We start from the raw sequence: 111612 nt of genomic DNA on the forward strand, positions 1-111612 counted from the left end.
TCACTATTCATTGTTTATTTGTTATATGAAAGGGCAGGTCATTTATAATTGCTGTTCAGTGCCCAATTAATTATGGCATTTTATTTATTCTTAATCATCTTTATTGGGAAACGTCTTCAGAAACCATCCATCATCGCTGTAGCGTTGGCGAGAGTCTGGTCTGGTCTGGTCTGGCCTGAACTGAACTCAGCTTTCAGATATTTCACATGTCTGTGATGAAACGGGTTAGTTTTGCGCTCGCGTTTGGACCATCCGGCGCACCGTAGCAGTGATGTGGCTCAGAAAGTAATCTTCCACGTCAGTAGGAAGTAGTGGAGAACTACCGAGACAGCTCGTCAAAGGGATCACCTGAGAATTTTTACAGATGTAATTATCCATAACTGGGTGTCGAAGGCCAGGTATGTTATGTTACTTAGTTTTAACCGACATCACGTTCAGTGGTGTTTCTTCTCCTCTGACCCGTGGGAACTGCTAAGACAGCGAGCTAACGTTACTGTCCTCCATTTCATTGCTAGCCTCGCACAAGCTAACCTGGCGTTAGCTAACGTTCCATAGGTAGCAATTGATTATATGGCTTCATTTAACGAAAACAATTGAATAGGCGACTTATTAGCCTCTATAATGTTCGCGTTTAATTAGTGGTTTTGCTCGACAGCGTTTGGTGCTAATGGAGGGATATCCGGACGCGGTAACAGTAGTTTCAGTGTTAATTCTGCGTGTCACACTTTTCTAACTTGGGTTTAATCACCTTCTTATTGACAGCAGTCTGTTTTTTACCGACAAAATCGCTAGGAAATGGATTGACTAGATTATAAATTGTAAACACGACCTCTTATTGTGTAACTATAACGTCAATTATGTGTGTATATATCTATATATATATATAGATATATATATATATATCTCCTCTTTTTCTTATAGCTTTAACCGTGACACCATGTACTGTTGTCAAGAACAGCAGGCGGTCATGTCATTTGAAATTGAAAATCAATGAAATTGAGATATGTTTTACATTAAAAAAAGAAGAAGAGGCTTGTCTGTATTGTTTGAGTCCACAGGTAACGTTATCTGCAGCATAAAGATGATTTACCAGTCAAGTTTGTTGCTGTTATGCTGGTGACTGTTAACCAAATAAAACAGCTGCCATTCGTAATAACATCTTAATGCAGAAAGTTTAAGTTTCATCTAATACCCTTGCTGACCAGGCCTTTATTATTAGGATCTTTTTCCTGATTCAACACAGATGCAGACATAATCCAACTAAGCAATGCAACATATGGGTTTTGTTAGCAAAAACACACAAGCCATTTTATTAAATGCTTGTATTCTGGTGTGCATACTATGAAATACGTTTTTAAGCGTATAATGATTAATAACATTTTGTAGCTCTCCTCCATCAAGTTTTCTGACCAAGATTAGTGAGAGGCTGAAGCATATCACAGCATGCCTTGAGACGGAGGCAGATAGTCCAGGACAGGTCACAACTAAGGCAGGGTGAACACCAATTTCCAAAGAACTCTGGAAGGACACTTCTTTGTTAGGTGACGGTACTAAATAAACAATGAGTCGGTAGGCCGTACAATGGAAGTTTACATTCAGTAAATAAGAAGTGGTTATATTTGGCAAATCATGCTTTGTAGACTCAATTAGTTCTGACAGTTTTCCAGTAAAAGTAATCCCTGTGATGGATACCTGGATCTAGATTTTTTTTTTTTAAAGCTCATAGATAGTATATGTTTTCTCTGCTATTTACGAGATCTACTGTTTTTCTGTTTCTCATAGGTATTTTCCAGTGAGCAACATTCATTGGGATTCTTCTAAACTGATACAAGTCCAGCAGCAAAATGACAGCTGCAGAGAACGTTTGTTACACTCTGATCAATGTTTCTTCAGACTCGGAGCCCCCTTCTGAAGTCAGCCTAAAAGCTGATCTAGGTAACTATTCTTAATATTAACGTGCAAAGCTATCTTAGGAAACCACTATAAAACATGTAGATGGGAAATATTAATGTCTCTACCTCAATACAATTAAGGTGGTTGGAATTTAATTTGTGGTGCTCAGTGTTGAAGAAGTACTAAAATATTTTTCTTTTTAAACATCTCTTTTCTTAAACAATGTCTTTGTTTCTTTGAAAATCCACAAACCTCAATGTTGACAATTTTCATAGGGATTCTTACTTCAGTTGACAGTGAAGTATATGGGTTATCCATAAAAACTGTACCCAATGTTGGTTTTACTCTACAAATGATTGCAATAATGAATTGCAATTAAATTCCTTCAGAAAAGTTTTAGGCTAAGATCCATAAAAGTCCTAATGCATGCTTGCGGCCATGCCGATCAGATTTATAGTCATAATAATAATAATAATAATAATAATGATAATTTTATTTTAACAGAAAAGGGGGAGATCAAGGCAAAAACCGAAGCCCTGAAGAAGGTCATCATCATGATCCTGAATGGTGAGAAGCTGCCAGGACTGCTGATGACCATAATCCGCTTTGTGCTGCCACTTCAAGACCACACCATCAAAAAGCTGCTGCTGGTTTTCTGGGAGATCGTTCCCAAAACAACGACAGATGGAAAACTGCTTCAAGAGATGATCCTAGTGTGTGACGCCTACAGGAAGGTAAGATTCATCGACTCAATCCGTAAATATTTTTATATTATTTTATATTTTAATCTGGGGTTCCGTCCATCGTTATACACCATGAGTAACACAAGGAAAATACTGTTTACAGTAACTATGTGAAAACAAAATGAGAAGACTCATTTTTTATATATTCTGAATTGGCCATATGACATGGTAAGATGCACTCGTCTGAAGGAATAGCTGAACACTAGTATGGCAGGGTTGCTGGACTGCTGAACCCACATTATTTCCATTTGTGTATCTATAGCGTAATCTTATATTATGTTGAAATTGGAACTCTGCTAAAATATTTTGGTTTCATTTTTAAAAAAATGCAAAAATATATATCGGCAATCATCATGTAAAATTTTTCTCTCAATTCCAGGACCTGCAGCATCCCAATGAGTTTATCCGTGGCTCCACTCTGCGTTTCCTGTGCAAGCTGAAGGAGTCTGAGTTGCTCGAGCCTCTCATGCCAGCGATCCGGGCCTGCCTGGAGCACCGTCACAGTTATGTGCGCCGCAATGCCGTCTTGGCCATTTACACCATCTATAGGTACAAACTGTTACATATTTTATGTTCAGTTGCCTTTCCACACATACATATATTGTACTCTATTAATTCGTGAACAGCAAACAGCTGATGATATTGTCTTGTTTTAGGAACTTTGAACATCTCATCCCAGACGCTCCAGAGTTGATCCATGATTTTCTTGTCAATGAGAAAGATGCCAGCTGTAAGAGAAATGCTTTCATGATGCTGATTCATGCAGATCAGGTCCGTAGCATATTGTCCTATTTCTTACTGGTATTATTGTTGTGTGCCACTATGACCTACAGTATCTATCCCAAAGGCCCAACGTGCCTCATGTCATTCACACATTTGCATTTTACAGGATCGAGCCCTGGATTACCTCAGCACATGCATTGACCAAGTTCACACTTTTGGTGACATTCTCCAGCTGGTCATTGTGGAACTGATTTACAAAGTGAGTCAAGGCCTTTATTAGTCTAATATGAACTTAGTTACACACACCATACTACCAGAGGAGCTGCTTTAATGTCTGAACTCTTGCTATGTTTGTTCTCTGCCTGCTAGGTTTGCCACGCTAACCCCTCTGAGCGCGCCCGGTTTATCCGATGCATCTACAACCTGCTGCAGTCCTCCAGTCCCGCTGTTAAGTATGAGGCTGCGGGCACTCTTGTTACCCTCTCCAGTGCTCCCACAGCCGTTAAGGTACATTACCAAGGTTTATCTTTTGTGTGCCTTATACGGTACTGATATGACATGACTCAATAGCAGTGATGTTTTTGGTCTTGTACCTTCTCTTATGCACTCTGTGTTTTCTTGGACTCCAGGCTGCTGCCCAGTGCTACATTGATTTGATTATCAAGGAGAGCGACAACAATGTGAAGCTGATTGTTCTCGATCGTCTGATTGAACTGAAGGAGCACCCAACTCACGAGCGTGTACTCCAGGTACGTTTAATTATTTCTGTGGCTAGTTTTTGCTGCAATTAACAACTAGAATGTAGTGCCTTATAAACCTCAAAGACCATTGTCCTCTATCTCAAAAAGGTTGTTATTCAACACATCATTAACCAAAATGTAGGCTTCCATGAAAAAACGTACTATTGACCGTTCAACATTTTAGTAGTAGTATTTATAATGTTAGTTTTTTGAGTTTGAAAAGTATTATTATTTGACCAAAACTAAATATGTAAGAAAATGTGCAGAATTCAGTTTTCTATTGTTTAGTTTAAAGAGTCAAAAGCAGCAGAAAAATCAGTAAGATGTCTGAATCTGGCAAACATGATTTTATCCTGAGACAGCACCCATTTGCTGCACCTACAGTGCATCATCTCCGTTCAGACCTAATGTGGATGTCACTAATGCTTTGTGGTGCTTTGTTAGGATCTTGTGATGGACATCCTGCGTGTTCTCAGTACTCCTGACTTGGAAGTCCGAAAGAAGACCTTGCAGCTGGCGTTGGACCTTGTTTCATCGCGCAATGTTGAAGAGGTCAGTGGCATGCACAGTATACCCATGTTATTGTTGTTGATTTCATGTCCGAACATGTACACGGGGGAAAGGGAATATACTGTTAATAAAGTGGCCTCTGTTTGTTTTCCAGTTGGTGATTGTTTTGAAGAAAGAAGTGATCAAGACAAACAACGTATCAGAACATGATGACACTGATAAGTACAGGCAGCTGTTGGTGCGCACGCTACACTCCTGTAGTGTGCGCTTCCCTGACATGGCGGCCAATGTCATACCTGTGGTGAGTTTCCTATTATTCAGCTCTTCAAGTTTGTTATATTTCATCGCTTTCTGAGGGAGACCCAATGGCGGTTTATACTGTACAGTATATCATATAGAAATAAGGAGTAAAGCAGTTCTTTGTGTTGATACGATTTACAGCTGATGGAGTTCTTAAGTGACACTAATGAGGCAGCTGCTGCTGATGTGCTGGAGTTTGTACGGGAAGCCGTTCAGCGGTTTGACAACTTGAGACCCCTCATCATCGAGAAGATGCTGGAAGTCTTTCACGCCATCAAAGCTGTCAAGTAAGGCTTTCTAAGCACTTTGAGGGGAATATTATGCATCATCTTGGTTTATGTGTCTCTTATACTAAGCAGTTTAGTTTGGGGTTAGTCTATGTGATTTATATAAATAAGTATGTTGGTGACGGTTAAGTATGTATTATGTTCATATATGTATTCAGTCTTAATGAGAAGTCAATACTCAAACTAAAACGATACCTCCAATGTGAGCTGATCTTTGAGGCCAAATCGCACATTACAGTCGTTCACCAGTTGTGTGTCCTCTGAAATGGTGTGATAAATATCGAAACAAGTAGATAGACAATTGAAAATACTCAAAAAGGGTAAGTTTTGGTTGCTGGTTACGTTAAATGACAAATAAAAAAATGGTCTTATTTTGGTCAATCTGGCTGGTCTGATAGTCATTTACCAACTGTTACATAGACTTGGCTGAGTTTTGTCATTAGAGCTGTGTAGTGTATAAATACAGGAGTATGTAGTATTGAGAATGCTCATGACTTTTGTCACCATTGTCATTTTTCAGGATCTACAGGGGAGCGTTGTGGATCTTGGGAGAATACTGCAGCACCAAGGATGATATCCAGAGTGTGATGACAGAAGTACGCAGGTCCTTGGGCGAGGTATGTTTGTCTTCTATTGTCAGAATTTGATGTGACACGAGTTTACCTGACAGTCCTTTTTAAAATTGTTACACATATTTTGACATCTGTGCCTCACGTGGACAGATTCCGATTGTAGAAAATGAGATAAAGAAAGAGACAGGAGAGATGAAACCAGATGATGAAGTAAGTGCGGCTCCAGCCCAGAAGCTGGTGACAGAGATGGGCACCTATGTGACACAGAGTGCCCTCAGCTCCTCCAGGCCTTCGAAGAAAGAAGAGGATAGGTAAAAACTGATATTTTCTTTTGTGTGCCTGTAATATTCAGTTATTGTACGTAGTTTGGTCATAGTAACATCCAGCTCACTCAATAAACACTGATTTTATTCTTGCAGACCTCCACTCAGAAACTTCCTGATGGATGGAGACTTCTATGTGGCAGCTTCCCTGGCCACCACACTGACCAAAGTGGCCTTGCGCTATGTTGCTATCGTTCAAGACAAAAAGAAACAAAATGTACGTTGTTCTCTCTTCACTGACACCTTTGTAAAAATCTTTAAACCCAGCTACCTGTTCCTCTGATCCCTGCTCTCTTGCTGTCCCTCTCAGTCCTTTGTTGCGGAGTCCATGCTGATCATGGTCACTGTGCTGCACCTGGGGAAGTCCTCTCTGCCCAAGAAGCCAATTACAGACGATGACGTGGACCGCATCTCGCTGTGCCTCAAGGTTCTGTCTGAGTGCTCGCCACTTATGAATGACATTTTCAACAAGGAGTGCCGCAGATCCTTGTCACATATGCTGACAGTCAGACTGGAGGAAGAGAAGCTGTCACAGAAGGTAATCACAGTTGATTCAGAGGGCTGAACCTAATATTTAACCTTGTGACAGTTGGGCACAGCTGAAGCATCACCACAAGTAAACACATTTTTTGTGTTAATTGTGTTAATGCTATTCACAAAATCATTGTTACTGCAGTCTTTTTCTTCATTCTGCACAAAATGTTACTTGATTTTCTTTTTTCTTTTAACCTTTTTGTTTTTACATCTTTGCTTACTATTTTAGGTATTTATGGTGTTTGAATTCCGTTGTGAGCTACTTATGATTCCGACTACCCCCTCCCCCCAAAAAAAAATAACCATATACGTTTCTTATTCTAACCACAGAAAGAGTCGGAGAAACGCAACGTCACAGTGCAGGCAGACGACCCAATCTCCTTCATGCAGCTGACAGCCAAAAATGAGATTACTTCTAAGGATGACCAGTTCCAGCTCAGTCTGCTGGCTGCTATGGGCAACACTCAGAGGAAGGAGGCTGCTGATCCCCTTGCTTCAAAACTCAACAAGGTACACCACCAGCCCCGCAAGAGATTTGCATCGAGAACAGCCCTACTGTGGGAGACTGATTTTGGGCTGTAAATATCATCGCTGCTTAGAGATGGGATCGATTTATTTATTTTTTCTTTCTTCTATTGAAAACTTGCCCATTCATTGTTCCAATCTATTGATTGCTCAGTGGGAAAGAGAACAGTTGTACCTGTTTGTTTGGATTTGACCAATGTTCTACTATTTAGTTGATGTGTTATTAAGTCTAAAGTTAATTTACACTTGGGGTATAATTTTGTTTTCATGCAAAAAAAAACTTTTAATTGCCTACCATGAGGAAATATTATTTAGTTATAATATAATTCATAATTAAATGTAATTAATGTTTGTCCGTTCCAGGTGACCCAGCTAACGGGCTTCTCAGACCCAGTGTATGCTGAAGCCTATGTTCATGTCAACCAGTATGACATCGTGTTGGATGTGCTGGTGGTCAACCAAACCAATGATACTCTCCAGAATTGCACTCTTGAGCTGGCCACTTTAGGTAAGTCTGGCTTATTTTCCACCCCACTCGACAAATGTACATATTCTCTTCCCTATAATACTGCTTATCCAAGCCAATCACATTGTGTTGCTACATAGTGCTACGTATGCATTTCACTAAACGTATCCATCCCACAGGGGACCTCAAGTTGGTTGAGAAGCCTTCCCCTCTAACTCTGGCTCCTCACGATTTTGCGAACATCAAGGCTAACGTCAAGGTGGCGTCTACTGAGAACGGCATTATATTTGGCAACATTGGTAAGACAATCATTTTGTGTCTGTTTACCATCATAATTCACCTTGTGTTTGTTTTGCTGTCTGTAGGCAGAGCATGTTTTCTCATTTGTTGGGGATGTTTGATTCTGTCTGTTCAGTCTATGACGTTTCGGGAGCTGCTAGCGACAGAAACTGCGTCGTCCTCAGTGACATCCACATTGACATCATGGACTACATCCAGCCAGCGTCCTGCACCGATGCAGAATTCCGACAAATGTGGGCAGAGTTTGAGTGGGAAAACAAGGTAAGCATTTGCATTCCACATAAGCTTTGCAGTTCTACTTTGTGGCCAGTTACCAGAAACAAACTGGCTTCACTAAAGTCACTTTGTTTTCCATCATGATTCAGATATTTGTTGTTCTCTAGTTTTCTATGCACCCTAATTTTAAGGAAACACATTCATTTATTTTCAACACATTAATAACATTACTTATGAAAAGTATAACATGTGAATGTTGAAGATGGTCTCTAAGAAATCTTTCTGTGTCGTAGGTAACGGTGAACACCAACATCACTGATCTGAACGAGTACCTCCAGCATATCCTCAAGTCCACCAACATGAAGTGTCTGACTCCTGAGAAGGTTGGTATGAGACGTCACATACAGCAGAGCAAACAAAGTAAATGGTGGACTTAAATAATCAGAAGTGGCCTTTGTCAGTAATGTATCACCACATGTTAGAAGTGCTTCAATACAATGCTGTTTTACAATATTCTCAACTCTTTTATTTTTATCTCATAAACCAGGCACTGTCTGGCTTCTGTGGCTTCATGGCTGCCAACCTTTATGCTCGTTCTATCTTTGGAGAAGATGCCCTGGCTAATGTCAGCATCGAGAAGCCCATCCACCTGGGGCCTGACGCACCTGTCAACGGACACATACGGATTCGAGCCAAAAGTCAGGTGGGTCACAGCTGCTGCACCAGAAACACTTACTCGTCTCTGAAGTAGAGGCTTGGTTAAATTTCTTTGCTCTCAACTTGATCAATGCACCAAATTAATCTTTTTGAAGTAAAAGATTTAATCTAGTAACCCGTTGAAAGAATAGCTAAGGAGAGTGAATATATGAAATAAGCTGTTTCATGTGATGTTGCACTAAACGCTTTTTGCTCTTATCAGTAAGTAAACAGTCTGCTACAATAAATCATCCCTCTCCCGTTTCACAGGGGATGGCCTTGAGTCTTGGTGACAAGATCAACCTCTCCCAAAAGAAGGCCAATATGTGAGAAAACTCTGGTCCAGCTGTAAAAGCCACCTACTGTTCTCTTCTATCATCCATCTTTTCATCACAGATAATTAAGATGGTTAGTTGCTTCTGTGCAGTTTCTTTTTTTTCTAACATCATAGCTGTCATTTCGGTCATTTTCTTTCCCTGTCCTGTTTAATTTTCAATAAACAAATGTTTTAAAAGTGACAGAACTTTTCTTCATTCATTGATTCATATCTAGATGTAGTAAATGAGAAGGTGTTTCAGGCCTTTTTCAAATTGAACTGTCTCCAGATTAAAGTTTGGATGAATACTCTGTGATTCTATGAACAGCCACTGTTTGAGGGCTTTCTCCTGTAGTAATGTTTAACTCTACATGATGGCATGAAGGTGAATGTTTAGTGAGTGACTTCAAAGAAAATTGTTTGTAAAAGGAGGTTGTGTCCCAAAGTGAAGGGACTCCAGCCTGCAGCTTCTGCTGTGTCCAGCTTCACTGCCCCGGGCTCTAATAAGAATTCCTCAGATGCCTCATGTGAAATCTTGCAGAGTGTGAAACTGATAGGACTTAGTTCTGTCGTCCTCCCCAAATTGACAATGACATCACGAAGACTTTTAAATACATCCATATACATGGCTAATACATTGTAGAGATTTCACAGGTACCCTCAAAGCCATCTGCAAGTTTTACACTGATATATATATATATATATATATATATATATATATTACTATAAAAAAAACAGATTTAGTGCCCTGTGTTTTTGTACTGATTTTCAATAGTTGTTGGCAGACAGTACTCTCCTCAAAAAATGAAAGTTACATTCTTTAGTTCCTCATATTTTTGTATATGGATCCGTACTGTGTCTGTGGAACAGTTCATTTATGGTGGCTTTATTTTGGATCAAGCCCAAATGTCAAAACAACTTCTGCTTTTCATCCTAATGTATCTGTGTAAAATAGATTTTCTTGAGACACTCGCACGTTGACTGGTATGTGTTATAAACGCCTGTCCTGCATTTTATTACAAAAACAAATATTTTTCACAGCTTTCTAATCTGTTACCAAGCGTGTCTTCAGCACTTTGAGCACCCATAGGTGTCACTAGATGGCGCCACATGTGTCAACGCAGTGTGTTGATATTTTGCACAGTATAATCCTAACAGATCTGTCATAACATGGCATATAATCGACATGTTGAAATAATACAAATCATGCTTGTTCACACGGAAGTGAAGTCATTTCAGATAAACTGACTTCAGTCTGCACTTTTATTTTCACCTCATGATAAATTATCATGACACCACTTCAAAGTGCAACGCAAACATGTCGAGCTCCTGTAGATTGTTAAAACAACAAAGCCTTATACCTTTTTATGAAGGGGACTTGTAAATTAGAAGTCTATATTTTTATTGCATTTACCAAGTTGCTTTGTCGAGTATCTGCATTCTAGAAAAGTGTCTCAGTTACAGCATGATGGGGACATATTCTACTCAGTATTATGATAATATTATAATATATGGTGATGTGTGTGATATGCTCCTGTTTTGGTTTGTATTCGTGTGTCAGAGTCACTAGAAATAGTCCACAGCACAAATGTGAATTGTTGGTTTACAGTACAGTGGGAAAACCCGGCCTACGACACGTGTGAAGAAAAACTCCTTAAACAACGTTTATAACAGACTCCTAATCGTTTTGTGATGATGATGATAGCTGCAGGGCGCCGTCATCATCGATGCACTTGGTTGCAGTCGGCTAAACAGGCCTCGCTTCTACGTGTGTGCAGGCTGCGTTGGAGGACAGGAATGTGACTGCAGGGGAGTATGATATTAGTCTCAGGACGGGGCTGCAGGGTCGGTTCCGGCGTGTTTAGGTATGTGTGTGTGTGCGTGTGTGTGTGTGTGTGTACTGTAGGTGGGGTGTTGATGCAGTCACACACCGCCTGTAGAAGTAGAAGGGCCTCTAGCGCCAGACATTAGTACTGGTCTGGTTGCTCACTCCTCCTATCGGATCTACAGCGCGAGCATCGCAGTGTCTCGGCAGGAACACGGTCGGGCGTGTGGACAGGCGGCCGTAGCTCCGCAGAGCCCTCTCCGTCTCCCCGTGCACTAAACGGACTACGTCGACGAGTCTTTTTTTCTTTCTTTTTGGTACATATCTGAGCTCCGTTCTACGCTCCAGTCTCTCTCGCTGCAGGGCCTCTTCAGTTTACTGGTGTGGGGGGGAGAAGAAGAAAAAAAAGTGGGTGTTTGCTGCTCACTGGTGTTACGGCAGCAGCAGCGGCGGCGGCGGCGAGCGCAGCGAAGTGTCCTCGATGGCGGGCTGGAAGGACGGCTCGGTGCAGGAGAAGTATCGGCTGGTTGTGGTCGGAGGCGGCGGTGTCGGGAAATCAGCCCTGACTATCCAGTTTATCCAGGTCAGTAGCGTGCACCCTTCCCCTGAATTAAGCCCCATGGCCGTGATTTGATTAGCCGAAAACACGGCGAAAGAACTGGGGAGGCCAGACACGGGAACCCCGTCAGCGGGCACCGGGCTCTGTTTGCTTCACTACTTTGCTGAGGCCTGCAACTATTTACCGAGGGGCTGTTAGGAGACGTTGGGGAGAGGTGGCAAGACGTATTGTGGGAATAAAACGAGGAAGGACGGCTGTCACTTTAACTCGACAATAACTGAGAGCTCCACTTCCACTTTGCAGTTCACAGCCGCTAGTCGGAAGAGAAGTGGGTCTGTGGAGCTCCCGAGTTGCCCCGTTTTTATTAACTTGCTCTAAAGTACAGCAACGTATTTCGAGCCCCTGCGAAGATTGAGTCTGTAATGGCCTACCGAGCCAGAAAGAGTTTCGGGTGGAAGTGTTAAAGCTGTGGCGGTGCAGAGAAAAGTTGCACACAACTCACTATCCCTGTAAAAATAGCATCTGAGTACTGATGCCCTCACAGAGAGCAAAGGTACTTACTATTATTATTATTTTTAGACACACCAAACTGCATATGTGAACTAGACAGAGAAGATCCGTCAGAGTTGAACGACAGTATAATAAGTATAATAAGCAACAGCAGCACAACATGTCCATTGAAAGATGATTAACTTTTATGTTCAGAAGAGCAACTGAAGGCAAAGTAGTACGATAATGTAAATGTTCTTAGAGATTAAACGTCATCATCCTTTTTACTTTAAAACTCACCTGTGTCACGTATAAAAGACATGTAAACAGTTACCTCCCTCTATCCCTGGTTGCATTCCAGCACACTGCAGACTTACCCTGCCTTGCTTTGACCTTCCAGGCTTTCATAACAGTTAATTTAAAGCTGAGCCCCGGAAAGCACACACACACGCACACACACACACGCACACACACACACACACACACACACACACACACACACACACACACACACACACGGACGCACGCACGCGCGATGTGACAGAGATGACTAACTTTGCCCTTTGCCCTCTGTGTTTCCCCCTCGTGTCAGTGTGTTACTGATCAGACTGCAAGCAGCTGCATGTCTCCACACTGTCAGACAATGGCACATGGGTGTGTGTGTGTGTGTGTGTGTGTGTGTGTGTGTGTGTGTGTGTGTGTGTGTGTGTGTGTGTGTGTGTTGGGGGGAGTTGTGTCTAATGGTGGGTTCAAAAAGTTCATTAACTGCATACCAAGCAAAAAGGGATTGGCTTGCTGTGGCACCGATTTTTGCCATAGCCTATTGACCTGAAGTCAGTAACGCTATAATAGATATAACCCTAATATTTGAATTGGGAAGTTCCTCATTTGTAGTGCATACCACAATTTAAAAGTAAAAACATGTCATGTTGATCTTGGCTCTTAAAGTTAACACATATAGACCAAGCAAAGATGGATTTATCATTGTATTAAGATGGTTTTACATGCTAATTAAACTGCCTCCACCAAGGAGTCTCCGGCCAAATGAATGGACAGCCACAACAATGTTCAACTAATTCAAAAGTCCACTCTTGAGTGACCTAAAGCACATTATTTATGCCAGGTGTGTGAGTTCAACACAAGAACATATTATCAAGCTGTCTATATCAGGCTCTTGCAATACATTTCATCTGGGAGGTAAACAGTAAGGAGTACCGGTGTATACCGGCATTTTTTTTTTTACACCCACTTTGTGTATTCAGTGTGACCCACAGTTAATTTCCTGGCATACCGAGTGCCGTGAGAGAGATTGAGATCTTGACTGCAACGTGCATCCTCGTCAGAAGTTTCTAGAAGTCGCTTGCCAAGGGGAAAGACCTAACAGCTGACTGTGAAGTCAAGGCTAAGAACTATGTTGGGTGTTGAGGGGGTGGGGGGGTCTGAGTCCGTCTGGGTGGGTTAACGGTCATGTACCATGTGGAATTTGGCTCTTTGGCAAAAGGAAGTCCCTCTCCAGTAGCTCTTAGGACCTTCTCGTTTTGTATGGCATGACCTGCTTCCTGAATCGCCCAAGCTACGTGCGTGTCTGTGTGTCAGTGGTATTCTCGACAGTGTTGGATTCAGTGTCATGCGTTTTGCCAAAAATATTAAGTAGTTGAACAAGAGTGATTACAGAATTACTATTTTTTTTTTTACAGTTGTTATCAAATTGAACACATTTGACCATTTAGACCAGGCCTCCTGTATGTACTGATCTCAGTAAGGCGGGGCTACCGCAAGTGCTAGTCTCTTTATAACCCCCAAACCTTTTTTTGAAACTTGGTTGGTTCGCGACGGCTTCTGAGAAACACTGTTGCAACACTTTTTCTTCAAACAGTATTTGCTTTCTAATGGATACGGTTTCCATGAAATCCATGACTTAAAAAGAGTAGACAATTTACCAATTGATAGCCTGTCATCAAGTAGGTAAGGAGTTACTATTGTCGGTAGGCTAGCAAAAATAGGCTCTATGAGGTAGTTTTGTAAGCAGTCTACCTTCATATGGGAGAGGGGCTCCGACAGTTTTAATATCCAGAAAGTGTGAGTGTGAGTGAGTGAAACCATTTTAAGAGAAGTCTGTGATTCACGCTTTATTTGAAAAAGGTCAATAACTGTAGCCAATAAGTGAGTTTTGGCACTGACATCAAAACTATTTTTGATTATCAAACATACAAAACTATTCAATGCACTAAAGCTGTCTTAACAAAAGCAGCCCTACAAAAATGTTGGCCATAAAAACCTCTGATCAAATAAGTAAACAAGACTATGAATTGATTAATTCCAACTTCTTAAAGTTTTTGATACCCAATGCTTTTGGGCACATTCAGTGGTTTCTCAGACGTACTGAGCTTCAAAGCCCAGTGCTAATCACGAGGGTGCTGAGCAGAGTCTGAGACGACTACTGTGCTGGAGCAGGGATTTCAGCGATTCCAGGGATTTCAGGGAGTCGGACGATAAGATGATGTCGCTAGCACAAACACAGTGGCAGGTCCCTGGGTGCTGCTGGCCGCCCTAATGCCAAGCAGTTGACTCAAGCTGAGATAGCATTGGGATGACATAACATTGAGTCATCTGACCGAAGTTGTGGAACACCGTGTTTTTTTTAAATATGACGATTGGAAGGGAGGAAGCATCCCAAGTAAGGGAAAACATGACTCACATTGGCCATATGAAGGCTGCATGTGGGGTGTGTGTGTGTGTGTTTGTGCGTGTGTGTGCGTGCGTGCATGTCTGTAGGTTGTTTTTTCCCCTCAAAAATAATGGCACTTCAAAAACAGACTTGATTTACACAGAGTAACCAAAGATGCTACTGGAATGAAACAGCTCTATAATGAGATGTTGTGTGCTCTGATTGCTGGATGAAAAGCATGGCACTGCTTGCTCACATGCTTACTAATATTAGAGTGGTGGCGGCCCTGGGCACTGAAGGATTCATGCACGAGAGAACAGAATCATATCTGATCAAGTCCAGACAGATTAGTTGAGGATTTTTGTGGGACCTCAGCTGGATTTACAGCACATAGGTGACCCCTCTCTTTCTTTCTCTCGTACTCCTACTTCATTTTCCACATATCTCACATATTTTTTGATTACTTAAGATATGAGGTAATTTGGAAGGAATGTTGCCATAAGTAATAATTCAATAGAATAAACATGAATTGGAAGCGCAGCCTTCCTTGGGCATGTGGAGGCAAGGTGTGGTAGTAATAGTACTGTTGAATGTGGTGAGCACCATTTCATGTGAATTTCTCGGAAACAGCCGCAGGTGGTTAGACAAAGTGTTTGCAGCGATGCTTTTGTGCGTGTGTGTTTTGGGATTTAGTTTAGAAGCTTAGTTGTATGTAACGGCATACACAATATACTCTTAACCCACTTTTGGACACAAGCAGTTTTGTTGCTTTCTGTCTGGCTCCGTGATATGTCACATGCCATATAGCTGAGGGCAAACAGTTCCATTTATATTCTGACTGGCGCTCCTTCATCCCCTTTAAGGGAGGTAATATATTTTCTTTGTAACGGAAGATTGAACCATATGACATTAAGCCCTTTTTTACTGTAGGGCTTGCAGCTGTGTCTGTTAGGGCAGGTGATGAGAGTGCATTGTTTGTTTAGCTTTGTCACCTGTTGATTTCTCACAGAGCAGAATCGAGAGCTAATAGGCTCTTTGTGTTTCACAACATGAATTCTTATCAGAAAGTTAACAAAAATAAATGTAGATATATAAATAACAAACATCAATTGTTTAAAGATGCAGGAGCAAAACCTATCAGCACCATGTCACCTATAGGGAAAAACAATTACATTTCTATAAATTGCGGGCAGTGACTTTTATACAAAAATTTACAAAACAAACAATTCCTTTAGACTATTTTTGTGAATGATTTCACAGTCATTTTGCTGATGAATCATCCATCCGGTTGGCAACATCAGCAAGCATGCACAAAAATTAAAGAAAAAGACTTGTGTTCCGCATGTTTCAGTATCTAGTGTGTATATCATAGTCAACAAGCAAAGCATTCTTAATCATTTGATAATAGGTAGTTGCCATTTCTTTTTAAGATTCAATATAGTGAAGAAGCTGGTGCTACACTCACATTAATATCTGTTCCATGTTCGTGTGCTCCATTGAAAACCTAGTGACATGTCAAACAATAGCTAGCTTGCTTTGAGCATAGTGCCACAAAGTCTCTGCCTTCTTTCCCCTCACCACCACAACCTGTTTCATTCTTGTGCTGCGTTTAGTCAGTCATTTTATATAATTTTCTTCTTTGGTTTCCTTATGAAAAGTTAATGTAACAACTTAAGCTGTGTATAGATTGAGAAGAGAAACGATTATGTTTAATAGGGCTGCCTGGAATTCATTGCCAACTTGTATAGAAGGGTTCAAGAAACGGTTTATTGATTGTAAAGCTTTTGCTATCATAGACACAGTTATTCTCTTTAAACCAAAACGCGATCAGATATGCCCGTCGCTGGGGTCTGATAATGTGCACCGACCTATTAAAATCCACCTCAAATGCAAGTTTATCTTGCTGTTTTTTAAGGACTGACTCTGCTGTGATGAGAAAACATGTTTGGCATATTGACCTTAACTGTCCATCTTGTATTCTCTGCTGTAGCTTTACTTCTATGACTGTCTTTCTCTTTTTCAGATGTCACCATGCAAATGTACATACTTAATTATATTAATATATACATTAATTATTATATTAATTATGGCTTTGGTGTGTGAAGCTTTGAATTGAATGAATGATGTTTGTGACGCCAATACAATAATTATTTACTTATTAATATTGTGCCTGTCTTTATGATATAATGGCGGGGTCAAAGTGAAATTGGAAACTAATTGGAGAGAGGGTTGTGATGTGACTTTGGGTCAGTGGTTAGCATACCTGTCTTCCAATCAGAGGATCAGTGGTTCGAGCCTCAGCTCCGCTAGTCCATGTTGATGTGTTCGTTTTATTCATTTTATAAAAATAAGAACTTTTCTACAGTGCTGGGCTTTTTGAGACAATTTTGCCTGCTTTATAAAATACCCTTTCACAGTCACGTGGTACGGCCGGCTCGCGAGGCTTCGAATGTCACCACATACGTCATCGACAAAAGCCTAAATCTACCTGGATTACTCGACACACGCATTGAAGCCTCGACACGAAAAGACACATCACTACATATTATAGCGCCATTAGAAAGCCTGTTTCTTTTTACGGATGGTTGAAGGGTGTAAAGCTGGCAATATTGTCTGTGCAACACTTTGCCAAAGCAAAGTACAGCCACATTTACTTCATATTTGCCATGATTATTCATTGTTCCCAGTGGGGGGGATCCTAATGTTTTTTGTGACTGTCAGAGTTAGAATGCATAGATTTGCACACCAAGTAGCTCCTGTTATAGTATTTGTATTTCTGGGTAAGCACCAGGCTCTTTATCAGACTCTGGTGACTGTCAAAACCAAAACGTACACGTGTGCATAAGCAATATCTAAATTTAATGTGTAGATTGTCATGAAATATACTGAGCACATTCTTGTTCCCCAGTGGAAGAACCATTTTTTGTTCTTCTCTTGGGCCACCCTCAAGCAAAAAAGGCCAGCTTCTGACAGACAATATCATACAATGTTATGGGCAGGCTTGTGTGAAATGTACACTCATGCTTCAGGGGAGATAAACCCCTTTGATTGTATTGACCCCATGGTCTTTCCTCCAGTGCAACCCTGAGGACAAATTTGACAGTTTTTCATCCACAAATTCCATGCATCCATGGATAATTAGATACTAATTAGAAATAATGAAATGTCCAATCAGTATACTCTTTGTGCGATCAAACACTTTTGAATAGTGGGATGTGATGAACATTGCTGCATGGCTTCTATTGAGGCTTCATCTTAGTTTTGGCTTGTTTGAATGCATGGATAAATACAATCCCGTTGCTGAGATTATTTGCTTGAATCTGGCAAAATGCCATGCAGCACACCATAGGAATGTTCATGCCAAAGGATCTTTAAAGACACTCCCAACCATCTGGGAAAGCTCAAGAGACTGGCAGGTCATCCCTCTCGCGCCGAGCTAATGAGAAACTAATGACTATCCAGGGAGCGAGACTGCTCTTCATCAGCAATAGCATTAACATACAATAAAGACGTTAATACAACGTGAGGCAAGTGGATTATTGCATATTTGGTCGGTATGTACCAGTGATTTATAGTCATGCTCACAGTAGAAAGGATCCATTGTCAATGAGAAGAACTAACACGAGTAGATTTACTGTTTCACAAATGGCTTTACGCAAACATTTCACCTTCACTTTATGTCCGTTTCTTGTGTGACTTTTAGTGGCCTTTGCACATGTTTACTAAAGTTGACACACACACACACACACACACACACGCAGCCCAATACTGAAAAAAAAAACAATAGATACCACTCACCTTCTTTGTGAGTGTGCTTCCTCATTCTGCACACATCTTCTGTATGTCTGTTTGCAATGTGTTTGTTAGTTCTCTGTTTTGCTTTTCCAAACTTATAAACTCACTTATAATGCCATTTTTTCAAAGAAGGAATTACTTTATATTACACAATAATTTCCTTCAGTAAAAGAAGAACTTTATCTGACTTGTGGCCTTACCATGTTCATTATCTGACAGGACAGAACATATGACGCCCTCCTCAAGCCGAGAGAAATGCCAGTGATTTTGTGATTTGTCCTTCCAGCTAACTCACGCAGACACTGACTCATAAGCAGCCTTGAATGCAACAGAGGAGTTCCACGTGAGAACTGTTCCAGAGGAACTCAAGTGAGCTTTTATCATTTGTAAAGCTCATATCAAAAGAATGTCTTTGAGGCTGATGAGATAGAAATATAAATATAAGCTGCATGGGTGTACGTGATCGGATGCTCTTTAAAGTCGAAACCACTTTTGTGAAGCATCTTCTCTTCTCGTAAAGCCAAATTGTTAGCTGGAGGCGAAGTTGTGACCCAGAATGTTACCCATACCATTACAGATCTGAGATCAGATGATGATTTGAGCCACTCCTATCTCTCTCTCCTTCTATCTGCTGCAACAGGTACGAAGAAGATAATGCTAATGAATACTGTAGCATAGGCATGTGTGTACAAGTCACGAAGTAAGGAACGATCAAAAGAGCAGAGAATTATTATCTATCTATCATAGACTAAAAACATGTGTGTATACTGATGATAGAGTTATCTAATATGCATTCTTGAGGCTGTGAGTCAACTTGTCCACTTGCCAGTGGATGAAGATGATATGTAGGGTTGGGTACCGAGAACCGGTGCCAATATGGCACCGGTTCCAACACGTCCGGTACCTACCGGACCGAAAAGCAACGCAGATTTCGGTGCTTCCTTCCGGTGCTTCCTTCCGGTGCCTGAGCCGATTTAAATACTTTTTTTTTACACTACTCTGTAAAGTTGCACGGTATATAGATACTAAAAAGGTAGCGCGGTGCCCGCACGCTAAAAACGATTATTAAAATAGCGCGGATCAGAGCACACTCGCTGCTCTGCTCTCTGTCTGCCTGCATGCAGAGCGGGGCTTAAGGGGGGCGGGGCTTCAAGCGCTCACACACACACTCACAGCGCGCGCACACAGAGATCGCTGGAGACACGAGCACGAGCTTTTGAACGTCCATCCTCGGCTTTCTGGAACAATTCTCTCCAGTTGATATTAATGATGACGTGTAGTCCAGTAAAGCAGCAGTTTTAGGATCCAACAGTGTCTGAGTTCTGTTGCACACGATCCCATCAGGCCACCTGATGCTTGTGTCTGTTCTTTTTTTAAATATATATTGTTTATAGTTTGAAGTTAAAAGGTTTGAAGCTGTAGTTTGAAGTCAAGTATATTTCGTATGTATTTATTTATTTATATCTATAGTATACTTTAAACAGTTAATATATTGTTCAATTTGAAGAAAAAAAAATTGCCTTGGCAATAAAAAAGTATCGGTTCAGGCACCGTTTAGGCACCGGTATCGTTTTAAAAGTATCGGTTTAGCACCGGTATCGGAAAAAACCCAAACGATACCCATCCCTAATGATATGTATCTATTGTGTTTTAGCTTTGTTTTGCACAACATTCACTTGTGCAGCCTATCAACTTGGTGAAATGTCTTAACGCTATCAAAGCAATGTTTCCTCTCTATAAATTTATATTGTAGAAAACCCTGGGGGACCCATCTAATCCCCACAGTATCCCACTGAGCTGTTCAGTGGCCAGTTGTATCAGACTGTGGTAGAAGAGGTCAGATTGAGAACAAAAAGGTTGTATGCCAAGATTCTTTCCTGTATCATTGTATTTCAGTTTATTTTCAGTTCATAATACATTTTTGGTGGCTATTAGCTGAGTTATTAATTGTTTAAATATTTAAGTTTTTCAGGAGGCATGCTTGCTTTTGTATAGTATGTTGGTGGTATTATTAGTTTACTTTCTTTATTATTGGAGATAATGAAAAAAAATAAAGATTTGTAATATTTATTTATATAGATGAGATGATAAAGATTCAGTTGTTGTTTTCTAGAAATAACTTTCTCTTTTACAACTTGATTGTTGATCAATCCTAAATGTAACATACACAATGCCATACATGTGTAAAACCAGTATGTGCTAAATATGACTTGCAACCAAATTTGTGTTTTGGAGATTCATTTTATGCATTTTGTCACATAATTTTTTTTTTTTTGTGATAGCAATATAAGGAGTACAACAATTGTGTATGCATACTTTTAACTGTAACATTGCCCTCTGATCGGTAAAACAAAAATCCCATTCACCTGTGATCTCCCTTCGTTGTTTTCCGGTCACTGCACCTCAGATAGTCAGACAGACAGAGAGGGCAGCCGGTTCCTCCGTGTTGTTTTTTGGCTATTGTTCTGTATTCACACATCTGTCTGTTTCAGAATAACTGGCCACAGTATCAGGTCTCGCATCTCAGAGTCATATAACAACAACTCTGGCTATGGGAAACTGACATGCTGCTGATTTTAGCAACCCACTCCCACCACCATCTAACATTTAGCATTCCAAATTCATGTCCACCTTTTCTTGTGACAAGCCTATATTTTATTCAGCATACTACTGATGCTACTGTTGATTTTATATATGGTGTTTGTCATAGTGCGGCCCTTCTTGAACATTGTCTGCCCTGTTATTTAAAGCAATACTGCCTCCTGTAATGTGCCACATGCAAAAGAGGCATTTTTCCTGCAGCTTAGTTGATAGAACACAATGAATGGTTCTTTTTAGATGACTATGTTTGTCGCTGATGCCGGGCCCTGAGCTGCCTGCCTGCCTGCCAGGCAGCTGGTGAACATTTGGCACATCTCATGCAGACACCGCCCAGAGGCCTGCGGGGCACCTGCTGTCCATCAGGGGGAGGTGAGGCATGGAATGAGACAGCCCCTCGACAGGTGACAGTACAGCACGACGCGCTGTCCAAAAGTGCGAATGACCAAGTGGGACTTGTCTCCTCTATCTCTGTCCCACTGATAAGACAACAGATCGTAATCAGAGAGGATGTTCAGTAAGCATCAGGTACACAAGTGGATACATTTAGCAATATCTGAGTTCAGTTGAGTCAGCGACACAGCTGTTGTGTGACTGTTATACGGATCTAACTCATGCAGCAAATGTGACTGTTTTCAGCACCAGTTGGTGTCGGCAAGCCCGATGCAGACTTTTGCATTGGCACACGCCAACAGCTGCCTAAAAAGTGTGTTTAGTATGTCCAACCAAAACATTGTCCATTGACAGCCAGGCATCTCGAGATGCTAGTTCAAACATGTAGAGCTCAGGCTCCTGTGCGCACACACACACACACACACACACACACACACACACACACACACACACACACACACACAAGACACTCACCTTGTTGACAAGCTGGTCTTTTAAAAGTTAAATCTACCAAACTCGTCAGCCAGCAGAAGCCTTCGGGGTAGCTTCACCTCCATTGGGTTAAGATCTGATTGACATCATTGTCATACTCATCAAAGAGTTTAGTGACCTATCCTGCATCTGCATTAATGTATTTATTATTATAGTTAAGCTATAAACATTCCCCATCTGTATTTGCCTTCATTCTCTTAAAATAAAATGGCTTTTGATGATGGCGACTGGGCAGACAGGGAGGAAGCGTCAGAGGGATAAAGATGTGTCCATTAGGCGTGGTTTATGAGAAGTTGCCTGCTCCAGTAATAACATTTCTGCTGCTTGTGTTGTAGGATCTGCTGGCCTAAAAGCACACAGCAGTGATTCTGCTGTGTGTCTGACATGATGCCAGTTAGTGGCCCCATTTCCTTTGACATATCACTCCATGCTAAGAATTATAGTCTGCAGCAGAGTACACTGGTGCAGAAATCCACACTCAGCAGTTGTACCAGAGGAGAGAGGGGAGTTGGTGGAGAAGATGAATACATTTCTGCAGGTGTTGTACAGTTTAATCTTTTTTGAAGTGTTTGGGAGCTATTTGATCATGTTAAAGTAGGTAGCAGTAGAACATACTTTCTATGGTGTAATATGTCATTTGTTGTTGTTGTTGTTTATGTACAGATTATTTTATTTGGTCAACCAAATCTTTAAATTCTCCAGGAGTTCTTCATTTTGAGCACTGATCCGCATCCCATTATTCGGTCTGTCATACGGTATTCCTGAAAACCAAAGACTACAGACTGTTAGCCACACTCAGTTGAGGGACTTTGAATGGGTTTTTGAAAGTCACACAGTAGTTTCTCTGTCCACACAGCCACTGCAGTAGCTGGTGTCCACTCACTGAGCCGTCACAGTACAGCTTTGTTGATGTGAGCATGTGCAGTTCTACTTCTGCTGCAAGACGAGCAGGGGAAGAAGAATGAAACAAAAACATACACACACACTATACTGTCTGAGCCGGTGGGTCACAATGAGTATCGGTATATCACGGCATACTTTATGTTCTTAAAGTCAGAATGACGATGAGCTTTATTGGGTGACATGTTATGCTTTTTCTCTTTTACTGTATTTTGTTTATATTATAATCCTCACTCCCTGACTACAGGAACTTCACTGCCACATTGCTCACTGTTCTGTCACTGCCTTGTTTGTGTTCTCCTCAAATTCTACCCCATTTAATTTCTGGTGATTTTGATACATTGTCACATGGGCCAAGGTTTTACCACTTCCACAAAAGCAAGCATTGATGAGGATTCACTAGATAAAAATATAGTCAGGTGGGAATCTCCATGTCTTTTTAGAGAGTAACTCTTATCAAAATATGTCTTTATTTTCTAAGCAAGGAAGGGCCCTAAAGAAAATAGCATTGATAAACCACCAATGGCCGGGCTTAGGGTAGGCATAATACAGGGAAGGGGAACATTAGTGCCGTCACATGATCACCTAGAACAATAAGGGCGGTTCACACAGTGCTCCCTCTTTGTGTTGTTCTGCTTAATCAGTTTGTGGGCTTCTAAATTAGTTGCACAGGTCTCCACTTACAATTCAACAAAGTGTTCTTATGGAACAGAGATAAAGAAATAGTTTATAGTGTGACCACTAAAAGGCAAACAGGCGGCTTTGAGCCAAGTGATCAGGTGGAAAAAGGTCTTTAAAGGCCACCTCTTTGATTCTGCGTCTTTTGTGTGGGTTCAAAAGTGTTCAGAGTCCAGCACACATTGATATTTAGCAGGGCGATTGAAGTCTTAATGTCAGAGAGGTTAGAAGAGAGCTGGGGGTTCACTAGTGGGACATTTATTCTCTGCTTTATTCTCTGCATGAGTGCTATCCCAATTTACTGCTAGCTGGACCGTTCACATACTGTATGTAACTTATTTTTATTGTGAAACACCAGTATGTCCAAGTCCAGCAGAGTTGTGCTTGATTAATGGCAACAAATGAAAATGCTCATGCTATTTCATAGATATAAATATATACAGAGATATAAGTAGTTTGGATATTACTATTATCTGTAACAATGACATTTCAATCTGCAACTTAACCACAAGGATCAGGGAATATGGCAATACATTACAAATTCTTAATCTTTGTAAGTGAAGATGTATGGTAAATATAGCAGAGATATTTAACTCAATACCTCAATTTCAACTGCGTTAAAAAACTGCATTCGTGCAAAGCCATTGGAAGTGCAGTAGGTCCAACCAGGGAGTTGCACTACAAAATCTAATTTAAGACATTTGCTATAGCTGATCCAATTAGTCAATGAACCGATTAACCAATGAACAGAAAATTCATCCGAAATGATTTTTAATTGGTAATTTCTGTCATTTTGCAAGTAGTAATGTTAACGCTCTGATTTTAGCTAATCAGATGTAGGAATTTGGTGGTTGTCTTTGTCATATATGACATTAAACTGAATATCTAGTAGGATAAAACAACCTTGGGCTCTGGGCAATTATGGTGAGCATTTGCCTGTCTTTATATGATATTTTAGAGACAAAACGATGAGTAGATTCGTTGGGAAATTGTTTGTCAGATTAAAAAACAATTGTGTAGATGCACGGGCCACCGGAAAGTCCAAAGACTATAGAATTACCCTTAACTGATTGGCAAGACTCTTTGAATGGATTGTTAATTCTTTTTTGACAATTTGCACCTTGTTTTTGCAATGTTGCTCATCATTTTTGTTTCTTTATCATTTAAATTGAATGATCCGTCAGCTTAAGAGTAGCAGGGTCTGTGTTTCCAGTGAGGTCATCGTACTGGATTGATGTAAGAGTTATGCCAATGGTTTGACTTGTGGGGCAGCGTTTCAGTGGTCGTCAGGCATTTAAGGACAAGGGAATGATTTAACGGACAAGCTATTGATCTGTTCCGCATTAGGAGGAAGAGAGCTTGTAGGAGTGATGAGTATAGGTTCATTTAATTCGGCTGGAAGCCAAGGTTCAGTGCTACACCCAGACTGCATTCTCTTTTGGGAACATTCAATGAATGTGTTATCACGGTGGGTGTTGAACCTGCGATACGATCATGCAGCTTTACAGCAGACTTTTGAAAAAGGAATAGGGTCAATTAAAAATGTTTTGTTATTTTCAAGTCATTGTCTGCAGTAATGTGTACAGTCTTCAAGTGTTCCCAGCTTTAACAGAATGCTCCCCGGTGGCCCTTTTTAAGGCAGTGGACACATTGTGTGCTCTCTTTCTCTCTGTGTGTATTAGGTATTGAATCAGTGACCTTTCTGGTTTGTATGAGCTCATGGGAAAAGTGGGTGTTTCCCCAGGAAGTTAATGCTTTTCCCTCCCCCTCTTCTCCTCTCGCTCTCCCTCTCCATGTTGCCTACAGTCTCCCTCCCCCTCAAACCTTGCATTCTCACTTATTTTGTTCCACTATTTCTCACTTCAAGCACTCTAAGTACTCAACAAAACAATGCCCCTCACACAAATTCCTGTGCCACTTGTGTGAAACCCTGTGAAACATGGGAAGAGCGGCGATGATGGAGGAGAACGGACGGTGTAAAAATGCGAAGGAATTGGTCCTCACCTCCATCTGTTTAACATTAAACCCTCTTGGTGGCTATTTGATTACCGACAGCTGTCCAGTGTGCAACCCAAGAGGTTGGGCGAAGGTGAAACCTCTGCTAGTTTGGGGACAGGGAGTGATACACAGATACCCCCAGTTAAATTTCTCTTTTCTTAAACAATGCTCCATGCTACACTGCTTTGGTGCTTAGTTAATCAAGAAATTGAGTTATCCTGAAAGTGTAAAAGTACAAAAGAAGCATATATATTTAGAAAAATGTATCAAGTCAATTAAATGAATCATATCGTCAGAGAGAAACCATGAAAAGAAAGACAGGCCGGAATATGTATTACACTTTACATCTTTGATGAATGTATGCATGATGTGTTATTATCAGAAACGGATAATCACAAACTGTCACACTCTGCTGCTGTTTCGCAAAAAATGCGACCTGGCAGGCACCAGACGTTAGTGTCCTTCATTGAAATTGCTGCACTTGGCTGTGGCCCACTGAACATGTTTCACCTGTCAACTAGACACACACACACACACACACACACACACACACACACACACACACACACACACACACACACACACACACACACACACAGCTTCTTGTAGTGGCCACTCCTATTCAGCTTCTTGGTGCTGATGTCTCAGTTTGTATTGCTGTGTCCTCGGGTTATCGAGAACTCAAGTTGAGTAAAGTTCTGGCACTTTGTCAAAATATGATAAGATCTCTGTTTCTTCCACAATTCCAAATGGAAAAAAAATCTTTTGTAGAATTTATGGGCTTTTGCAATAAATAATATATATATATATATATATATATATATATATATATATATATATATATATATATATATATATATATATATATATATATATATATATTTATTTATTTATTTATTTATTTATTTATTTATTTGTGTTGGTGTTTGGAATGAGGAGGTTGTTGGGGAATATTATAAATCTGCAGATGCTGACAGAATCTTTCCTAGAATAATTTGATGGCATTCAATCTAGTCTGTGAATTCTCCTTGGACATCAGGCCTTATGCGGAAGGTAATTAACTGAACCGTGTTGATGGCTATTTGTTTTAGCTCAGCATTTCCTCTAATTATGACAATCTAGTAGGTGCGCCATCAGGTTCTCCCTCATCTCTTTAGATGCTGTGTGTTTTTGTTAATTAATTGGTGAAGGTTTTTCTTCTCTTTTTTTTTGGTGGTGGTGGTGGAAATCTCTTTTCTTATTGCGTTGGTGCCGAATCTGTGGTTTTGTACCCTGTATCGTTAATGATGCTATACTGGTTAACAGTCAAAGAGGCGGCTCTAACCAAACAAGTAGGATAACAGACAGAGATGGAAAGGGATCTATATTTAGTTTTCGTAAAGCTGTTTTTGTGGAGAGGAAGTGGGTGCATAGTGCAAGCATGATGTTGATTACACGCCTACACGTATCACCCCATTCTTGTTTTTCCTTGAGGCTGGCAACTGGCAGTCAGACAGGATTCATTGCTTTATGTCTCGACTGAAGAGCATTTGGCTAAAAAGAAACCTGAGAAGGTGCTTCAAATATATTCAAATTGAAATTATGACCACTTACAGCATTTGATACTTCAAATTGAATAGTGAGGAGGCAGTTTGGAAGACACAATGATTTGATGCTATCTTTGTGGTCCATTTTGCAAAGATTGTTCCAATTCTAGTTGTCTTTAAATGCATCACTGACGGTTCAGTGTGTATTAAGTATTTGTCTATAGTCGATCCACAGGTACTCTATCAACAGCCAATTTGATACTTTCCTCTATACATAATTGTCAATTGAATTTGTTTGGGAACTGGACTGTTGTTCGGACAGGCTTGTATGAAGACATGAAATTGGAAATTGGCACTTTGTAGTATTATTTATTGACAAAATGTTTAACTGATTAGTCTAAAATAATGAAAACAGGCCTCTAATGTCTCCTGGTACGAGCGTGCATGTGCTGCGTTTGGGTGGTGGGCTGAGATGTATGGCTGGAATGCCAGAGGCAAACTGAGTGACAGGTTTGGACTTTGGTAGGTAGGCAGGGCAGGGGAACATGTCGTCTGTGACATCACCACCACCCTAAGGCTCGGCCGGGCCAGTTGCCTGCTGCAGAGGTGGAGTTTCCTTCCTGGTGAGCTGACCGGGGCTGAGTGTGGCCTGACCCACCTTGCCACCAACATCTAAACTGTGCTGCAGCTTAATTCTGCACACTTTTGGATTTCTCTCTTTCTGTTTTACTTTGTTCTCTTAATCTAGTAATTGTGCTTCTTTGTACAGTGTACTCCTCCAACAATTTTCTTTTAGCACAGGAGAAACTCAAAGGATGTTTGTTAACCTGGATTTACAGCTCACAAATGCACACAGCCACAATGGTGGTCATGTCAGCACAGGCCTAATGATTGCTACAGTGAAGCTTGAGTTTTTTCTTGCTCAATGTTGTTGGCTCTGTTTAAACACGAATTTATCTCAGCTTTGCAAAGTTGCTGCAGAACACTTCTGCTGTAAATGCCTCAACTTGTGCCGTATGGTGAGTGCACTTGGATAATTTATATGAGAAGAGGGCTTTTAGTAGTGAATATTTTAAGATCTAGTGCACACAGGCTACTGTGGACCATCTGTGTATTGAACCGTGTGTGTGTGCGTAAACTACACACACTTTAAGATCTGAGCTGTTGACCCCTCTGTGAGTGTCAGCTGTCTCCTTATGACAGCTGACACTCACAGGGGGGTCACACCTTTGATTTCATAGAAATCTGTCTAGGAATCTGTCTGCCCCTCAGTACCTGTACACTGAAGTCACTGATTGTCTTGTAAATATGTTGGATAACATCTGAGATTTTTCTTATATTATGTAAATATGACACTGAAATTAGGGAATATAATAACGAGAGATTTTTTTTTAAAATGTTTTTGGACATGTTATAAACTAAACAATGGAACTATTAATTGTAAAAATACACAAAAAGGCAGATCAATAGTTGCAGTACAAATGTAAACATGTCTCTAACCCTTTGTGTTGTTGCATGTAACAGCATGTAACAACTAAATGTTGTCTTACTTAACAAAAACAGCCATACAAGAACTTTGCCGCAATAAAATTTTATAAAATGGGCAATGTTTTGACACTCAAATCTAACTTTCAGGGCAGGTTTCACTTCTTGGTCAGTGGTCAAAGAGTACAGAGGTTTGATACCCCGCCCTAGTTGCAGGTTGTGGATGCAGGAGTAGAGTGTGGGTGCTATTGCTCCCCAAGAACTTGGGGCAGCTCTACTTGACTCATAGAGCATGATTCATTCTGTTATATCTGATGAAGTCATAGACTAATATAAGGATTTATATATTACTGGACATGACTGAGGCTGGCTTATGTCACATAGTTATTGGTAGTCCTTCTGAGTCATGTTGCACTCCCTCACCCAGCCCATTGCCCTGTTAGTGCTGGCTCTGGTGCTGCTGGCAACGCATAACAGCCTCATCTATCACGGGAAACAACTTTGAGAGAATCAGCTCAGCCAGAACAGAGCGCAAGGCAGCTACACTACCACGCATGTGGGAGGGAGGGGAGGAATAGCCCGAGGAGTGCGGCGCTCAATGCGGCTGCCCGAGGTTGACAGAATAGGAATAAGAGGTTGACGGGAAGCTGAGGTCACGTGCTGAAGCAACGGCTGTGAGAGTGGCAGTACTGGTGGTGGGAGGGATGAGAAACACCAGCAGCTCCGTTTTCTTCTCTCTCTTTCTCTTTCTGTGTCTGTCTGGTAGTCTGAAGGCACACTGGCAGTGCAGTGGAGCTTGTTCTAGGACACACAGTAATCAGTATTACTGATCTGTGTCACAGGTCAGCAGGCTGCAGAACGAGTAGGAGAGATTACCTGCATCTCCTGCAACAACAGGGAGCTGCAGGTGAGAATAAAGTGTTTATGTGCAAGAGACAATGAGTTGGAATCACAAACATTCACATATTAAAATTAGAGCTTGAAGCTATGACTGATATTGATATTTGATATTTAAAAGATCTGAAGATAATATATCAGCTCACAACATAAACGTTTTCAATCTCATGAAATTGGTTATTTGGACTAAGATATAGCATGCACTGGATAGGAGTTATGTAATGTAATGCTGATAAAGCTACAACAGTTTATCATTCAATTTCAATTCAACTTTTCAGCAAATGTTTTCTTGGTTCCGCCTTCTCAAATGTTAGGATTTACGAGGATTTTCTTTGCCATACATGATAGGAAATAGTTTTAGATTTTTAACTTTTCTTGGACAATTTCCTTGGACTGGGTGAAAGTATTTTCGGACAAAACGAATAGTCGAGAAAATGATCAGTACCGTGTTTTTTTTAATGACCTGAAATATATTTACGGTGTTTCTGTACTAGATCTAATTGTTACCTATCAACCAACATTGTATAAGTCCATACTGATGATTTATCCGTTCTAAGATAAACTCAGCTTATTGTATTGGTCATCCAGATTCATCTAACTGTAATTAGGGTCGTCATTTACCGGCTTCTTTATTCCTGGTCAGCTTTCAATATGTTACTTAAAGACTCCGATGAAATGTGACAGTGTCACTCTTGGGTCCCCGGCTGCCCAATAACAGCAAATAGACACACAAACGTCTGTAAATGTAAAAGTTTAATAAGATAATCCTTTATTAGTCCCGCAGTGGGGAAATTGCAGAATTATAGCATCAAGAGACACATAGTAAAATAAAATAATTATAAATAAACAGGAAAGAATCTACAATAAGTTGAACAAGTTTAATTTGGCGTGTTGTTAGGGCAACAGGGGATCTTGTCTGGATTGTCTCTTCTCGTGAGCTCTCCCCTCAGCTGTCACCACTTAACTAGTCCCCGAGCAGAGCGAGAACTACAAAACATGGCAAAAATGTAAAAAATGCATGACTCCTCCTCTGCCGGCTCCCTGCCCCCAGGCCCCACCCTTCCAGTTTAGGTTACTAGGAGACCAGATATTGGCCCCAGAATGAAGGCATCAAAGCCTTCAGGAGTGAGTGGTGTGACCGTTGCAACTGAAGAAACATCTACTAAATGTGTTATTGGCACAAAAAAACAGCATGCTGTCACAGCCTAAGCACTGGTTGTTGTGTGAGGGAATATTTATTTACATGAAGTGTCTACAGACGGTGTGTTTACCTCCTGTCTGCAGTGCGGTTGTAAAGGTAGAGGTCATTACGGCAGTGCTGTTGTAACCAAAAACACAAGGACAGAGTGGCTGCTTGTTCTTATATCCATTCATTGTGAAGCCAGCTGATTTTAAGTCTCTGTCTCTGTCTCCCAAATCCATGGTGCACACTTATTCTAAGCAAGATTCCAGTATATTGTGATGACACTGGTGACAAAATAAAGTGTACTCAGTTGGCAGTGGACATACTATGCACAAATTAAAATTGAAAGTCTCTTCACAGCTGCAAAACAATAATTGTGGATGGTGGTGAAACAGCCACAGGAACACCACCCAAACCCCTCTCCGAAAATTCTTTTTGCCTCTTTAAGTATAATTGGCAGTGTTACTCGAAAGTCTCAGTTTGATTTGCCTTTTGCACGGGCCAGTATTGCTTCATTTCCTGTCAGTATAGAACAGCAAAGCATGTTTGTGTCTTGCACACTCACCGCAGTGTACTCGGTATATAGTGAATCCAGTTGGTATTTGATTGGCCTCAAGCTTGTGTCTCAATCAGACATAATGTATGGACTCCGTCCATATTCACAGTGTCTCTTTTGTCCTCTTCTTTCTCTCCTGCAGTCTTACTTTGTCACCGACTATGACCCCACAATTGAAGACTCTTACACCAAGCAGTGTGTGATTGACGAAAGGGCGGCCAGGCTTGACAGTAAGTGCACTTGGCTGAACAAACATGACAAGAAAAAACAAACACACACACACACACACACACACACACACACACACACACACACACACACACACACACACACACAGACTAAACAATACAGTCTATTTGTATGGTTCTAACACATTGTACTTAAGGCAAAAGTCAATTTTTTTCTGGAAGTTATAGTGTGTGTGTGTGTGTGTGTGTGTGTGTGTGTGTGTGTGTGTGTGTGTGTGTGTGTGTGTGTGTGTGTGTGTGTGTGTGTGTGTTCCCTCCAGTCCTCGACACGGCTGGACAGGAAGAGTTTGGAGCCATGAGAGAACAATACATGAGGACAGGAGAGGGCTTCCTCCTCGTCTTCTCAGTCACTGACAGAGGAAGGTGAGTGACATGTGTAAAGTCACAGCTACAAGTGTACTTCTCTCTCTTTCTGTTTGCTCATCTCTGTTTACTGTTCACAACTACACACTCTCTTTCACTCCTCTGCCTCTCGCTCTACTAAAACCATACATCTTGCACCGATACTCTCACTTGTTGCCGTTTGTACTTCCGGACCCACTCTGCTGTTGTTCTTGTTGTCATTTTCTTTTGTTCTTAACATTCCTCCCTCACCTTGTTCTCTTGAATTAATGTATCTGTGTACTTTAAACCAACTGGTGAGTAAGAGGCCTGCTGCGCAGCAAAACTTATTTTAAACTTTATTTTATTGTTGAAACAATAAAGACACCAAATATATGTCCGGTACCCGCAAGTAATGGCAGACTCTGCCACTACCAATAGAAACTTCTACATAGAGATAGTAATTGAACGTAAAGACTTTTGCAGGAGAAACACAAGTCAATAATAGTTTCAAAAATCGGGGTTGATTTAATTGAAATCTTGCAAATTAGATGATTCCAGAGATTTGAGTGATTTTACAGCTATCTGATCACCGGTCACCTTGTTGTATGACACTCATATAGTATTCTTCTGTTAAACCCCATCCTCCCTGTCTTCGTGTGCAGTGAGGCTGCCCTCAACCCACAACCCCCTCCCAATGTTTATGTAGTAAACGGCCTTTCCTTCCTCCATTTATATTAGTCAAGTCTTTCCAGATTTACTATGTGCTCACCAAGTTGTCTGCGGGCCCGTGGCTGGAACGCCGTCCTGGGCTGTGGTTGCATTCTGCATTCTGCCCTCCCAGATTGACATTCTAATTTGCTCATGGTCTTTTATGTTATAGTGGGACCACGGTCAGTTCAGTGCACAGAGGCGAACCTCAGACAAACACATTGTATGTTTCTGTAATAGTGTGGCTGACTCTTTTTTTCTATTTGCTGACGTGTTCAGCCCTTCATTTTGATCCACAGCGGCAGCACCCCAACTTCTGGGTGTGTTTGTGTGTAGCTACATTGCAATGTCGGACACATGGCCATTTTTAGATGAATGTATGCATCTACCCATTAAAAAACATTATATAACCTGTTTGTGTGGAAAACTTCACATAACGCCATGTAACATGTTTTACAGCTTTGAAGAAATCTACAAATTCCAAAGACAAATTCTCAGAGTGAAAGACAGAGATGAATTCCCAATGATCCTTGTAGGAAACAAAGCAGATCTGGAACAACAGAGACAAGTAAGTCCAACAGATTGCAGAGATATGAACCCACTGACTGACAAACGTTCACCCTGTTTGATCATCTGAAGAGATGATATCAAGTGGAGGATTAACATTTGCACATTTAAAAGTGGAAGCAAGCGTTGCAGCTGCAGCTTACTGCCAAGATACAGCAGGATGTTAGTGAAAACATGAAAGTAATTCTGTAGAAATGGTGGTGTCAGGAGGGGAGGATGGATGGAGAGAAAAGAGTGTGTGATGAAATGATGAATGTTGCCTGTTGATAAGCAGTTGCTCCTCCCTTCCTGCAGTGAGTCCACACTACCCCCTTATGGTGAAAACAAGCCTCACAGGCACATATGTTGCAACTCCACTTCACTGCTTCATCTCTACATGTCTGAAGATAACACTACATTCAGGTTTCAGCCCACCATTATTCTCTCCTTCTTTTTGCCTCAGGTAACCCAGGAAGAGGGCCAGCAGCTGGCCAGACAACTAAAGGTCACATATATGGAGGCTTCAGCCAAAATCCGTATGAACGTAGACCAGGCTTTCCACGAGCTGGTTAGAGTAATCAGGTTGGTGATTTATAAATGCAACTTCAACATTGTGTCCTTTCTGCGACTCACATTTGCAAAAGCAAGAACGATGAACATTCGGGCACTCGTGCAATAGCTGTTAATAAAGACATGGGATCCCCCAAAAGATTATTGATGAATGAATTTTTTGTTTTTTTTAAAGACTAAATAAACAACAATAAAACTTTAAGTTTTTAATAAAAAAAATCTTGATGTAATATTTAATAAAAGCTTAACAAAACTCTGATCTGCCTCATCAAGACTGTGTGTGTGGTTTGATCAGATTTCTTTTTCGACATCGCCTGGCAACATGACCCACTAATGTCATCACGTTTTGACTCAAATGTTACTTCTCAATGGGAGTAAAGATGTGATTATTTGCCCTTTGCCCACTTTGAGCCAGAGAGATAAAAAGAAAAGATTTAAAACAGCACTGCCAGAAATCTCAGAGAAACAAAACCATTCTAAATTTGTTTGAAAACTCAGTTTCTGTCATTTGTGTTTTAAACAAAAGAAAAAGCGAAATCACAAAAGTACACAGTTCAGTGTATCATGATAGTTTTACTCTCTCCCAACTCCCAGGAAATTCCAAGAGCAGGAATGTCCACCCTCGCCCGAACCTACAAGAAAAGAGAAAGACAAGAGCGGCTGCCATTGTGTGATCGTCTGAGGCGGCCTTATCACTGTAACTCATGCAGCTGCTCTCTACCACCCCACCCACTCTGCCTAACATCCCATCCTTAGTGGATGACTGACCGCTGCCTTCTCCTCGTGCATGACTTCAGACAGCCTTTTCTGAGATACTTTGACCAAGAAGTGCTGTCCCCAGGACATCACTATGGACAACTGACAATGCCAAATTTTAACACCACTCTACCTTCAGCCGTAATCTAATTCACACGAGAGAGTCCCAACACTAAACATTGCCTTCCGAATCAGCCTGACAAATTAATGTGTTGTACTCTGAAGGACTTCTCTTGCCTTGTAGTGACATTTGTACTTGCTACCGAGATTGAATGAAAACTATATATCCAGAATGTTAATGAGTTTCTTTAGTTTCCAGCGTCTGGACAGAGCAGAGAGATTATCTTATGAAGCTTTGTGTATATCGTGCCATATCCACCTTTTACTCCCATGTGCTAATCTGCTACTGTACGTGTGTGATATTTGTTGTGATTTTCAAAGTGTACTTCTAATGATCTGTTAAATCACCACAGTACAGTGTGTGAGGTTGAGTTTGGTTTTATATATATGAAAGTGAATATATATATATATATATATATATATATATATATATATATATATATATATATATATATATATATATATATATATATATATATATATATATATATATAAAGCCTAGACAGCCCTTAAAGCTACAATGATAGACCTTTCTGGCATTTTGCAGTGGATTCTTCTTCTTCTTTGTTTGTGGTTTTGGCTTTCATCTCAACTATGAAGTGTCTACTGTATTTTATTTTTTCAAAAGTCTTATAGATTGAAGCCTTCTTATCCTATGCCATCTCATCAATGTACCTGAAAGTAGCAAATGTGTCTGAATTTATTTCCTCGAAGGTGGCGGTTCAGTCGAAATTGGACATCAGATTTCTTAGAAGCAGTAGATACATTTCTTCGTAGCACATTGTATAATCTCTGACAACTAACATGATTTCAGATCAAAACACTGTATGCTCTACATTCAACTCTTGACAAGTAATGTCATCAAATCAATTTGTTGCAAATCAAGAAGCTTTCAGAGCTCAGTTCAGATCATTCCAATGTAATGAATCTCCTCTGTCGAACATTTAGTCTACGATTTAGATCAAATAACTGTTATATCATTCCAATAATATCAGTGACAATGTATTTTTTTGTGTCCCTTAATTATTATGTTGCATTACTTTCCACCCCCAATGATCTGTCACTTGGAAAACCAGGACAAGTGGAAGCGTTGAGATGCACATCGTAAAACAGTCGATCTCCAATGGGACTTGAACTCACCCGGACCTGCCGCCTGTGGAGCTTTCAACCCCACAGACTTAAAACACTTATGTACTTCTGTTTGGGCATATGAATGAAGTGCTGTAGTTTGTTTTTCATATCATCATCCTGTCATATAAACAACAAGAAAATCAGATGATGGAAGTAATGGACTTGATTAAATGTTTCTACTCTACTTTTATACATTATTTTCTTATCAAACTAGTTGACAAGTATTTTTATATGTTTATAAGTGAATACACATTCACAGCATAGCTGTGTATATATGTAAAGAGGGATATTTAATTATCTTAATTATTTCAAACTGAGGATGACTGTTTGCTCCAAATTTACTAAATCAAATTCTTCACCCAGATGTGACAAAGAATGTTATTTCTTGTTGGGCCTTATCAATGGAGAATATATTGATATATATTGAGTTGTTCACCGCCAGCTCAGAGCGTAAAATGCTAGGTCAGGTGGGAGAGGGTCTTAGAATTGATTCTGGCCTTTACATAAAAGTTTAAAACCCCATGGATGAATTATTATAATCACTGAGATTTGAAATACATACTTCCCATCGTAATCAAAATCCTAGTATACATCCAAATCATACAGTTGTGTTCTGCTTTTTCTTCCATATGAATGTCTTTTGCCCTGTGTCTAGCTTTTGATGCTAATAAAATCTGTCATTGAGCCAGATGGGGTAGAGCATCTTTGTTTAAGGTTCAAAAAGCTGCACCGACCTGAATCTTGTATATATACTGAGCCTCGTGTCAGCGAGATCATTATTATTCATTAGTTTTCTTTATATTTTGGGATCATATGTATTGGAATTCTTGAATTCCCAAAATATGTTTAACCTACTGCTGAATTTGGCTGCCACGGCATTCGTCTCCTGTATATTGATTTACTTTTTGGGAGGCAATATAAAATTGCATTTACATATTTCAGAAGTAGACATTGAACATACTTCTGTGGTCAGATTACTGACATTACACACACACACATACATTTGACCACAAGGGGCTTGTTTTGACCAAGGGAATGTTATTGAGACGTATAGATGGGTGATAAATTAAAAGACGAAGATGCAACATGAAGAGTTTTAGCAAGGTGATGGCATAGTTTCTACACGTCTCTACTGAAAGGATGAACACCCTTCTTCCAAAAGAGATTCCTTCATTGTGTTTTGGTGATAGTGATGGAGAGCACTGTCTAGCATCAATGCAACATGTCCCATAGGTGTTCAGTTGGGTTGAGATCTGATGACATAAAGTCCATGTAAGATTCACATCATTGCCATCCAAATCAAACCATTATTTGTGCATCCTTAAAAACTCACTCTGACAGTTCAGTAAACACATCACGTAAGGCATCGTAGCACTAAATAATGCCACAGTTATCTCTCACAATATGTGCTGCAATTCTATTTATGAAAATAGGGCTTCTATGTGTTCCTCATTCCTCTCCTGAGCTGTGCCATGCTGTGAATTCTTTGTGATTGGTTTTAGAAAGTGCTTTGTATAAAGATCATGTACATTTGCAACTTTTGCACATTCAATCATTGGCAGTGATTATACTGCACTGCAAAGGTTGCAGACAGTCACAGCATTTTGAATGTCAGTCTTGTGTGCTGAGAGTACATAACATCCTAGCCATCAATTGCATGTGCAAAGAGAGAATATACATTTAGGACGAAACAACAAAGGGGCCTTAAGATCTTAATTCAGCTGTATGTGTAACCTATCTAGTGGGCATCATCTGGCCATGCACTCATCATTATCTGCATTTTAATCAATAAAACCTTTTATAATTAGTAAATGCTCTACTGTGAGTATTCCAAATACAGTCAAACCATAGGGATGTTTGCTCCTTCAAAAATGGACATGGGAAGATACATTGTATTATTTAGTTGTCCTCCAGCCTTGGCAGAATATGATAAAGACGAGAGAAAAGGAGGTAAGTATGGAGAGGATAAAAGACCTCCACAGCTCCGGGAGAGATACACTGCACATTATAGCGGAAACTGTGATTCACATTGTTGAAATGGCAGCACAAGAGCATTTCCTGCCTACCCCTTGCACTCATGTTTACCTTTAATCTCTGTATTGGTTCACTTTATGATAGGTTGTTTTAGAGTGCCTCAATGTTTGCACAAAATCACAGTTATGCAGACATCCAATTAGTGATCTTAGAGAAGCAGGGGTGTTAACCTGCATCCAATAAGCAATGAGCCTGATCCTGTAAAAACAACATGAGTAGCTAGGCTTATTCAAATGTGAATTGCATGGCATCCATGACCAAGTTCTTATCGAGAGTGTACACATCCACACACAATTTAATTCAGCGTTTGAAAGATAAAATAACATGCACTTGTGTTTTTGAGCGAAAGCTACTATTTGCCTTTTTTTTTTAACTAATCAGCAAATTAGAGAAAATGCTCAATGTTTGATCTCAAGCAGTGAAGGAGCCGCAGATAATCAAAATAAACTAATAACAGTTCCATTGATTGATACGCTCGTTCAATTAGAGGGAAGTCTGTCCGAGACTACATCGACACGCAGGAAACAGTCGAGTAAAGATTAATCCCCGCGAATGAAACAAATCAGCATCCGCGCATGCACCGCGAGATGACAGCTCCCGCTCCCCTCTATGTGGTGGTACAGCCCACAGGAGAGCGTCTGGCTCTGCACAGCCTCTCTTGCTCGTACACTTAACGGCGATTCCTGTAGTTCGTGTTTGCTTGCTTGTGCTTCAGTGAGGACGGAGAGAGAGGAGCGTTTACGCGTTCATTTGGCCGTCTCACCACCAGTCCAGTCCGACATGGAGGGAGTCGGCAGCAACAGGAGCATGTCCTACAGTAGATGGAGTTATGACAGGTAGGCGAGCTTCCCCCATATTGACAAGTGTACGGTTTCAAACGCTAGTTTTCATTTTTGCGTTTCGTTTGTAGTGTCATGCTAGGCCGATGTTGTTAAGGTTGGTGGGGACCCCCCGCGCCGCTCGTGCGCAATTAGTTGACAGGTGCAACGGATTTGGGAAGAGGAGATGCAATGCGAGTGTGTCAAATAGCCTGAACATCACACTCTGTATGCTGGATGGATGTCTGCTTCACTACCTCTTTGTCCATGTTTTTTTGTTTTTCTATTTTCACAATACTCAATAGGTTTATCTATCTTTATGTCCATGTTTTGTCTTTCCATTTTCATAATACTCAATAGGTCTATCTATCTATCTATCTATCTATGACTTGACATTATACTTCAAGTTGTTTGTTTGGCAAGTGACAATTGACCGAGGCAGACTATCTGTGAATACAAGCTGAAGTGCTTTAATCACAGTGCTGGACTTATTAGACAGGAGGTTTGCAGGCTTTGTCTCAGCACGGTGTGTGCCATGTGACCAAGACCAAACATGTTGGTCCAAATTCAAACAGGTATTGTGGAGTATGAACACGGGGACCATTAACAAGTCATGGCGGTCCTTGGCTTGATAACAGCTGCGTTTTTTTAATACTTTTTTTTTTTTTGTGTGTGGAAGGAATTAGAAATAGGAGCACGTTGGAGGATTGTTATCCTATAGGTGGATTTATGACACATTCCATCAATGGATATCATGAAAGAAAATGGCAAAATGTTCATGTTGTGTGTGTGTGTGTGTGCATTATCAACATGATGTCAGACTTGTGAATACGTCAGTTGAATGGCCATGCCTTGTAAAAATGGCTCTAATATGGAGAAGCCACACTATGTTAATCATATCAATGCACACATACTGTCTCAGCACAATTGTTGTAAATATCTTTAGGAATACCGACCAACTATCACCAAAGCATACAGTTCCTGATTAGCTGGACAATTACTCCTCAGTCATTGATTACAAGAGGCGAGGCTCCATCATTCGAGGATAGTTTACCCTGACAACACTGGCTCATACAATATAATTGTCTTGTTTACAACAGCAATATCGTATGATAATTATATACTCCAGAAAAAAATCTACCCACCCAAGAATTGTGACGTTAATGTGAAACTATCTTAATGCTCAAAACATTAGCATACCGTTCAAATTTAGGTTGCAGGTATACACTATATCTTAGTGAAGGACTAATTATGATGCCTTACTAAATACATTTACGTTTCAACATGAGTAATTAAACTGTATTTCTTTTTTAAGGTAAGATCAGTAAAGCGAAAGCCAGCTCTATGAGATCTGTGCAGGTGTTGCTGGTTGTTGTTTTCCCTTGACGTTTTACTTTGGCAGACAAATAATAACACAAAGGAGACATGTGCATATGTCGTACTTGTGGCGGCACAGGCTCTCTGAGGGGCAGAGGTGAAAATGGAAAAAATGGCATCTCTCATGTGCTAGCTCAGGGGCCACTTGAGTTGGGGGCTGATGCTGAAATATAGACACGCAATGTCTGTAATTCACCCTTCAGGGCCCCAAAGCAACATCCATGAAGACTAACACCCCTCCACAATGAAGGCTGTACACACCACCGTTGGTTCACCCACACAGGTATTTTCACTGATGTTACCTGATCAAACTAAAGACCATGTGTCTGCCCCTCCTAATAGTTATGTAAAAGACCTGTTGGTGTATGCTAGGCCACACCTTTCTTTTTAAGTGAGATACTTAATTCTCATTGGTCATATTAAATGCGCCGAACAAGCACCATGTTGAACTTTTTAAATGACCATCAGAAAAAATAAAACTGTGGGTGTGTATAGTACGTAGGCCTTTGTATGAAAGTAAGCTCTGGCTTTGTCTACATTCATCTTCCATTTAATTTACAGTGTCTGCTCTGTTTGTATAGTAAATCAAAATACTTGAATACGCCTGCTCATACTCAACCATGCCTACTGACGTGTTTTGGCAGGCTTTGTTATTCATTGTGGAGTCGGTTTGCACGTGGACCTACCGGATGTACAATCCCAATGGGTCCTGGCACCCACTCAGTAAACACTGTATCCTAGAGATGGAGGGGCAAGGTGGGTTGACCAGATACACTTCAGAGTCACATAGCTTTATGCAGAATGATCATGTTTTAAATCAAAGACAAAGGTTAATGTGAATTTCCTGGTAAACATCTTTCATACCCTTTTTAAAATTGCACAGGATAAACCGGTAGAGAAAAAGAGGAAACAGTGGAGCTTGTCAGATTCTCGTCAATCCCTCATCTGTCTTCATGGGACTTGATGAGAGAAGTCACCGTTTGAAAGCATTAACTGTGGACATTGTAGCAAGTGATAATTAACCAACATCTCATAATAAATGATGGAACATTTTGAATTGGTACTTGGAAATAAATGTGCACTTGTAATTGCATCACTTACCTATTGTTTTCTTGTGTTTGTAAAAAGGTATTTATTTTTTAGATTATATGCCACAGACAGCTGAGAGACATCTTAACTCATCTTTACAAGGTTTAATGAGGTAATAAATCAAATGAGAAGTAGGGTCATGTCGAGAGCTGTAGGTGAATATGAAGCCCAGGCGGTTTAACCAGCTGAGACTAGCCAGGCAGTGACTACCAGATTTTACAGTACTCCTGATGTTGTGATATTTTATTGTTGATGTAGATCTTTACAAACAAACATAGAAGTTGCTGACGATGCATGATTATCTTGCAATGTCAGTTGTGCTGGTTTGAAATCTGTGCAGCTGACTGAAGAGACTTGAATTGCCTCCTAACAATACTATATTTAACAATGAATGCTTTCATAGAGTTTTGTAGTGTTTTAAGCACCTGAATAACTACTTTGTGTAGATCTGATGAGTTGAGCATAGATGTGCATGCACTCTCCACTGCTACTGTAGAATGTACGCTGGTAATAATTTGCAGAAAAATAAAAAAAAAGAGGGAACCAGTCCCAAGTACTAGATTTGCAAGAGACCCTCCTCCGAGCTCCAGAAGAGGGAATCCATTGTGGGCGGCTTTAAAAATGAGTCACAAAAGAACCATGTACCTTAGTTGAAAATTTGAGAGTGAGAGAGTGAGAGTCACATGCCCTACAGGAAAAGTTAGCGAACTCCTGTATGGCTGTCTTTGTCTAAAATATGAACAATAAAGATAATAGCCAGAACTGCAACTGAATACATGTTCTGTATTATTTAATATATAGACAAAATGTTGGTCTAAAACATTCAAATGCATAGTCAACAGACTGTGAAGAGGGGGCAGTGGTGATGTTATGTCAAAGATGTCTCCTGAAAAGAGCATGCTAACCAGCTAGCCCTGTCCTGTCTTGAAATACGACTCGTACCTCGAAGTAATAATAATAACTTTATTTATATTGCACCCTTCCAAAACGGTTACAAAGTGCTTCACAATAATCATAAAAGCAAATGAGAAATACAATCAAACAGTTAAAATAATATAACAAGATGTAAAGATAAGCCACCCGGTGAAGGTGAGTCTTCAGAAGAGATTTAAGAGAGGATCCTGATGGAAGGGAGTTCCACAGCTTCTTCAGTCCGACATGAGAGGACAAAGAATAAAGCTGCCCGGAGGGTGGACTGTAGGGCTGCAACAACGAATCGATAAAAATCGATTATCAAAAGTGTTGGCAATTTCATTATCAATTCGTTGTGTCGCGCGATTATTACGCCGGGCAATAAGTCGCGGAGAAGAAAAAAAAGAGCAGAGCAACTGGCCGGCCAGTGTTTCTGAGATTGGAGTGAGACGCGAGAAAAGCTGAGGTTGTGATCTTCTCAAAAATAGAAGATCTTTGACAAGTCGAGTCTTGGCCAATCAGCGTCTTCATGTTCCTCAAACTTGTTTTTAATGGAAGCTAGTCAGCTTGCTATCGCGTTAGCTAACGTGTTTGGGTTGTGTATTGTCGTTAAAGTTACGTTATGTTCCGTTACAGTCCAGTCTTGCTTGTAAAAAAAACGTAACGTGATGAAACATGCCGTCACCCCCCGGTCTGGTTCAGTTCACGCTGTCACTCGTTAACGTTAAACCGGCACACCGGCGGATCTGGCTGCAGGTTTTTTTAGTTTTTTTTTTTACTCAAAGTAGAATGAAGCAAATCACGTAGTTGGGCTTAGCCAACAACGTGACGTCGTGGTCATAAGAGACCCAGAATGAAAGAGTTTAAGGAAGAGGACGCTCTACATGTAGCAGTACAGCTTCCCTCTGTCCCAGTATTTCATACATATTGATAAAGCAGTGTATGTAAATGCAGCCTCTGGAGGGATCAATTACAGTAAAAAGGGCTCACATTTGGCAGATGTAAAGCATAGATGTGTATGTTTTTAGTGTCAGTCCATTTTGTTGTTTTAATTAACAGCTCAGGGATGTTCAAGGAGCAACCTGTTTGTGCACTTTCTGAAGATGTTTTGCACTGTCACTTCTGTTTTTGAATAAAGGGTTGGAAATGAACGCTTTTTTGATAAAAACATTTTTTTTATCCGATTAATCGAAAAAATAATCAACCGATTAATCGATTATTAAAATAATCGTTAGTTGCAGCCCTAGTGGACTGTACACAGTCCAATTGCGTTTTGTTAGTTGGTTAGTTTTTTTCTCTATTAAAACCAAACTAGACAATATGGTGGGCAAATGGAGGATAGTGAGCGGATATGAGGTAAGGAGGGAATGGTTTGTGTGCTACAGCATCCACTGAGATGAAGCTCAGATGTTTTTCAGATGGAGATCAGAGGGAGTTTGTGAGGGTGCCAGGGCAGAAAGTCAGCCAGCCTGTCAGTCCAATGCTTCCTCTGCAGTTAAAAAGGAAAACACTGGCATTGTCTGGGGAGCCAGCCAGCTGACCTGCTGCTGTGGTTTGAAGCTGCACCTCCTATAATCTTGCTGACAAGTGGGATCTGACATCAGGTGGAGAAGCTTCCTCCCGGACATCTTCCTTGGTATTTTGTTGCTGTGGTGCCTTTTAACACAAGTAGATGTGACAGTACAACATATGCATCCATTGAGGCATACATATACATCCGCTACATCAATCCACTACAATCCACACATACAATTGTTCAATCAATTTAAAATACAATTTGAAATTGATTATTAAGATTGATGCAAGATTAAACCCAAACGCAACTTGTTGTCTTATTAAATCCCACTTATGATGGTTTGGACTGAGGTTTGATATTTTAGGATGCAGGAATATGGCAGATAGTGTAAGGCCCAATCCCAATCTCCACCCTTAAGCACTCAAGGACTTTGAGGCACGCTCCCGTGAAGTCCGTGAGGGTTTAGGGCTGTCCCATTGTCACATCGTAGAGTGCTTGAGGGATCTCTGGCAGACATTTTGACCCCTTTATGAACTCTTTCCAAAAGTCAGCATTAGATCATGCCGACTTTGCCTTAGGGAATTACCCACAGTTCATAGCAATTTGATGTTAAACACGCAGTTCCCAATGGAAGAATGGAGACATAAAAAAAAAGGTAAACAAAGAGGCACGTGGGCGTTTAGCCCCATAAAATACATTTACACTACAACATTACGGATTAAAGATGGAACATAAAAACACATGAAATCAGAGGAATGCAAGCAGAAATTATATTTACAATATTTATTTATAAATACACAATTATATACAATATTTGTTTTTGTATTTACATGATATGTTGCAGCAAAGTGCTGTCCCATTCATATTTACACCAGTTCAAGCCCTCACAGCCTCTAACACTCAACCACTTAGCAGCTGACGTCAGTAAGTCCCTGAGGGTTCAGGGTTTGAGGGTTTGAGGGTTTGAGGAGATTGGGCCTAAGTGTGAGTCCAACAATCAAGATGGATGCCAAAGCTTACTAACTCTTACAAATTAAAAAATATTGTATGTGTGTCATTAAAATACAAAGAAATATCAGCATGTGTTAAAGTATTTATTGTACCATCATAAAATGAATCCCTACACATCTGTGCCAATAAGATGGGACTTGATTTACGTTACTTAAAAAAAACATTTGTCTCTCTTAGTATTTTTTTAAATTGTTTTACAAACTATGGTTCATATACCACAGATTCTATAAATTGTATAATGATTTAACTCTCCCTACTCTATAAATGGTATGTGTTGTTGATCAATCGTATCTCGTCTGCATGCAGGAAATAAAGGAAAAGGGAAAAGGACTAGTTTTTATTTATCTCCGTCTTGCTTTGTGAACGTCCTACATTTTAGATGCAGATAACGGAAGACAATCAGCCAGAGTCCAGGATGGGGCCTCTTAAATGTCTTCCAGTGGGACTTAATGATTATGTTTGCTGTGCAGAGATGGAAAAAATGATATGCGTGTGACAGAGTGCTGGAGATGCAGATTAAATGTGTGGAGGTGTTTGTGTGGGACAATTTTACAAGGCTTCAATAATTTCTCAGTGACGCATATCTAGTGTGAAAATAAATGGATAACAGTTCCTTATTCTGAATCACCAAACATCACATTTGCTCCCATCTTGTTCGGCAGCCATTACTTGCAACAGCCATGCATTTTTGTACCCTCTTTTCTAACTTACTGCCCTTGAATTTTGAATGTGCTTTAATGAGAACCATCGCGTCGTTTGCCAAATACATAACAATGTACACAGGAATATGACTTAGTGATACAGCGCAGTAAAACCAAGAAAGATACATGTTGAAAGGCTGAGTGTTTAAAAAAAGTGAAAGAAAGTAAAAGACTAGAATGATATACAGTTAAGAATAATAAAATGCTACATTACATATAACTGTTAAAGAATAATAACTATGCTGCCTAATGCTATTTGCCCTTTTTGCACAGTCTAATATTTAAGCTCTTTATGAAGGTTTTGTTTTTGAAGTATTGCCAAATGCCAACACTAAAGGTAATCTTCTGTCAGTGCTTGGCATTGCTAAACAAAGTAAATCCTCAGTTTCATCAAAGGAATAGCATCGCCTTCGTCCATGCTTCACAATGACGATACGAGTTGTGTGACGGTGTTTGTAGCCCCCTCACTTTGATGCCTTTGCTGTCTTATTAATACAGGACAGGCTGTTGGTTCTCCTTCACATCAAAGTGGATTTGTGTTGAATTGCCTTTTTAAGCAGCAGGTGTTCCTTTAGAGCAACAGTCTAAAGCAGCATGAAAGCCAGCTGCGCCAAATAACAACATGTTAAGAAGAGATAAATATTTAAGAATGGCACCTTTTTTACATGATTAGTATCTTGAGTAAACGGACCCTTTTGCCTTTTATTTATATGTCTGGTATGCACAATAGCCTCCTGCAGTCTGTGCTCATGTTTATTCTTATGCTATTTCACCTTCATGTGTATCAGATACACTCTGAAATGGACAAGTATCATAGGCATATCTGTAAAGGGGAAAGTCATATATTTTGTACTGACACAAACATGTAAACAGTCATTCAGATGTATGATACAGTATACATACGTAAATACTTATTCATATACACACATATATTAACACAAATCTTGTACTTTTTAATTTCTTTTTAATTTGGATTTGAAAACATTATTCTCAAAGTTGGCCATGATTTAACTTGATGAATGGATATGAGCATTCGGACACTTAACTAAGTGCATTCAAAAACATTACTGTAATAACCATTACTTTAAAGTAAATGGGCAGATTTTGAAACATGATTTAATGGCTGACTGGATGAATGAATATGAGGAGAAATCTGACCATAGAGGAGGCTCGACAGCATGGAGTCTCTTCGGACAGTTAGTACCAAGAAATGTGATGAAATGAATACCTGGGCTATTCTCCTTGCCTCGTTTATTCACTGTTCTATTAATGAACTAATGTCTGTTCTTTTCTTTTTTTTGTTCTCTTTCATTATTCTTTATCACGATACTCTCTAATCTGCCATCAGCATGGTATAATACTATTTCAGCTCATTCAGCTTCTGTCTGTATTACCTTTTAGACCACCATATTTTAGTATATCACACAGGACGATACGTTACACATGACAGATCTTTATTTCATCAGGTAAGATGTTTGGTGTTACACGCCAATGGCTGAGTGTAACCGCATGCAGGCTTATCTCCCTTTGCCCCTTCGTCACATGGGAGAGAATGACAATCATTCGTCGTCTTGCTGGGTCTGATATTAGTTGTTTTTGCTGCTCTATATTATATTAATTAATTATATATTTTGATGTATAAAAAAACAATAAGCAGTGAGGCACAAATTACATTATTATGGAGACCAAATGGACCAATGTTTTACAAATACATTATGCAGTTAATAATCATTTAAATAAGAATACGGGCAAAATATGTAATCATGAAGTTTTGGGACGAAATTGGGAACTAATCTAATATATTCCCTTCTCATCTAGTTATTTGATCCTACTTCTTTTACACTTTTTTTAAGTTGCATTTTGATTCACAACACTGTATTTTTCCCAATGACATTTGTATTTAATTATGCCACTCTTCATCATAAAGTGTCCTCTGTTAATAAAGACAAACAGGTGAGAGACGGCTGTTAATTTGATCCAACCAATCACATAATGGCCTATGTCCTGTTACTTTTGATTATTAACAATGTCTTATTCATCTATTTAAAAGCTCACTTTGCCTCCATGTATAAGGAGATTATCACTTTTGAATACAGTGTATTAGCTTGTCACAGATTCATACACTGGACACTGGCTTCAAAACCCATTTGTTAATAAACAATTATGATCCTAATTGTTTGTCAATAATGTCTGTCAATAATTGTATTATTATTATTTCATTGCTTGAAATATGTTCGTATTTTAATTATCACTATCATAATTAACAATTTTGAGTGTTAATTCACACTGGGCTGCCTTTCAATTATTATAATACTGATGGGAGAATAAATCATGTTGCTATGTAATTAATAGATATTTGGAGGATTATTTTGATCCGTTAAACACGGAGAGAGCAGCTGGCCTTCTTAAGACGTAAACAGGTGCTGAGCATAGGACATTGTTAGGAACCGTTTGGCCATATAACTTAACTCTGGTATACAATCATTCATTGGGATGCACTCGCACTGTGTCCATTAGGTTTTATGTAGATGTTTCATATTATTTGCTTGCCAAGGCCCTCTGAAGATCGATATGAGATTAAGACATTGCCTTTCGGAGACACAAATGGTGTGTGCCAATCCTTTTAATTTCTTCAGTAAATACATCTTAGTGGTTAAAAAGGCATTCTAATTGATAGCAGGAACAAACACATCATGCACACCCAGACGGCGTGGGGTGCAGAGTCAGGTAGCGTGTCTCTCATTTTCCTTCAAGCTGTTTGTCCTCTGTTGACTCCTGAACATTTAATGAGTTTCTTATTGTATAAATGTGTTCATCTGACGTAAAAAAAAATACAGAACAGAATGTTCTGTAATAACTCAGGGAATTAAGGATTTTGGTCTCTGTGGGAAAAAAACAAAAAATAAATGTAGGCCGAGCAATACTATTTCTTGATCTTCAGTCCATCAAATCTGTTTTCATGACCGCGATGCCTATGTCGGCTGCAATTATGTTGCATGTTTAGCTAATAAAAGGATAAAAGAGGCAAATAAAGATACATGATGACAGAAAGTCTAATACTTTTACCGCACATACAATAGAGAAAGACATGAGCTAGGCATTTCTATCGGCTCAAAAGACTGACTGTAGATTTGTGATCGACTCACTGCCTTTCATTTTCAACATGACGCATCAGGTTTCATTCCATCCTGTTCCACTTGTCCATCACACTAAACATAAAGGCATCTTTGTAAATGTGTGTTTATTAATACTTGACAAACACTATCATGACAAATGCATGAATGGAGCTGGCACGCTGTGTTCAGGAACTAATTCTCTATACAAGTCAGTGTTGTTGGCTAGAAGATGTCCTTTTGCAGGAGCTCTTAAGTCCCCTCCCTCGCAGAGTGTGAAGCTGTTACTGTAGCTGGCAATGCAAAGGTTCTGCTATTGCACAGCACCTCCATGTGTCCATGAGCGATCACTACACATTTCCGTCACTGTTCAACGTCTCCCCCTGTTGGCCAGGAAAAATAAACACGACTGAATGCAGCAACACAGTGATGGTGCTGCTCGCTGCTGATTCATCACAGCTATGGCAACTGACAAGATGGTAATTGGTTTGTGTGTTGTGCCTGTGTGTCTTTTCTTGAAGCAGATATTATGGTTGACCGGTAAGCTTTTACATGATAATTGGTCTTCGCTGTTGCCATGGTCACGGGAGCCTATCGGCAGAGGAGCGTGTGTCAGAGGAGGCAGCGTGACATGCAGAGAAAGACATTAGCTGCCTCCTCCTCCTCGCAAAGATGCTGAGTTAGGATGCAAGAGCTGAACACATTCACACCACAGCGCTCTGCTTGAATTAACCACGTTCATTAGCAATGCTCCCTCACAGTCAGAATGACATGGGCAGCTGCAGTATTTCACTTGAACACGACTTCATCTGGGACGAGCTGTAACTGTGTCATTTAGGGCTGTTTTCATCAACAGTAAATTGCTCATCTGATTCATGATGTGTGATGAGTGTGTGGAGCTGCAACAACTAATTTGAGAACTAAGGGACCGATAGGTATGACTACACAGTGAGTCACATGCATATATTCATCTAAAGATAGATGCAGGACTCTCACACTGTACAGCACCTGACGAGATGACACTCTCAAATAACATCTCTGCCTCTCTGTCAGCAGGGTGTGAAGAACAATGTGTGTTCATCCGTCTGTATGGGAAGTAGTTTGTTTCCTTAAATTGAACATGCCTCTGAGAAGAAAAATTATACCCCTGATGTTGTACTTTTCATGCTCTGCATTCTCTCCAGTGAAAATACATTATATAAGACAGGACTAGGACAGTTTTGCAATGTATAAATATGCAGTGAGTCAGGGAGTGTGAAATAGAGTTTTAAACACAATTTCATGAAAAGTAGTTCTTATTTCAATCTTGAGCACTATAAACCTGTGCTATGTACCAATATAAGATAGCGTGAAAGCCCAAGACCTAAGATGAACAGCAGCTTTGGGAATATAAAATAATTAACATCAAATATCTTTGACTTCCTCTAGAAAAGCCTCAGTTGTTGTTAGCTGCCAGTGTTGTGGAGGAAGGAGAACCTCCGATTTAATCCTTTGATCTTTGATCCTTTTGTGTGTGATATCTTTCAGAAACGTATTTATTTGTTGTGCGTTCTCCTACAAAGCAATCAGTGTGCCTGTGCAAGCCCTGCAGTGCAGAACCTGTTGATGCAACAAAACTACTTGGTATGGTTTGGAAAAGATTGTGGTTCTGGGTTAAAATAAGTATGTGTGCCTCACGCTACACTGTAACTTACGTACTCAAGTATGTAAGTACTTGCATATAGGCAGAAGTATAAATGATGAATGAGAAAAGCCTGCTTTGATCAATATTGTAAATGACAATATTTAACACAGTATGCACGATTAACAAAACTAAATTCTACATTTCACAGCTCATGGCTGAGGAAAGTTGGAGTCAAGGGTACTATAATGCTTTAAAACCAGTAAGTACCCTTCTAACAGCTGGTATAAAACCACAGATTGCATTTTTAACAGTTGGAAAATGACATTGAGAGTTTAGGGCATCATTTGGCTGTCTAAAAATGTAAACACATTTGTATACAGAGGGAAAATGTGGGTAACGACCATATTGGGTTTAACTTTTGTGCCTCCTTTAGCAGAGCTCAAGACATGGAGTCTTTGTTCAGGTTGCCAATCTGTCTGATTCAGATCTGTGTGTTATTAAGGCATTATCTATGTAATGTTCAGCAAATATCTCTTGAAATGTCTATTTCTGTTGGTCAGCTTTAGTTTACTATCACCATTTTTTGTTTTGTCGGTGCCGATTTTAGCTTTTGGTGTCACAGATTTCAATTTCTTTTGCTTGTTTTATGAAATATCTTTGGATCAATCTTTGAAACGGCTGAGGGGAAGATATATTTGTTGTGAATTGATTTTCAGTGTTCTCTTTAGACCAAATATCAGTTTAAGCTATGGTTAACGCACATTTACATTCTTTAGTTGTTTGTCACAATAATTGCGTTATGGAATCAAATTCAACATGCAGAAAAGAACACAAATATGTGTTGTTAGCTTTTCCTAATAATCATGTGAGATGTACAGTGGGCAGTAGCACACTGCGCATACTGTACACACACACAGGTACAGCTGTGCTCTGAAAAGGAGGATGCAGAGGAACTTTGGTGTATTGTAGCAGTCAATCTGGTTGCCACACTGGGACACTGTTTCATCCAGCGTGACATTTCTAATCCAAATCATGTTTTATGCATGCCCTCCGTTGGGCACTGAGAAATGAGATTCAGGGATTTCTGTTGATACAAGAACTGTGAATGTGTGTCGGTCACCCACCTGCTGATTTTTTTTTTTTTGACATTGATTGCCTTGATTACAGGAACATGCATACAGTCTGAGGTGCACTAGATCTGATGTTATATTACAAAATAAGTGGTCCCTGAAAATGTAACTGGAGAATAAATTCAAACTTTCCACAATTTGTTATCAGCAAAGACCACGTTGGCCACATTAGAGGGAATCAATAGAAGGCACACATTAGACTCGATCAATACTGGACACCATAGGCTCATTTTCATTCTTTTGCATGCATAAGCTCACACACAGTCTCTCACTCTGTCTTTACACACACACACACACACACACACACACACACACACACACACAGACACACAGACACACAGACACACTCTCTTTTTCGCTCTCACAACCTCCCCGTCTCTCATTCTAAGATTTACAACTCTCCTAAAATAAAGATGGCACTGTTTATGCCTAACAGAAACCTTCAAAGGCTGGCTTTCTGATTCAAAGCCACCCACCATCACTCTCAAATAGATTTCTTTAAAAATTTGTATGGGGACATTTTCGAGGGCTTCATCTATAAATGATAATATCATCCTCTAAATGGATCGTCAGACTGCTGCTTATTCATAGTGCCCCTCAGTGGGCTGTTTCTGGCAGAAAATGGGATTTTTTTTTAATCAGTTTTTTGATTTAGTGTAATCAGCTTTTCCTATATTGTGTTTTATGTAGTTAATTTGTTGAAACGGTATCAAGCAGCGTAGTAGCCTGGCCCTCCAGTATGAATCAAACTATCACATGTTATCTGATAACGACTTAGATTAGTTCAGTAGACTGTCAGAATTAGTTTTTTAGAATTTAGTTTTAATATACAATCTGGCACTATATTTCTGGTCACTTTCCTGGGTGAGAAGAGGGAATATTAGCTTGTTTTATTTTTTTATTTCCCTCTCATGATCATGCCTTTATTTGCAAATGTTCTGTTTGGCAATCGGTTTCCTATTAATATCAAAGCTCTTGCTAAATAAGTTATTTTAGGGTAATGTTTAAGATGTTTAAAATGTCTTTTTATTTTTGTGCAACATCAAGTAGCACTCATTCACAAACTATTCCATCTGGTATCTGCTGTCATCTGGCCATTCCTCTGATCCTTATTTCTTTGTTTGTTTTGTTTCTGCATAAGCAACACTACCATCCAGCTCTTAATCCTGATGCGGACGGGGCTTTTTTAGCTTTCACCAATTAACAGGACCCCCTGGCTCGTGTGTGTGTGTGTGTGTGTGTGTGTGTGTGTGTGTGTGTGTGTGTGTGTGTGTGTGTGTGTGTGTGTGTGTGTGTGTGTGTGTGTGTGTGTGTGTGTATGATGATGATGATGATGATGATGATGATGATGTAATGCAGATCCAGTCAGTGACTCACTCCCTAGCTGTGTTCTAATTGCCTCCTCCGAAGTCTGCATGTTAAGGCTTCATACGTCATGAGAGTTTGTGGACACATTCCAAGGCTTCCTCGACAAATGAGAAATGCAGCTTTCTGTTGCCTGAATCGAGAACACACGGTTTGTCAGCTGCAACTTGCATCACTAACCCAATGCATAGTGGTTGTTGTTAATGGTGCGATCAGGCTGTTCTTGCCAACTGGCTCAGTGGGGAAATCGGATGTATTAATTAATGTCACAACTTTTACTAGGAACTAAGATATTAAGGGACTTTATTACAGGTATTTACCACCTTATTTGCTCTGACTTGTGTATTTTCAACTTTAAGTTAAAATGACTAAGTTGAATATACCTACAAGCAACGTTAGTTGTGATGTCTGTGAGGCTAGGGGTGAGGAATGGCAAGTATGCACTTGAGGAAGAGGAGAAACCCTTCAATCCTCTAAGTCTGCAACATCACAGGCCTATTCCTTCGAAGACAGGGTCCCTGCATTGGGATTGCTGTGAATACAGTCAATTGGAGGAATCATGAAAGTGAGGCAACAGCAGCTGGAAAGACATGAAGCCACTATTTATGTAGCGGCGACTATAAAACACAAGGAATACACTTCATGTCATGGACACATTTGCACGTTGGGAACTCGCAAGCAGTGTGGCAACGTAGTTTTTGATTTTATGCGTGTGATGAAAATAAACAGATATTAAATTTGCAGAGACTCATACAGAGGCAAATGTCCCTCATCAGTTGGCACATGTCCTGCATGTCTGATCAGGCATATTTTATTAAGACCGTGTGCTCTGCAGCTGTGTTTCGGCCAGTCTTTCTAAGACATGCAGACACAAGCCAGAGATCCATTTTCACATCAGTGTGTGCCTTCTGTGCCAGTGCCATTATTATAATTACTGATACTGCTTGCCCTCTGTTGCCAACAATAAAATGCCTCTGGGAAAACTCTGTACGAATTCTGGACCGGCTAAATCTAATTTGTGGAGAGGATCTTATCATTTTCTGATTTAATGCTGTAATGGCTATAAGGCCAGAGGAGGGGTAAAAGAAAGAAAGCGCTCTGTTTAGTCTGAGAATATACTTTTGTCTTCAACAAATACTATGAAAGTTAGCCTCTCCCCTACTTCTAACTCTCTCATGGCCAAACTTCAAAGTCCGCCCTTCAGCATGAAATATTAATCAGGGTGCTGCGCTTACACCTGTTCCTCTGTGGAGTGGCTTGTTCTATTTACTTCCACTTTCATCACACCAGCTGATAGGCAGGGTACGCACCATTAACCAAAGAGGCTCTTCAACAGCCATCTACATTTATCTCTTAGTAACTTCTGTTTGTGATAGCCACACCTAATTAATTTGTGTGTATATATATATATATATATATATATATATATATATATATATATATATATATATTTATTTATTTATTTTCATTCTCTCTTGCCCCCATTTCATTTGACGACAGAGTCGGTAGGGAATCAGTGCATCGCTCAAGGGCCCCCATCCTCAGTTAGACACGATGTCTACCTAATTACTGTGATGATTACGACGAGGAGGATTGATGATTCTGGTTGTTTTCTTCAGCAAATTTCCGTGCTTTAGTTGCCCATCATAATGATTGTATTATGGAATAAATTACAAAATCCAAAAAGAATATGGGTCTCCTGGGCCGTGACAGTTCAGCACATGTCTTTTAGTCTGACTCAGTAAGGCAGGCCACAGGCGGACTGCAATTAAGGACCCAGGCAAAGGTGCAGAGCCTTTAAAAAGGGGTGGGAAGCTCACCTGCTCCTTTTTTTTTTTCTCCTAGCGACACACACCTGAGAGCAGCTGAGGCCAGACGTGGTGTTGGGGGACTAATTTGGTGAGCTCTCCTTCCTTTTGATGCAGGTTCTAAAAGCATGATTTTTAGCAATGTGATATAATCTTTTGTTTTGAAAGAGTCCTTGAAGGAGCGACCACTATTTTTCCCAGGCCTTTACATTTGCATGTCCTTTTTAAAGTAATCAAGGGCCTTTTTATGTTTGATTTTTAGCTTGTGGGGTTTTGTGCTGTGTGAAGATAGGGACACAGTGATAGAGCAGCCATATATTTTGCATGGGCATTTTACTATTGTGTTACGTAGTGTGTTTGCTGTGAATAAGTACATTTTATTTGGTTTGTGTGACTATTTACTGTTTTTATTTAGCTCTACACTGACCTCCCTGACAGTGCAGTTTTAGTCCCACATGATTTACTTTCTTGTTTGTGCACTTTTGATTTAGGTATAGTTTACTCAATTTGCCAATAAAACTTGTTTGGTACGTATGTGTCTGGCTCCAGTTTACTCTGGGCGTTGTGCGGGGTATATCACCGGGTCACACTTGTTTAAAAAAAGGTGAGCCTCTTGACTCTCCAGTCCTCCATTGTGTTCAAACATGCCTGGTGGTCTGGGTCATGGTGGGAGAAACACTGTGTGAGGGATCGGTCTGTTTGGAATTGTATGAAACCTGATTTATTTTACTGTTGTTGACTCTGTCAACAGTTTATTTCTGTTCCAGCCAAAAAGAAACACCTTTGTGACTTGACATTTTTGAAAGGCCATACCACTGGAGAATGCAATTAATGTTTCACTATGTTTTCAGTAAAGCTGTTGCAGTTGGCTTTGATGCCGTCAGTTCTGGAGGAGAATCAAATAGTTCTCCCATGTTATTTGTATATATATTTCAAAGTCACTTACAGAAAACCTCAGATGCAAGATTTATTGCATATAAAACAAATATGTTGATATAGACTTCATATAAACAGAAATGTCTTCATTCATGATTTACCTTGGCAGTCTACAACTGAACTGATGTTCAGTGATGCTTTTTTTCAAGGGGCCCAATAAATAATTGAGGGAAGATTCATGAATGCTCTTATTAGTGACTCCACTGTTTGACTTGTCTTTGCTGATGTAAATACTTGCTGAATGCTACAGCTTTACCATGTGACACAATATCTCTTACCTGATCGGCATGATATGAGTTATAACAATGGGAGAATTAACTAGACACTTCAGCACATTGCAAATGCCACTCTGTCTGTGTGTGTGAGGTTGTGCTTCAATGCCTTTGCGTATTTCCAAATGGTTTGGTGTACTAAATCCATGTGAATGTTGGTGCAACACACATGATGATGAAATACAGCAAGTAAAAGATTTAGCTTGACACTGTTTTGCAGGGAGTCAGTAGAATGGAGGATGCTCTCATCTGTACTCACAAGCAATAGATTTTCTTCCCCAAGTAATTGTCAGGAGTGGTTCCTAAGATTTCATTTTCTTAAAATCAGCACACACGATATTTGGTGATGGAGTTGACATGAATCAACTCCTTGTGAAGCAGTTTTGTTCCAAGGAAGCCGCTGGGATTAACTGTCTATAGATGGAATCCTGAATAACCCCGGGAACACAGTGAGTGATGTGTGTATGTGTGGTGACAGTGAAGGGCTGCAGACGCTGGGCGGAAGCAGATGTGTGTGAGAGCGGTTCGGAGCCGTGGCACTATCACAGGGTGCCTTTGTCTGGCTGTAGAGAGTGTTGAATTAAAGGCTGTTAACACTAGTCTTCACAGTCATATGCTAATGCCTCTTACTCTGAGAGAATAAATAAATTATGGTCCAGAAAACACAACGGAGTCCCTGCTTTACATGCCTCATGCAACACAGACTGTGTGGAAACAGAGTCAGAAAGAGGGAGAGAGAGAGAGAGAGAATGTGTGTGTGTGGGGGGTGGCGGCATTATAGAGAGGTGTGCAGCGTAGATGCACAGAAATAGCGTAGAAGGAACATCAAAGAGGCAAGACAAAAGCTACTCTCTAACCTTTTTTCGCTTGATGCTGCTTTAGGTGACGCTATACAAAAGATAACGAGAGATAGATGGGGTGGAGAGGCACAACGAGATTTGGACAGAGCGGAAGGAAGGGGAGGGAGGGGGATTTAAAGGGCAAGAAACGAGGAGATTTAGAGTGAGAGCGAGGGAAGAGAGCCAGCACAGAGCAGGAGCAGAGGAGGTGGATGGGAGAGGAGAAGAGAAAAGGCATTGACTGAAAGCGTACACATGGTAGAGAAGGAAACGAATATTTCATGTGCCCTGTGTGCATGACTGAGGAGTGCGGCTGTCTGTCTGGATTGTTAGTCATCTGCTCGTCCACAGCTAGAGGACAGACGAAGAAACACAGGCAGGCTGGGGAATATTGGGCTGTGTGCAGAGGATGAACAGGCGATGTGGGCTCTCTGGCTGTGATCGCTGTCCTCAGACCTGGTAGCCACTCACGCTGGTGCTGTTGCAGGCCGTTAGCCTCGCAGTTAGGCAGCAGCAGTCAGAGTGATTGATACAGAATGAGCTCCAAGCACTCCTCCGACTGGATTCCCTACAGGTACTGTACCACATGCGTGAGAACACAGGAGAACGGGCACAGTGTTCATCTTTTGAAGCAGTGTGTGCATGTCTGTGTAGCTTGTGTTCAGTCATGTGAGTGTATGACAAGGGGATCAGACTGATAGCGGTAACAGTGAATTGATAAAAGCATACAATGGATGGAAAATATGTTTCTTCTATTTTTGTTTTTGCAAATATGAAGAAGTTTAGTGTAAGAAAAAAATGTGATGTGTGTGTGTATATGTATGTATATATATATATATATATATATATATATATATATATATATATATATATATATATATATATATATATATATATATATATATATATATATAACAAAAAATAAATAATATTAAAAAAAAAATAATAATAATGCAAAAGTGAATGCCATAATGTCAGCTGTATAAATCCACTCAATTTGGGCAGAATACATTGTTCTTTCCTTACACTGTTATATTGTTCATGTGTAAAACTGCCTGCTATTTGATTCCTAATTATGTTTAACTGGATTCCAAATAAGTAGTTTAGTTCAAAGTTTAAATCAGAATCCCATCATATTTTCACTTGAAAAAAATCAAGTGAAAATAACAAAAGAATTAGGATTTATGAGCTTTCAGTATCTTGCTGTAAAAACAATATCTGTTCAAGTGCATATCATTTCAAGTGCAGTACTAATGCAGCTGGTGCTTTCCTCTGATTGAATACCTATTGCCATGGTTTCCCTGCTTATTTTAAGGCCATTGGCTCACAGTTGCTATAAGTTACAGTGGCTGGAATGAATGAATGAATGAATGAATATATACTTTATTAATCCCCAAGGGAAATTTAGTCATCATCAGTAGCGCCTTACAATTGAAGATACAAACACACAAGATAAAAGATCAAATATATAAAGAAGCAACAGGGATGAAAGATATATACAAATTAAAATAAAGTCATATATATAGGATAGGATAGCATATAAAGGATGCTGGAAAAGAGCGTAGGAAAAAACTGATGTTTAGGTATCTCATTCAATAACAAGGCTTGTTATGAAGTCATTAACCAAACAAAAATTAATTATTTATGACTGAAGTACTGGGAACGACAAACTATGTATTGGGTCATTCTACATTTTGACCTTCTCCCCCATTCACTTTTTGTTCAAGAAAAAAAGTAGCTAAACATAAACCCTTCAGTGTCCAAAGTTATCTCTCAGTATGCCATTTGAGCATCAGTGGGGAAGAGAGATTAGTGGTTCCTCAATGAGCAATTTTTTCCTCATCCAGTGAAGCTGCCATGAAAAATGTATGGGCCTCTGCCTAGGGGACAGCTGTGCTTTGTGGCTCTCTCATATCATTAGAGATACACTGTGCATGCATTCACAGAAATAGACAAAATGAAGGAAAAATAGCTATAAAAACACTCACTTCCACATAGAAACAGCAGTTGTTCAGTATCTCTTCTCTGTGGGGAGCCAGATTAGCATTTCCGAAGTTGACTTGTGCACAGCTTTAGTTCTTTCTGTTTCTCTCTGACATGGCAACCCAGGGAGGCAAGCATAGGTTGTCATCTTGTTACAACAGAAATGGTGAAAGTGGTATATTGTCAAAAAGGCATTTACAATTATTTCAAAATCGTATCTGAGTAATACATGGGACATTTACCCCCATGATCGTTATCAGTTTTCTTATGTTACATTGTGTCAATATTGGCTTTATTATTCGCTTTGCTGATGAGGTCGGGTCGTTGCAAGTGCTCATCAGATTAATGTTCTCACAATAAAATGTCAAGCATTGCAACAAATTACATGTACTTTTATATGCATATTTTGTCTTCCAGTGTTGCCAGGTGCTTCTGCAGAATCATCAGCCAGTGACAGTCACACATATTAAACCTTGCGATGCATATCAAACTATTTAAACGTGTGAAGAGGAGTCTGGGAGGGACCAATCCCCACATCCTTCCCTCCCCCGAGTCTCAAATTCACCTTTGGCTGGCTGAGTTAATTAAAAAAAATATTTCTTTAAATTTTGAACAATATAAAGTTTACAGCAGCCAGCATTTGAATTCTATTTTGATAAGGAGAGATCATAATCAGTCCAGAATTTCAAAGCATCACCCTTTGAACAGTGCTGCCTGGAACTTGCTGTGTGTGGTATAGTTTATTGCAAATATAGTGCTTATGTTACAGGTAACACAGCCTTATACCTTTTTAATGTAATTACTTTATTTGAGTTAACCTGCGTATGCAAGTTACAATAAGTAAAGGTTGACTTTTGGTTTGACACAGGACACTAACAGCAGGCCTCATGGGTTAACGCCATGTGTTCGTCTGACTCCAACCAACCCAATCTTTTTCCTACGAGGACTTTGTCGCTCTCTATACTACGTCACCTGACTTCCTCCTTTGCTCCCGTCAGAATTACTATGGTCACTAGAGGTTAACGCTTAACATTAAACACAAATATGGGTCGTAATTAGCTGCTTGCACAGACGGCCTATACAGCTGTTTCTATGGTCTGCTTGCATTACAATAATAATTTAATTAAAAGATTTTAGCAATTCCAAAGTATTATTTTATTCTTGGATAATATTAAAACAGTCATTTAGAAATGCATCTTAATTTAAAAATGGGCATAACGGCGGCAAGAATGTAAGATGAATTGGAACATTTCAGATAAACAGCAACCAAATAGTTAAACTGCTTAAAAATATATTTAAAATTCTCAGTTTTAATGGAAAAAGAAGGCTTTGAACACTTAAGTATTTAATGATAAATACAAGCTTTTGTTCACTAGATGTTTCCTTGACCTGGTGATGGTCTAGATTAGAACAAAGCAACATTTTGTCTTTATCAATAATATTGTACAGCGCCTTCCTTCTTAATACTTGATATTGTTGACCTTCTTGGACCTGAGAGTTGCTCCTTGAATAGATTATAAAGCTGCTGGTGAACCTCACTATCAGTGTGTTGCAGTGACCACTTCACAATAATAAGCTGTTTGACCTCCACTGGAACAGTTCTGTTTGAATCATGATCTTCCTGTCTGATGCCTATTCACACACTTGATTACTCTGATTGCAGACATGGAGTGCTTTGTTTGTCTGTATGTGTGACAGAGAGTAGGAGGTAAATACATTTCCATTGCAGCTGTGTTGGCCTCTGTTGTAAAACTAGAGGTAGTAGTGCAGGTCGACATTCATTCATTGACTGATATCACATGCTGCAGGACTGACCTGTTCAGGAAAAAAATGGAACATATTAACTCAAATTCATAGTTGGTAATGCATTCTGCTTTCAATTATGTTGCAAATACCGGCCCTGCAATTACTAGTAAGCACTGCGGAATCAACCAAATTGATTATGCAATAACATACATACCCATATGGTCTTTTATCATTTGAATGTCACATTACTTGTAAACCTTCAGGCAGTATTCCATGAAAGGTTTTTAATTGTTGAGAGTAGAACATTACTTTTAAACGTACACATTTCTCAGAAGGTATTGGAAAATAAAATGAGAGACTAGAGCATTTGTTAAGAACATGCATCATGTTGTCATTAGCTGCACATGTTACTCATCACCAGTGTAAGGAATCACATTCAGCATTTGCATGTCAAAACATAACACCATCAAAACATAATTTCAGTCATACTTAGGAGTGCTGGAAAAACATAATTTTCTCGTCCTACTTCATCTTTCATCCTTTCCTCTTATGCTGTGGCTCATTCTCTCCAACTCTTCTGATAGAACCTCTCACTGCCCTCTAATTAGGTACGTTGAGGTTTTTCAGGGTTCTCTGAGATGCCCGTCCACACAAGCTTGATGAAAAGGAAGAACTTGAAACAGAGAGCACTGAGAATTAATGTGAATGATTAATGTACTGCAGGTTAATGCAGAGTATTGGAGAGCAGAGAAAAACAGCAGCACACTGGTAGCCACAGTACAATCCTGGTAGGGTTTGACCTGTGAGATTCACCAACCGCTAATGTTTATGTACGGGAAGTTGTACAATAGCACAAATACAAGAAAAGGTCTAATGTGGAACTGGAGTGCTGCAGCCGGCATGAAGACAACGTTTAACAATGTTACCAAGAAAGACGGGCATCTGGCAAATTATAACTTTTTGTGGGACATGTTGTCACAAATACATTCATATTTGGATTTGATGCCTTTTTGCTTTGCCCAATGTAGTTGTTTGAATTTGGTAAATTTCACTTATTCTTGCATGGGTCGTATGTGAGGGTCATTTGGAATTAAAAGCTGTTTAATTAGAGCACACTGGAAGAGGACGGTAACAGTGTATAATTGAATTGACCTAAATGATATCCTTGATCTATAAAAGTAAAGAAGTAGAAAAATAACAATTTTTCTGTTCTTGGCTTTTTTTTTCTTTCTTTTTTTCCTCCAGCATGGAACTCGATATCAAGTAATGACGGCAGACATTTCAAAGACTCATGAATCAATTGGTCTATTGATCAATGCTGAATATATTATTTGATTGTTTATTCTATTTGATTAATCCTTAAATGAATACATTATTTTAAAATAACAAAAAAGAATGCCTCTCAAATGTAAGGGTTGCTCTCAACTGTTTCATTTCAATCTAAATTTGGATTTTATGACTATTGATCAGGCAAAGCGTTACTTCGGGTTCTGGTAAATTGTGATGGCCTTGATTCTATCTCTGTGCAGTTACTAATAGATTATAGGGAGCACTGGAAAAAAAGAAGCATTTTTCTCTTGCCGTGATAGGAGATGGGGTGTGCAATATTCCGATGAGCCTGCATGCCACATAGGAAGGTGAGCCAAATCAGAATGCCTTGTTAAATCATAACTTTTTTGATCGAGGCAGCCCACAAAACAACCTGCATTCTTCATGACATGTCCCCTTCCACACCACTTAAAGAATTCTGTAAAGAGAGAAATGGTTGCCAAATTGCTGAAAACATTTAAGAATTTCCTCTTCAAGAATAGCTGATGTTACACTGACCTTTAGGCATTTTCTTCGGCCAGTGGCATTATGTCCGGATCCACTGCACCACCAAGTCAAATAATGGTCAAGGTGTTCCTGTAGAGAAAGATTGTACCCAGTTGTTTTAGAGCAATTAGCTCAAGGAGGCAGATAATCATGTTCAGAGGTTGAGATCAGGAGTTTGCTTCATATTGTGCAGTCTGTTGTGTGTTGTACTGCTAGGCATGATGGTTCTCTTCCAATTAATCTTCTGATTTCCTTTTGTCCTTGCATCATATATATATATATTAATTATGTGCTGCAGAGGACACAATAATGCTTTTGAGATAAAACATTTGGCATCTGTCACATTTATCACATTTCTCTGCAGCACCAACTGGATAACCTGCTGTAAGATTCTTATACTGGTAGGAATGATGGGTTGATTCATATAGCTAGCAATGCCCATTGCTCTAATTAGAGGTGATGCAGTTCAAACAATCAAACCCTCTCTCTTGAGGGCGACATGTGCAAGTGAGGGACAGCTGTTGTTAAGTTAGCCCCACATTTAAATGTGCCTTTTACAACAGCATACGACTTCCCATCATTAGACCCCTGTCTCTCCCTTTCTTGTGACAGACGCTGCTGTCCATATGTTCACTGGTTCAGTTACAGAGCCATGGATTTAAGGAAAAACATTGACAATGTTGTTTGCTGCCTTCACAACTTAATCTCCGCTGAGCAGACCTGCACATGTTCCTCCTGTGACAGTCACTCATGGGCTTTTTTTTTTTACGCCTTCTTGTCACTTATCCAACATCTCTGCTGCAACTCTTTTTAAAGCTGTGCAAGTGAAGTTTAACCAACAGAGCAAGTAATGGACTATTTTAATATTCTATAATCCATCTGCTATTGCGAGGAAAATCATCTGAAAATGAAACTATGGATTTTCAAGGAAATAAATCAGTGTCTCTATAATAGGAGTTTGTTTGAAGGGGATAACTCAGCAAAGGAAACCAAGGATCTCTCAAGCCGCTCTGCTACTCTCACTAATGATCTGGGCCAGCTTCATAATGTTTTTTTTTTTTTCTGGACACTTTGACATCACTCTCAGCATCATGTTCAAGTGATGCCTCTGATTCTGTTGCTGTTGCACTCACTGAAAAGAGGCTAACTGGCAGCTTCGCAGGAGCCCTCCTGACTCTTATTATTGAGGGGGTGTTTATAAAGGGCCGTGTTTATCAAAGCACACATGCTCTCATTAAACTGCTTCAGTGCCTATTTGATGAGCTCCCCAGAAGATACAAACTCCTTTTTCCAAGATGCTGTTAGCTCTGCAGCCCTGCCCTCTTTAGACTTATGCTGCAACTGACTGCTGCGTTTTTATTGTTGGACCTAATGTAGACTCATTCTCCAATATGTCTTGTCCATACTATCCTATATATTTCGGCTAGGATATTGTGTTTTTATTAATGTATTATTTAATAAATATTTTGATCGGAATTTGAACATGTGGATATAAAGTGAATTAGAGAAATTGAGGGTTGAATTTTGGCTGACTATTGTATTTTCATGAAGTGCATACAGTGAAAGATGAGGCTTTCTTGTTACTCACACCAAAATATAAGTATTTTAAAAATAAAATACATACAAAGTATTTTTTTTCTGTAGTCCTACATTGTTGTAGTAAATTGTGTTGAAGATAAGAATGCACAAAGCTATAAAAGCACCTTTTGTACAATGAATATGCTCATGTATACTCATGTTTTTCAGGGAACGAATAGCTGAAGCATGTTGAGAGTGCAGTAGTAATTGCAGCCATGAGGGTAATTTAGGTGTCAGTGTGAGAACAAAATGTCTTGCAGCATAAATAAATGCACTTTTTCCTGAAGTCTGCAACGAGCTTCATTACCATATACAGTATATTAACGGCAATGAAGCTAATATATATAGTCAGATACTGCAAGTGGCCAACCTTCTGCTGCAATTTCAGTTGCAATTGAATTAACTAAAGCAGTTTGGAAAATGTCTATTATATTATGAACATAAACATCTGAGGAGAATTTCAACGCCACGCTTCCCTCTTTTTGTTCTTTTCTTTGCAGCACTTTAGATGATGAGGGCACCAACCTCCGACAACAGAAACTGGATAGACAGGTAAGTGTTTGTTGTTCTTCCGAGCGGCATTGTGAGAGAGTGGGTATAAGTCATATATCTATCTATCTATCTATCTATCTATCTATCTATCTATCTATCTATCTATCTATCTATCTATCTATCTATCTATCTATCTATCTATCTATCTATCTATCTATCTATCTATCTATCTATCTATCTATCTATCTATCTATCATGTGCAAAAGCAAAGCAGTATTAACCCAACCCCATCTATTGACCAGGTATGCTAAACCATAAACTCATTGTTTGCTTTGCACTAGGTTTTAAATTCTTAAACACGCATTCAAAACTAAATGCCTGAGTGTGTTTTGTTTGCTAAACATTGCCATTGAAATACTACATACTCAATTATCGGTCACCTGCACCTGTGAAACCCTGTGTGTAGCGTTTTGACAAAGTGGGCACTAATTTCAGAAATTGTGTTTTAGCTATTGCAAAAAAATGACCCCACTCCTTAGTTTTACTCTTCATTTAATGGGTTTCTGTTATTTCTGAAGACTCACATAAGGTTTTAAGTGCAGTGTGATGTAAAAACCAAACCTCTTTCTCATTCTATATCAGTAAGCTCTCAGTCAGAGGGAGAGAAGCTTTCCAGTAGCTGTGCATTACAGACATGTGCCTTCCCCACATATCAAAGCCTTAACCATCACATCCATGCACTGTGTAAATGTGCCTTTCACCATCTTGAGCTTTACAGCAGATACTGTTGCGCTCTAATGCTCTGCAGCCGGAATTCTCACTAATAGAAACCTTCAATATTTGATGAGCTCTGGTTTGAAGACTGGCATATAGCTGACAGTCCAGATTAATAGTTATATCCAGCCTCAGGTCAAAGTGTTTCGGGCAGCTCATCCCTAAACATCTTCAGATTGTTTTCCTGGCTGAACAGATTTATCTGAGACTGTTATTGCAAAGTGCTTTGAAAACAATTAGACGTTGTTCTTTATTGTAGTAATTGGTGTTTATTTCAGTGACCTCTGTGCCACTGTCATTTTATTTTAACTTAATTTCTTATTTTTTTTTTATAGTGATGTGTAAAAGGGGGATGTAGCTTCTCTCATTTGCTGAAACTGTGCCTTGATCATTTTTATTTCTATCTGGACATGTTTGTGCGTGCGTACGTGAAACCTTCACAACAGCGAGCACTCCTTGAACAGAAACAGAAGAAGAAGAGGCAGGAGCCTCTGATGGTCCAGTCTAATGTAGACGGGAGATCTCGCACCCGTCGGACCAAACAGAGCGAGGAACAGGCTCCGCTGGTGGAATCCTACCTCAGCAGCAACAGCAGCACCATCTACCACGGTAAGTGTAGACGGGCACTCTGAGACTCAACCCGAGGGTCTAAGAAACACTCTGGATTGAGCATGAATCTTGATTTTAATTTTGATTTACAAAAAGTATTTATTCTTAGTCTGAAAGAGACTTTCTTCTAATGTGGTTTTCTTTTCCCAATCAGAACTGTATACTACAAGTAGCACAACGGCTAAACATTAACTACAAAAATAGTTGAATAATTGAAAAGAACAATTGATGATATTACCGTTTAGAGTTGGAGCCCATGTAGACCCACTGCAACATACCAATGTACCATCAATTGCATGCACTCACACTCAAAAGAGCAGAACTGGTGTGAAGACTGGGTTTGATGAGTTCTTCTTATCTACACACAGAACAGAGCAGCCAACTAATCCTCAGCTCTGAAGTCCATTTTCTGGGCTCAAGGCCATGAACGGTCACATTTCTTGCTGAGAGAAGAGACAATGTATTGACAACATGTTTCTCTGCACTATGCTGATATTCTGATGGAAAGAAGAAGGGGAATAAAGTCTAATAATTTCCCCCAAACCAAGGGAAATGCATATACTTCACTGTTTGGCTCTATTGCTCTATTCACAAGCTGGGAGTGGATGTCTTTCACTGTGAATGAATACTGCATGAATGTTGACATGGCATTGAACAGGAGCCAAATGTTGTATTTTAAGCAAAAAATTGATCTGTCAAACTCAATTACAATCTTTCTCACTACGAACAATACATTTAAAAAAAAATACATTTGTGATATATAAAGACATCTGTAAATACATATTGTAATATTTGATTCATTTTATAGAGAAAGATGATTTTAGTTAGCAATTCCTATTTCAGTTCATATTTGTAAACTAAAGTTAAATATAAAATTAAAACTAGAAACGAGTGAAACCATTGCCTTTTTTATTTATTTTTGGCTTTACATTTATAATAAATGTAAAGCCAAAAATAAATAAAAAGGCTATATTCAAATGTGACTACATAAATGATTTATGTACTCACATTTTAATATTGTTAATGCATGCCGGAGACTCAATAAAGAACACTGATCAGTATTAACTGTTATATATTAGAACCTTTTTTTTTTTATTATCTGCTTGACATAATATATTTTGTACTTCTTTTTTGTCAGTGTAACATGAACTTTTTTTGTTTCTCGCCCCCTCTGTCCATCTGTTCTGATAACCTTGCATCTGCTGCTGCTCATCTCCACCCCTGTGTGTAGTGCAAGAAGCTGAACAGGAGGAGGTGAAGGTGATTGCGGACGCACAGCCGCCGCGCTCAGCCAAAAAGGGGAAAGCATCGGCCAGCTCTACTCCACAGACGGGCAGCAACAAGAAGGAGAGGAAGGGGAAGCACAAAGGTCAGCCTCCCAGCCTATTAAGGGTGGTCGGTAGTCGAAGTGAAGAATAGATAGGAAAGAGATGATAGGACAGACCTGCTGCAAGAAAGGTTGACACACTGCTGAATAAGAAAGGTAAAAGACAAAATAGACAGATATTTGAAAGTAAAGCATGTTTCTAAGTATGATAGGCAAATTGGGATATTCTTTCTAAGCATATTGGTCTTGCTTTTTACGTATACATGTTTAAATAAAATAAAAAGCAGATACAAGTCATTGGAGGCAGTCCACAGAATGAGAGAGAAGAGTCCAAATTCGTATTGTAAAGCAGCTGGCCCCTTCAGGCCCTCTTTGCAATCCTCACACAGTGGTTTGCCTGCTGACTTTTCAAGTCACATCTGGAAACAAACCCTACCAGTGAAACAGCTACAGAGCTTAACTGTTTGATGGTGTACAACAGTCTGAATGCTATCAGCCACATAAATTAATCTTCAGATGCTGTAGTCCAACTATGTCTACTGTGCATACATTGTTACCCTTTGCTTACATGCTTGTCATCATTCACAGAGTATTTCTCACTGTAATAGTTCATCAAATTTAAAGAATTGCTCCAGGAAAAATAAGGAACTGACACACAAAGCAATCCGTACTATAACAACCGAAGGTTTATAACGGCATCATTACTAATCTTTTAATGTGTTTTGCTCACATAACTCTGACATTACATTTGTTTGTCATCTGATCGAGCATAATACTGTAGATGCTCATCTTTAGAATGACTGTCCAAGAATAATTTTTTATGAGATTCCACAGGGGTAAAAGAATTAATCAGGCCAGTCGAGCCAAGCTCGCCACTGATGGACCTGTCTCCTTCACTCTCCTTCTCACTCACGGTTTTCTTAAGCAAGATAACTCAGTTGAAAGAGAGCTCCCAAGCCACTATGCGATCAGCTGCATCAAGGCTACAGAATACAAGAGTACATGTTGATGAATTCACTCGGATGGAGTAAGTCGAGCTGCTCATAAATAAGATATCTACATCTGAAATGAAATATCCAACACAAAACTGGTTAAATAAGTGGGATTAAAAACAAACACCAAATCTAAAGAAAACTGTATGAAATGCACACTGGCCTCCTACATACACACCTCTTCTTAACCAGGCTTCCAGAATAAAATATACAAATTTTTTATACACTTACATATTTATATTGACTAATTTGTCAAATATGTCAAAAAAGTTCCCCATGCAGAATTTCTAGACGGAAAACCTACCAATAGGAATATGCAACATGCGGTCTCTAATAGCACTGGATTTCTACATTGATCTCTACATTTTTTATTATACACAGCAACACTGCATGAAACAATTAACTGTGCTTTACTCTTCCCGTCATCTGTATTGTGTTATTTTGCACTTCTGCTGGCAAAAAAGGCAAGTAGAGAAGTCAGTTGTTATAAAAACTGGAGTGCTCTGAATGCCTGGAGCAGAACGGACATAATGTTCTTACCTCCTAAACATTAGAAGCTAATTTAATAGGAACGAGTGAAACAATTACTTAAGACACTTTAACAGAGCACAGAACACCCACACATTCAGTCATCAAGGCAGAGATGTGGAAATGTTGCTTCTGCAAGTGTTAACTACATGATGGTTACAACTGCCTGTGTTTTAAATTGCTGGAATTCATTTGGTAATCTGGTAACATGAGATAATGATTGTCGATCAGCAGCGTAGTTGTATGCTAATGCAGTTTGCTCTTGTGGGATTGTGGCTCAGCAGCGACGGATGGTCTGGCCTCCCTGCAGGATGATGGTCCGATCCAGATCCTGACGGTGGGTCACGGCAGCACAGAGGAGGGCGAGGCAGAGCCGGTCATGAGCTGCACTCAGTCGCAGAGCAAACAGGACCTGCGTGTCACCATGCTCAAGAAAGGTACTGCCAGTGTTTAAGGGAGGCTCTGTCACTGCATCTGTAATAGCGCGAGCATGAGTCCACTTTTTCACCCACAGCATTCTGGGCCACTGCATGCGGTGTGTTGGCAGGAAGGTGAAGCACACTAAATCGTGTTAGAACTGCAAATAGAAATGCCATTTTAGGACCCAGTGTGTGAATAATATAACTTATGATGCTGTATTTTGTTCCGTTAAAAACAGGAGTGTTATTTCAAATACTCATTTATTATTCATGATAGTCTCAAAAGTTTACTAGTGAGCTGTGAATTTAAGATTTTGGACACACAAATCGTACGTGTCTGTGCAGTGTTATGTAACTGTGATTTACATTTCTACCGAATGCAAAGGATTGCATTGTGAGAAGTTTAGCAAAAAACGGTGCCTATGCTTGTACTGTGCATTGTTTTAGATACAGCTGCAGTTTGTTTAGGTTTTGAGCTGAAGAATGATGGACATTTTGGCCACATCAAAAGTGTTGTTATCTCATCATGGCACATTTATTCCATATTATGCAGAGCTGCAATATGCAACTTTACACCATATAAGCAGAGTGTGTTCCTTCTCATGTTTTCAAAGAGGTTCAAATACGGCCTCAAGAAGACCAGCTTGTAAAGCATAAATAACATTATATCTCTTGAACATGGATAACTCACAGGTCTCTGGGAAACTGATATTTTTGTCTGCCTTCCACCTTTTAGTATTTTACTAAACCATGATACACCATGCGTTACAAAGTCAGATCCTGAATGGCAATACACTTCATGCAATAAAATGCTGTGAGTACTTGCCATACTGTAGACTAGAGGACAACAAAATAACAGTGACCATAAACTCAAATTCACAAAAACCCAGTGGGGTTGACACCTGATTTAATCACTTAATGGACACTTGTGACCTATTTGCACTCACAAACATGTGGCACAAGTTTTTTTTATTCAAACCTCAAACCGTCTTGTTATTTTACACAAGTTATACTGGATGAAGTGGGAATTTGTTCCTGTTGGAGGAAATACCAATTGAATGCAGTGGGGAACAACATCAGTAACACCTCTTTATTTCTTATCGTATTTTCTTTGTCTGTGAAGGTATATCCAGCAGTATGAATTTTGATGAAGAAGAGGATGATGAAGATGAAATTAGCTCTAGTTCCTCACAGCTCAACAGCAACACGAGACCAGGCTCTGCCACTAGCAAGAAGTCATGCAAGGTAAAATGGAGTTTACGGCACACACAGCACCCTCTGCATGCGTGTCTTTATTCTGCCCATGGTTTTGGTGCTGGACTATTTCACACTCTATTTAATTATCATGGCTAACAGTACAGTTATTGATCACTCTGGCTTAATGTGACATACATAAAGTTCTGTTTCACTTTTGGCTTTTTATTATCTTCTACAAACAATATTGGAATTATTTGCGGCTTCGTCTGTTTCTGGCCTGCTATTTGCCCACCACAAAGTCATTTAGCTGTGTATGTTACAGTGCAGATACAGCTGTGAGCAGGTGGAACAATAATCTCTCAGATCTGTATCTGCTTGATCTAATATTTAAGGTTACACATAGGAAATGTTGGTTTGGGTTTTCTCCACTTCAGACGTGATAATGGATATCTAAGGTCAGATTACAATGTAACCCTCTATAAAATGATAGTTTGGGTCTTTTGAAGTTGGGTTGTTTATGATATGGTACTAACATAAACAACCCAACATCAACAAAAAATACTTTAGCCACCTAAAAGAAAGAGCCATCTAAAAAAAAAAAAAAAAATACCACTTCAATTGTATACTATATTTGGAATATTTTCGTCAGTTCACCTTATCGTGAGACTGAAGCCGTTACCTGTGCTATTGCCAGAGCTACCAGACTCCACTGGAGAAAAGCCTAAACTTTACCTTGCAGAAGGAGTAACTGAACAGAACATTGTGAGCTTTGATGAGAGCATAAATGGACACCACGGCTTCAGTTCAACATCGCAAACGGCTGTAAACTGGAAAAAAATATTCTAAATAAAACATATACTTAAGCTGATATGGATTTTCTTTTAGGTTGGCCTTTGTTTGGCAAAAAATATATATTTTGCTGATGTCGCCGTCCACAGCAGTACATTGCTTTGCCGCTGTGCCAGTACATGTGTCTGCTTCTCCAAACTCGGGGCCATGTGCAACGACCACCGTCTACTGAAAGTAATACACTGACTATGGATAACAACCTCATACAACTCCACTTCAAAAGACCCCAACTATCCTTTTTATACACATCCTCTTTGCAGCCTCTACCCTTTGTTCAAAGTGAAACCCCAGCTGGAATTGTACTCATGATAACCATCATTTTCTCTTTGCTCCTCATTCCACTCTAATCTCTCCCTTCAGTCAACTGAGTCCTCTGTCTACACCAGGTCCTTGTTTTAGACACAGTGTGCTCATTCTCCGTCCCAGTGGATGATTTGATCTTCAGACTCATTACTCTGTTCTAATGAAAGTCAACTCACATCTCACCATCTCACAATGGGATTGCCCTGTGTGGGCTGTTTTCACCTACAGGAGGTGGCCTCAGCACCTACTCCACCAGTCAATGAACCTGCCATCGATGTAGATGACCTTGAAGAGTTTTCTCTGCGTCCTGCACCTCAGGGGGTCAGAGTGAAGTGCAGAATCACCAGAGATAAGAAGGGCATGGACAGAGGCATGTATCCCACCTACTACCTTCACCTGGAGAGAGAGGACGGCAAGAAGGTGAGAAGAGTCAGGCAGCAGAAACTGTAAACATCAACAGAATTTACTTACTAAACGTGATGAAAACTGAAATTACAATAATTTGTCACAATAAGTAGCACCGTTTCTACAAGGTTACCGGACATTTCATGTAGCTTAGCTGTCAATATTCAAATTAAATTGTGGTAGCACTTCATATTAAGCTCATTTCTGTAATGCATTAGACACATTTGCATTGTTATCTGCGTATTTCACTGTATATTTACAGTTATAAGAACTTGTAAATATTCAGGAATAATTATAAAGAATCTTCTAATCACTTATTATTCAAGTATCATAATACTTTATAATTGCTTGACACATATTTTGTGTGTTGTATTTGCATATATTAATCTTTTTTATTTGACTGAAAGCTAATATTTGACGCTTATGGTGACTTATTACCAGCTTGTTATGTATTATATCTGCCTATATACCTCAGGAATTTCATTACTTATTCACTTAAACCAGTGAATAATTATAATGTATTACAAATATGGAAATGCTGATGTACTGTGACCCTTGCAAAATAAATATCAGTGAGTGACCAGTAATTATTACATATGATGATTATATGTAATTGTAAAATGCTTTGTAATGTTTCATGAATATTGTTATAAAGCATTATGAACATGTGAGTTTTACAGTGCTATAAACAGATTACAATGCATTATAGACATGGGTTATACACAAGATTGTTTTGTAGTCTCAAGCTGTGTGCGTCTAAATAAATATATTTACTCATTTGGGTTCTGGCTTGGCTTGTCACAGGTGTTCCTGTTGGCTGGCAGGAAAAGGAAAAAAAGTAAAACATCAAATTATCTCATCTCCATCGATCCAACTGATTTGTCTCGAGGCGGAGAGAGCTTCATCGGTAAACTGAGGTAAATCCTCAGTGGCTTTGTTCCATGAAACGTTTTGGCAGCACACACCAGGAATGATATACACTGAGAAAGTGTTGTATATGATTCCCTAATTCCATAGTATTTTTTTAGAAACATCAATACATCTAATCTAATTAGAAACACTTCCAAATGTGAATTATTGAAATACACTTATTCTATACCCATTCCTCCATTCATAAATTCTTTAAAAAAAACTGGTTAAAGTTTAACAGTAATGTTCACAAAAATCAGTTTACTGTCGCTACTAAAAGATAAATGATGAACACATCTGCTAATTTATGAATAGTTAACAAGTAGTTATTGAATTGCATCTTTATGTTAATAACTCACATCAGAAATTATTGTTCCTTACTGTTTTAGCCTCATTAATGAAAATGTATAATTTAGACAAACTTTTTTGTTGTTGTATGAACCCTCAATAAATAAAAGCCTTGTTATTGTATGCCTTCCTCCTAAATGTACATGAGCTGTATATTCTTTTCATGTTTAAGGCCAAAGTAAGAGGTAGGAAGTGAGTAGAGACATAATCTTTAGAGACGGCTTTGAGGCTGCTTTAGTGGCTCCATGGAAACTCCTGGGGGTTTAATCAAATATGGCTCTGTGCAGCCTTTAATCTTCAGAGCTGCCCTGACCATTGGTCGATGCACTGCTCAAACCCAATCACATGCTTGCTTGAATGATGGCGATCTAAATTAAAATAAATGGTGACCTTTCATCTAGTGCTCCTCAAGACTCCTTGAGGGGGCTGGCCTAAATGAGGAATGGACTATAGAACGTATGCAGTCAGCTGTTTGATGCTGTGGCTAACCCACCTTATCCACGATAGACACATCCAACACTACAGTCAACTTCTGGGTGATGTTGTGTGTTTTTAAGACTATGTATTTGAATATCCGAGGATGAAAGCTACATTGGCGAAGTTCACATAGTCGCTGCTTTAATATGACGGACTGTGAAACACAAATGGAGCAAAGAATTATTTCATATTGGACAAAAACACTTAACCCTTGTGTTGTCTTGGGGTCAAAATGACCCGTGTACGAGTGTATATGTATGTGTGTTGATGGGTCATTTTGACCCCAAGACAACACAAGGGTTAATCTGATGTTGTTTTGATATTAGATTGACCTAGCAGATAACATCATTTATCATTCTGGTTTTAAGAGCATTGGTAATTGTTTAATACCGCCTATTTTTGCAAATCATAGTATTGGTGTGATAACATACAAAGCAGTTGGGAAATGATGTGATCAAAAGGTCATGATGTGAGAATAAGTTGTGTGAAGACTGCAAGCTACAAATGCTTACTGTGCAGTATAGAACATGATCAGTACATATTGTTGCATAGCATTGTGGGAAATCATCAAGTGTAAAGTCAGAAATGGTTCAAAACATAATTCATAAATAAGTCTGTGCATAAAGCATCTGGATACAGGGCTCAAGTTTTTAAGACCGGTAAAAGTGACATCTCTCTCTCTCTCTCTCAAATCTCAAATCTCCAAATCTTAAATCAGTGTATTAAGGTAACAGGTAATTTAGACACACAATGCTATCCCATAATATGGGTTTGCTTTCTTGTTTCCTTAGTAGATGCTTATGAACAAACTATTTTGAGCTTCATCTAGGGTAGGGTGTCACTTAAAGGCAAAATACTGGCCACTAACCTCCATCTGTAGTTTGGTGACCCACTGCCAGAATCTGGATCTGACTCCTCTCCTGCCGGGAAGCTAGGCCATTGATCCCTGCTGAGCCCCAATCCCACAAAAACATTTTCCATACCAGCACAACAACTATTTTACTGTTCCACAATCAGGGCGACTTGAGGTGGGGTACTTAAAATGGCTGTGGTTGTTATTATACATTATAAATTAGCACTAAAAGGAAACGTTTGGGAGTTTCCTCCTCTGATACATTAGCTGGCAAAGATATGCAGCTATGTCTCCAGACCTCCTCAGTCTGTTATGTTTTCTTTGCAGGTCTAATCTGATGGGAACTAAGTTCACTGTATACGACAGCGGCCTGAACCCCATGAAGAGCACAACCAGCCTTGAAGCTAGCAGCCTGCGTCAAGAGCTAGCAGCCATTTGCTATGTGAGTAGGTTCAAAATGCTCCTCAACACGCAAGCAGCACTTAGTTTTCCATACATTTCAAGAGATATGTTGGGCAATGAGTTGTGCGAGTGTGTTGTTATCTGAGTTGTCTGTTCTTTGTTGTCGTGTGGCCGTGCCTGCTTTTAGTGCATGTTAGTGCATGTGAGCGTGCTCACAGCCGCTGCTCAGCACTGCTCTCATACGGCAGTTACAGCTCATGACGCTGTTGATTCCACCTAAGGCAAACATAGTTAGCTCTGTTGGCACTGTTGCTTTAGTTTGCACTGTTATGACCATTAACATTTTTTCTATTCCTGTATATTGCACCTTTTTTAATATAAAACATTTAAGGAACCAACAGAGGGTGTACTGTTTATGGAACTTTATCTGCTTTGAAAATGTAAAAAAGGTTAATTTGTCTGGTGGCCTTTTGAAACGCACTCTCCATTTAGAGTTTAATTCAGATAACGCGGTTAAAGCATTCATACTACACGCTGAGGAGTCCCATAATCAGGTTGAAATCAAGTTATCATCTATGCCTGTATAAATGGCCCTAACCTTCATTGCAGACAGATAACCCTATTGTCCACAATAACTTAACATTTGTTTACGAATGATGTAGCTACCAGTGGATGAACATGCTTAAAGTACCGTTTATCATCTTTTCAATCTAGGAAACCAATGTTTTAGGATTCAAAGGACCGCGCAAAATGAGTGTCATCATTCCTGGAATGAACATGGACCATGAGAGAGTGTCTATTCGCCCACGAAATGTATGTTTTACCCCTAATTTCTCAATAGCTCTATCTGTGCCGACCAATTCAACCTTTTCTAATACTAATGCGATTCATCTGAGGTCCTTGCTAGAAGCTATACTATTTTATGCTTCACTACAGGACCATGAGTCACTGCTGGCCAGGTGGCAGAACAAGAACACAGAGAGCGTGATTGAACTTCACAACAAGACGCCTGTGTGGAACGATGACACACAATCCTATGTGCTCAACTTCCACGGCAGAGTCACTCAGGCCTCCGTCAAGAATTTCCAAATCATTCATGACAATGACCGTGAGTTCTTAAGTGTTTAAATGCTTAAGGTTTAATATTAACTACAATTAACAGAGTACATTTGACATGTTATAGTCATGTTGTCATGATTTTGAACAGCACTCCCTCTGATTAAAATAAGGAAAACAAAAAAGGAAATTTTACAAAGGGTGGAACAATTACAAAAAGTGTAGACAGTGAAAGAAAATAATAAATAATACAATATGTTTCCTGGTTCTTTTCCTCTGCAGCCGACTACATTGTGATGCAGTTTGGCCGTGTGGCAGAGGATGTCTTCACCATGGACTATAACTACCCAATGTGTGCCCTGCAAGCCTTTGCCATTGCGCTGTCCAGCTTTGACAGCAAGCTAGCCTGTGAATAGATCTTAGCCTGCTGTTTAGTGGAGAACTGGTCCATCTGTCAACAAGGGCTGTTAATGTATCCTTGGGGCTGGTTTGACGTCTCCAAATCACAGAAGTCCTGCATATCCCGAAATGCTTTACGGGACTCAAGGTGTGTGTGTGTGTGTGTGTGTGTGTGTGTGTGTGTGTGTGTGTGGGGGAGGGGGGGGGGGTCTTGGTCAGTGGAGGAAAACAAGCACAAAGAAGAGAGATCCACTTTCAAAATTCAATTAATTTGTTTTGATAACTATAGTAATTTTGTACTGTAATGGCATTATATTAAAAAAAAAAACACTGTTCCTTCATGTAGTAGTTAGAGAAATGTACGTTTCTTTATCTGTAAATTATAACTAACAATTACACATCTGTACGTTTTAAAAGTTGGCTGGACTTTATGTAATCTGCTACACAAAAATGTCACACTCTTTCTCGAAGCATGAATACTGCTTATATAGTCACTGAATTTAAAATAACAATGCACGTCATTATATATTTATTTGGTTATTTATGTATTTATTACATGTTGAGTTTTTTTGTGTTATCACTCGCAGCAATTTCAGCAGTATTGGCTCCATGGAGCCGCAAGCACATAAGTTAGCATCACAAGAAGGAATATCTCTTGTTTCCACACAACGATTGGACGTGACCGGGGCAAACGTATGTAACAGTGTGCTGTGTACCTTATACAATATTGTGTCACAGTGTCATTTATGTGAATGTATAGGACGATGGTGCACTTTATGTTGACTTCTTTAGTGGATGAGATATAGCTGTACATACTTTATTGTGCCTTTTTGAAGACTAATTCCATTGTTAGGCTTCGGCCACGCAATGAGCTGAGCTTGAATTGGTCTTTGCTGTTCTTGCAGCCTCACATGCATTAGAAGTAATTCTCTGTAGCGGTATTGAATGCAGTTGTGGAATGCAGAGTTTTGTTAGGACTGATTAGATAGCAGGAGTTACAAATCCTCTAGAAAATATAAATCCAAAGTGCACATCTTTGGACAACGTTTTAGTGATTGTCCACTGTCCAGATATTTTTTAATTACTTTTCGGGGCGAGAACACATTACACTAAAGAGGCAAATAAATATTTACATTGTACTGTAAATCCGGCAGCAGATATAATATCCAAGGTACTCGGGCTTCAGGTTGTGCTCATTACTTCTGATGTCTCCCACCCGAAAAAAATAACCCGAACATAGATTGACTTACTGCAATCAAACACAATAACGGCTACATCTGCCACAGCTACAACAGTTGCATATTTCATCTTTTGCTCTTTACATCTTTGATTCATTTTATGCTCCATTGAGCTGGAGGTTGGTACATTCCTCATCTAACTGGCAGTACATTTCTGTATCATGTGGTTTATTGCTGTTCACATTTTTACTCCAAATATTCTTCTTGCTCCGTATGGGGCAGTATTCTTTTTCAAATATATGATAGTATTTTGTATTTTATGGCCATTAAAAAAATGCTAAATGAAGGCAAAGAACAATCTCTGACACTGCTATTGTTACTGTGGGTTATGAGGAAATCTTTATCAAATGTGCTATTCTTGTACTCAACTGTGTTCTAACTATTTTACATTTCTATTTTAAAAGTGTTGATACTTTTTGCTGTAAAGTCTGCTTTTCATATACATCAAGGAACCAAAGGTTCTTTCACTTTCTGTTGTTAGTGCTCTCGTAATGTACAATAAATGGTGTACAATTTACTCTGGTGGTGTAGACGCAGTCCTTTGATCGCGGGAAAAAAATGAAACTTCAGGGAGTCAAAACATATTCATGAATTTGATACAGTATTTGACCTTTGCTCCTCTTTCAAAACAAGGTAATGAACATACCATCTCTTATCACCAATAAAGTCCAGTCCCAGAAAATGTATATCACTCACTTTGTTCCTCGCCACGATATACTTATGGTTCCTAACTGGGCCAGTTAATGTAACACTTTTTGTAATGCTGAAATCTAGTGGCAAGATGTAAATCCAGTGCTTACAAGGGATGAGTTGATCATGCATGAAAGAACAAATATAAAATGTAGGGCTGCAACAACGAATCGATAAAATCGATAAAAATCGATTATCAAAAGTGTTGGCAACGAATTTCATTATCGATTCGTTGTGTCGCGCGATTATTACGCCGGGCAATAAGTCGCGGAGAAGGAAAAAAAAAGAGCGCAGCAGAGCAACTGGCCGGCCAGCGTTTCTGAGATTGGAGTGAGACGCGAGAAAAGCTGAGGTTGTGATGTTCTCAAAAATAGAAGATCTTTGACAAGTCGAGTCTTGGCCAATCAGCGTCTTCATGTTCCTCAAACTTGTTTTTAATGGAAGCTAGTCAGCTTGCTATCGCGTTAGCTAACGTGTTTGGGTTGTGTATTGTCGTTAGAGTTACGTTATGTTCCGTTACAGTTTAGTCTTGCTTGTAAAAAAAACGTAACGTGATGAAACATGCCGTCACCCCCGGTCTGGTTCAGTTCACGCTGTCATTCATTAACGTTAAACCGGCACACCGGCGGATCTGGCTGCAGGTTTTTTTAATTTTTTTTTTACTCAAAGTAGAATGAAGCAAATCACGTAGTTGGGCTTAGCCAACAACGTGACGTCGTGGTCATAAGAGACCCAGAATGAACGAGTTCAAGGAAGAGGACGCTCTATATGTAGCAGTACAGCTTCCCTCTGTCCCAGTATTTCATACATATTGATAAAGCAGGGTATGTAAATGCAGCCTCTGGAGGGATCAATTACAGTAAAAAGGGCTCACATTTGGCAGATGTAAAGCATAGATGTGTATGTTTTTAGTGTCAGTCCATTTTGTTGTTTTAATTAACAGCTCAGGGATGTTCAAGGAGCAACCTGTTTGTGCACTTTCTGAAGGTGTTTTGCACTGTCACTTCTGTTTTTGAATAAAGGGTTGGAAATGAACGCTTTTTTGATAAAAACATTTTTTTATCCGATTAATCGAAAAAATAATCAACCGATTAATCGATTATTAAAATAATCGTTAGTTGCAGCCCTAATAAAATGCACATAGAAATACGTTATTAAGAGTCGAGAAGCAATGCTGTTTTTACGTCTGGTATTACAACAACCTAGCCTTACCTACGATCTAATACTTTAGAATCCATTGTTTTAGTGCCACAGTTCCAACATTACAGTGATGTTGAATTATGTTGTGAGTAGTTAAAGCTGCATTTCACATTATTTGTTGTGGCTTTTTCCTTTTGTGTTGCTCATCATTTTGTATGATCAGAGAGTGAAATTTGGCCATGGGGGCTGCTGCTTGACCTCATCGTTACATCTACTCATGACTCAATATCTCTGGCTGAGATGCAGCTTCAGTCACCCCTCTGTATGTCTATCCTCTCATCTACAAGTGCATAGATGAAACATAAAACACTGCTCATTTAAAAAATGGATGTCAAGGTTTTGTAATAGTTGTCACCCTAAATATTTAAACTACATTGTATAAACAATAGGATATGTAGTTAAAAATCATTCTAGAATGGCAATGTTCCTTTCACATGTTTAATTACAATAGCCCTTTCATACAGCTGATATTTTGACAGCTAACATTTTGACATTTTGCGTCCTAAGCGCAGGTGTAACTATTATATTAATTATGGCTTTGATTGTCTAGGTAAGCTAGCAAATCAAGCCAGTGAGACAACGAGCACAATGCCAGGGCTCTGGGACTGAAACGGCTTAATGGATTGCCGCCACTGTTATTATTAGTCACATCTGTGTAGGACGATTCAAAATGTCCACAGTGAGAAAGGTCTATTGGTCAAAAGGACGTGTTTGAAGTTAGCTGTGAGGCTGGTGAGAATGATGTCTGTGCAGATACTGAGAGTGAAACTGAGTGACAAATATTTAACCATTTCCATTAACTGTCTTGTAAAGAAACGCAGCAAACTGAAAACTAAAATGTCTGCTTTATTTGCTGTCTGGTGATGGTAACAATCATTCAACATCATCTTCCAATTCTAGAGAACGATTGAGACTGTATTCTGTCTAGTATAATGTCATTACTGTTGTGTGACGTAACCATTTTTATATTGAAACACTCTATTGCCTTGCATGATGGCCTGAAGTTGCAGGACCACTGTAGTTAGTCCCCACCCTTGTGCTGCGACAGCTCATTGCTCCTAAACAGCTGGATCAAGTGCAACGGATGGATTCCCTCCAGCGTGTAATAAAGTGTAACTTAAGCACATCAATCACTCGAGGCAGCAATGTGAAAAGCAGCTAATGACTTAATGTTTGCAGCTGTGGCACACTTTTCCTATCTTACGGGACATATTTGTATTCATAAATCAAAATTCTCACTTATATTGACACATTTTACTGCTATTTATAACTGCTAACAATTTGCAAACCACAGCGTCCACCCGCACATACTGTTTCTGCGCACTCTGGAGGGTTCTTATAACTATTTTTTTTATGGGTGTTATTTGTGATGCTCCCTGGTTGTTATTTATAAGGTTGCTTTGTATTCTAAGCTGTTATGCCGCATTACTGCAACAGGGAGCATCCCCAAGAGTAGAACCATATTGGACCACCAGGTGGAGCCAGATATCGCATTACAAAGTACTCAAAGTAGTCCTAAATTACTTCACATATTTAATTAATGAAGCCTTAATTATCTGTTGGTGATGTGAGCACCCATGGCTTCTTTAAAATACATAATTTCTGATTAAAAAGTAACAATAAGGTAGCACAACTAATCATGGGTGATGATACATAATGTGGATGTTCTGTTCGGTCTTTAACACTACTTAATTTTGAAAACGGTAAAGCCTTCCTTGATTAACAAATAAGAGCAAAGGAGCAGTCACTAAGTTCCTTATAATGCTTATTTTAAAGGTTCTGCACAGCCACACAGGTGTTTTAAATGAACCTGAGTGATTGAAGTTGGGCTGTGCAACAGAATCAACCAATAAGAATGATGAAGTGAACGTTATCAGGTCCAATAGGGAGAGAGGAAGATGACAATCAATCCAAAACATTTTGTTGACACTAAAGAAAATCTAATCTGGCAAATAATTGAAAAGACTTGTGTGGGTGTACCCACACAAGTCTTAAAGAACAGTCTGTAAATGAAAATAACAAACATCAGAAGCTCTGACCATATTGTTGGTGTGGACAGAGACTATTATTTGTATACAAGTATCACTTCAGAGCAGCATTGCACGTCTCTATTAAGCTCTTGCTCTATGTTTTACACACATACGGGATCAGTGACAAACACAGTACATATTTGAGGAACAGAGTTCACTGTAACTTGGTACAGCACAGTAATTGAAAAAGTCCTTCATGTCTCCCTCCTGTTCCGCATCCTCAGCCCACTCGCCCCAACTTCCTTGGGCATGTCTGCATGGGTCGGACCGTCATCCTCCGCAGGCGCAGACAGTAACAAATACTCCTCTTTATCCTCCTCTGCTTCCTCTTCCGGGTTGGGACAACCCTCACAGCTGAAAAGCAAGCTCTCTGCTTCCATCACTGGATCATCTTCATCTACTTCCTCCTCCTCCTCTTCCACCTCTGTCCCCTCATCATCTTCCTCCACCTCATCTTCCATCTCCTCCTCCTCTTCCTCCTCTTCATAAGTACCCTCTTTAGGGTAGTGGAACACATCGTTGTGGTCACTAAAGCTAATTTGCTTCTTCCCTCCACTGAGACACTGTAGCTCTTTGCTCACCTCCCAACCAAGTCTCTCCTGCTTTCTTTCTGCAGCAGGCTGGGATGAAGGAAGACTGAGCAACTGCATTTTCTCTGCTTTCTCTTCCTCCTCCTCTTCTTCCTCCTCTATCTCTTCATCCTCCTCTATCTCTTCTTCCTCCTCTTCTATCTCTTCCTCTACTTCCTCTACTTCTTCCTCCTTATCATCATCTTCATCCACCTCTTCATCTACCTCTTCCTCCACCTCTTCATCTACCTCTTCTACTATGGATAGTTTCCTTGCCATCATCTCTTCCTCCTCTTGCTCCATCCTCTCTGCCAGGGCCTCAGCGGTGGGCTGGTGGGGGGGTTCCTCCAGTGTAAAGATGTCAAACCCTCGTCTTTTACAGGGATCATCATACTCTGGGTAGGTCTCCTCTGGGTAGCCTGCATGGGTGGACAAAACGATCCATCATTTGATGTACAGTATGACATTTTGGTAAAATAAAAAAAAACATTTCCCTGGAGAAAACATCTTCTATAAGTTCCACGAATGTATATTTTGTGTAAAGATGTGAGGAGCTTTGAAAATTATATTTAGCCTTGTACCTTCCCAGTCGACACAGTAGGAGACCTCCTCCGCCTCCATCTCAGGGGAGTCTGCCTCCAATCGACCCTCTTGGATCAGCATTGTGATCTGTCTAAGTTCCTTGAGTAATTTCTCCTCCTTCTTTGATGTAGAAGCTTTGCTCTTCCTCCTTCTGCCACTAGAGAACAGCGCAGATATTGAAGCCGAGGCACGCAAGATGGCAGACCTAAAGTACATCAATCTATGCCGGTTCAGTAAATGGTTCTTTGTCTGTAATATTCCCCGAACATGCAATTGCTGTTCATACGGTAGCTACAATTGCATACTTTCTCTTTGGTGTTGATTTTCGGATTCCTACTGAGTGGAATGAGGCACAGATTAAAGACGCTTTGAATTTTGACTCATAAGCATCACTTACATTATTGAGTCAGTGATTCTCAGTTTTTATTTGCTTCCTGAAAATAATTATTTAGCATATCCAAAAGTTCCAAAAAACTAGCAACTAGATAATTTCCTATAGATCATCTTCTATTTATTTTTTTTACATTGCTTCAAAATTGTAATGCATGCTATTATATGACCTAAGGTTTTTTTTAAAAGAGTAGTAGCTGTAGCTGTTAAGTAAAATATGCCAGGGCCTTTCCACATTTGAATAATTCCCCCTTTAATCTTTAGCCCTTTCATTTCCATGCTGGGTCATACTGATTTATCCCAGTATAAGTCATTTTTCTAGTTCTTCTATGGGCAGTGAAATGTTGGATGCTGAGAGAAAAATAAGTCTTACCTCCCAGAACATCGACTCTTTTCAGAGACAATTCTCTCCATCATCTTTTCTGTTTGCAGAAGCCTCTCCTGAAGCCTGACAAGCTCATAATCGGGTGCTACAATATTTACAAGAGAAAACCTTGTTTTAAAGTCTAAATATATTGCATTTTTAAGTAAATGTGCAAATTATATAAGTGTGTCACATGCACAGCTAACAGATGTGGTTGATTTGTCCGCCCATAGTTTACATAACAAAAGTATTTTGCGACTGCAATTTTAAATGTGATAAGAGCTGTATGCCACAAATAAAAAACATAAATGTTAACATATTGTCCATCACCAGTTGAAATTACAAAATAACTCGGAAACAAATTGTTTTAGGAATTGTACTAATGAAATCAATCAATGAATGAATCGCTTAAGGTACTTACTGATCTTACTCTCCATGTTTGCTTTGCTTACTGTAGTGTGGTTTTCTGATTCAGTAGTCTTCCCCTTACATGTCAGCTGCAAACACATACATATTTAGCACAGGAGATCATAACAATAATCATTGGTAAATTTAAACAATCTACTGTACATTAAATTGTCTAAATGGAAAGTAAATGCAGAGTCACTATTGTCATAGAGATCACCATGTAATTCATCATTGCGCTGTATTTATATGACATAATAGTGCAGTTTATTATAGTGTGGTAGATCTGCATGATTAACACTTCATATTCGTATACGGTAGTTAATATAATGTTTTGTATTCATACAACTTGCCTACCAAGCAGGTCAGTCCCATAACTACCTTATAGATTATATAGAAGATGTAAAGAAGTATCCCAAAGCCATATACGGGTATCACTTGAGCCATCAGATTGTATTTTTTGCCTCGTCCGATGCCTTTCACTTTGGCCATGGCCTCAGCACTGTGTGTCATGGAGTATGAAGGGTCCACGCCCCACCGTTCTGGGTTCTCTGGCACCGACAACTGGTGCATCACAGGAGGGTAGAACCCAGGTCCAACTGGAAGAGACAAAAAACAATCAAGCAATCAATAGTTGGAGCGAATGTTTCTGGCAAATCTCTTACTCAACCAGAGGAACATGTTCTCAGAGATTAGCCAGTATAGTAGCAAGGCCTACATACATCCTTGACTCTTAAATATTTGATTATTTGTGTTGCCAACACTGCAAGGTCCCCCATATTAAATTGATTCATTTAGTCCAATTAAATATTTACTAGCAGGCAGTGGTGGATTGGCCATAGGGAGTACCGGGAGTTTTCCCAGTGGTAAAGACGCATAAGAGGCCCAGTGGCCCTATGATAGGCCCAGTAGTCCCGCCCACGCATTTTCCAGACCCCCTCCTCCAATCACCTTTAATGATGAGCTAATGACACATCATTAGCAATCTGTGAGAGAAGAGAAAGCAAAAATGGAGAAAAAACGAAAAGGTGGTGCAGAAAAACTGAGGGAAAAGAAAAAAAAAAGCTCTCGCAACTGATGCTGCTAAGAGCAGAAATATAATAAACATGTTTGCCGGCGGCGGTGGTGTAGCCTCCGGCTCCGGGGCTTTGGCTGCGCCGGGCATGGCGGGTCCCTCTCAGGTGTCGTCGGACAGTGAAAGTGAGGCTCCCGCTGCCATGGTGGCACAGTGTCATGAAGTGGAGCTTCTAATGAGCACCAAGGCAAGTCTGGTATGAACGGACTCACTTTACTGGTGAACTGCAGCATTACAACTGTTAAAGCATTGAGAACGCGCTCTTGCACCCGACATGTATATATTTTCCACACGTAACATCAACATCAGTTAGCGTCAACAAGCACGTATCATTGTACTTTCTGCCTTCAAAGTAAAAGCACTTCCTGTTTCCATGCTCTTCACAATAAGAGTAAATAATGTAATAAAACAAGTTACAACATACAGGAGGGGGAGGAGGAGATTAGTGGTGGTGGTGATAGCAGGTGAGTGTGCTAGCTAACATGTTGATGTTGTGGATAAACACTCATTCACTAAATGTTCAGAAACGTTGTCTATGAACTTTACTTGACATAATAGATAGCGTGTGGTGTAAATCTAGTTTTAAAATGTTGGAAAATAATATACTATCCTGATTAATTAACCACTATTTTATGGTGCTGTGGTTTGAGCATGCAGATCTGCTTTTTCACAATTTTTAAAATAACAAATCAGGTAACTAGAGTTAAAGTGTTTTAAGTATCAATATACTTTCTCTAAGCTCCAATTTGTTCAAATGTGCTTTACCTATTTTTTTCTGTCAGTGTTTATGGTTTATTGTCCATGCTTTTCTTTTTTTTTAACACTTATTTATGGAAATTTTCAGATTAAATTACATCAAATAAGAGACAAGGAGACAATGACCCATTTCCGTATAGTAGTGTTATTAAAGGCTTGTGTGATTATATGTACAGTATATCAACGGACCGAGTTGGCACAGTATCTGCGCGCGGATTGTGGTGGGTCAGTCTGGACCAAAAAGTCCAGGGACGAATTTTTGTCCCAGTCCAGGCCTGCTAGCAGGTCAATGTTAAGGAACAATGTGTTTTTGATCAATACAATCAGTGAACTTAGTTAGATAAAGCAATTCCTCGCACAATTCTAAATATTATATTAATATAAATAAATAATATATATATATTTCCATGTAAGTCCAGCCGGAATAAAGCACATGAGGGTTCAAAGCACGAGTAGCGTTACGTGCACGGATTTGTGTTTACGTGGTGACGTCCCGTGTGCAGCTAGCTAGCTCACGTTAGTTGAATTGCTAACAAAAAAACAGAAGTAAAGTCATAATTTCCTAAACTTTGGATCAATGAGATGTGTCTGCGAGAAAGAGAGACTCGTTCCTGTTTGGATGCACCATAACACATCGCGATAAATTGTTTCTTACAGGTTTATTGTTATTTTGGGTTGCCAGCTCAATCGGAAATAGCGCTCACTTTGACAACAGGCAGGCACAACAAGGGCAACCCCTAAGATCAAAGCATGCAGTCCCACTCAGTCAGGTATGACTGAGTGGTCCCCTCCGACAGTATCTGTGAGGGAGTGACGTGGTTATTAATTATTTCTGATCAGCAACTGTTTAAACTTTGGGTTATTCATAATTTGAGTTACTTTGTACCGTTTGAACAATACTATAGCTTTTGTGGATTGTTTGTAATTTATCATACTTTCTCTTCTATTTCAATTTTTGAAAATTGAGTCTAAAGCACTGCTTGATTTGTATGTGGCCGCCGGCATGTTGAATCAGCTTTCACACAATGAACTTAAGTTACTTTTAGCCTGTTTGTAAAAAAAGTAAAACTGTAATCTTCTCTCTAAAACACGGAAATACAATCTTCCCATAAGGAACAGGTGAACTTTTTTAAAGAACTAAAGTATCAATTTATGGTCAAGCCATTTACAGATATTTGGTTAGAGTGATTAGAATAGCCCTACATATTCATATTAAGTGTCCACCTCCATCTTCAGGCCAGATTTATCAACAACTAAATCAGTGTCAGTACTTCCATTGAGGACATGAGGCATAAGATGATGAAATAAAAATAATAGTATACATAAATGCATACAACCCTACAATCATTTCTGTTTTACAGTACTGAGGTTTATATGGTATATTTCAAATGCAGTGTAGACATGCATTACAAGAGATGAATAGATATGTCGAAACATATTTGAACATGTGCTATGTGTATGTATAAATACCGTACTCTTTTATTTTTTTAAATCCACAACACATTCCATACACATATGCTTCAATATATATGAAATACATCTGTTTCTGTTTTCTTCTTATCAATTGTGTAACACTATGACAAACATATGCACACGATGGGGCCTTGGGCCTCGCACTCTCTCTCTAGTCAAAGTAACAGCTGGCAACAACAGCAGCAGCAACAAAAAACAACAGAGGAGATGGATGAATGATGATCTGATAAAGCTCCTTACCCTCAGGCCGACCCATCTCCTTTTTCCCTCTGGGTAAAAGCATTCTGGGCAGGAAGAGAGAAACACAGAGAACAGAGCATGATATAAGAGTAACCTTCTGGCAAGTTGTTATAGACATTTTGTCTCACAAAATGACAGCCATGCGTTTATTTCACTTGAACAGTAAAGCTAGTCCACAGATGTCATCTCTCATCTGGTGACGTTGCTGCCCAGATTAGACCGGATTAGACCAGCTGCCTTCAAGTGCTGTTCGAAATGTTGACTACAAATCCCCAGAGAGGGAATCTACTGGCCCACTGCACGTATCATTATTTGTATTATTATTGTTGTGGTTGTTGTTGTTATTATTATACCCTAAAATTATTTAAATTGCAGAAATTGCAATACCTACAGCAAGCAAACCTTGCAGATATATAGGTCAACCTATACGTAGGCACAACAATAATCAGGATCAACTCACCACCTTTATGGTCAAGCAGACAGCAGTCAAACGCTCCTTAATAAATGTTTCCCCCTGGATTCCTTGGGACGAACAGCATACTTCAACTTTGATTCAGTTCTCTGCAAGCGGGGTATCCTTTAATCACAAGGTTGGCAGTTCAAACACCTGGCTACTCCTGTCTGCATGTTGAAGTGTCCTTGAGTGAAAAACTGAACCCAAGGTGTTTTGCAGGAGCCCATTGCTCCTAAAATGCTTAGGTTGGGTTGTAGGTTGGACAGTTAACATAAAGTTGTTGTTTTCTAAGTTATTATTGTTTACAAATTTGGTGCACATGTTAACATACAGACTTGGCTGAATCTCTGGGGATTTCACCCACAAGAATAAGAAGTTTATCTTTCGAAATTGAGCTACTATTTTTTGTTTTATTTTTCCATGATCCAGGTTCAATGCTGCAACGAATCAAAGCTGAAAAAAATAAGGAGGAACTTAGACATACCTGGTTCTAGGTAAAGTAGCTCACTGTTTTATTGTGTGTTATGGGTGGTTTAATGATAATTGTTTGTTCCGCCAGTGCTTTGCTTTTGAGGCAATGCAAGATTCTGGTGTGTGACTTCATGTCAGCTCTCATTAACTAAGATTTAATAAAAGTGACAGACTGATGCCTTTGGTTGGAAAGTGCATCACTTTATGATTTTTCAGAGAAAGAAAAAAAGGCCAAACAGATAAGGTTGTGAGAGTCTGGGTTGGTGTTGTTATGCTTGCTTGCTGACATTTAAAACTAATTTTATTCCTGCTGTGAAGTATTTTTTCTCGTTCACCTGAGTATCTTTGCCCGGATGTGCGCACACTTGGTCCCTTTATTAGCTCTCATTCTCATTGGAATTATCACCGTGTCATGTTGTGGTGTGCCAGGAAGAGGTATTAAAAAGTGAGGAGGAGTGATACGTTTTTTCTTTCCAAGGAAATAAATAATATACATTTCAGCTTCCTAATTATATTTCTAAATGCTAAAACTAAGCTTGCTAAAAAATACCAAAAATAAGCCATTTTAATGTACTGAACCAATGTGATTTTGCCCTTGGCTGGCTTCATTGTCTATTGAGTAACAGAACCTTCTAACATTATGATGGTGAAGCACTTTCAATACAGTTTAGTTTGATGTACACGCCTTTTTATGAATCCCTTTGGTGTAAAACACACCAGCTTTGTGCCGTTTGATTTCTTAAACAGAGAACAACCAGCAAAAATAAGTATTAATTAATAGTAAAGTAAAGTAGTATTTTTTACTGGATTATTGCCAGTTATTCCCAAACAATGGATTTGAATACACAACTTGCCTTTTATAAATAGAGTATTTACGATTAGCTTTTGAATGCAACACTTGACCTTTTAACCCATCATTTCTGTCAACCTGCTGGTGTGTGATTCATACCACAGGGCAGCAGAGGGCAGTGCAGTCTCAGATAGAGAGTAATGGGATGTGGAAAACCATCACTTACTCAGAGTCCCAGCAGTCAATACAAGTCTAATTTATGGTGTTTAATAGATTTGTCTTAAAATTGTAGAGTGTAATGACTAAGGATGATTTTTTTTGTGGTATTTCTCTCCCACCAAAAACACATGTGCAGTTTTAGTACATTTGATCTCACTAGAGATGGTACTTCTCACACGTTGCTACAATATTAGTACACACATTTAGTCCGCTTTAATAAGGCACTTCACCATCCCCTATGTCAATATTAGGAACATTAAAATAATGATGTTTTATCATAAGTTAGTTGTTATTTATGCAGTGCCCCCGTTGCCTATTGAACCCTCAGGCACTACTTGGTTGCTCCCTTAATATTATTCTGACGCGTTTTATTGATGACAATGTCCAGGTGTAATGTCCAGTTTGTTTATTGATCCATTGCGTGTATTTATAGAAAACAAAATCATAAACAATGTCGGCACAAGCTAGGTGCATATACTTAAATCATAAAATAAACCATAAACATTTATATCTCTCGGTTACCAAAAAACGGTTTGCTTTCTCAAAAAGAGCAACCCCTGGCTCTAATGCCACTCCTAATTATATAGGCGTAAGGCCGACTTCAACTGAGTCGGCCTTACGCCACCCAGTGGTGGGAGGTCCAACATAGTGAAACACCACAAAATGGCTCTTAGTTTGTTTTTAACTTTATTGTCCACAATCTTGAAAATGGAAAATGGTCTTGTCTGAAATAAAATAATAAAAAACACAGACGGTTAATTGAGGAAAAATGAAGTAATAATCCAGAAGATTTTAATTTATATTAAGGTGTGTTAAATTACTACCTATCGCCGAATGAGGTAACACAGTGGTGCTTGAGCCGATGGCTCACTGGTGAAAGCCCATGCATTTGCACTATTATGAATTTGGTGGCGACATTCCCAACACTGTACGCATCTCTGAGCTGTGAGATCCCCTCTTGCAATTACCGCTTATTGCCATAGGTGCTGCCAAAGAGAATGAAGCCGAGATTGTAATTTTAAGAAGAAGAAATGAATGAACCACGAGGCATAGATGCAGTAATCCAAATTATAAAAAAATATGGAGGAAATTTAGTTGGAGAAGGTGCATAAGTAGGCTATACATGCAGTGTTCTAATTACGTATCGTGATGTAATAGCCCTATTTTCTGCTGTGTGAGTTGTATGGGATTGTCTTTCATGTATGTAAGTTTGGAGAAAAGATAAAAGCAAGGCTCACTTGAATAACTATAATTAATTGGAAAAGGTTTATTTTTTTAATTTGTGCCATTATTCCTGTTTTATATTGCCATTTTAAATATGCAGCAGGAATAATAATATATAATATTAGAAAAGAGGCCATGGCAGTAATGATAACTCCCATAATAATCTTTGACAGAATATTTATTTAAGAGGCTTAGGTTTTTTTTAAACATTACATTACATTTCATTTAGCTGATGCTTTTATCCAAAGCGACTTACAATAAGTGCAATTCAACCATGAGCACAGACTCACAACAACAGGAATCACAAAAGTACAATTTCTTCAATAAAGTTAAACTACAAAATGCTATCACTAAGTGCCAATTTAAGTGTCACTAGAGTGCTACTACGGCGCTACCGTCCTTATTCAAGGTGTAGTCGAAAAAGATGTGTTTTTAGTTTGCGACGGAAAATGTAGAGACTTTCTGCTGTCTTGATGTCAATGGGGAGCTCATTCCACCATTGAGGAGCCAGGACAGCAAAGAAGTCGTAACTTTGTTGAGTGTTTAGCTCGCAGTGATGGAGCTACAAGCCGATTGGCAGAAGCCAAGCGGAGCGAACAAGCTGGGGTGTACAGTTTTACCATGTCCTGGATGTAGATTGGACCCGATCTGTTCGTAGCACGGTACGCAAGTACCAATGTCTTGAAGCGAATGCGGGCGACCACCGGTAACCAGTGAAGGTCGCGGAGGAGCGAATTTCGGGAGGTTAAAGACCAGTCGAGCTGCAGAGGCCGGATGGCACTAGCAGGTAGACCTGCCAGGAGGGAGTTACAATAGTTAAGGCGCGAGATGATCAGAGCCTGTATGAGAACTGCTGCTTTCTGGGTGAGAAGGGCACGTGTTCTCCTGATGTTGTACAGCATGAATCTACAAGAATGTGTTGTAAACCACACTCACCAGGTCTGAGATGCCAATATATTGCCTGAACGTCCATAGACCAAGCCCACTTTTTTTTTCTCACGCTTCCAGAGAATGTTTATTCCACATTGCCTCTTTAAATGAACAGTTATCATTTAAATTCAGTCCGGTTAGGGCTCACCAAACTGAAGCAAGTTAACCAAATGTACTAAAAATAATTAATTACTTATTGATTCTAATGAAAATTGTTTGATGATATTTGCTGTGGTCCTCAGTACTATATTGCACAGTGAATCATACAGTCCTGATTGAGCATTGGGTGGATCGGGAAACAATTTGAGGGAAAGAATAACACTTTCATGTCAAGGTCCTTCTCCTCTAGGATAGTTTGTGGAGTTTAGGTCCGGTTCTGTTCTCTATTTATATGTCATATTTAGGCCATCTATTGAATAGATATCCCATCAGTGTTCTTGATTATGCAGATATGCAGCTCAAGTTATTATGCAACTCTCCAAACCCACAGGTATATATTTGTCATCATACACATTCAGAGGTGGATGGCTCAATTTCTTTCGACAAGGGAAATGCAAATAAAACTGTTTGTCATTTTTTTATGAAAAATTCAGTGCAGAAAATCTAGCTTTTTTCCCCGACAGTTGCCCTGCCTATACACGCATGTTGAAAACATGATGCAGTCATGTTCAAGATTGAAGCAGTTGTACCTTTGCTAAAATGTAGAACCTGTTATCCATGTATTTACCATATTCTTCCTAGTGTGCTGTTATGCTCAGTATTCGGGAATTGGGGGAAAATCCATTGCCCCTTGTTTGTTCAGATGCATCAGCTAAAGATGCATCAGCTAAACAAGTACAAACCGAACAGTCAATTGCTTGTATCCCTTCACCAGCTTGCTCTAGGATTGATTTTAAGCTCTTAGTGCATAAAAGGGTCCATATAGCCGGCACACCTCTTGAGCTTTAGAAAGGTTTTGTTTCCCCATGCTAGACGTACTTGTGGCGGCATTTACTGATGTCCAATACGAATATGCTTTACAGTGTGGCAAAGTCATCTGGTAATTAAATGGTTATTTAGAGGTGCTTTGGAGGCTGAGGCCTACTGTCTGTTGCTTCGTACCCGAGTGGAATCCGCAACTTTGAACTTCTGGAGTAGTCTGGCCTGGATAACCTGTCTGGAAATGACTCCTCTTCTGTGTAGTCATATCTAACAATTATGACCTCCAGATCTTTTGTTTTTCCAGTGGTTAGCACTGTTAAGAGAGGAGCTGGCTCGTCCTGCAAGGTGAGAGGAAGGGTACCTGGGGCACCTCTGTCTATTTTATCTTTAAGGTGTTGTAGGTTGTGAGAGTCCCTGTTGGTTGGCTCTACTACCAAAACATAGTTTTCACTTAACAAGAAGTTGCACGGGAATTTGTGATTGTTTTGATGACACGTCTTTCCTAAAAGCCTTTGGCCATTGTTTTCAGTAGCAAAGCAAGGGGAGCAGTCTGTACCCATATAAAACACGCGTTACATTGATGTTAGGGTTGGGCAGTATTGAAACTTCCCTACTGTCAATATTGCTTTAAGAAAAACATAGTTCTTAAAACTTCGTCTGAGGGACCATTTTAGCTCTTACTTTAGATTAGGTACTTTTCCTTCACAAGAGGAACTTTGAGTGACGTAAGTGTATGGTGATTGGTCGGACACGCCAATACAGCACCGGCAACCTGTTAGCCATGTAAACAACACAAAACACAGACAATTGGTCATCGCGAAGAAAACATGGACAAGTGGACTGACAGTGACATCTAAAAGTTAACTCCTTAATGAAAACACATCTATTGAGCCAAAGAATGAGTGATAGCTGCAGCTCGTCCTAATAACATAGCTAATAGCTTCCACTAACAGTGGTCATTTGTGATGCATTGTAGCTTCATTTAATAGAAATGAGTATTGGGCAAAGATAAATTATAACGCTATCATGATGTTTTTTGCCTAATCATGATATTGTGTTTTTTTGCAAGAAACTTAAACAAATATAGTTGTCCAGAGGAGGTGTTTTCGCAGCAATGTAAGCTAGATATTGATGACTGAATCATAACCGGTTTAACCTATTAACACCAACTCTAAACAGATTATAATAAATAAGTAAAACTACCATTTGATTTCTGAGTTTGAATGTGAATAACCACAATAGAAGGCGATAACAAAGTTTCTACTGACTTTGGGAGGGTTGAAATATTTTTTGGGACAGAATAGGGAGGGTGAATTAAAAGAAGTTATTCTGGAGCCTTCCTGTCAATTATTTTGGACAGGAAGAAAATAAGAATCTGCCAATAAAAAAAGCAGTCAGTGCATATCTAGTTTAGTCTTTCAGAAACTACATTTTTTACAATGGTCAACAACCGTTTACTCTCCAACACACACCTGTTGAATTGTACAATTATCATTAAAAGACATATTGTCATGACATTACCTTTCTGTTTTCCGATCTTAATAGTATTGGGACATTTTAATCTGTTTTCAAATACTTAGGATACAGCCTTGTGACTCGAAAAAAACACTATACCTGCAATACAGCTGAAAATTCTGTCAAAGCTGGCATGGATGAACATTATTGGCCATGCCATACACCCTCTATAAGCTTTTAATCCTAGGAAACAAATATGCATTTGTGTACCCTCTCTGGATGAATGGATTATAGATTATCACTGCCAACCAGCATATGATGCCAACAGAGATTATGGCTGCTGTATGTTGAATAAAGCAGATACCAATGTTTGGGAAATGTTGGCACCAGGTAGAACTTCAAAGTAATATGGACCTGCTGCAGTATCTGACACATAGAGGGTATTAGAACTGTTAGGTGGAAGGACTTGTTTTTGTAACGGACTAGTATTTCAAAAACAGTTGAGTTTTGAATTGCCATTTTCACCCCTGCTCCCTCTTTCTGTTTTCTATTCTTATTATTCCAGTCAACTCAACTGTGAACTGGCTCAAAATGTATTCCCATATTTCCCCATAATTGCAGCATTGTTGAAATAAGACTTTTCATCGTTCTCATGGAAACCCCTGAGTACACATCAAGCTGTGCAATTACTCAAAAAATAAACCCGCTAATGTCAGAGTGGTGAAAATATCCCAGTGCACTCCCATTCTCAAAATCCAGCTAGGAAGTATTACATTTTGTGTGCATATTCACAACCACAAGCTTTTAAGAAATGACATACAGACGGTTGGACCATTTTGGGATGCTTTGTGTTCCTTTAGTGATGCCACACTGAAGGTATGTCCAATTCACTCTTCAGTGTACCATATTGTTAATAGCCACACTTGCCTTTTATCTGTTTATTTTGCCTCTCTCTTATCAAGCTTTTAATTACTTAATTATTCTTCATTGGGCTCAATTAAAACACAATGGTCTCTGCTGCTGCAAAAGTCAACTATTTCTGGTCCTGCACAGCAGTATACAAAGCACAGGAGAGATGGGCTGTTGCAGTTGGCCTTCTATTATGCACTTGGAATAAATGAGATTCTGTTTTTCTTTGGATGAAAGTCTGGCCTTTCTGATTATTATGCTAACTGCAAAATATAACATTGACTTTTATAAAATGTTCATGCTCCTCGAGTTGAGTGAGGAATAGATTCACATACATGGCAATCAACGCACCTTCCCCAAACAAAATTACTTTTTAGAAATATAAATCGTTTTCTTTCTCTATTCATGCGAGTGATTTGTCGCGCAATGTCACCTTACTCAATGGTAGCGGACCAGGTTTACACCAGGCTTTTTTTCCACTCCCCCCGTGCCTCTATCTAAATCAGTCAATTTATTTCCAAATTGCATGTCGAGTGTAGGAGCAAGGTCTTATGGCAGTATATTAAATCAATGCACTCCTACGGTGTATATTTTGAGATTTAATTTTTTCCTCTTTTTGCTGATATTGACGGGGATGCACCTGGCTTTGAGTTTCATGAAGGACACACTGTCACAAATGTAAATCCTGTATATTCATATGGTAGAAGAAAGACAGCTGTGAAAAGTGAATGAGGTGGATTAATGGAGTCGAAAGATGCTTTACAATATAGGCCAGACCTTGACTGTCTTTTAGTTGTATGATTGCCAGTCTGCACACTTTAATTTATCAGCATCAGAAGGACATACACTATCCCCAAGGGATGCAATTTGGATTTGTGTGTTGCTTTTATGAACTATGATGAACAAAACATGCACCCTTCTTGCTGCATGGAGTTTGAATGTGAGCTCTTTCAAGTAAATGCACATATAAAGCTTGTGGTTTTTCTGGATATTTTTAGGCAGAATGAGACATTCGGTTTCTTTTCTCTTTCTTTTTAGACTCAAGACTTTTACACACATGACAAATAAACGACACGGAAATGAAAAATTCTCGCTTGCAGATTTTATATATTGTGGCTCTGGTATGTGCTGTTTTTGTCAAGGTTGAAAAGAGTAATACACTTTGCCATGGTTTGGACTTTGGAGCATCCGTGTTGTTGTTTTATACATAGTTCAACCCGTTCTGTACATTGTGATTGGTTGATGCCTTTATTCGCAGTGTGAAAGCTCAGTATTCTTGATAAAACAACAGTTTGAAAATTATATTGATGTCAAATTAATTGCATACAATATTTAAACTTTTTTAAATTAATATTTTGTCCAAAATACAAACACAAAACACTGTTGAAAATTAACATCACCATTTTCTAAAGCCCAATGTGCCATCTTCACATTTTTTTTATGTTGTTTTGTCCAACAGACAAAAATCCAAAGATATTCAGTCGCTAACTGAAGATATTCAGTGAGTTACTGCTATTCTAACTCAGTGCACCCTAAAATAACTTTGGAAAGACGTCCACAGCACTTAAAAAATATTCAACGCAACTGTAAACTACTTACTGTGTACTTTCCTTTCAGAGGAAAATGTTGTACATTTACTTAATAGAAATGTTCCTGGTTACCTTGAAGATTCAAATTTACAAAATGTAAAAATTAAAATATGAAGATGAGATCTGGCTCAGCCGTCGCCATGTTGAGATTCGTTGAGAGGCAATAGAAAGACTCCAAATCTCGTTTGAAGCACCTCTAAGTAAATTAAAGTAGCCCACATTGTGCTGATAATGCTTCTCTTTCACTCTTCACTTGAAGTAAACGTTTTAATGCAGGACTTTTACTGTGCAGTATTAATAGTTTTACTATGAATAGTTAATTAAAAGTACTAAGTAGCCATCTTCTTCTACCACTGCCAATAACAACAGTTCCAGTTCGAGAAAGGGGGAAAAGTTAAGCAAGAGAGGTTTTTCCTGGGAGTCCCAAAACCTGAAGAAAAAAACAAAACAAGTCATGCTATGGCAGACATAAATGAACGGGTAATACAATAAGCGGTGTGATTAGGTGTTTTGTTGTTGTTTTGACATAACCACTGCATTTATAAAGTAGAGCATAGATTTAATAAGCAGTGGTACTTTGCTGGCAGTAATGTCATTAGTGTTACAAGTTAGTATCAAGTCACAGCAGGGAAATGTAGTCTCACTTATAGTGGAAAAACATTCTTCTACAAGTTGGCTATCCAGTCTTAACTCCGGAAAGTGAAGAAAAGTAAAAGTGAGCTGCAGTAGATGAAGAGCACTGGGATAACGGTCTGCCTGCGGTGGACAACATGCTGGACTCAGTGTGCACACACCTGTAGACCCGCCGCTACTGCTCAACAATGATAATATTGAAAATGTTGCGTGTCCAAATTGCACCAAATTGAACCTTTTACCCCCCAGCGACCCCCATACCCTCGACCCATTCTTCAAGTAGTTGGATGAACCTCCTTTGAGTTCTTAAAAACTGTGTCGTTCGGTTAAAAGATGTAAAAGTTATAAGCTTTTTGCCTTCTCACCATATGTTTGGGGGTTGCTGAGTAAGAACATTTGCATAAAGCTCTGACGAAGACGTGGCACAGTCTAATGTTGCGTTCACACCAAACTCGGCGTTTGATGTTCCAACATTTTTGGGACTTCCACAACAAGTATAAAGCAGAGCTAGTGGTTATTTATTCCATGGTTGATAGCGGAAATGAAAGCTCTTTTCATGGAGAGAAGCAACGGAGATAAGCCACGCCCATTCTCGCCGCCTTTGGTGTGAACACCCTCTTATTGTCGAGCGAGTAAACTGCCGTGGTAAACACGGCGCGATAATTCGCGCCGTGTTTGGTGAGAACGCAGCATAAGAAGCCTCCCACCTTCACAGAAGCCTCCAGAGTCGAAAACGCAATGAGGAATTAGAAAAAAAAAACAGTTTGGGTGCACACAGATTTATGGGGTTATGGAGGGAGGGTTGCATGGCTTTATTTGTTTGAAGGACTAATATACAGAGATGAATGAATATATTTGCATTTTTAGACTCCTACAAGCTCGTAGGGTTACAAAGAGGTGTCGTTTATTGAATCCGACTTTGTAAAGTGTACTTATGAACGCTTTGGTAAAACGTTACGGCCGCTGCCGAAAATGAAAATGTTACGGGGTTTATGTAATTACATAAACTTAACGGTAAGTTTAATTTTTTCTGTTCGGATAGAACTCTTACCACAAGGCTTTACAGTATTTCAGCACTTTAAATTAAGTTAATCAACTTTATGGTTCCGAAGATACTTTAGGAACGTCACTTGACTTTTTTCTTTTTTTTTCCTGTCTGATAATGGGCGCCACGGAGCTCTGGGGTTAAAGAGGTGTTAATAAAACATTCCCATGGGTTCCCAGCAACACACCTGCCGATTGTGAAGTAGATCGGCTGAACGGTTCTTGAGATATGCAAAGGACATACTTACATACAGGCAGACATATATTCCTTGCTTTATAGTAAGATCATTTATTCAATTAGTTATGTGTGTGCACTTCAGCATCTCCTCTCTGTCTAATGGTTGACATTTTTTCTAGGAACTGTTTATCTGGATTTCTCTGCTGAAAATGATCAAGTTCAATGGTGCTGCATGTGTGCGCTTCATTTTAAGTATTAAATAACAGCATGTCTCCCCCTGTGTGTTTGAGGCACCTTGAATGCCCTTAACCAGCACTAATAGGAGATAATGATTGGTGCTCAACAAAAAGCGAGATTCATTTTGAATTATTAACAAGTTAACTTTGTAGTGGAGGCACTTTATCCCCGAGGACAAACAGCCCAAATGTTTGCAAAATATAATTAAGCCGAGGCATCTTTAAATGTCATTGCTGCCTGTGCCATGTTTCAAATTGTTCTGCATCAACAGAATTTAACGAGATGGCTAAGGAATCCATTTCCTGCAAGCATGTGATAAGCCACACATACAGTGGAGCACTTTCATTGATTGCCAAAATAAAGCATTTTGTATGCAAATGGGGGAATGGAGTGGCTAAGCTGATTCAGCCTCATGGACACCAAATAATGGTCTTTACAATTAATACTTTCACATGCTATCCATTGAAAATTTCATCTTCCATTTAATGGCTCTAAAACATTTACACATGCCCAGAAAAGAGGGGGGAAATGCACTGTGTTCCAATGGATTAATATGAAAGCCAACAAACAAATAAAGCCATGCAACCCTCCCTCCCTCCCCCCAGAGTATTGGTCCCTTTCCTGCCGTCTCATGCTCCTGCACATTTTGGATTAACAGATAATCTTTGAACATGAAGGAAGGTCTGCTAACCCCAACGGGGTGGGATGTAGTGAGTGAAAGAGCGCACAGGATTGGAGGTGGTGTTGCATTGTTTGAACGTAATGTGCTTGTCCTGTTCTTGTTAACATGCAGCTCTTTTTGCACAGCCTTAAATACCCCTCCTATATTCCTGCAGGTTGTTTTTACAGGAGACCCACAGGTCGGAATAGATAAAGGGCACTGGGGTAACATGGGTGTCAGCTACAATGGAAACCTTTCAACTGCATGTTCAAGAGTATCTTTGGGGCCCAACAAATCACTTGTAGTCCTTGTGTATATATCCATGGAGCCTGCTGTTGACCTGCCTGGTCTCATCTGTTTAACATTTTTCTGGCAAACAACCACTGAGTCCACGAACTGGAGGAAAATACATCTAGATGGTTCGACCAAGCATTTATTTTACATAGCCCAAAATCACAAATTACAAATTTGTAATTCAGATCCATCTTCAAGTTCTGTAACAATAATATTACTCTCACGTTTAGAAAACAATATGAACTAAATAAAACAAACTCAGATCCTTGAAAACTGTCCAAACTTGTAAACAAAGCTATCTAAAGTATGTGTCTCTCTTGAGTTGGTTTGTAACAACTAGCACATTCATGCCGATATGATAGCTGAATTTTAATCTATTACACATAAGTGAATCGTTCAACACCCTCTGTATTAATGTTCTAAGTAATGATACACAAGCATGTTAATTTGTGTCTTGGTTAGCTGTCCAGTGTGGTATCAATGTAGACTTTAAAACAAGCAGAAAGGATCTGTAAAAACTAAATCAATTCAGACAGGTATGTTTGGGTAATATGCATTTTTAAAGCATCATGTCTACATTTTCGAATGGGAATTTAGTTGAACGTTTTTCACCCTGCAATTGGCATCAGTGAATTTAGAAATACTTACAAATTTTCTTCCAACTAATCGGTCAAAGGGGGCTAGTTTAATGACCAATTGTGTACCAACATTATCTCTGCTTTAACAATTGTATTATTTCTATGTGTTTATGGTTTAGTGATCAAAGTTCCTTCTTCAACTGTCAGACTTCATGAGCTAACCCTCTTCATCACTTTTGCATTTTTTTCCCTTCACCCCCTGCAATGTGTCATTCTCAAAATATTAACCCAGTATCATTTAAGAGTCAAGGACAGCATCAAAAACTGTTGACCGCAGTGTTTGAAGTAAATTAGAAAGCTCAGCCCTTACAGAGCTTCTGAAAGGCAGTGAGAGAGCAAGATGGGCAAGAAGGACGATGGTGATGGGACTGACCTTCTGATCAGGTGAGCGTGTGGAGGCCTGAGGACAGAATCCCCTCTCTGCTGCCCAGGCTGAAATTTTGTGCTTGAGAAGTGTTTAACTTTCTCAAATCCCAATTGCACTCAGTGGGGAGTGTCCTCTTTCCCTTTGCCCACAGGTTTAGTGACTGCCCTTACGCCTGGGCCTGCAGAGGGGGGTGGGCGTTTGGAGGTTGGGGGATCAATAGGATGGCAGCCTGCCTGTTTGACAGAGGTGAAGTTAAGCTAGGAGAGAGAGAATGGGGTGAGATAGGGAGGGCTATAGATATCTGAGTAGGAATTATCCATGACACCTGGGCTCTCAAGCTTCAACCTTTAAGCACATGATTTAGGATCACCTCTATAGCCGTAGCACATTCAGCACATTCAATACAAGCCATTGTGCTCTGTTTGTTGGCTCTCACAGCTGAGAGACATTGTCAGTTATTTGTTTAGAAATGCTTTCATTGTTAAATCTTCCTCCCTACATTGTTTCAGCCAGGCAAAATCAATTCACTTTGGTACCTTCTTTAGTTTCACTTAGTTGTCAAGAAGATGTAGGAAAATCTCTTGTAAGTCATTCAGTCCGACCCGATATTTTTCTGCACCACTGAGTTGATACAAAAATGTCCTTTTTTTCAAGCGATAATATATCATTCCTATAATCTCCCTTTGCTGTGAGAATGGTGTCAATAAACTGACATGTTAAGAACAAATACAACAGCCTTTATCTAAGTAAAAATCCAAAGCCTTTGCTTCAAACAAAGACAAAAAAACAAACTGTGCTTTCATGTTTTGCCTTATTTTCTTTAAAGGGGAATAACCCTGGATGAGACCGAAAATGTTGGCTTTCAAAAGGTTGACATTTAGCTATTGTAGATATAATGATGGATACAGGAGATGGCGCACGTTCATGGAAAATGACGATGTCACGGTTCATCTTCCGAATTGAGGCACATTAATCCACAGTGTTATGGTAAATGCTGATAAAAAAGAAATGTACTGCATATTTGTTACAAGTGGCATCAATTTCGCTTTTGACTGTCAGTGAATGAAGATTTCTTAGCAGATTGCATTATTTACTCTGCTCAGAAAATCACAGAACTGTAAAATCCTCGCGAGCATATTTCTTGGTGTGCTTGATTTCTGGGATGGATCCCAACAAAGGCAATGTGATTGGTTTAAAATGCCCCATAGTGACAACTTAGCTTTCATCATACCTACATTAATTCAACTTGGCTTTACCATAGACTTTGACACAGTCATTTCCCGGCCAATTGTGTATGCATGAGTGGTTCTGTCTTGGTCTGCTTTCTGATGATAGGCTTCTGCTGTATGTTGGTGGAAATAGCTTGAAGTAATGAATCTTTGAGAAGCTTATGAACAGAGAGTGCAGCGGCAAGGACCAAGTACGTTTGCATATCTTCTGTCACCAAACAAGGGGTCTTCATGAAGTAACGAGCATCAGATTGAGTGACTATAAGATGCACTGATGGAATTGACTATGAAGGCTGATTTAAGGGATGAAATGCTTTTATGTATTCATCAAACGAAACATAGAATCAATTGCGAAGACGGTATATTGGGACATGTAGTGTACTTGTACTGTGATACAGTATAGGCACTTTTAACAGTAATAGTAACTATAGCCTGTTTGTTTCTTTAGGTTGAATATCTGTAATACTTGAGTTTCAAAATCTGGACATTGTACAGTTTGACAAAATAAACTTATATGTATCAATACAGTAAGTGACATTTGCTTTTATTCACCAAGTATAAACATGACTTATAATAAGAACCATGCAGAGTGAGATGCAGAAAGGCTTTTGTTTAGGCATCTTTCCATCCCATGTACTTGTTGAATAAAACATCTGTCTCATGCACAAGGTAACGGCAATGAGAGGGCCTGTGTTTGCAGAGATGAAACTCCCTATCCTCCACTATGCCCGAGAGAGTTTAGCCTTGATGCATTTTACACCAGCCCCAAAACCTGCGTTGACAAGTTATCTTTGACCTGCGGTGAGAGCGGAAATGGCTGCGGTGAAAATCAATCTTCGCCTCTCCTCTCGCCTTGAATACCAGCAGAGCAAACAAACAGGCCTAAACAATACGATATATACCACATATCAATTACACTAAATGCCTCAGTATCTATACTTCACTGTCCCAGGCACACACCGGTTACAAGGCACACACGCTGCTGTAAGACGATAATGGTGCTGCATTGTTCCTCACCATCTGGAGGGCTGATAAGGCCTGCCTGTGCATAGTTGATAATGAGAACAGGCAGAGGAAAAGTGAGTGTTAAACATTTCCTTGGCCCATGAAAAAGGTTCCATTAAGTCCACTGACCCCAATTGAATATTAATGAGCTAATTAACGGATTTATTGTTATGCGCAATTTCTGGAGGGGCAATTTTTTCAAGTGCTATTATTTTTTCTAATTATTTTCTGTACTTTTTTATAATTGAATCCTTGTAGCTGCCAGCATCCTGTTTGTGACTTGGAAGCAAGAAAAAAAACAATGGGATCTTTTTTCCCCTCTTCTTTTAGCTTGCTGTAACTACAACAAAAACAAGAACATTTCGATACCTTATTTGTCATCAAGACTGCTTTCTATTTCTCCATAAATGCAACAAAAGTAAATGTACAGGACAAGTGATGTTCAGGTGTTGGATTACAAAAGTGCAATTACTTGGTTTACTGCAGGCTGCATTGCATGAAGGACTTGACAAAGGTTTAAATGGGCAGTGACAGCTGGGCTTGATAGATAGCATAATCAGCTGATGTAGAGGATGCACTGAAGCAGTCCTCAGTGGACAGCTGGAGAGTACAGCCAGCTACTGAAAGAGATGGTAACCTTGGGAGGACTACGGATACTTTGTTTAATGGATACATAAGTTATGGACGGCAGCTTCAGGATCTACCTGAAGTAGATTGTGCTCTTAATTGCATGGTTGTAATTCAAATGGTATACCCCTGCTTGAAAACAATGCAATCATTTGATCCAAGATCAGTTTTATTTAGTTTTCAAACCCCCACTATTTGCACACAAATCGTCTTAATGCCATGGTTATAAAATGATCCCAACTATTATAGTAGTGAGTATTTACTGAAGTATGCTCCCCTCTCTGGATGCGTACAGGAAATGATCTCGTTGGTAGAGGCCCCAGGGAAGACCCAGGATGTGCTGGAGGGACTACATCTCCTGGATACCCTAAAAATGCCCGGGGACCCCCAGAGCAATAGCAAGCTGTGAGGAAAATGACAGAGAAACCCTGGTTCATGATTCCCTGATATATATACTGGTGTAAGCAGCAGATAGTAAATGACTAGTGTTAGATTTTCTTTTGAATTTGTACAGCTGTGTTCAAGGTTATGATTAATTTGTACAGGCGATTGTGCAAATTTTTATCAGCCTACTATGCCCAGGAAAAATGAGCTAGAGCTGAAAACAGTATTTCAGTAAGAAAGCGATGAATCGAAGCAGCAGGGGCCATTCTGATAACCTTTTTGATAACACTAATGTAATTATTATTACATTTTGCTGTCTGCATGTTTGCCTAATTCTGTTTATGGCTGAAATTCGATTCCAGCTTAATAAAACCATCAATTTCTTTTGGTTACTTCACCCATATAACTCAGAGTAATGAACTCATTTTGCTGTTGTATGGAAATTTTGTCTCATTACAATAATTTTGCCTGATTCACTCGGCAGCCAATATTAAGAGTAAGGCCCTACAGTCATAGACTGGGTTATTATGCTATACATCACAAAGTGCATTAGGCTCATAAAACCTGTCAACAATAAGGTTGGAAAGTTTGTGTGCGTGGCCCAGCAGGTTAATATATTTCCTCCAAAGACTGACTTAAAGGGTCCAAGCTATATTGCTGTTATACAGAAACCAATTTTCTGCGAGTTGGGAATTCCAGATTAACTAACACCCCCCCCTTGCCACACATTGCTTGTCTTTAATCGACACCGATACATTTCCTATCAAATCAGGTTTCTACAATTGTCATCATTTCTGTACAGGATGTAGAGTTCATCTATTTGTAAAGTTGAAACCAAAAGCCAGATTCACTAGGCAATTAGCTAAACCTCATGAAGGAATACAGCACCTCTGTAACTGGAGATCTTTTTTCATAAACATGCAGCAAGTGAGTGAAATTTAATCAATTCCAGACACAGCATTGTTATGTCTTCATGGGGCTAAGACTTTTGTTCACTCAACCTCACAGAAAAATACTTTGTGTCCTGCAGTTGGAGGCTGTATTGTCACTTAAGTTGGCTTTTCGGTAATTCTTTTCCACACCAAACCTAATGTATGTTTTGGAACATTTGCAATGACATTCGCCAATATTGTGGAGACTCATTGTGCTACTAATAACTGCTGGAACCTACGCAGACACAACTTTCCAATAGCAATTCATTATCATTTTAACTACATCATTTTAGTGGTGAAAGGAACTCCTTCTTGCAGTTTTTGGACATGTGTGGGGAATATGCATTCCATTTGCCGATAGCTGATAGTTGATAGAAGCCATGATTGCCCGCGTGGCTGGCAAGTGAGTTATACTCACACTTATAAAGAACCAAAGTGGGGACAAAGATCAAACAACAGTGTATGGAAATTGTTTTGCAAACTGCATGTCAGCGTGAATGTGTGTCGCTGAAAGAGCGTCCTTTGTACAGCGCTCTAAAGCGTCAAATGCAGTTCTGAAATAGCTTGATGCTTCTGGAAGAGGGTAATCTTTTGTAACAATCAATTACAATACATTTCCCCCTCTGTCTAGGCACTAATAGCTCCTGTCTGTGCACATGATGAGGCGTGTCTAGTAAATATACACTGTTTTCCTTTTAAATGTCTTATAATATGCATGGGGAACACAGAAACACACTATGATAGAGGGGTTGAGCATCAAACCTCAAGAAGCAATTCAGCCGAGTTCCTCAGTCAAAGAAATGAGAATGGAGCAGTTTGTGGCTTTCCTCCCATTAGCCAGATTGAATTACTGTGTTTTACTTTTAAGGACCATCTGTTCTGGTTTAAGACATATTTCTAAATCTGTCATGTTGTGTGCGTGTGCAAGTGTGGAGAACACTTCTTTGATGGGTGCAAACAGTTTTTTGCTGAAAATAAAATGACGTGTAAAGACTATTATGACATCTGTGACTAGCTTGGAAATGCTGTTGCAGTGTACAGAATTGTCAAGGCAAAGGTCCATCTTACGATGCCTGGCATCAATATTTACAACTACACGCAGTCAACAAATGATCTTTCTTAATGATGTTTAATTACAGGACACTTATCACATTTGATGAACTACGCAATGTGACACAAGGTTCGTCCCTTTTTCCTTTCAGATTCAGGATAAATATCCAAAGATGCTGTGTAAAGACAGAGCGAAAGAGACTGCATTGTGTTAGTACAGATGAGTAGATTTTGATGAGTGATGTGGTTTTCTCAAAGGCTGTAATGTAAGAAGTCTCGTATTGTCTTGCAATATGACGAGATTATTCAAAGATTTGACATTGATTTATAGTCAATTACTTATTTTCTTAATGTCTTCTTATGTTTAACCAGGCCTTTCAATGTTGCACACAATATAGAGTTCTCTGAATCCCACCCCCAAATATTGATTGATGAAAAAAAGATTTGGGGAAGTTTTATTTTTACATATACCAAACAATTTGATTAGTCCTTATCCTAAAATCATTTCGGAATGGAATTATGGAAATATGAGTTTAATGATTTTCCTATCATATTTATACTAACATTACCTAGCACGGCACTGCAATAGAAGGCCAATGTTTGTTTATTTCTGGTTCTCATGGATCATTGAACGGTAAGGATGCTGACTTTTTGTCTGGAATATGCAGCTTTAGTCTCAGACTTTAATCAGAATTTAAGACTCTCATTTTAAAACGCGTAAACTCAAAACATTAACATGTCAGCAGGAGACTGTGTTTTCAACCAATTAAAGGAGCTAAAGTTAGTTCAATTATTTTACTTGTTCCTTAAAGTGTTTTCAGATGCAAACAAATCAGTAATTGTACTCTCAGACAAGCCTTTTGGTCATGTCATATTCTTTAGTTGAAATGCTGACACAATTCTATACAATTTAGGCCTGGGAGCGCCTCTGCAATGTCAGTGATCTACTGTGCGGTTGCAAAAATGGGGGTGAATGGCTTTAGGGGAGAAAACATTTCCCTGGCAGCAGTAAGACTCACCAGAACAACCTCTTCGAGGCCCAGCAGGCCTTGCACTGTCACTGAGTCCCACGATTGAATTTAATGGTCCACAGATTACTCAATTATTTCTATATACCAGCCTTCCATGGCAGACTAGAGGCCTATTATTGGAGGGACTGAGACCACAGGAACTTATTACATGTGTGACCTTTTAAAGCCTTTCACCGTGATGGATCTCAGGTGAGAATTTACTGGAATCAATTTGTATCTGAAAGTTCGATGCTTGCTCACCGGCCCCGTCTTGGGTGAAACATTCACTTGATGAAAAAACAAAACGACGGGAAGAGAGAGAGAGAGACAGCCCCTTGACTACTGGAAATGGGCAACATTTGAAAGCACCCCAAATGCCTTTGTGTCCTTTCCTCCCAAATTAAAGAGACTTTGAAATAGAGGGCTGGAGGAAGTGCGAGAGTATTGTGCTTAATCAAGGTAGAAATACAAAGACGGAGCCAGTTCCCCAAAGGTTCACATCAAAAGGTGCATCCCACTTTGTGAGCTATTTAATCAGTTAAAACACAGATGGCAGGCTGCAGCAATTAATTAATCATATATGAGGCATCCTGTACCTGCTAGCAGAAAGTATGTCAGTGCTACAGAGATCTCATTTGGATATCATTGTGCCACCAGAATAATTGCTGAATATGAATAGGACTAGCTTTGGAAGTTATGCTGGACATAATGTACTGCATTTTAACTTCTGTTCTCCCTTTGTATTTTGCCAGTGCTTCATCCTGGCATGGTAAAAGCATGCCACTTAATATCCTTTGACTTATTTAAGTGTAGCGCATAACACAATGTAGATGTTGTTGATATGTTTACTGTGAGGGAGATTTCCATAGAATGCTAGCTACCTAGCTACATTTATGAAAAAGGGTAGCAAGCTTGGCTAAGGTTGATGCAGCTGTGCTAGAATAGCAACAGAACTAACCCAACACATTTCTTACTATCACACACTACCATCAATGTTGACTGAAAACAAAGTAGGTTCCAACAAGAATGTGAATACAACACAGGCTGAGTGAATGAAGTGAAACAAAATAGCACTTCAGTTTGTATATCAGACGAGAGGTATGTTTTTGGGATAGGGTCACTACAGATGTATCTGTACTGATTAGGTTGTGTAACAAGGTTTCTTGATTTCAAATCACAAAATGTATAGTAGTAGTAGATCAACATTTCCAATGGTTAATTAAATCTTTGAGGAAAAAAGTGGGAAGGGACCGGGGGCTACACATAGCCTAAGTAGTAATTGTATGTTTTGCTGTTTGGTGACACAGAAGCAAAAGACAGAGAAAAAAGGTATTAGACAATCGTCCTACTTCATTGAAATCGTCAGTGTCTCAACAATGCATCATGTAACTATAAACATATCAAATAGTCAATCATACTTGTCGCAAACTTATAAACAAATTGACCTCAGTGACATTAAACTGTCATATAACAGCATCATCAGCTCGACAGACCCCCATGGGTGTCTGCACCTCTTTCCCCCTGTGTTCCAGTAGTCATAGGAACCCCAAATTAGTTTTAATACTTGTGTTATTTTATGTGAATTTTCAGAATTTTCTTGGCAATAAAATGTATATTTTCCACAAAAAAACACACTTTTATACCATATTTTGATCATAACTATGAACATACAGCATGATATGAGCCAGATTCCCCCAAAATGCCTCCTCGAGCAGTCCCCGAGTTTTTCAAACTGTACGGTTCAGGGCCTTAACAACAGCCCACATACTAATAAGGCACCTTTTTGGAAAGTTTAGGACCTAAATAATCGGAATATGCAACAGAAATCACAATAAAACAAAGCATTGGCATGTTAGGAAAGATATTCAGTCAAAAAACTGTGTCGTTCGGTTAAAAAATGGAAAAAATACTAATTTTATGGCAAAACATTGTCTGATTTAGGCATGCTGGGTACCGTGCTATGACGTGGTTTTAGAAATGTTGGCGGGCCAGGAAGGCTTCTGGACGTGCGCCAAAAATAAGAAAAAAATCTCTGGCTGTTTTGTGACTTTACAAGTACTAATAGGAGGTTTATGCAGATTTGTATTGCTTTGTTAGACTCCCATAAGCCCACACGGTTACGGGGATGTTTGTGTTTGTGAAATCCAACGTTGTAAAGGGATACTTATTAATGGTTTAGTGAAATGTCACGGTCGCCGCGACCATTTCCGGAGTTTACGTAAGTACTGAAAGGGAATCCTCCTCGCCAGGATATTCCTCGAGTGTTCAAGAATTGACAGAACAGGTTATATTACAGTTAAGGTTATTTATTTAGCAATTACACACATACATGAAATGCATACCTAATACAAGGCCTTGGACTCCGCTCCCCTGCTGTCTACCTTCAATCGGTCAGCATGTCTCAGGATGAGTGAGCCTCGAACTCTGAGAGCAAAGGGTATTTATCCTCTTTCTGTCTAACTTCCTTCTTATCCAACTCCAAAGATTTTACATATACGTTAAAGGGGGAGCGGTCCATAAGTACATTGGCCAATGAAATGTCACCAGGATGAGTTGCTCTATCTGTAACCATGGTAACCGTCATAACAAAGAAGCAGAAAGCGAAACCCCGTTCATCAGGCAGGAACCAGATAAGGTGCCACGTATAAGGCCGTTAAGGCTAAAAGCAAGCTTATAGGGTTCAACTCGGGTTACATGTACATATAAGGCAGCATCGGCCTCTGTCTGACTGGGTCGGGAAAGGTCAAGTGCCATTGGTCTGTGGAACCGAAACCACAGAGTGGGAAGTTGGAGTTGTGCGGTTTCTCAGCCCAGACACACACACTCTTTTGCATGAAGCAAGCTTATCTCATAAACAGATTATTCAGTTAAACTATATAAATCATTAAATTCTCTTCAGTACTTAAGCTTAACGGTTACTTAAAATGTTTTTAATCCATAGGTCTCTTCTCACAAGGGTTACGGTATTGTGGCAATTTAAATGAAGTTAAACAACCATACGATTGCGGAAATAATTAAGGAAACGTTTAAAAAAAATATGTTGTCCGAGAATAGGGGCGGGGGGCTTGGTGCTTATAAGATTTTAAACTACCTCGTAATTGCTCTCATACAAATGTAGTATTTATTGCTGTGATTTGCATAAAGACTCAAGGTGTAAGCACCATAACAACTAGTTTAGAATACTTAGTTTTCTGCAATATGCTTCTTTAAATAAATGAAAACTCATAATCACATTTGCTGCCACTCAGTTATGTTGTTTGTGCGTCTGTCCAGAATCACAGCTCGTTGATTGACTAGGAATCTGTTTATTGATGGGTAAACAGTGAAAGTTTAACCGTGATGTGAAGTAGATTTAAAAAGTACACTGTCATCAGGTAACATTACAAACCAGTCTGGATCATCAGTGACAGCCAATGAGCGATAATGACTAAGAAAAGATTAATGTAATTTAGCACTGTTAATAATGGATAATGTGAGAGCCAAACTAATAAAAATGTTTGCAATACAATTATTTGACTGGAAGGTTAAAAAAAGGTCAAAATTGTAGATTATAATGGAATGTGTCAAGTTATATTAAACAAGTTGTGAACTAAATGTGTAGTGACTTCATATGAGAAACCTTGTAAATACAAATACCTCTATTGCTTTAATGTCATTGTAGATAAAGATATTAGCAACCAGATACGGTATAGGATTTCATACGTGGCTTGATTCTATAGACTAGACCACAGACTAAAAATGGTTGCCCTTAAGAAATTGAAAGTAGCCTCACACAGTTTAGTAGGCATAATCTTTTTATTTTTATTTGATGAAGCAGAGGTTGGTTTAATAACAGATTGCTCTGTTTACAATGATTTGGAGTAGTTAAATGCATACACAAAAGGTTCTGGTTGCTAAAAACTAAGATTGAAAGAATCCCCAGTGAAGGCTAGTCTACACGAGTATGTCTCTGTTAACTTCATAGTATATGGTCTACAAAAGCACATTGTCTCAGTGTGCTGCATGCTAATTATGGAACTGTGAAAAGGACGACTGGGGCTATGATTCTTCAAGCATGAGCACATGGTTTGTGCATTTGCCAAGTAGAGTTGTGGATAAATTCATCTTTTATTCAAGTTGTACAGTGAACGAGCAGTTTTTTGCAGAATACAAAACTGATAAACGTAATGCTTACACACAAAACAAACTATTCCACACTTTCCTTTTCCTCTCTCACTCTGCCACTAATTCACACACTTATACATATAGATATGTATCCCAGTGTAGCTAAAGTAGCAGATTTTTTGATCGATTAGGTTTTGTTGGGGACATTTTAAAGATGAAATATGTCCACCCAATCCCATAGTGTACTTCCTTAGCAGCATAAGGAGACTGTATCAAATAAGGGGATAATCAAAAATATTATGCAGTATACATTCTCTCCGAATCATCTACTCTCAACAAGGTGATGCTCTCTCTCTCTCTCTCTCTCTCTCTCTTCTTTATGAGAGGAGAAAATTGCACATGTAATAAAATCCAATTTTGTATTTCATTCTGAGAACAACAATACACACAAAACAAGCAGTCAATAAGCTTTTCAAAAAGCTGATTACCAAAGCAATTTATTGGCATGTTCATGGCTGTGTTAAAGCAGAGCAGTGCTGGAAAGTGGAGGGCCCCACTTTCCAAATCTTCTCTGCCTCAAGCTCTTTGCTTTCCATGCTATTAGCCAGGCTGCTTGGTGAGGAGCCAATCTGATCAACTTATTTGACTATATAATGCTCTAGCCCGCGCTGAAGGCAGTTAAAAGGGATTGTGATTGAGGTCATCCTTGCATCCATCATGGTGGTAAACGCTGCTACGTTTATTACCAAGGCTTTTTTTTTTTGCGTTTGATACACAAGAGGGACATAGCTCAATAGATCTAATTGTAATGTAATTTAAATGTGTACTTAGAGCTGATGTATTTTAATTCCATCAGACACACCCGGCAGGTCCACATGGTCCTTGGTCAAACTCATACATTTGATTTCTGAGAAATATACCAATCATACAATATTCCTGTTAAAAACGTATCAGGTATCCTGTTAGTAAACAACACATTGTCAAAGTGAAACTATCTACCCAGATTACTCTTTTACTCTTCCTGTTTTAGTTATGGAGCTTTTGTTCACAAACACTGATAAAACACAGTAATAACGTGGAATATATTTTAAGGTCTTTGGCTGCAGCATTGCATTGTGCATATCTTAAATTAGCTCCAACTTAAGGTAGGGATTGAAGAACGAGCAAAAAGTCAAAAGTCTGCATAATATTTTTAAATATAAATTGAGGCTATGGTGGCACAGGAGAAAATGCTATGCAGGGATTATTCACAGTTATATAATGTTAGGAAGAAAACCAGGCGCTTCTCATTTGGTCACTTATCCCTCATTGTAAAGGTCTGTATATTTCATTGCTGGTGCAGCAGCTTAGGGGATACATTTCAAAGCAGCAAATAAAAATTGGCTAAACTTCCAAAATTAGCACTTCAAAGTCAAACATGATTTGCAGCGAGGGAAGGGGTGGAAGCAGTGTGACTGTGAAAGTGCGTTTGTAAAAGCTAACTGTGTGTGTATGTGTGTGGTGGAGCTGATGTACAGAGTTCAGCATTAGGCCTTAGAACCAATTTCTAGGCAAATTGGTTTCATTTAAGAATGAGATCACAGAGTAAGCAAACCTCTTTTAGGGCAAGTTCATGCATCTGTAGCCATTTATTTCAGTTTTATATGCACT

At 39.4% G+C, this 111612-nt stretch overlaps 4 protein-coding genes across 4 annotated transcripts; 3 read left to right on the forward strand and 1 right to left on the reverse strand.

Moving 5' to 3' along the window:
- The first annotated feature begins 1814 nt into the window (after nt 1–1814).
- copb1 (COPI coat complex subunit beta 1) lies at nt 1815–9340 on the forward strand. Its single transcript, XM_079217419.1, has 21 exons — nt 1815–1935; nt 2398–2627; nt 3016–3185; nt 3293–3407; nt 3526–3618; nt 3729–3866; nt 3989–4108; nt 4544–4651; nt 4764–4910; nt 5051–5196; nt 5717–5813; nt 5919–6079; nt 6188–6308; nt 6402–6629; nt 6956–7135; nt 7514–7658; nt 7796–7915; nt 8032–8177; nt 8426–8515; nt 8680–8835; nt 9099–9340. Exons 1-21 carry the CDS (start codon nt 1845–1847, stop codon nt 9156–9158), a joined length of 2862 nt encoding a protein of 953 aa, XP_079073545.1. The 5' UTR covers nt 1815–1844; the 3' UTR covers nt 9159–9340.
- Nucleotides 9341–11424: 2084 nt separating this feature from the next.
- Nucleotides 11425–34311, forward strand: rras2 (RAS related 2). Its single transcript, XM_079217027.1, has 6 exons — nt 11425–11552; nt 31329–31416; nt 31695–31797; nt 32926–33034; nt 33476–33594; nt 34177–34311. Exons 1-6 carry the CDS (start codon nt 11451–11453, stop codon nt 34262–34264), a joined length of 609 nt encoding a protein of 202 aa, XP_079073153.1. The 5' UTR covers nt 11425–11450; the 3' UTR covers nt 34265–34311.
- Nucleotides 34312–38403: 4092 nt separating this feature from the next.
- tub (TUB bipartite transcription factor) lies at nt 38404–75612 on the forward strand (the record flags this gene model as incomplete). The annotated part of the gene is made up of 12 exons (XM_079217067.1): nt 38404–38459; nt 63757–63808; nt 64969–65131; nt 66363–66500; nt 68260–68415; nt 69521–69642; nt 70975–71166; nt 71956–72068; nt 74066–74180; nt 74855–74953; nt 75077–75248; nt 75479–75612. 12 exons carry the CDS (start codon nt 38404–38406, stop codon nt 75610–75612), a joined length of 1512 nt encoding a protein of 503 aa, XP_079073193.1.
- A 5335-nt stretch (nt 75613–80947) lies between these two features.
- ric3a (RIC3 acetylcholine receptor chaperone a) lies at nt 80948–86725 on the reverse strand (the record flags this gene model as incomplete). Its single annotated transcript, XM_079216882.1, has 6 exons — nt 80948–81741; nt 81904–82061; nt 82668–82764; nt 83080–83155; nt 83445–83662; nt 86608–86725. 6 exons carry the CDS (start codon nt 86723–86725, stop codon nt 80948–80950), a joined length of 1461 nt encoding a protein of 486 aa, XP_079073008.1.
- Nucleotides 86726–111612: the final 24887 nt, after the last annotated feature.

Source organism: Taurulus bubalis (genome assembly GCF_910589615.1).
Source record: "Taurulus bubalis genome assembly, chromosome: 4".
Taxonomy (NCBI): domain Eukaryota; kingdom Metazoa; phylum Chordata; class Actinopteri; order Perciformes; family Cottidae; genus Taurulus; species Taurulus bubalis.

Coding starts and splice junctions, on each gene's coding strand:
- copb1 (XM_079217419.1), top strand. CDS start 1,845: ATGACAGCTGCAGAGAACGTTTGTTACACTCTGATCAATGTTTCTTCA. Junction 1,936..2,397: donor CAGCCTAAAAGCTGATCTAG/GTAACTATTCTT, acceptor TTATTTTAACAG/AAAAGGGGGAGATCAAGGCA. Junction 8,178..8,425: donor AGTTTGAGTGGGAAAACAAG/GTAAGCATTTGC, acceptor TCTGTGTCGTAG/GTAACGGTGAACACCAACAT.
- rras2 (XM_079217027.1), top strand. CDS start 11,451: ATGGCGGGCTGGAAGGACGGCTCGGTGCAGGAGAAGTATCGGCTGGTT. Junction 11,553..31,328: donor TGACTATCCAGTTTATCCAG/GTCAGTAGCGTG, acceptor TCTCTCCTGCAG/TCTTACTTTGTCACCGACTA. Junction 33,035..33,475: donor ATCTGGAACAACAGAGACAA/GTAAGTCCAACA, acceptor TTTTTGCCTCAG/GTAACCCAGGAAGAGGGCCA.